The sequence below is a fragment of the Myxocyprinus asiaticus genome, chromosome 33 (genome assembly GCF_019703515.2).
Source record: "Myxocyprinus asiaticus isolate MX2 ecotype Aquarium Trade chromosome 33, UBuf_Myxa_2, whole genome shotgun sequence".
Taxonomy (NCBI): domain Eukaryota; kingdom Metazoa; phylum Chordata; class Actinopteri; order Cypriniformes; family Catostomidae; genus Myxocyprinus; species Myxocyprinus asiaticus.
Window position 1 is genome coordinate 830143 of NC_059376.1, and position 130551 is coordinate 960693.

A 130551-nucleotide genomic window follows, 5' to 3' on the forward strand; every position below is an offset into this window, starting at 1 on the left:
GGTCCTCGATCACTCTTTCACCCTCTGGCCGACGACAGCCACTCCTCCCCGGGTGGACCAGGGCCAGTCCTCCGACCCCTGGCAGATGGAATGCCCCTCCGCGTTTTGGTGGCCGGTAGCGAGCCCCTCTGCCCCTGGCAGCGGCTCCACCACTCCAGGTGGCCAGCAGCGAGCCCCTCCTCCCCTCATGGATGGCGGACATTCCTCCGCATCCGGGCGGCCGGCAGCGACTCCTCCGTCACCCGGTGGACAGCCACGGCTACTCCTTTTGGCAGATGGCAGTTGCGAGGCCTCCACGACATTGCATCCCTCCTCCTTCCCAGGTTTCGCCACCAATGTAACACGGTTCAGACAGGCAAGGAGGAGGCGGGAACCGGCTGAACAGTCAAAGTAATATTTAATTAAACAAAAAGACACAAAAATTCATACACACATGACAGCTGTGTGTGGCTCTCTCTCTCTCTCTCTCTCGAACTGCCACATCCGGCTAGGCTTTATCCCTCTCCTCGGCTGATTAGCCCGATTGGGGGGTGGCCGTGTGCACTCACGGCCCAGCCTCACCCTCCTCCTCATCACACTTAGTATTCAGTACGCCCACATGCAGCTCAACTGCTAATCAGTCTACCCATGTCCTATGCACCAAAAACAACAAACTAAAATAACAAACAGCATTAATCACTCTACTGCCTAGCACAGAATTTTACGTAGCTCCAGTGGTCTAAACCACACTTAACCTTTTCTCCAGCAAATGTAACACAATCTCGCACTCACCTTAATTGATCATATGCATCAAAAGCTCAACCCCGTCAAAGTACCAGAACTTTGATCGCAGGACGATCTTGGCATTCTTGTCACTAGCCCCAGGGCAAAAATCCAACAAAAGGAAAAAATATTTTCAAAGTTAACAAAATATGAATTTTTCCCCCAATCAGTAAATCCACGCAGCACTCCCCAAACCCAAATAGGCCCAATTGACAATCAGTCAATTACCATTAAATTATTAATTTGCCAATCGGTAAACAGGCCCACCCAAATATTTCAAACCAACACTAACACAATACTTCTCACGTAATGTGTTGTAAAAAATATTCCTAAGGACATTACTGACCTGATCCCAGCTACAATCTCGGACGATGAGCCCCCATATATTACAAACCACCTGGCTCAAGGCAGAGTAACATGAAGGGGAGGCCACACGTTAGACTCCACATAAGACTTAACATAAAATATAAATGTTTATTAATTATAAAAAATAAAAAACAATGACAATAAATCCAAAAAGAACACAAAAAGCAGATACATGTGCTGGTGAGAGGAGAGGCCAACACACTGGGGAGAAAGGACTTTTTATGTGCTGCTCATTCCAGCTCTCAAGTCAGGTAATTCAGAACACCTGTTTCTAAACTCCACCCTGGAAGAGACACCGCCATCTGGTGGACAAAAACTAGCATCAACACCCAGGGCCTTAACATATGGAGATGGAATAGTTGCATCTTAACATACAAATGAAGATTCACAAATAGAAAGTTGGTTAATAAATAAATTGAATGAGATCGACAAATAAATGTAAGGAGTTTCACAAAAATGAAATGAATTCACAAATAAAAAGAATGAGATTTATAAATATATGTTAGGAGTTTCACAAAAATAAAGTGAATTGGCAAATAAATAAAATGAGATTTGCAAATAAAAAAATTATTTACAAATATATTTTTTTAAACTCACAAACACAAATCTGTCCAGCTTTCATTTGTGAATCGTGCGCATTTATTGTGGTTCGCTTATTGTGAATTTGCGGAACACTACACGCATTTGTGTAGTGTCTTGTTAAATGTCGACAACTGAAAATTGCCCATTTGTAGTGTTCTGATCATTAGCTTTATAGCTACCTGGCTGACTGTATGAGTTAGTTAATTTTAACCAAGTTTTTTGACTGACATGTATCATCAAAACCTTTAATCTTAATGTTACATGGCAGACACAAACAGACACACTACTAGACACTACAAAAGATCAGTAGTACAGATAGTGTCTTAATAAAACTTGAATCATATTAGATGATCTTAGGAGCACAAACCATAAGTTAATACCCTATATTACACAGAGTACAAGATCTGATATGCCAATAATTTGGTTTCACATTAAGTTAATATATTTAATAAAAGCAGTTGTAAGGTAATATTTATTAGAATTGTGCATTTTAGCACTTTTGTGTGAATGTTTTAGGAGGTACTATTACAGAGTCCCTTACAGTGTCCCTTCTTCTTCTTCTTCTTAAAATACACCATCATGTTCTGACAGTGATAACGGACTCATTAGTTATTGCCATCTTTTTCAGATGTTTCCCCTGTGTAATGCCCATCAACTTTGAGCACTTGACTCACCTGCTCCATAACTCAGTGGTTCCAGCACCAATAAAGGACACCTTTTAAAATGTGTAATATGAGATTGTTTATTTTTCTGTTATGTCGATTTCTTTTAAGTTACAATGTCATGTCTTGAAATGAAAGTGCAATACAAAATGCAAATAAACCGTAACGTTGTCTTTGGGTTGACTTACATAAAAATGAAAATTCTGTCATTTACTCACCCTCATGTTTTTTAAAAACTATACTATTTAGTTTCATCTGTGGATTATGAGAATACATTGTAAAATGTAGATGCTGCTAATGAGGCTGAAATGAAAGTGAGGCTGTCAGTCCCTATCATTATCTCCTTTTGAGTTCCTCCCACAGAACAAAGTCAGTTGTTTGGGTCTGGAACAACATGAATATGAGTATAAATGATGACTCATCTCATTTGACAAAATATTTTTTGTCATTTAGTTGACAAATCATTTATTGAGTTCTAACCAGGCATTTTGAGGTAAATAGGTTTTAAAAAGTGTCTGTGTTTTTTAACACCGTAAAGCAAGTCTTTTGGCTAAAAGGTATGATTTTTTGGTTAAAATTAAAGGTTGTCATGCATGTAACTACAAAAGACAATAAATTTGAGTACATGTATTTACACACACAAACACTGGAATTGAACATTACAACTGGAGTGCTGGCATTTTGCTCGAGTTTGTTGTACATGAACATCCTCATTGCCATGTCATGGTGTTGTATCAGTTGTTTGGGACGGATACTCCTAGTCAGGGTAAGAGCATTCTGCACAAATGTTTATAAAACATGAATCATATTTCTGTTACATACTGTTATTTTTTCCAAAGACACTATCTGTACTACTGATCTTTTGTAGTGTGTCTGTTTGGGTCTGCCATGTAACATTAAGAGTAAAGGTTTTGACAACACATTTCAGTCAGAAAACTTGGTTAAGAGTCACGTGGCGCCTTGCGAGTTTCGGACGTGTGAATGGCGAGCTCTGCGCACTTTGCTGGTTTTAATACTTTTTATGTCATAAACCGGTGAGATTCGATACACCCTGATTCTTAACTGTTCTAGGAAGACTATATGTCAAAGAATTCAAAATCCTCAGGCTCTGGAGACATTAAAATTCACTGAGGTAGTTACAAGAGTGGCAAATGCTGAGAAACGGATAGATTATCTGGAGTCATCGGAGAGGGAATTAGCTGCTAAACCACTAGTGACCAAGAGGCAGACTTGGAACGCATTTGGGAGAAGTTGGAAGACCTTGAGAATCGTAACTGGCGAAACAACGTCCAAATTGTTGGAATTCCTGAGCGAGCAGAGGGTCAGAATATGGTGGAATTTCTGGATGGGCTCTTCCCGAGTTTGTTCGACATAACAGGTCATAAGCTGGAAATTGAGTGAGCTCATAGATTCGCTGAGGGAGACAGGCCCCGATCAACTCTAGACAAATTTCTGAGATCATCCGATAAAGATCTCGTGTTATGTGAGGCTTTCTTGGAAGAACCACAACATTTTCTTGTTCCCAGATTTTCTTGTTCGACATGAGAGAAACGTAATCGATTCAAGGTATGCAAGAAACTCTTACATCAATGGAAGGTTGCTTTTGCACTGATGTTCCTGGCCAAATTGAGAATAGATGCTAAGGATGGCCACAACGTATTTACATGTCCCCAACAAGCATTGTCCTTCATAAAGTCAATGGAATGAGTAAATCATTGTGTGATTCTCACTTTGCAGCTGAGTGGGCCTGACTCACTGAACATTCACTTGACTGTCCGAGGAAGCTGGGCACATTTTTTGTTTCTTTTTGTGCTGGTTCCTCCTAGCAGCTGGAGTTTGTTTTGTGTAGTAACACTCCTTCAAGAAACTCTTGCATCGATGGAGGGTCGCTTTTGCACTGATGTTTCCAGCCAGGTTGAGAATAGATGCTAAGGATGGCCGCAAAGTATGTACATGTCCAACAACATCATTGTCCTTCATAAAGTCAATGGAATGATTAAGTAATTGTGTGGTGCTCGCGTTGCAGCCGAGTGGGCCTGACTCACTGAACATTCACTTGACCGAGGAAACTGAACGGCTTTTCTTTTTTTTTTTTGCTGGTTCCGATAGGGGCTGAATTTTGTTTTGTGGAGGAACACAACTTTGGGACAGTTATGTGGATGAATCTACATGTTCATTGTGTTGCCACATATGGAGAAAAAGAAATAATATAGTTGGCACTTTAATGTATCCCTTTTGCAAAATCCTGATTTCCAACAAATGTTAAAGGCTGAAATCAATGTTTATATGGAGACCAACTGGTCCTCAGTATCCTCTGTGGGCGTGGCTTGGGATGCACTTAAGGTGGTTCTTAGGGGTCGGATCATACAGTATGCCTTGTAAGGCTGGCACCAGAATGTCTACAACCAAAAGGCACCATTTCCGGTAAAAGTCAAAGAACTCTGCGAGAATCAACGTCATAGAAGTCTCTCACAAAAGCTGAAATCTACACCTGAATATCACCACAGTGTGATAAATTGCAAATCACCTTGCTGCCCCCCCTTCTCTCTCCCCCTTCTCCCCTTCATCAGCTCTGGACCAACACAAAAGACACAAGATTTATATGTAAAAATATAACAAATACCATGAAAACAAAGAATGCAACTGTATGTGTTTGATATCATTTAAGAGGTCTCTGTGCGACTGGTATAATGGTCTCTTTCCCATGCTGATAAAACTAATGGTAACAAAGTTATAAGGTCTTTGCCAAATACTGCATAATTCTGGAGGTGTCTCCCCCTCCTTGACCTACAATTGAAATTATCTCCTCTATGTTAACAAGGTTAAACCCCAGGAAGTCAAGAACCCATTCACCCCCAAATCCTCATTGTTCAAAGGATAATACCATTTGGTACACAATGTTTATTCTGTCTAGATATTTAAGGAAAGTTGGCAGGAAGCTCGGGGAATCTGTAAGCAGATCTCCCATGCTGTACCGCTGCATGTAGTTTTGTCAGGTATGTTTCTTTGACTTGTCTTTTATTTTTAGTAATGCTTGTTTATTCTGATCATGTGAAATTGGCTTTGATTTGAATTTCTGCAACAACGTTTTATATCCTACCTGACAAATAAATTGTTATTATTTGATTTATTCTGAATTCCTCTGAAATTATTACTGGAGCTTTAATATAGGAGGAAGCCATTTAAAGACTCTCAGTTTGAATTTAAACCACTCAGGACAACCAGGTAGGACAACCACCTAGGACAACCAGGTAGGACAACCACCTAGGACAGCCGGGTAGGATTTGAATTTCAATAGACCAGGGTAGACCATACTGGAGCTTTAATATAGGAGAAACCACTCAGGACAACCGGGTAGGAGAAAGCCATTTAAAGACTCTAAGTCACTGCTCACCGCCCGTATTAGCAAGTTGTATGTACGTGACTAAGCGGCAATATCGTCTGGTTATGAGAAAAGCCAAACCAGACGATATTAGTTAACCCTACAACCGCTGACTAAGAACGGAACTGGCTATCCATTTTCAGAAGGTTTACGTAATTTAATAACGGCCGGCGTAAGTCTCCAAAGATCAAAAGGACAATGAATAGAAGAGGATTTAGAGTAATCAATAACCTAAAAATGTTAAATTAAAAGAATGATCAGAAATTAATTAGAGCTTAAATATAAATTAGAGGTCAACTTAAAATTGGAGTCAGATTAATATAAAATTGGAGTCAGATAAAATGAACAGATAATCAAATGTGTGAATTAACAATAATTGCTTTACTTCAGCGCTCAGAAAAGACAGAACAACGCAGAGACCTTCAAGGGCAATTTATTGAAGTTCCACTCCGGAACGGATAGAAAATTATCCTCTTCTTTTTTACAGCCTCATTCATCAAAAAATGCAAAGCACGAGAACTCGTGGAGTTGGAAGGGAATATTAAAAGTGCAGAGGCAGAGCTGAAGCGCCGAATGTAGTCTGATGGCCTCAGAGAACTGACCCGATTGAAATACAGATATAATAGTATTTTGTGGAGTTTTGATTATTCAGGGCAAGACAGTCATACTTTGAGTCAGGGGACAAAGCAGGGAAGCTTTTGGCTAGATATATAAAGCAGAGTCTTTTTCTGCTATTCCCTCAGTGAAATGTTTACATCAGACATTGATATTAATAATGCTTTTAAAGAATTCTATCTTGATCTCTATAGTTCCACGTCTTTGTCTACTGATGAGGATATTAGAAACTTTGTGGAACCATTAGAACTTCATAAACTAACGACTGAGCAAAAAAATTCTCTTGATTCTGAGATAACCTTGGAGGAGCTTGACGAGGTAATTAAGGGGCCAGATGGCTTTGCTGCTGAGTTTTTTAGATCTTATGCTACAGAATTGGCTCCACTTTTCTAGAAGTTTATACAGAATCATTAAAGAATGGAAAGCTTCTGCCAACCACGACACAAGCCCGGATCAGTCTGATTCTTAAAAAGGACAAAGATTCAAGCGAGTGTAAGAGTTACCGTCCAATTATCCTGATCCAGCTAGACATTAAAATATTGTCAAAAATCTTGGCTAACCGATTAAGTAAAGTTATGACATCTCCTATACATATAGATCAGGTGGGGTTTATTCGGGGCAGCAGCTCTTCTGATAACATTAGGCGTTTCATCAATATCGTGTGGTCAGTGGCGAATGATCAGATTCCGGTGGCTGCCATCTCACTTGACGCCGAAAAGGCATTTGATATGGTAGAATGGGATTATCTTTTAAAAATTTTGGAAATGTACATGTTTGGGAGTACGTTTATTGGATGTATTAAGTTACTTTATAGACACCCGGTAGCTGCGGTGCAAACAAATGGATTAATTCCAGATTATTTTACTCTAGATAGGGGCAGCTGGTAGGGTTGCCCTCTTTCCCCATTATTGTTCTTTCTGTCTTTTTTTTGTTATTAAAATTTGTATTGATTCCATTCACAACAGACACAACATAAAATACAGAATCAGATATATAAATTAAACCCTTTCCCCCGAACATTCCCCCCACCCGACACAAACACGCATTACAGTGGTCTCTTACAATTATACAAAAAATTAGAAACAAAAAAAATACTTTCAAAAAGCAAGAGTGCACATACACATCAAACTAAAAATTAAAAATCACAAATCAAAAATCCCTCTCTAGTTGTGTCCCCGTCTTCTGATTGGCATCGCCAGCAGGTGGGTGTGTTTTTAAGACCAAGTCTGTACAATCTAGAGGAGGTCCAATATAATCGATTAAAAATCTTAAATTGCATCAGATGCACCCTCGAATCTCTAGATGTAGACTTGACATTTTTTTAAATCTTAGCCCACACTCCCTCCTCCAATACCAAATTTAAATCTCTCTCCCATAATCTCTTGAGAGAAGTTGAAGCTCCATCCCCCAGAATCTGAATTAATAGGGAGTTAATACCTCATGACCTTTTCCAAAAGCAGTTATCACCACTTCTAGAGTATCTGCCCTTTTACGGGGGTGTATGCTACTCCCAAAAATAGTACAGAGCAGGTGGCACAGCTGTAAGTACCTGAAGAACTGAGATCTAGGAATCCTGAAATGTTGGACCAAATTTTCAAACGATCTCAACCCACCACTCTCACATAGGTCACCGAGTGTATTAACACCCCTCTCAATCCACTCCGACCAACAGAAAGGGGACTCACCAATATGCAACTTTGGGTTTAGCCATATGCTTGAGGCAACATTTAAATAAATGTCTGAATTGAACACTCTGGACACTTTTGTCCATAGCGCGTGCAGATGCGAGATAATGGGGTGTGACTTCTCCAATTAGTTTAATAGAAAGGCTTTGTAATAGTAAAATAGGGGCAATAACTTTCTGTTCAATTCCAAAACAGGGAGGGGCTCTCTCAGGTGGAAGTGACCAATGAGCTAAATGTCTGAGACCGAATGCATAATTATAAAACAAAATCTTGGGTAGGCCTAGCCCACCTTCATCAATCGGCCTATGTAACTTGTTGCAATGTAACCTGGGATGCTTTCCATTCCAAATGAAGGACTTCACTATGCTATCAAATTGCTTAAAATAAGAAAGGGGGACATCTACAGGGAAAGACTGTAGTAGGTAGTTGAATTTTGGAATACAATTCATTTTAATAACATTAACCTTCCCAATCATAGATAAATGTAATAAAGCCCACCTGTCCACATCATTTGAAAACCTTTTTATTAAGGGCTAAATTTGCTGGGAATAAAATTCCCAAATCCTTAATTCCCTGTTTTGGCCACTGGAAGGCGCCTGGCTGAAAAGCCGTTATTGGGCAGTACGGTGTCAAAACCAAAGCTTTGGATTTAGACCAATTGACTTTGCATCCTGAGAACTTGGAAAAAGAATTAATAATTCTGTGGAGGCAAGGCATAGATCTAGTAGGGTCAGAGACGAATAATAAAATATCATCAAAGCTTATGCGTCATACCTCCCGCAATCACCCCTGGAAAATCATCTCCCTTCTTATCACGGCTGCTAATGGTTCCAGGGCAAGACAGAACAATAATGGGGAAAGAGGGCAACCCTGCCGGGTGCCCCTATCCAGAGTAAAATAATCTGAAATTAGTCCATTTGTTTGTACCGCTGCTACAGGGTGTCTATAAAGTAGCTTAATCCAACCAATAAAAGTACTCCCGAACCCATACATTTCCAAAATCTTAAAAAGATAACCCCATTCTACCATATCAAATGCCTTTTTGGCGTCAAGTGAGATTGCAGCAACCGGAGATTGTTCATTCGCTACTGACCACATGATATTGATGAGACGCCTAATGTTATCAGAAGAGCTACGACCTCGAATAAACTCCACCTGATCTATATGTATAAGAGATGTCATAACTTTACTTCATCGATTAGCCAGAATTTGGATCAGGGAAATTGGATGGTAACTTTTACACACACTTGGATCTTTGTCCTTGTTAAGAATCAGACTGATCCGGGCTTGTGTCATGGTTAGCAGGAGCTTTCCATTCTTTAACGATTCAGTATAAACGTCTAGCAAATGTGGAGCCAGTTCTGTAGCTTAAGGTTTGAAAAACTCAGCGGCAAAGCCATCAGGCCCCGGAGCCTTGCCTGTAGGTAAGGCTTTAATAACATTGCCAAGCTCCTCCAAGTTTATCTCAGAATCAAGCGAATTTTTTTTGCTCAGTCGTAAGTTTAGGGAGATCTAATGGTTCCACAAAGTTTCTAATATCTTCATCACTAGACGAAGACGTGGAACAATAGAGATCAGAGTAGAATTCTTTAAAAGCATTATTAATATCAATGGTCAAGGTAAATATTTCACCACCAGCAGATTTCACTGAGGAAATGGTAGAAAAAGACTCTCTCTGCTTTATATATCTAGCCAAAAGTTTTCCTGCTTTGTCCCCCGACTCAAAGTATGACTGTCCTGTCCTGAATAGCCAAAACTCCACTTTCCGCGACAAAATAGTATTATATCTGTATTTCAATTGGGTCAATTCTCTAGGCCATCAGATGACAAACGGCGCTTCAGCTCTGCCTCTGCATTTTTTAATATTTCCTTCCAACTCCACAAGTTCTCGTGCTTTGGATTTTTTGGTGAATGAGGCATACTGTATGATCCGACCCCTAAGAACTGCCTTAAGTGCCTCCCAAGCTACGCCCACAGAGGATACTGAGGACCAGTTGGTCTCCATATAAACATTGATTTCAGTCTTTAACATTTGTTGGAAATCAGGATTTTGCAAAAGGGACATATTAAGGCGCCAACTATATGATTTCTTTTTCTCTGTATATGGCAACATCTCTAAACTCACCAGGGCGTGATCTGAGACTAAGATATTTCCAACTGAGCAATCAACAACAGATGAAATGAGGGATTTGGATATTTAAAAAAAATCTATTCTAGAATAAATCTTATGGACTGATGAAAAAAATGTATAGTCCCTATCAGATGGGTTCCAAAGTCTCCAAATATCCGTAAGACCAAGATTTTTACACATCCTGTGAAGCGTCAATGTTGCTCTAGGGGGCTGATACACTTTTGCTTCACTGTGATCAAGGATTGAGTCTATCAAATGATTAAAGTCTCCACCCAATATTATATCATGAGGGGTGCCAGCGGTTTGCTCTAGATCTATAAAAAAGTCCTGATCATCAGTGTTAGGTGCATAAATATTAGCCAAAATCAACCTTTGCCCTTGAATTTCAGCTAAAACAATAATGACTCTCCCTAATTTATCTTTAGTCTGTTTGAGACATTTGAATTGTTGATGTTTATGAATCAATATAATGACTCCCTTGCTCTTACTTGAGCCAGCACTAAAAAACATGTCTACCCCATATCTTCCCAAATTTTTCAGCTTCCTGCGGGGAGAGATGTGTTTCTTGAAGAAACACTATATCATATTTCTTATGTTTAAGAAAAGTAATAACCTTCCTTCTTTTTATGGGGTGCCCCAACCCATTTACATTCCATGTGGAGAGAGATAGTACACTCATATTAACATTTGACATTTTGATATAGTAGAAAAAATTAATTGTGTGTCAAAAATAAAATTATACAGACCACATTCCCCATTAGTAAAACAATCAAACCCCAAACAAAACAAACAGAAAAAAGAAAAACGTGCGTATTAACCCCGCGCACGAATGTGCCAACTGGCGACAATCCCTCTAAACTCAAAAGGTCCATGAACACCCACGAACCCCCATGACAACTTTGCCATCGGATTGCTCAATTTTGTGGGCAGGTGGTCTTCATTACATTTATCGATGATTGGGAAGGTTAATGTTATTAAAATGAATTGTATTCCAAAATTCAACTACCTGCTACAGTCTCTCCCTATAGATGTCCCCCCTCTTATTTCAAGCAATTTGATAGCATAGCGAAGTCCTTCATTTGGAATGGGAAACGTCCCAGATTACATTTCAATAAGCTACATAGGACGATTGACAAAGGTGGTCTAGGCCTACCCAAGATTTTGTTTTATTATTATGTGTTTGGTCTCAGACATTTGGCTCATTGGTTGATTCCACCTGAGAGAGCCCCTCCCTGGTCTTTTATTGAACAGGAAGTTCTTGCCCCTATTTCACTATTGCCTTTCTATCAAACTAACCGGAGTAGCTAAATTACACCCCGTTATCTCGCATTTGCACTCGGAATGGCTGAAGCATATGGCTGAACCCAAATGATGTATTAATAAGTCCCCTTTCTGCTGGTCAGAGTGGATTGAGAAAGGGGTTACTACTCTCGGTGACCTATATGATAGCGGAGTGTTGAGATCCTTTGAAAATTTGGTTCAACATTTTGGGATTCCCAGATCTCAGTTCTTTAGGTATTTACAGCTGCGCCACAAGCTCTGTACTATTTTTGGGAGTAGCATACACCCCCCTAAAGTGGCAGATACTCTGGAAGTGGTGATTACTGCTTTTGGAAAAGGTCATCAGTGTATTACTCCCTGCTAATTCAGAGTCTGGGGGATGGAGCTTCAACTTCTCTAAAGAGATTATGGTAGAAATATTTAAACTTGGTATTGTAGGAGGGAGATTGGGCTAGGATTCTAAAAAACATCAAGTCTGCATCTAGAGATGCAAGAGTGCGCCTTATGCAATTCAAGATTTTACATCGATTCTATTGGACCCCCTCTAGATTGTATAGGCTTGGTCTTAAAGACACACGCACCTGCTGGTGATGCCAATCAGAGGATGGAGACATAACCCCTGTCTTTTGGGCGTGTGTTAAGATCCAGGAGTTTTGGTTGAAGGTTCAGAGTTTTGGGTGTGATGTATTGGGCATTCGGGTTTCATTTTGCCCCAGACTCTGTATTTTGGGCGATGGGGCAGTCATTGATGTTCAGAATAGACATAAAGAGTTGTGTCCTAATCAGTGTCATGATCGCCAGACAGATAATTTTAAAGGTATGGAGGTCAGCTGGAGTGCACTCATTTCAGGAGTGGTGCTCAGAGATGGGGAGGGTGGTGGCCTTTAAAGAAGGGTTATTTAGAAGACTGGGGAAATTGAACTTGTTTGTAGAGAAAAGGGGCGGATATCTGGCATTACTGGATGTGTGATTATTATTATTTATTTTTTTATTTTTTTGTGTGTGTGTCTATAACCATGTATGACCACTGGGATGTTGTTGGGGGCCAGGGTGGAGTTGGGGATTGGGAGGGTAAATAGTGGGGGTTAATTGTTGATTCTGTGTATATATGTTTTGTTTTTCTGTGTTCAATATGTGAATCAATAAAAAATTGTTAATCAGAAAAAAAAGAAACTTGGTTAAAATTAAAATAGCAGACTCATACAGTCAGCCAGGTTAGCTATAAAGCCAATGATCAGGACACTCTACAAATGGGCAGTTTTCCACTGTTGACATTTAACAAGACACTACACGTTTATAAATGAGAGAAAATTATACAAACCTTAAGTCACAGTATTCCTCTGATGACGTCCGTTTCTCAAGTTTGTGGTCTTGGAGCTTATCTGTATGTGCTTGATTCCATGCTCTGCAACTCTGGTCCCACCCTGATAGTAAAACGAAGCATGATTGGTTAAAGATAGAACATGCTACGATTGGTCAGAGTAATGTGGCCATTATCTGATTGGCTTGAGTAGACGATGGGTGGAGTACACCTATTTGTAGATTTGTGTGCATGTCTTGACGCTAGATTTGTTTCAAAATCGACAAATGCGTGTAGCGATCTGCAAATAAATGTGCGCAATTCACAAATGAGTTGTGTTTGTGAGTTAAAAAATATATTTGTAAATAATTTTTTATTTGCAAATCTCATTTTATTTATTTGTGAATTCACTTTATTTTTGTGAAACTCCTAACATCTATTTATAAATCTCATTCTTTTTATTTGTGAATTCATTCAATTTATTTGTGAACCAACTTACTATTTGTAAATCTCTTTCCATTTGTATATTAATATATATATGGCTGGTTGCAAGATGTGTATACATATACAGTGTGTATATATATATACTGTATTTGTATACACATACATACCATTTATATCAAAATTTTGGACAGTTTAGCAATCATTAAAAATATTTGACTACAGAATGCTGCCATTGACCAATCACAATCAAATATTCCAGACAAATCTGTGTAATAAACTTTTATTGTCAAACGTAAACTTGTGAAATGTTTGGGCACACTCGACTATTTATTTTACACAAGATTTAAAAGTCTTTTTATCTAAAGCGTGTAAGCATTTTATGCTTAAAATGAATTCAGTAGACAAATAAATATTGTGCCTCTCTCTCTCTCTCTATATATATATACTGTGTACATGGGCTGGATAGTAAAGGGAAAGCAGAGAACACGAGTCCATCATACATGAGAACACCTTTAATACTGTTTAAAAAGCATCTCAGGATGAAGCACCTCATAAAGTTGCTTGAGAGAATGAACTGATTGTGCAGAGCTAAATTCTACACAAACATGCTCAAACAGAAGACAGTTTTGACTTGTCTCACATTGTTTTAGTCACTTAATAATTACCATACTGTACTTTGAGGGAAAACATACAGGCAGCCAGACATTATCCTCAAATAAAGCCTGGCAAGGTGATCAGCGTCTTAATTGTTTTTGATTAATGAATAAATTGAGTATTAATTGGATCACCATGAAGGGGTGTATTTTGCAGTAATGACAAGCAGACAGTATTTATTCTACTTATTTCATAGCTACTATAATAAATAAATGGAACAGTGATTTGAGTTGAAATTACATTATTATGTGAAAAGAAAATGTGTGCACGTGGAGTGACACAAATACAGAGGCATGAAACTAGCTTTGTTACACAACATGGCCAAAAGTAAGTGGATACCCCAATATCACACCCAATGTTTGACATAGGATTGCAAACTTTTAACCAAGTGAATACGGGACCCTTGAGCTTTTTTAACCAATTAATATGGGATGGGTGTCCACCTTGAGTGTTTAGCCATCCGACAGGTAATCAAATTAAAAATGTTGGAAAATGTAAAACTGTTCAATTTCAATTTGTTGATTATGAGTATACAAACAATACATTTTAATTGTATTGCATAATGTTCAGATATATTCAAATATATATGTAGTTTGAGAGTGTAGGATGACTGACTTGACGGCATCATGGGAGTGGTTTGGAGCTGCAGAGCTCTTTTGGCCAAATATTTTGATTGGTGTATGGTTTTCCTTCAGTAACATGTATGACTGAATGAACGTTACATTTATATAGCACTTTTCTGACACTACACTCAAAGCGCTTTACACAGTGAACAGGGGACTCTCCTCAACCACCACCAGTGTGCAGCATCCACCTGGATGATGCAATGGCAGCCATAGTGCACCAGTACAATCACCACACACCAGTTATTGGTGGAGAGGAGAGAGTGGAGTGATAGAGCCGATTAATGGATGGGGATTATTAGGAAGCCATGATTGACAAGGGCCAATGGGGGGGGATTTTGGCCAGGACACCAGGGTTACACCACTACTCTTTTCAAGAAGTGTCCTGGGATTTTTAATGACCACAGAGAGTCAGGACCTCAGTTTTATATGTCTCTTCTGAAGGACGGTGGCTTTTTACAACATAGTGTCCCCATCACTATACTGGGGCATTAGGACCTACACAGGCCACTGCTGGACTCCCTAATACCTCTTCCAGCAGCAACCTTAGTTTTCCCAGGAGGTCTCCCATCCAGGTACTGACCAGGCTCAACTCTGCTTAGCTTCAGTAGGCAACCAGTCTTAAAGGTTTATACAGTAAAAGGTTTATAAGTGATTCAAAAATCAATGGGATTTTAGTTCCAGAACCAGACTGTTATGCACTATAAAATCATTTGCAACTGTCAAGCATATTGGTACAGGCTTATTCCAGTTTGTGGTTTAAATTATTCAGTATTTTTGTCAAGAACCCAAAACAAACAGTCATGCGAGCAGATGAGATACTTCCGAAATTCCCTATTACAGCTGAAAACAAGCGACTACAAACCTTATTTAGAATAAGTGGGGGTATGAAATTGCCTTTTAAAAAAACTTCCATTCACCTTTTTGCTGAATGTGGAAGTGTTGTTGTTGTCTGTTTTTGTTTTCCAGTCACCAAATCATTATGGTACTGCCCAGTGGTTGGTCAGGAAAACTGTGGATAGCACAAAGAATTCGTTTTTCCTTCATCTTAACTGTCGTTTTTGCACCACCAAAAGGAATTGCAAAAGTTTTCATACACGCTTAACGTCCTCCATTAGTATTCCATTACTACAGGTAGTCCCACCTCACATTCACACCATATTAAAGGAAAAGTTCAACCAAAATGTAAAATTTTTTCATCATTTACTCACCCTCATGTCGTTCCAAACCTGTATACGACTTATTTGAAACACAAAAGATGTTTTCATGAATATTGTGTCCTGTCTTTTCAGTTCAATAGCAGTGGATGGTGCCTCACAATTACATTTAAAAAAAGGACTCAAAAGTATCATAAAAGTAGCCATTGCAACTCCTGCGTCATTCCTGCATTCATCTTCTACAGGCATACACATTCATAAGCACTGAGAGAAGCTTGGTTACATTTACTTGTTTAGCGCTAAAACACATGGACTACTTTAGCTTCAAAGTGAGGCACCAGTGTTTCCCACAGGATTTTGTGAGACTGTGGTGGGTGGACCTCGGATCCTCTAGGTGGGTCTGGGGAGCAGAACATTTTGTACATTTTAAAGTTAAATACATCAATCAGGTGCAATTTGAGAACTAAATTAAAATGCTAGATCTATGAAGAAGTTTTGCTCTAGTAGTAATTTAACCATAAACACATTGGTTGTATAGATATGAACGGTGATGACACGGCAAAAAAGTCACGAAGCATAAACAAGACGGAGTTTAACACAGTTCACAAATGGTCAAAACACAAAATCGACTAGAGCATAGATTTGAGCCAGGGCTCAACATTAAGCATTGTCATGTGCTTGTCCTCCAGCCAAATACATTAGTCATTCACTTGTCCAGACAGAAAAAAGGACATTGAAGTTACATGCTCAAGTAACGTCAAAGTTTATGTTGTACATTTTTCTAAAATTACGACCGATGCCCAACCTCATAGTGTACCTATGCAGTCAACTCAATTCTCTGCCACATAAATGTAAACTGCACTGCATAGGGGAGGAGACTATTGTCATATGATAATTATTTAATGTTACGTATGGTAGTCATATAAAGAAAAGCCTCCATCGCCATCATTTACAGCAGGGGTGCTCACACTTCTATAGAATGAGATCTATATTTACATCATGTTATTGCAGACTAGTAAACAGACAGTAATAAAATAACAATAAAAAACAGCAATGAATAGAAACTGATTACAAATAATAGATCAAATTAAGAACATTGTGCTTTTTTTTAACAGCTTTAAAAGTTTTTAACAGCAGTAGGCTATCAAGAATTCAAGAACGACTGACTGGGAGTGAGAGGTGCATTGCCGAAGCAACTGCGCAAAACCCAGTGTTAGAGATCTTTTGTGTTATTATGAAAAGGGTAAAAATATTTTTAGTTCATTATGAAACTGTGGCCACCACTGTCTAGGTAATTAATGGGAAAATCTGGAGGCACTTTCCATTGCCATTGTATTGAAAAGACGGTCCACGATATTAAAACCTCTCCTTTTGCATAAAGCAAGTCATGCATGTTTGGGACGAAATTTCATGAAATGAGTATATAATAACAGAACTTTCATGATTTTCAAGCTGGGATAGGAAAAAGCATTTTTTTTCCCTCCCCTTTTCTCCCTAATTTGTAATGCCCAATTCGCTCCAAGTCCTCGTGGTGGTGTAGTGACTCGTCTCAATCCGGGTGGCGGAGGACGAATCTCAGTTGCCTCCACATCTGAGACAGTCAATCCGTGCATCTTATCACGTGGCTTGAGCGTGTTACCGTGGAGACGTAGCGCATGTGGAGGCTCACGCTATTCTCCGCGGCATCCACGCAATACGTGCCCCACCAAGAGCGAGAACCACATTATTGTGACCACCGGGAGGTTAACCCAACGTGACTCTACCCACCCTAGCAACCGGGCCAATTTGGTTGCTTAGGAAGCCTGACTGGAGTCACTCAGCACGCCCTGGATTCGAACTTGCGACTCCAGGTGTAGTAGTCATCTTCTTTGCTTGCTGAGCTACCCAGGCCCCAGGAAAAAGCATTTTAACATAAACAATTCAGCTTTAACTTGAGAAAACAGATCAGTGCACCATAAGTGACAAAGGTTTTTCAAATGGTTTTATTTCATACTCTTATGATGTCACAAATGTGTTAATGGTTTTTGACATTACATTATAACACAACAATTACAGACACAGAACAAGTCAGAATAAAAGAAGTCTGAAAAATTGTCTCTTTCCTGCCACTGGTTTTAAAACTAGACTAAAGGAGGAAGATAAATCAAACCAACAACCAAACAAGAGAGCGCTGTCATATTTCAGATGAACATAAGGAATTTGAACTTCACAGAGGTCCTCAGTGTCAGTTAAAACAGCTCTGCAGAGTCTCTCAGTCCCTGTCATGTTCAGTGGACTCACTGAGAGTCATTCTCAAACAGTCTGACCATCATGTCACAATGACAGAACGCTTTTGACTCCGGGACGGACGCTCGAGGTCAGAACTTCAAGCTGAATCCTGGACCAGCTTTGGAGACACCCTGGTTAGCAGTGGTCAGATGGAAACCAGTATCCTTAAGATCATCATCACCCTGAGAAGATCATTTGGAATATTTAAGATTAAATGACAAAGTGATAAAGAATTAGCTGAACTGGGCACTAAGAAATATTACTCTTGGTCAACAGAGTAAAATAGGATATTACATGAGAAAATAATATAGGGTGAGACTTTTTATTTTTTACTTTTGACATCCATAACATGCACTGATGAATTGTTCCCAATAAGAAAGTGAATGTGTATTAAAAAATTAATCGGGTCAACTTTAAAAGCTGTTCAAATTTTAGTACCAGTTGACTGAAGCCCAGGCCTCCCTCCGGCGGTCTCGGACTGGTTCCTCTCTTCACCCGCTGCTGCTCGCTCTTGGCTGGCCAAGTGGGAAACATGGAGGGCTCAATGGGGAGTGGCGTCTCACGGAAATACTCGTGTTTGAGAGCTTCATCAGCGCTGATCCGCTTGGCAGGACAGTATGTCAGAAATCTGAGATGAGTGAAGAGCAAATTCATTAGACAAATCAAAGTCACGGCAAAAACAGCTGAACTGATGCAGTGTGTTAGACAGTAAACATCTTGCACAGCTGTCTGAAATACTTGATTCCATTTATCAAAAATGTCCATATATTAATTTATTTATAAAGTAGTAGAGGTGAGGGAAAAAACACTGTTTTGAAAGTATTGTCATGGTGTCGATATTTTACGGAGACCCTTAGAGAACAGGGAGGGGATTTATTTTCTCAAATAGTTTAGAATTCCCTCAAAATAGTTTGGCGTCCCCTCGCAAATAGTTTAGCGTTCCCTCAAAACAGTCTGGCGTTCCATCAAAATACTTTAGGGTCCCTCAAAATAGTTTGGCATTCCTCAAAATAGTTTAGAGTTCTGAAGACTAAAATTGTCATGTTTATCAGTATTATTGATTATCATCAGTATTTGTAATAATTTTGTAGCATTATTGATCGTTTGTATTATATTATTAAACTTATGTCTTTATGTTATGTTGTGTAATATGCAGGCCTAAAGCCTAGTGTAAGTCAAGGTTGCATATGTAAAGCTCTGACATCCGGGAGGGACTCGGAATAGAACTGCTGCTCCTCTGCATTGTAAGGAGCCAATTGAGGAGGTTCGGGCATCTGATTAGGATGCCTCCTGGACGCCTTCCTGTGAAAGTGTTCTGGGACTGTCCAACTGGGAGGAGATCCCGGGGAAGACCAAGAACATGCTGGAGGGATTATATCTCTTGGCTGGCCTGGGAACGCTTTGGGATCCCCCAGGATGAGCTGGAGGATGTGGCCGGGGAAAAGGACATATAGGCTGCATTTGCTTAATCTGCTGCAACCGCGACCCAGTCCCGGATAAGCATTTGAAGATGGATGGATGAATTACTTTGACATTTTTGTACTTTTTTTTTTTTCTTAAACAGACTACATAATAACAGCCTAAAATAATGAATATACATATAAATATATGTACACAGACATGTACTTGACGAGTACTCAAGTATACAAAATGCCCATCGCTAGACTGTACATTACCCCTTGTGTCACTGCAGAAATTGAATATGGACATTGAATGAGGGTGAGAGCTGGGCGAGTGGCAGAGTTCATATTTCCCAGTGAAATCAGGGAAGCATCTGAAATCATGCAGCTCAAAACCGGTCAAAAAGAACATTTCTGTGAAGGAATTTGTTGTTTCAACATCCTAAGGTGTCTCTACATCTTTCTATTCCTCTGTATGTCTCATGTTCTCCTCTGCCTCTCTCTGTCTCACATGAGTGTGGAATTTGCAGGTAGACTGTGATGCATTTCAGGTCTATATCATCACTGAACAAATAAGCTGTTCTTTCAGGTAGGTCCTATCTGAACTATCTGTGAGCCGATGAGGGCATCTCTTACTGAATACTCACTTAAACAGGTAGTTCACCTAATTGTGTGCACATTTAAATTAGGGATGTGCAAAACTATTTATACACTGTTGGTGTGTGTCTGAGCGACTAGGAAGCCATGTATAATTGGGCATTGTTTCATGGGGATATATGGCGCTTTTACAGGGTAACTAATGGATATTCAACAAATAAAAAGGCTACATTTTTCACAGAACTATCAAAGAAAGAAATTAAAAAAAGACACCAATTAAGACTTTGTCACCAAAACACTCCGACTCTTAGTGCGATCCTCACTCTGAATTCAAAAGCGCATCACTGTAAAGCCCAAAGTATACTTTGATTTTGACGTGAACGCTCAGCGTCTGCGTACAATAGAACGTGAGCCTGTCAAAGTATTCTCCATACTGACTGTGCGCGCATACACAGGCAGTTGGCGTATGCACGGTACAACTGCACAAGACGGCGGACTATTTCTCTTCAGGAGTTTAGACCCATAAAGAAGTCTTTATATTCCTTCAGACTGGAGTTATACAATTACAGGTAACTCCAGACCTCCTCACACACGAGCTCTTGACGTGCATATCACCTGTTGATGTTTTTACCTTCGTCTACTGATGTTTAGCGGCGATTACATCATCTATCGTTTCTTCGTAACAGCAACGGTTCAAATAGGAGCACTGCCACCTTGTGGATCCACTAATTTGTGCAAATTATTCCAGGTGCATGCACAGTCTGTGCGTTCAAAGACGTGTGGTTAGAAATATCGGGCTGCACACATTCAGTGCTCCAAGACTCTAACGTTGACGCTCAGTGTTTGTGTCTGACCAGAGTATACTTTGGGCTTAAAGAGCACCTATTATGTTTTTTTTTTTTCAAATATGACCTTTCATGTAGTGTGTTATATAGCTGTTTGTGACTGTAAAAAAGTCTGCAAAGTTTCAAAAATCAAAGTGCACGACAAATGAAGTTATTGACTCCCAAAAGAAAGAACCGATTCTGAACACCTGAAACGAGTCGTTAGTAATTCCAGACTTACTTCCTGTACTAACCTACGTAATTTGGTAACAAAAAACCCGCCTCTGGTCTTCATTGGCTGCTCGCGAACAGCTTTGTCTTGCCCTGAAACACTACACTAAGCGGTAGACCAATCACGAGCAGAGTAGGCTCTCTGAAAGGAGGAGTTTAGAATGAATCCTTTAGAACGGATCATTGAACGAGTCCTTTTTGACACTGGGAAAAAAAGGTAATGCTGCAATTTAAATTATGAGCAAATTAAAGTGTTTTTTGACCTTGGATGCATGTAAATCTATTGTATGAGACCTTTAAAACAAAATTAGGCATGTTTAAAAACCATAATAGGTGCTCTTTAAAACAAAATTAGGCATGTTTAGAAACCATAATAGGTGCTCTTTAAGACTAGCAGAGTTGCAGGGGCATGATATCTGGTTCAGAGTCTTTTTTCTGCTAATCCGGATATTACGACTTATCTTTCCTGCTTATTGGATCACTGTGTGATCTCTACAAGTAAGCTAATAAAATAATTTCAACTCAATGTTTCATGTCCATTTAATTATTTGGCAAGTAGTCATGCAATAAGCTGGATGATGAGGAGTCAGACGGGCATTAATTACTAAAACACCAACAGATCTCAGACACAAACCGGAGGTGGATTTCAGCTGATCAACAATTTATTTCTTGTCACATAATTACATATTTTCAATGCAAATCAATATTTTATGTCCATGTTTTTATTTGTTTGGTTAGTAGCCGTGTAATAAGCAGGATAATGTACAGCCAGCCAGTTGTTATAGCAAAATAAACCCCTTCAGTGTGATACAAGAATTCTCCACTTTGCATCGGGGTCCTGCTCATCCTGTCGAGGCTTATTGTGCAATAAATTATCGTGCAACAACCGGATGACTGTATATTATCCCTTACATAATGCACAGTCAGATGGTCATTATTGCAAAATAATGCCAGGCCCTTTACATTATCCTTCCTATCACATGACTACTTAACAAATAATCAAATAAGGGTACAAGAAATTTTGATAAAATATGGTGTGTTTACATGTTGTGTGTGAGCTCTTACTTGTTCATGAGGTCAAAGCCCTGGTCAGAAAGAAGTGCTCCGAAGCGCTTGCGCAGGTTGTTATAGGGGTACTCAGTAAAAGTCATCTTCTTAACTGCAGGCAGCTCATTGTAACCTGGCCAGATCTTCTCACTGGGAGAGCCCAAGTCCTACAATCATTGCATATTACAGATTCAACAACCTCAAAACCATTAAACAGACACACATTCAGAAAGGCTTCCTTTTTGTTCATTGTAATAATATTTATATGAAAATAAAATTCATTTGAAATTCATACCTTGAATATTTTGTTAATTTGGTCGATCTCAGATTTGCCAGGGAATAAAGGTTTCTGGGTGAGGAGTTCTCCAAAAATACAACCCACCGACCACATGTCCACAGCTGTAGAGTATTCCTGCCAAAGAAATGAAATTATATGCATGTGATTTCAACAAGATGACATGGTTGCAAAATATTTGATTTTAACTAGATGCTAGGACGTAACAATGGCAATAAATCACAAAAGTGTTTGCCAACTTCTACAGCAGCCGAAAACATTTTTTGCACTCATTTTCTCCATATGTATTTCAATCATCAATAAAGAGTTGCACTAAAGCCATGAATCAAACCAACCAGCTCGGAGATGAATCACAACATAAACTTTGATTTAAGGCAAAAAAAAGTGGTTGAAAATCAGAAAAAGTAAAAGACGGTGTACTTATTCTTCTATTAGTGAATGAACTACTCCTCCCATGAGGCACTGTGAATGATGTAATCGAATCAGAAACAACAGTACAATGAAAACACTAGTTATGTAGGGGAAGTCCACCCAAATCTAAATTTTACATGTTTTCTTATGTAAATGTTAACAGCCTTCCATTAAATTGAGCATTAAATCAAATACTAATCTCTCATCCAAACACTCATGTTATGTTTTTTCTAGTGCTGTCAGCGTTAACATTAACCGCATGCGATTAATTAAAGTTTAATGCGTAATTGTTTTTAAAATCGCGATTAACATATTTACCGATAATACAGCATTAACCAACAGTTCTTGGGAGGGCAGAACCTTTGTAATGTGTCTGCCCGGAGCCATTACACTGACGGAAACACCACAAACACACACAACAGCGCTTCCTTGAAATAATGGAGATGGAGAAAGGAACTCAACGCTATTTGATGTAACAAAAAGTGTAGATGGGACCTATGTAAGGTGCGTTTTATTTGCCACAGAAACACATCAAGCCTTAATCCCAAAATGCAGAATGAGACGTTTTTGTCAGCAAGTGTGGAGTTCAAAGCAGCATTTAACGCTGGCATTGAAGCTCTGATGCGAATCATGAACGCAAAACCATCTGGCCCCAGTGCCTTACACCAGTTGGCAAGACTTTAACTCAAGAAGCTCCTCCAAAGTAATATCTGAGTCAAGAAAGTCTTTTTGATCATTCGTCAATTTAGGAAATTCTAATAGCTCTACGAAGTTGCTAATATCCTTATCGGTAGACGAAGACGTGGAACTCTAAAGATCGAAAAATAATTCTTTAAAGAATATTATTATTACTATCTGTGGCAGAGTTAAATATATTGTCTCTAGAAGACTTCACTGAAGGAATGGTGGAAAAAAATTTTTTTATTTATCTGGCAAGCCATTTCCCTGCTTTGTCCCTCGGCTAAAAGTATATCTGTCTTTCCCTGAATATCAAAAACACTATCCTTCTGTGACAAAATAGTGTTGTACCTATATTTTATATATAGTCAACTCTCTAAGAGCATTTGATGACATTTGGCGCTTCAGCTCTGTTTCAGCACTTTTAATACTCTTTTCCAATTCTATGAATTCCTGTGCTTTGATCCTTTTAATGAATGAGGCATATTGTATGATCTGCACCCTAACAGAGGACATTGAGGACCAATTGGTTTCTACATAAGCATTAACTTCTATCTTTTGCATTTGTTGAAATGCTGGGTCCTGTAGAAGGGATGTATTAAAGCACCATCTATATTATTTCCTTTTCTCTATAAGTGACAACATCTCTAAACTCACCAAAGCATGATCTGAAACCAACATGTTCCCAATTGAGCAATCTTAGATTTAAAATAAATAAATATATACATTTTATATATATATATATATATATATATATATATATATATATATATATATATTTTCTAGAGTAAATCTTGTGAACTGATGAATCCCCCCAGGCGGATTCAGAAGTCTCCAAATGTCTTTAAGATTTTTACACATCCTCTGAAGTGTCAAAGTTGCTCTAAAGGGTCTACACACTTCTGCATCACTATGATCAAGGACCGGATCCATTAAAAGATTGAAGTCTCCACCCAAAACCATATCATGGAGGATCCCTTCTACTTGTAATTTCCCCTCAAGATCTATAAAATAGTTCTGATCATCAGCGATAGGTGCTTAAATATTAGCCAAAATAAGAGTTTGCCCTTGTATTTCAGCCAAAACAATAGAGCTGCATGATTCTGGATAAAATGAGAATCACATTTTTTTTTTGGTTAGAATAAAGATCACGATTCTGAAGAAAAAAAATGCTTATGTGATTTACAAAACCTGGGTATAAGAGTACTAAACAAAGCAACATGTAATGTACTAGAGGTTCTGACAAAATGTTCTCTGCTTCAATCAAAAATGCAATAAAGCTGTAAATCAAATATATACATTTAAAATGTCCTAAGTCCACAAGAGGGCGCAACAAATACATTACAAACTAAACAGCACCTTGTTATTATTGCAAAATAAATAAAAAATAATAATTCTTTAAAGAAAAAAAAATTGCATAAAAAAAAAATGAAATGATTTAGCCTGTTTCTCACATGTCAAGTAAAAAGCAAAACATGTAGGAAAAAGCTGCATTAACAGTTTTACACTGGTTATTTTACTTTTTTTTTTCCTGATTAACATTTTTTTATTGATTATATAGATAACAAAGAAAAGCAAAACATATATACAGAATCAATGTTTAACCCCACTATTACTCCTCCCCCTCCAAAATCCCCAACCTTACCCTGACCCTTAATAACATCCCAAATGATTATAGACACACACACAAAAAAAAAACATATATACACACACATGTATATATGTGTGTGTGTGTATGTATATATATATATATGTGTGTGTGTGTGTGTGTATATATATATATGTGTATACATATATATGTGTGTGTGTGTGTGTGTATATATATATGTGTATACATATATATGTGTGTGTGTGTGTGTGTATATATATATATATATATATATATATATATATATATTAAAAAAAAAAAGATTTAAAAATAAAATTCTCTCTCTACTGCCCCTCCCCAAGAGCCCTCCAAAAATGCCAAGTAGCTGCCCCATTTCCCATCAAATGAATCCCAACTTCCTAGCCTTCTACATGATGCTTCCTTGAAAGCCGTCACCCTCCCCATCTCCATGCACCATTCTTGAAATGAGGGCGATCCAGCAGACTTCCATCCCCTTAAAACAATTTGTCTGCTGTTCATGACACTGGTTAGAACCCAATTCTTTATGTGTTTATCTCCTATATTGATGACTGCCCCATCTCCTAAAATACAGAGTCTGGGGCAAAATGAAATTTGAGTGCCCAATACATCACACATAAAACTCTGAACCTTCAACCAAAATTCTTGCATTTTCACACACCACCAAAAAACATGGGTTGTGTGTCCATCTTCTGATTGGCATCGCCAGCAGGTGGGTGTGTCTTTAAGACCAAGCCTATACAATCTAGAGGGGGTCCAATAGAATTGATGTAAAACCCTGAATTGTATAAGCCGCAACCTTGCAACTCTAGATGCAGACTATTTTTTTTTAGAATCCTAGCCCACACTCCCTCCTCCAATACCAAGTTTAAATATTTCTCCCATAATCTCTTGACAGAAGTTAAAGGTCCATCCCCCAGACTCTGAATTAGAAGGGAGTAATACATTGATGCCTCATGACCTTCTCCAAAAGCAGTAATCACCTCTCCCAGAGTATCTGCCTCTTTAGGGGGGGTGTATGCTACTCCCAAAAATAGTACACAGCAGGTGGCGCAGCTGTAAATACCTAAAGAACTGAGATCTGGGAATTCCAAAATGTTGAACCAGATTTTCAAAGGATCTCAACACTCCGCTCTCATATAGATCACAGAGTGTAGTAACCCCCCGCCTCACAATTTGTACCTCTGCTACCGGGTGTCTATAAAGTAACATAATCCATCCAATAAAAGTATTTCCAATATCTTAAAAAGATAATCCCATTCTACCATATCAAACACCATTTCAGCGTCAAGTGAAATGGCCACGTCCGGAGTCTGATCATTCGCCACTGCCCACATGACATTGATGAAACACCTAATGTTATCAGAAGAGCTGCAGCTCCGAATAAACCCCACCTGATCTGCATGTCTATGAGATGTCATAACTAAATCGGTTACCCAGAATTTTGGACAATATTTTAACATCTAGCTGGATCATGGAAATTGGACCGTAACTCTTACACTCACTTGGATCTTTGTCCTTTTTAGGAATCAGATTGATCCGGGCTTGTGTAATGGTTGGCGGAAGCCTTCCATTCTTTAATGATTCCATATAAACAAATAGTGGAGCCAGTTCTGCAGCATAAGATCTAAAATGCAAAACCATATGGCCCCGGAGCCTTGCCTGTAGGCAAGGCCTTAATTACCTTGCCGAGCTCCTCCTCCTTATCTCAGAATCAAGATAATTTTTTTGCTCAGTAGTCAGCTTAGGGAGTTCTAATGGTTCCACAAAGTTTCTAATATCTTCATCAGTAGACGAAGACGTGAAACTATAAAAATCAAGATAGAATTCTTTAAAAGCATTATTAATATCAATGGCTGAGGTAAATATTTCACCACCAGCAGATTTCACTGAGGGAATGGTAGAAAAAGACTCTCTCTGCTTTATATATCTAGTCAAAAGCTTCCCTGCTTTGTCCCCCGACTCAAAGTATGACTGTTTTGCCCTGAATTGCCAAAACTCCACCTTCCGCGACAAAACAGTATTATATCTGTATTTCAAATCGAGTCAATTCTCTGAGGCCATCAGATGACATTCGGCACTTCAGCTCTGCCTCTGCACTTTTAATATTTCCTTCCAACTTTGGATTTTTTGATGAGTGAGGCATACTGTATGATCCGACCCCTAAAAACCGCTTTAAGTGCCTCCCAAGCCACGCCCACAGAGGATACTGAGGACCAGTTGATCTCTATTTAAACATTGATTTCAGTCTTTAACATTTGTTGGAATTCAGGATTTTGCAAAAGGGATACATTAAAGCGGCAACTATATGATTTCTTTTTCTCTGTATGTGGCAATACCTCTAAACTCACCAGGGCGTGATCTGAGACTAAGATGTTTCCAATTGAGAAGGTTAAACCCACTAGGCGGAACCAGCACAAAAAGAAACAAAAAAGGCGCTCAGTTTCCTTGGACAGTCGAGTAAACGTTCAGTGAGACGGTCCACTAGCCAGCAACATGAAAATCACCAAATGGCTTACTCACTCGATGGTCTTTATGAAGGACATAGCTTGCTGTGGGCATGTAAATATTTTGCAGCCCTCCCTAGTATCTATTCTCAGTTTGGCCGGAAACAGAGCAAAAGCAACCTTCCGTTGATGTAAGAGTTTCTTGCATTCCTTGAAATGATCACATTTCTCTCGTCGAATTTGCAAAGTCTGGGAACAAGAAAATGCTGTGGTTCTTCCAAGAAAGCCTTCCTTTACTCCTTGCCATGCGTAACACCAGATCTTTATCGGATGATCTCAGAAATTTGGCCAGAATTGGTCGGGGCCTGTCTCCCTCTGCGGATCTCCGAGCTGGAACTCTGTGAGCTCGGTGGATTTCCAGCTTATGGCCTGTTATGTCAAGCAGACTCAGGAAGAGCCTGTCTAGGAATTTTACCATATCTCGGTCTTCTTCATGCTCAGGAATTCCAACAATTCGGACATTGTTTCGTCCATTACGATTCTCGAAATCCTCTTTTCCCAGACGCGCACCAAATCTATCTTGGTCGCTAGCAGATTAGCAGCTAATTCCCTCTCCGATGACTCCAGATAATCGATCTGTTTCTCGACATCCGACATCATTGTAACCATCTCAGAGAATTTCGTCTCCATGGAAGTGATCGATCGACGTATTACATCAAGATCCTCCAAGTCCGCAACAACCTTTGTCAACATTGCCGACACATTCATCAATTTGCGCCGAATTTCTTTCAGTTCACCGTCCAAAATGAGTCCGGGGCTTTCGGCCCGTTTCTCAGGAGAATCAGCCCGAGCATGTAAGTGTTTTTTAATCTCTCCAGAGCCCGAGGACTTTGAATTCTTTGACATATTGTCTTCCTAAAACAATTAAGGATCAGGGTGTATCGAATCTCACCGGTTTGTGACACAAATATTATTAAAACTAGCAAAGTGCGCAGAGTTCACCGTTCACACGTCCGACCCTCACATGGTGCCCATGAGACCTCCACGTAGATTTCTTTTAATGTCTCCAGAGCCCGAGGATTTTAAATTCTTTGACATATTGTCTTCCTATTGTTCTTGAGGTGTCAGGCGCATGAGAATGTAAATGATTTGTATCCCCACAGACCGACGATTTCGAATTCTTCGACATCCTACACTCCCAGCGCAGTTTAACAATCAAAACTAAATCAGTTCTCACCGAGTAATGTTGACTGAAAGGTTAAATGTAGAAAATTGCTGCCACTAGGCTGCTTCCAATTGCATAGCGTCACGAGACTCCCATCTTTCTGGATTACAGACAGAGCATTAAATCTTTTTTTGAGCTCAAGAAGCTTCTTAAATATTTTTAATTTTATTTGGTTATGAACAATAACCAAAATGGCTGCTCAACAGCGTTGGCACATGGTCCCAAATAACTTAAGAACGAATACATTCTCAAGAATCTGATTGGCTCCAAATAAAAAGTAAAATGATGTAACAACATGTACATTTCCTCTGCAACAACTAATGTTTTTGTATTTTTTATGTTTCAGAATAAAGCAGTAGTGGGCTTAAATAGTACATGTGCTTACTAGGGTCACTTCCCTAATGTAATAGTGGTTCTGTGGATTCCGGATGACTGCCAGATGCAGTGCTGAGCAGCACTAGTGGATAATCACATTGCCAGACAGGAGAGTAGAGAAAACATACCAACAAAGTCATGTCATGACGCAGCCCGAGTCACAAGGACATCAGAATCAGGAGCTCGGCGACCAGCACATACAGAGCGACAAAGAACTCTGGCAGTCATCCAGAACGCACAGATCCACAGTTACACACATAACCAGCATTTTGTTTCATTCCTCCAGAGGTGGTGCTAAGCACTAGTGGATGACACATACCAACTAGAGGTGGGCGATATACCAGTACAGACGGTAACCAGAAGAAATTTGGCAACTGGTATCCATTTAGGATTATCATCTCCATCATGGTTACGTGGTTATAAATGTGCAACTCATTCTATTCACGTTACAATTTTTCATTACACATTCTGTCTGAGAAAGGGAGGAGGAAGGTGGGCAGGGTTCCACGTGAGAATGAGAGAACTGAAGAAACATGGACAGGGTTTTCAGGCACTGATGATTTTTTGCCGTCGGCCCAAGCAAAATTTTGGGCAGCCAAAGCAAATTCAATGACGTTCATCTCACATTCTAAATAGGCTTCTCATCTGACAGGAGAGTACAGAGCAGGATCACTCGCGCTACTCAACCCGGTTCACAAACCACAAAACTTATGTGATTCATTTGAATGTTATTGAGTTTTCCTATCTTAAAGTAGGGCTAGGAGATATAGCAAAAAAATTTAATCTTGATTTTTATCAAACCTATGGACGATTAACGATTCAATTTGTTCAACTTTTATATGTACTCCAACATGACTTAAATAGCATGTTCTTTATTAGAATGCAAGGCAACCTGGTTAGAGAAAGCCAAGTTCTTTTCATTATAAAAAAATGTACAAACGCACCACAGGGGGAAGTTGTCAACTGTGTAAATGTAAAACAAATTAAAATCTAATAAACCCAGATGCTCAGAAATAACAGAATAAAAAAATAAAAAAACTGCAAAATGCTTCTTAGCCAGTGTAGGTATTCATTTTATCGAAACCAAGTTTATCTAGAAAGTACTCATTGTATATCAAACAATGTGTGTATATGGATGACATTTATGCTGACTGTCTTCAAATGTCTGATCACCATCCACTTGCATATTAAGGACCTAATGAGCTGAGATATTTTTCTGTTTTTCTTCAAATGTGTTCTGCTGAAGAAAGAAAGTCATACACACCTGGGATTGAATGAGGGTGAGTTATGGATGAGAGAATTTTCATTTTTGGGTATAACTACCTTTGAAACCAATTTAGCCTTTAAGTCAGATTTCGGATTAACAATTGTACAATTAATCCAGCTACTCATATTCACCTTACAAGTTCCCATAAGTCTCTTTATCACACTGACTCCGTTTCCACCTGGTATTAAGATGAATTTTTGGTGATTGGATCACATGTGGTCAGCACTAAATACAGGTCTAAAACGTTCTGTCATCAGATCACAAAAATCCATCCTGTATGTGTCCCGGACATCAGTGAAGCGCCTCCCCTCACCAGGCCTGTGGTCAGCTCTTAAGGATCTGTTCTTAGAAGTGCTGACCCCTCTTCATCTTGTAGCTAATATTATTTCTGGATTGTGCATTTAAATTCACAGTTTTTACAGAGAGTGGTCTCCCAAAAACTCATGTCCATCTATATTACTTCCGTAATAAAACCGTTCATTTCCCAATCTAAACTAGGGCTGCAACTAACAATTATTTTGATAATCTACTAATCTAACGATTATTAGAATGATTATTCGACTCTTTGACGATTATTGCAGCGATTAATCATTAACTCATAACCGATTATTCAGCTTGTGCCCCGACTTAAAAGGTTGTATTAAACATGCTTACTAACAAGAGGACAAAATCATCTTTTAAAAATACCTCTAAATGACATTCACTGAATTAAAGGGAAAAAATACTTTTTATTAAGTTTAATTCAGTAAAGAAATTCACTGCAAAAAATCCTATTATCATCAAGTGTTTTTGTCTTGTTTTCCATTTAAAATTGTCTAAAAATCCTTAAAACAAGATACATTTACTTGAGAAGCAACATATAAGATATTTAGACTCGCTTTAAGAGAATGTATCTTAAATATAAGTGTATTTTGTATAGAAGTGTATTTTTTCACTTGGTTATACTTCTGCAAGTGCAGTAAAGACAAATATTCTTATATTCAAGATCTATTCTCTTAAATATCTTATATGCTGCTTCAGAGGTGAATTCATCTTTTTTAAAGGATTTTTAGATATTTGAAAATATTTGGATTTTTAATATTATATTTAACAATTTTTTCTTCTGCAGTATAGCTGCTAAAGTAAATGTACGTTGTTTTAAAGGAGTTTTAGATATTTATATTAGAAAACAAGCCAAAACAAAAACAGTGTTGCAGTGTATAATGGGGTGAAGACTACCCTCTCTCACCTTTGTTCACTTCAATCCATCTTTAACTCACAAGTAACAAACTCTCTCTTATTAATAAAGCTGCGTATTGACAATTTTCTTCATGATAAGAAATACACAGAGACACATATATTATGATTCAATAAGTCGCGAGTCATCATGTTATAATCTAGCTGCATTATGTGTGTGCGCTCAAGGGATGAGCGTCCCGTGACAGAGTGTGCATCAGCCGGGTGCAGTTTCAGTCTCTCCCCCTTAGATCGGGACATTCACACAACTCATAGAAGAGGTGCTGACAGCACAGAGAAATGACCGTTTTGGAGTTTGTAGTTATTTACATGATCTGCTTCTGTATTATTTTATCTTTAATAAAGCTATAACACATTAAATATAACCGCATTAAAGATGTAACGCCAGGGTGTTTCCTTTAAAGAGCTCCAGCTCCACTTATTCCACGACGAGAGTGCTTCTGTATTTACTTATTTTGTATTTTTATATAATGCCCTCATACTTTGTGACATCACCTGAAACTGTTTGGAAAGTTTAGAGTGCATCTGGACTGTGATCTGTGTAATTCTTCCTCTCTTCAATCAGGTAGAACTGCAGTGCTGCTCTCACACATCATCATTAGAGTTTAATGTGATCTCATGTTACGTTAAATGACAAAAACAACTGTTTGTCAATGTTTTATTGTCGACGTTGTCGATAACAATGACTAATCGTTTCAGCCCTAATATTGATACATGATTGTATCAGCACAACCCTATTACTCGATTAGGGAATGGGCGGTCACTGCTGTGGTGGAATTTTTCAGAATCAAAACTCAGGTCAGCTTTTCCTTCTTCCAGATTCTACACTCATGATCATCAGTTCCACACGGTTCTTATAGAGACCTATAATTCTTGATCTAAACCTCAAACACCATCTCTATTTCTGTTCATCTCAGCATAATAAATTCTATGCTAATAAGTCATCCTGTTCTTCACAAACTACAAGTTCTCTTTTACCCTCTCGCTACATCTGAGTCCATCCTATCCCCTCAGCTAAAACTGCAGCAGTTTCTCAAAACCCCCAAATAAACAGACGACTTAATTGGATAGACTAAAGGTCGCAACTGCTAAGCAGAACACTGTCAAGAAAAGTTACTCAGGTCTCGTTTATAGAGTATAAATAAGGGTGTATTTCAAAATAATGAGAATTCCTATAAAAACCTTCACACTGCTGAACTCTTTTGCTGTGAATTTCATTTCTATGGTAACAGTGACTTATCCGATAGGTGAATAAATAAATAAATAAAAAAATTATGGATAGTGTAGTTCTTTAGGTGTTTGGCTATTCAACAAGATTTTCTAAAAAATGCTGAAATCACACTGATTTGTGAGAAAGAAGCATACATCACTTACAACCTCAGAGCTCATGGTAGGTTTGTTCAAAATAAACTTATCTTTGGAGAAAATGAACAGGATCTTTATTTCCGAAACCCTATTGTTTGCGCTTTACAAACAAACTAAAAACAAGGATTATTTTATTATTTTATTTCATTTTTGAGGTAACACCGGCTGTCTCTTGTAAATGTTGTGTTTATTGATGAATGGCACTGACCTTTGCCCCCAGCAGCAGGTCAGGTGAGCGGTACCAGAGTGTGACCACTACAGGTGTGTAGGGCTTGAGCGGAGATCCGTACTCTCTGGCCAAGCCAAAATCTCCAATCTACAAAACACATTTTAATTTATAATAATGAAATACGTTTTTGTTGTAATTATTAGAATTTATAATGTCACAATAACAAAAACTTTATTGGTCGTAAAAATAGCCAATGTTTAATTTTCTTGATGCAAAATACAACTTTGAGAAAGCCTTTAATGCCTCTGAATTTGAAATTAAATGTTCAACAAGCACATATGGACGTTCGGGTGTACACATACTTTTGGCCATATAGTGTAGAAGAGTGGTTCTCAACCTTTTTTCCTTGAGGCCCCCCCACTTGCATATAAGAACGTCTGCCCCCATGATGCCCACTTCTGGATTAACCCCGCCATCTTTTGGAGATCCCGTCCCCATTTAGAGATCTCCTGCCTGAAGCTATAGTGTTGCCAATTAGGGGAATTTGTCACCAAATTTAACGATTTTCTCATAGTTCATGTGACTTTAAATGATGTTCTGCGACACGGAGCTATTTTGAATATATTTAAATATACTTGGCAATTTTGTGGCAGAACAGATAAGGATAGGAAAGCCTAACAGCATCAGCAACAGTAACTAAGCGAAGCAGTATGTCTTCTCTCTCCATCCTGCACACTGTGCGTGTATCCGTGCACTCGTGAGAGAGAACGCTATCCAAGGCCATAAGAATGCAAAAATAACATGAATGATGACGATGATTCTAGTGGATGACACATTTCTACTGGCCCTGTAGCTGTTTGATGGTCTCGTTATGTTAACATGTCAACAAAGTATGCAGTTTTAAGAGTTTTTGCAGTCTTGCAGTGCGTGGTTATGATGTAGCAGAAATCAAAGAATTTTTAAGATATAAGAAAAAGAAACTTGCAAGCACTTATTTGGCCATGTGCCAGCCAGCGCCTCCATTAGAAGCAGAATATGTTGGGTGCGTTTCATCCTCTTGTATTTGTGCAAAGAGGTTCTAGTTGGTAGAGCGACGTTCACAAAGTTTTACTACAGTTAAAGGTGCTATATGTAATATTTTTACTGTACTAAATCATAAAATGACCATAATATGTCATAAGAGAATTAGGAAACATGTCTTCTCCGATAACAATTCTACAGTCAGTATATTCTACTTTGAAGTTTCCATTGCGGGCCAGAATTTCTGTTTATGTTTTGGCCTGTGTGATCCCGCCCACTGCCCACTCACCAATAGTATTTCGACGCCGCCGGATTGCCAGATTTGAACGAGTTTGCAGGCAAACAACACTGCGTGCTGTAGCCATGGAAGCCAGCAAATGAACTGGATCAGAGATAACAGATTCCACCTGACCTAAAAAACCTCACCATCCGTCTAAAAACCACCATGACAAGAGGTGTAGTAAAACAAGGATAAATAATGGAGATGCCTTTGGAAGATGGAGACAGCTTAAAGCCCAGAAATTCTTTAAAACGAATGCTGAATTGGCAAATTTTCTCCTTAACAAGCAAGCATGAGCGTCACCTAAAATTAGTTATCTAATTTATCTCGGCTACTAGTAGCGATGGACATTGAGTAAATTCAATATTGGAGTACTCGCATTCATACTCTGTTTTTCCGGTGAAGTGATCCCGACTAATGCGGCGGAGCGGAAGGGCCATGGCTGTTCACTACCTCAGCAACCAGTGTGACAGAAAAATATGACAGAAACCACAAGCTTGAATCAAAATTGACTCAATTTATGAATGCGATTACTCTATATGTTTAATGAATACTGATGTCCAAATCGAGTAACGTTCCTCATGCCCATCCCTAGCTACTTGCTACGGTTTTTATCTATCTAATCCAATGTAAACCTTACATCCGTTTTAGAAGAGTTTATTGTATTTTGTGACTGAATCAATGAATGTGGCAACCCGCATGAGCTTGGAGTCTGGGGTGGGGCAGACAACTCTCCAATATTTAGAATTTGGACTGCAGTACCCATTTCAAATGCTTGTTGTCAATCTTACATACAGCACATTTAACTGGGTGCCAAAGTCTTCGGACAGCTTTTGAATTTTTTTGTTGAGATTTTGCTTTTTGAGTTAGATGATGAAGTTGACATGCTATAATACTGGTATCACACACTTCATAGATCTTTGACCGCCTCAAAGTGTATGAGGTTTCAACCGCATGTCCCCCCCATGAACTGCCGCTCTTCTAAAGGGGCATGGACCTCAGGTTGGGAACCACTGATGTAGAATAAATTAATTCAACCAATGTTTGGAACCTATTTTGTGGGTTTGTGGCTGTTTGACCTTTAAAATGCCTTTGTGACTCAACAGTAGGTTGGAGGTCTTGAGGTCACGATGAAGGATCCAGTTGTCATGGAGATGACGGACACCCCTCAAAAGCTGAATCATCAACGTCTTCACCTCACCTGCAGAGGAAATCAAACATTCTCCTCATGGACAGCTACACTCATTCAGTGACGTCATTAGAACATAATAAATGTCATGTGGATTAGAACAGACATGTTCATACCGGGCAGGAAGGGCTGTTTCATGGTCTCCATCAGACTCTTCAGATCATGCTCCACATAATTCATCACAATGTAGATTTTATCCATATTACTGCCAACAACAATCTCCTACACCAACAGTTCAAACATTTGATTAAAATCACAAATTAAAAATCCCACTAATACAGAACGATTCACAAGACAACAGTCAAGTTTAAATGTGCTCTTATTACTTTGAACCTTTGAAAGTATTGTGATATTAATGCTGATAGTCTTGATCATTGATTTTAGAGGTGTAATGATTTATTAGTTATATTGATGCATTGATTAAGAATCCTACCAATACAACTGTTGATCTTGAAATATGACCTAATCATTTGCAATGGTCAATGATTTAAAATGCTAAAACAAAAATGCAATTTGTTAAAGTAGCTAACCATTTTTAAAATGATATATATTTAAAATCAGGGTTGCTGCAGAGTTTTTAAAATCATCTTCAAGACCTGAACAAATAAAATGAATACCATATGCCCATCCCAAAACAAACCTACACAATCTCAAATAAATCATGTATCACAGACTCTTAATCAGGCAGAAGCACACATTCAACATGACCTTAACATTGATCATCAGTAAAACAAGTTTAAAACACTCAAGACACATTCACCACATATATCTCACATTAAAATAGATTTATGTAACATAGAAATAAATACAAATTAGAGGTTGACCAATATTGGATTGTGCTGATACGATAATATGTTGAAAGAAAGAATAGTTTTAAAATGTGGTAGCCTATATTAAATGTTCTTAGTCTTTCCTTTCTGTGATGAGGAGGGCCAGACAGAGGACACAAGAGTTCAAATCGAATTAAATTCCAGATGCACTTTATGGTGCAACCAAAATACCAATAACTAGAAAAAAAATAAAATAAATTCATAGTGCAGAACTTTTAACTTTAAAGGCTGAAATACAGCGGGGACTCTTATTTTGAAATGCTTCCAGCTGCTCATTCAAACAGATAAGGGAAATAAAACGTGCACTCCTACAATAATCTACAACTTATTCCAATGTAAATATTGTTATATTTCATCAACAGATGATCATTAGCAATCACTTGTCATAAATTTCCGATATGTCCTAATGATTGTGAACCGCTCTGCAAAAGCCCCCGCGTGCTTGGAGAAAATACAACAGTCACGTTTTCACTCTGAAAGACGCAGCGCATGCACTTATATAATAAATCATATTCTTTTGAAGTTTGATACTCACATTAGGTTGTATCACGATTCCTGTCTTTCCACTCCCAAATTTAAGACCTCTTTAAATAAAAATTAAGACTTTTGTTGTATCATTTAAGATATTTCAGACTTTTAAGACTTTTTAAGGATCCAAGTGAACCCTGGTCAACCTAAAAATTCATACCCTTATTATTCAGTAATGTAATCCTATCACAGCAGTGTAATTACAGGGCTCCAGACTAAAACTAAAATCACTACAGAGCCACTGGCCCTTAAAATGAAACATTAAGGAGCCAAATTACAGAACTGCTTGATTTGAAAGATGGTTATTCAGAAGCAAGTCAGAAAGCCGAAGAATTAAAAACCAACATACTTCTGTATAAAATGTGTTAAAACATTTTTTTTGGTCCTTCCTTACTGTGACGGGATGGCCCAGACAGAGACATCAAGAGTGCAAATTGAATAAAATCCCAGATGCAGTTTATTGTGCTACCAAAATCCCGTTTTGTGAATCTATTTGTCTGTTTCATTAAAAAGCCCCTGTTCAAAAGAGTCATTGTCTGTGAACTGGACATTATGGCTCACACCGTGCAGCAAGCTCATCTCAACAGAAAGGGTCAAAAGAGACGAAAGACACGCTTATGCGCACTCTAAAGATAAGATAGTAATTCAATAGTTTACATGATGATATCTGACAAATAAGATTACAATGGACTTTAAATTATTGTCGCCATTATTAATTTTTTGTGGCATTTGCAGCCATTTTAGTCTCAGTCTGGAGCCCTGAATTACTGGCTAGAATATTTGAGATGAGATTAATATATCATTAACTTGTAATTAAACTGTAATAAAAATGTAAAAATGAGCCTTCCATCAGTGAAGGTGTGAAACGTCCCTTCTTATTTTACATGCATCACTAATCATAAATAACTTCATTGTATTGCATATGTCATGAATGAAAGAGTTGGTGTTGCTGTAACAGTGTGTTCTCACCCTGACGGTGACGATGTTTGGGTGCTGGGCTTTCAGGATGGTGTTGATCTCTCGAAGGGAGGTGATGGGGAAGCCTTCCTTCTCCTTTTCCATCTTCAGTCTCTTCAGGGCCACAATTTCATCGGTCTTCTTGTCTTTGGCTCTGTAGACGACTCCATAAGTGCCCTCTTCAATGCGGTTCAAACACTGGAACTCCTCCACACTCCGACAACCCTGAACCACACACACACAAACACATCTTTTTAGCAAGTCAGTTCACTCGGCAGCCATCTTTGGAACGCTCTCTGGCAGCTATTTTTCTATGTACACAAGTGACATGCCAGTGCAGTTCCTATGTACTTGAATGGGGAAAGACCGAAAGTTTGTCAAGATTACGATCAAAGAACATATTTCAAATCAACAGTAAAATCTAACAACACTGGTATCATAAACTGTGCTTTACCTCAAATCATAAAAAAAAAAAAAAAAAAATACATTTTCCCATCTTATTTAGCTAATGCGCATGTGCGTTCTCAAACTGACTGACAGGCGATGGTGATTGGCTCTTTTACCTGTAAGGAAGGACTTACATTTATTCATTTCATTTACATTTATTCATTTTGCAGACGCTTTTATCCAAAGCGACTTACAAAAGAGGAATACATTAAGTGAATAATCTTAAGGAGACAGTGGTACCGGAGCCGTCTTGCTGCCCACTGAATGAAATCCAAGTACATTTATAATAGTCAACAACTGCCTCGCTTAATCCATCGTCTTGGATGGATTTTTCATGGTGTTCATTGCAGTGCGTTAGGGCTGATACGTTTCACAATACATGTGTCACGATACGATATAATGCGATACATCACGCTATCATGGTTCGATTTCCTTATGATTCACATGCTCTCAATTTCATTCCAGTAAATATTGGTATATTTCACTTACTGCATGTATGTCCATTTGGCTTACAAATGAAAAATGATCTCTCTGTTAATGTTTTATATTAGCATCTTTTCATCACTTTGGTCAAATTTGAGTTTTTAAAAGTTAAACAATTTAAATCAGGGCTCCAGACTGTGACTAAAATGGTCGCAAATGCGACCAAAAATAATTGATTGCACAATGATTTAAACTCTAGTCGCCCTTGGCGACAGTCAGAGTGTGTGCATTCATATGCGGTTTTGTCAGATATCATCTTGTGAGTTATTGAATACGTCTTTAGAGCACACACTTGCGGCTTTTCACCTGTCCTGTTGTGAATCATGAACAAATGACTCTACTGTACTGGGTCTTTTTCATGAATCACCCGAAAAGAACTGAGGGTTTGAACTCAGGATCTCAGGTTAGCAGATTGAATCAGAGTCACTTTCTCAGTGAATCATCCGTCAGTGTGTTCACAACTGGGAGCACAGACATTTCAAAAATAAGAGTCCCAAGTGTATTTCGGGCTTCTTTATAATTAAAATTCCTGTATTATGTACCACTTTTTTAATGTTCTGGTAATTGTTGATTGGGATTGGAGTGGTACAATAAACTGCATCTGGGATTTTATTCAGTTTGCACTCTTGTGGTCTCTGCGTCCATCCGGTAACAGTAAAGAAAGACTAAGGCAATATTTAAAACAATCTATCTATCTATCTATCTATATATGGGCTGCAACTAACGATTATTTTGATAATCGATTAATCTAACGATTATTAGAACGATTATTCAACTATTCTGCGATTATGGCAACGATTAATCATTAGCTCATAACCGATTATTCAGCTTGTGCCCCGACTTAAGGTTGTATTAAACATGCTTACTAACAATAAAGAGGACAAAATCATCTTTTAAAAATAACTCTAAATGACATTCACTGAATTAAAGGGAAAAAATACTTTTTATTAAGTTTAATTCAGGAAAGAAATTCACTGCAAAAAATCCTATTATCATCAAGTGTTTTTGTCTTGTTTTCCATTTAAAATTGTCTAAAAATCCTTAAAACAAGATACATTTACTTGAGAAGCAACATATAAGATAAGACTCGCTTTAAGAGAATGTATCTTAAATATAAGTGTATTTTGTATAGAAGTGTATTTTTTCACTTGGTTATACTTCTGCAAGTGCAGTAAAGACAAATATTCTTATATTCAAGATCTATTCTCTTAAATATCTTATATGCTGCTTCAGAGGTGAATTCATCTTTTTTAAAGGATTTTTAGATATTTGAAAATATTTGGATTTTTAATATTATATTTAACAATTTTTTCTTCTGCAGTATAGCTGCTAAAGTAAATGTACGTTGTTTTAAAGGAGTTTTAGATATTTATATTAGAAAACAAGCCAAAACAAAAACAAATCAAAAACGTATTTTGTTGCAGTGTATAATGGGGTGAAGACTACCCTCTCTCACCTTTCTGTTCACTTCAATCCATCTTTAACTCATCCAAACTCTCTCTTATTAATAAAGCTGCATATTGACAATTTTCTTAATGATAAGAAACGCACAGAGACACATATAATATGATTCATATGTCGACTAATCGTTTCAGCCCTAATATATATATGAGATCCGGCTATTGACACAACCAAATTTTTGAAAAAATTGAGGTACACAACTATTTACACAAGGTGCAAAAATTCACTGATGCTCAAGAAGACAACACACTACTATATGCATACTATATGTAATTATCTGTAATGTAGATTCTGAAGAGCAGAACTAAATAAAAATCTTATCTCTTATATTTGTATAAATTATGAAACACAAGGGAATGCAAACGTATCTTCTGAACTATATATACTGTATATTAAATCTAAACAGAGCAATTATGTGATTTGGCGACTAAAAACAGCCATTTGGCTCCTTAAAGTTTCAGTTCAGGAGCCAATGGCTCCTAAGTAATTTTTTTGGTCTGGAGCCCTGTCATGTATTCCATCAATAAATATGATGTCAAAACATTACACGTGTGTGTTTACTGTTTAGATGCCTAATTTGTCCTAATTACAAGTATATACATCAGTATGTAAAATACATGCTAAAACCCGGTACTGTCTATGTAAGGACAGGGACTTTAACCTGAATGGAGTCGAATGTCCGATTAGAATTAAATATTTATCTTTGTAGTTTTTTTTTTAATCAAAATTTAGCTGTAAATTATAATTATAAGCTGTGAATTATAAGAGACATTATTAATGACAAATGGAGTATGTGGATCTCATCTTTGGACACACATTACAAGGCAAACCAAACTTTTTCAGCACCCAGTGAAAGTATGCTGAACTCTGTGCTGAACTAGTGAGTGAAATCTGAAATATTATCAGGCAGTCGCTAATTACAGACATTTTAAGTCACATATGTGAGTGATATACTCTCATAGTAAAGTGCTGCGCATAGAGTAGAAGACTGCTTTTGGGATTTTAAGAATCAATATCGATAAAAGCAAAGGAAGATCGTGGTTAGTCAGAAAATCAGTATTTTTGCATGGTCCTGGTGTTAAAGCGTGAGTGAGGACCAGCGTGTCCTCCAGAGAAATGGGCTCAGTTTCAGTCTCTGACTGCACTGAGAAATGCGCTCTAATTTTACACTTATTTAGATGACCTATTTCATCTTTATTGAACTGCTGGATATGATGTGAATACAGAAATAGTTGAATACAAATATTGATTCAGGGATCTAAAGTATAGATACAATATCATGATGAAAAGCATCACAATATATCAATATTTGATAGTATTGACACAGACCTACAGTGCATTCTGGGATTGCCATCTTGACGCAAGATGCATGCGACGCTGTCTAAAAATTTGCAAAAAGAAGGTATCTTAGAATGCAGCATAAATTTGCTGCCTGCTGTTTGACAGTCTTTGCATGGCTCTTAAATGCTGTCTACGCAGGTAGCTCACTTAGTTTGAGGAAAAGCTTTATGTGCGCTTGAGTACCTGTAAAGCAGGCAGGTATTTGGGAAGCTCCTTCTTCAGCTCTACAGGTGAGATGGGAGGTGATTCGGGGATATAGTTGTCATCTGGAGTGGCTGAGTGAGTCTGAGACTGTGGCGTAACATCTACTGCATCATCACCTTCCTCTGTCTCCTCTTCCTCACCGCTCACCTCTGAGTCATGATCAAAGCGCGACTCTGGAACTGCCACACAGTCATTACATACCTCATGGCAGCAAAACGATATTTTATAATATAGAAGTGTAAGATATCACTCACGTGGTGGGATGTGATTTCCATTCTCTCGGTCCTCTTCATCCTCATCTGACTGATCATCACTTAAGTCACCTGAGAAAAGCACAACACTCTTCAGACACAGTCTAAAATATACATTATTTTGCTGAATGGCTATGTTGCTGTCAGCAACCTGCAATCACACTAATGTGCTTTTATATTTGACAAAAGAAATTGTGATTACTAGTACTAATGTCTCACATGATAGACAACTGTCAAACTGACGCTCCAAGCTGCCCTGTGAAAGTGCAGAATGATTGGCAGGCCGAAAGTGCTTCAAAGTCTTAACAAACAAACTGTCCACGGCCCGATTCCGATATTTTTCTGGCTGTGTACAGAGCCTAGCGCTGCCGATTTAACGTGTTATAATAATTAAAAAATTAAAAAATAAATGTTAGGCTAATAATTATGCCATCTGACCCGTACGTAATTTCTAATAAGCCTTGATGTTTTTGCGTTTTGCATTCAGCAGAGGGCAGTCAGTAAACACAGCCACAGTTTGTACCACAGACACAGGGAAGAGTGGGCTGTACCAGCATCACACCTCATCAAAAAAACAAGAGCAGGCAGCACAAAAAGAATAAGGAGCCTGACATGCTCACAGATGACATGCTTTTGCATTCAAAGACAGCTGCACAAAAGCACAAAAGAACGCAGGGGTCACAGACGTGTTTTATTAACTACCTTTTCACTTGACACACCATCCTAAAATGTGCCGTTTATGGTGCTGATTATCATATATTAATAATAATTTTAATGATTACATATTAAACTCATTCTTTATTTGGGGGCTTTTCTCAGCAAATATTGATATGCAATTATTTGGCACATACAGCTGAAGTCAGAAGTTTGCATATACCTTAGTCAAATACATTTAAACTCAGTTTTTCACCATTCCTGACATTTAATTGTTGAAAACACGCCCTGTCTTAGGTCAGTTAGGATCACTTCTTTATTTGAAGGATGTGAAATGTCAGAATAATAGTAGAGATAATGATTTATTTCAGCTTTTATTTATTTCATCACATTCCCAGTGGGTCAGAAGTTTACATACACTTTGTTAGTATTTGGTAGCATTGCCTTTATGTTTGGAGGAAAAAGGCCATTTAATGATGGTAATTATGGCCAAAAAGTTCCATTTATGTTTCATCAGGCCAGAGGAAATTTCTCCAAAAAGTAAGATCTTTGTCTCCATGTGCACTTGCAAACTGTAGTCTGGCTTTTTTATGGTGGTTTTGGAGCAATGGCTTCTTCCTTGCTGATTAACCTTTCAGGTTATGTCAATATAGGACTCAATTTACTGTGGATATAGATACTTGTCTACTTATTTCCTCCAGCATCTTCACAAGGTCCTTTGCTATTGTTCTGGGATTGATTTGCACTTTTCGCACCAAACTACGTTCATCTCTAGGAGACAGAATGCGTCTCCTTCCTGAGCGGTATGATGGCTGCATGGTCCCATGGTGTTTACACTTGCATACTATTGTTTGTACAGATGGACGTGGTACCTTCAGGCGTTTGGAAATTACTCCCAAGGATGAACCAGATTTGTGGAGGTCCACAATTTGTTTTCTGAGGTCTTGGCTGATTTGTTTCGATTTTCCCATGATGTCAAGCAAAGAGGCACTGAGTTTGAAGGTAGGTCTTAAAATACATCCACAGGTACACCTCTAATTCAGTACACCTCATATCAGAAGCTAATTGGCTAACTGCCTAAAGGCTTGACATCATTTTCTGGAATTTTCCAAGCTGCTTAAAGACACAGTTAACTTAGTGAATGTAAACTTCTGACCCACTGGAATTGTGATATAGTCAATTAAAAATCTGTCTGTTAACAATTGTTGGAAAAATTACTTATGCACAAAGCAGATGTCCTAAATGACGAGTTTTAATAATGTTGTGCGCTACGTTCAGGAGCGGGTTTGGCTATTAGGAATAATTATCAAAGATAATTATTAATTATTAAAATCAACAGAACATTGATTAGAAACAGTGTTAACTTTTTAATCCTTTAAATCAACAATCATCAAAGATAACCATCAATTATCAAATTCAATAGAATATTAATAAGGACTGATATCACCGGGGCACCACCCTGGAATCAGGGACTAATAACCAGACAGTATAACAATATAGGATTGTTCTCTTAGGAAGGTCGACATCCGGAGAACATCGACATTCAAAAGGAAAACATAGAAGGCTTGAATCCGAGCACTGACATCCCCTGCCAGCCCATTACACAGGTGTATGCAAAACAAACCAAAACACTTCTCTTTAAAGTATAACAAAGTTCATTGATGCAGTAATATCAATTAATAATCAATACAATGTAGTCAATAAACTTCTGACTTCCAACTACAAACTAAACAGTAACATGATTAGATATGGTAACAAAATAAGCCTATAATACATGACGAAGTTGTGTGTGTGTGTGTGTGTGTGTGTGTGTGTGTGTGTGTGTGAGTGAGAATGGTTGTGTGTGTGTGTGCGTGCACGCATGTGTAGGACGTGGCTCTCGTGGAGAGTATGTCACGCAAGATTTCCTGCAAGAGAATATGGCCGCAAATGTGGGCGGAGAGAAGCCGGTTAATGGCGTCTGCCTGTTTAACGTGTCTCCGCTTGTACGATAACTTAGGGGCAAAGTTGAGCTTTATCGGCAAGTTATCTACTAGCCAAATGTGTGTGCGGGTATGTTTGTGAGGGGTCGCGTGTGTGTGCGGTTAGTACGAGAGAGAGAGGGAGATGGCACCGAAGCCTGTTTCGCGATCGTGGGAGAGAAAGCAACTGTTTGTTTCACTCAGAGACGCGGTGAACGGCTTGTAAACCGTCCCGCGGTCTTTGGTTCTTTAATGGATAAACTCAGTGTGCCGGTCTCACCCACGATGGTGGAAATACACAACAGTCCAACATGGTACGGCGGCTGATTCTCGGCGGGCTGGTGGAGAAAACAGCGAAGTCGACTCGGTTGAAGGAGGAAGAGAAATCTATCTTCACTTCTGCAGGCAAATGGGTGAAGATGCAGATTGCTCATCGGTCTCCTTCGGATCCGTTAGCATGTTCGGTGGAACACGGAGAAATCTCAACTCGTCCAGCGAGATGGAGATTGTATGGCCAAAGTTCCATGTCGCATGGTACTTCCGTGTGCAACGAGGTTACACCTGAGAGCAGCAATGAGCTGCATCTAGACACTGCACGTAATGTTGCTGGAAGCAAAGCACAGAAAGATCTCAGAGGTTTTTCTACTCCCAATGACGTCACGGTTGAGGGCGCGTTCTGTCAGGCGCCTCATCCAATAGAAGCGGAGAGTTCGATCCTTAAGAATTTCACACATAGGTGTAAAGTCAGCAAGGCTACATGGGATTTGTAGTCTGTTTTGGACTCCCTTTGTTTGATTGTGGCGCAGTAAGGTTTTATGACTGTATGTAGGCCTCAGTCAGGCTTTACGACTCTGTGTAGGCCTGCCTTTGTCTTATATCTGAATACATGAGGCCCAACGATAACGTCAACCTAAGTGCATGTAAATTTCTGACTTTAACTGTATAGCTGAGACGAGTTGAAGTAGTTAAAGGTACAACCCAAATTGTCGAAAGCACAGGAGAACTTTAAGCTAAAAACATCAACTGCATTTAGACGAATTTAGCTCAGGTGCATCGAATTTCACTGGATCATCTTTGAGATGCATCTATACTTTGATTGGAATCCACCGGTGACAAATTCAATTGATTGGACATGATTTGGAAAGGCACACACCTGTCTATATAAGGTCTCACAGCTGAAAATGCATAACAGAGCAAAAACCAAGCCATGAGGTCAAAGGAACTGCCTGCAGAGCTCAGAGACAGGATTGTGTCGAGGCACAGATCTGAGGTAGGCTACAAAACAATTTCAGCTGCATTGAAGGTTCCCAAGAGCACAGTGGCCTCCATAATTCTTAAATAGAAGTTTGGAACAACCAGGACTCTTCCTAGAGCTGGCCACCCAGCCAAACTGAGCAATTCGGGGAGAAGGGCCTTGGTAGGAGAGGTGACCAAGAACCCGATGGTCACTCTGGTTGAGCTCCAGAGATCATGTGTGGATATGGGAGAAACTTGCAGAAGGACAACCATCACTGCAACACTCCACCGATCTGGGCTTTATGACAGACGGAAGCCTTTCCTCAGTGCAAGACATAAAAAAGCATCTAAAGACTCTCAGACTGTGAGAGACAAGATTCTCTGGTCTGATGAAATGAAGATTTAACTGTTTGGCCTCAATTCTAATCATCATATCTGGAGGAAACGAGGCACCACTCATCACCTGCGCAATACCATCCCAACGGTGAATCATGGTGGTGGTAGCATCATCAGGGGTGTTTTTAAGTGGCAGGGGAGACTGGTCAGGGTTGAAGGAAAGCTAAATGCAGCAATATACAGAGATATCCTTAATGAAAACCTGGTCTAGAGTGCTCAGGACCTCAGACTGGCCCAAAGGTTCACCGTCCAACAGGACAATAACCCCAAGCACACAGCCAAGACAAGAGTGGCTTAGGAACAATTGTGAATGTCCTTGAGAGGCCCAGCCAGAGCCCGGATTTGAACTCAATCGATCATCTCTGGAGAGACCTGAAAATGGCTGTCTACCGACAGTCCCCATCCAACCTGACAGATCTTGAGAGGATCGGCAGAGAAGAATGGCAGAAAATCCCCAAATCCAGGTGTGCAAAGTTTGCCGTATCATACCCAAAAAGACTTGAGGCTGTAATTGCTGCCAAAGGTGCTTCAACTAAGTACTGAGTTAAGGGTCTGATTACTTATGCCAATGTGATATTTCAGTTTTTTCTTTTTAATAAATTTGCAGTTATCAAAAATCTGGTTTTTGCTTTGTCATTATGAGGTATGGAGTGTAGATTGATGTAAAAAAATAAATAATTGTAAGCATTTTATCATAAGGCTGCAACATAACAAAATGTGAAAAAATTAAGGGGTCTAAATACTTTATGAATGCACTGTATGTTGACTGATCTCGACTGAGTGAAGAAATTAACCAAAAAGTCACAGTAGGTGGAGCTCCAGGTCACACCCACGATGATGTGGACCAATTCCAGTAAGAAGGTGTTTAACAGCCGCTTCAAAGTTTTCTTATAGATGTGCACTAGCTAGCTCATTCGAACCACTGCAGCTAACTCAAAAACACCTTTGTTTTGGCCAGATTCTTTTTTAAATGACATCACAACATTTGTTCTTTGATTTCGCTTGAAGTATATTCCTTTAAAAGGCACAATAACACATAGTCCTATATATTTAAAGAATAAACACATTACAGTTACATTTGCTATGTTCAGAGAAGGTCGTGCAGCATAAAAACTGAAGACAAAAAGGAAAAAAAAAAATTTATGTAATTTATATAGTAACATTTTATATTTTAAACATTTCTGTACATAATGTATAGCATAAAATCATGCATTTTTCAAATGCAGGAAATAAAATGACGCTTTAAGAAATATTTAACCAATGAATCTATTATGAAAATAATCTTCAGTTGCAGCACAAAATCTTGAATCAACAATTCTTCCCCCAAGTAATACAGTTTATTAGTTTGTAGGTGATATTGTAGACTTGGCACATAAAGATGCAAATGCAGGCGATTTTAAAGCCAGCTTACAACGCAGCTTATCCGATCTGATTTCAGAGCTGGACTGGAACCTACTAATTCGGTGTGTGTGTGTTTGCACACTAACCTCCGCTCTGTATGGAGGCCTCAGAGTCTGATGCTGTTTCACCATCTTCATCTCCTTCACTCTGACTGCTGGACTCCTCTTCATCATTCTCCTCACCATCATCCTCAGAGCCCGAACCAGAGCCTGACAACACACACACACCTAAATATGAGAAATAACTGTTGCTGAGGAAAATAAATGTGATTTGGTTCATTTTTAATAGGTATGTCTTCTTAACTTTTATGTGACTCAACAACTAAACCAGGTCAATGACTAAAAAAGGTAGAGAACTAGGGGTGGGAATCACAAGGTAACTGGTGATACGATATAATATCGATATATAGGTCACAATACGATATTATTGCGATTATTTTTGGTGTATTGCGAGTCAAAACTACGATATATTGCAATACTTCACTCAATGTTTCTCATTCGTCTTCATCTGACTTTCCAAATCAAATGCATTGTTAAATTCATATAAAAGTGCCAGTTTACAAAACAAGGCCAGTTTATTTCCTAATATCGATGTATAACGCAAAGCCATAAGCATATAAGACCATAATAGCTCCCAATTTCTGTTAGGTCAATGTAGCTAGTCTTTCTAAAAAATAAATTATAGTATTTATGAATACAATAGTAGCCTAAACACTTAAAACATTATTGATTACAGCACAATTTCAATACACAAAATTACAGTATATTTGATTTCATCTAAAAGGTTTTAAAATCGTGATACATTTTAGTAAGGGAGGGTGATTATGTGTAAAGCATGATAACTGCACCTTCTAAAGGACTGCTGTTGAATACCTAAATCAATTTGGCAAAGAGAAAACATTTTCCCCATCAACACAATATTAATGTGGAAAAATGTTAACAATACTATTGATATTTGGCGTGCAGATATCAATAAAATATCACAAGGAAAAATATCACGATACTTTAACATATTGATATTTGTTTCCACCTCTATCAAGAACCCCTGCACTAACCACATCTGATCAGAGAGAGAGAGAGAGAGAGAGAGATGTACCCAGTGATGACTCTGGTGTGCAGGTCTTCCTCTCACTGTCACTAACGTCCTGTAGATCAGACAGCAGATCTTTATCATCGGTCTTCTCCTCTCGCACTGCAAACACAACAACACAATTCATATCAAAGCTGAGGTGTGCCACTTCTGTGCCACTAACACCAAACACTCTCTCCCATCTGCAATCGGTCAGACAAACAAGTATTTCCGCCCCAAACTCACTCCAGTGCTGGAAAGGTTGGGATGCTCAAATAAGATTTTTTTTTTGCCAAATACTGACTTGGACAAAAACACATGTATCCTTCAAAAGATCTTGTGATCATGTTCCACAAACACTTTTGAGATGGCTTAATGTTAGTAAATGATGAGAAAATGATCATTTTTGGGTGAACTATTCCTTCGAGTGTGTTTTGCACTAGGTGCTTGAAAGCAACATACACATCTCTGCTAGAGAAAACAAACATTTGTGCAAACTGGACTTTTGACTCCAAATCTTATCAGTACTGAGATACAGCCTATGAGACAACCAGCCCCGGTCTCCCCTATCCTAACATCCAATTTCATAAGTACAGGATTCCCACTCTTTTCAAGGCACAATTATCCAGGACATTTCCAGGACACTTCAGGCTCCCAACAAGTGAAATATTTAAGCAAAAACATTTGCTCCATTTAACTCAGGCTTTTATTTTGCCATTACTGTGTGTTTTTGACTAGTTTTTCCACAGTTCACTACATGAAAAGCTGTGATTTAATTAAACAAATACATAGTCTGTATGTGCTGCACACTTCAGTCTGCTCTGCTCTCTGTCATCTCACAAACACAAGAGTGCGTGTGATGATCATGATGAGGTGTTTTCAGTGTATGAGCGGCTTCACACATTTAAGCGCACGTCACTTGCAGATTATAAATTGAAGTAAATTAGATTGTGCATTTAAAAATTCATTTTTTTGTCTAAATATGTCATATTCCATGATATTCTGCATTTTACAGCTAATGTTATTTTTAAGATTAGATTCTGTGATTCAGTCCGTGTTTTCCACACTACCTGTGGTAACTGCGGTATAAGCAGACCCTGATCATTTAATTATTGAAAATGTGAAAATTAATTCACATCCCGAGGTGTGAAGTCCAAATCACCATGATGCCAACTCAGGGTGCGAGTTCGTTTAAAAAAAAAAAAAAAAAAATCTGTGGTCCGACCATCATCGTTGTGTAAAGTTTATAATTCAAATGTTTTTATGTTTAACACAAGAGTAATTTTGGACGAAAAAATCTTCAATACTTAAACAATTTCATCAGAGCAAAGCAGAGATGACAGCAGATGAGCAGAGAAAGTATGTGACAGGGATTTGTTCATGACAGTAAACCGTTGATGTTGTTTCACAATGCGCAGCCTGCGGCAGTGACAAAACGATACAAATTTGTGTATGTGACTCCTATTCCGAATCCCAATCGTTACCATGTTTTTGTACATGTAACGAAAACCTTGCTAGCAACACAGTCAAACAGTTGTATTATACTAAAATATTTTCCAGGACATTTAGGTATGGTTCTAATTTTCCATGACTGGAAAACTACATCACAAAATTCCAGGTTTTCCAGGACACGTGCAAACGCCCTGAAGTAATCCAAAATATGATCTAAAGGCTTCTGGTGAATGAATTCAGTCAATTTCCTGTGCTCCTTTCTATTTTACCCCAGTATTGGTTATTAAAGCAGTTACAGACATTAACTGGGCTCATTTCCGTTTACAAATGATGAGATTATGAGGGTAATTTTAACCATTTTACTTGATGAAAATATGACGAGAAATAAACAACACTGCAAGATCTTACCAATGCACTGACAATGTTTTAGTAGAAGAAAAATCTTATGGAATAAAACCTTGTTTATTCAAATAATCCAGTTTGAAGATTGTGAGGATTTTTTTTTCGTTTAAGCTGCGTGTCCAGAGATGAAAGCACCGATCCCTGGTGAAGCGCTTTTATAATCACCTATTTTCAAACGCATCAGATAAACAAGCCTTCGACAGAATAAATAGATTATTACAATTTACATCTGCAATGAAGCAAACACACAACAGAGCTTGAACAGCTCAACTTGTTGAAAGAGTATTGTGAGGATTGCCTCGTGCATGAGCCCCAGTAAACTGAAGCACTTTTTAATAACCCATTTTCAAACGCGTCTTTATATATATATATATATAGCCCATATGCAGTATGAGCTTAATCAGCTATATCAAAGACATTAATATAATATAACTTAAATCTGTGAATCTATGAAGGCAGTGAATGCACAACAGAGCTCGAGTTCTCGAAAGAGCGCATAAACAGGCGCAAGCTCATTCTTTTAATGTCGTTTGTTGACATGTTATCACGAATAAACTCTCCAGTGTGTTAGTTTGTGAAGGAATTTAGGAATTGTAACTTCAGTCGGGGACGAATGGACATGTAGTTGATCCACTTGTGGTGTGCATTTGGCTTTAGTATCTTGTGAACACACCGTTACCAGAACAATACGCAAAATCAAGTCTCTAGAAAATGGCAAATGAATGCGCCACTATAATAAATAATCCCCAATACAGTTACTAAAGATCTAATACTTTATTATAATCATTAAATGCCATCATTTCAGGAATTTATTTCAAGTTTTTGTAAGGTCTTTTATGTAAGTTGATATGTTAATGTCACGTGCATAACCGCCGGTGGCACTCTAAATTTAGACCTACCACCAAATGTAATCTGTTGTGGTTAAACATGTTCCTGAAATGTGGTGAATGTGATATTCATGTTATGTTGAGTGTGTAACCTGGTCTCTGGCATAGGTCACTGCTCTCTGCTTTGGGCTCTCTCGGCTGGCGAACAGGGCTGCGACTGCGACTGCGGTGGCGAGACCGGCCCTTATCTGCATACTCATCACCAGGAACTCCTCTATGGTGAGACACGGGCCCTGAACAAACACAATCATTCACATACCGTCATAAGATGAGAACCACATTCTGACATATAAATATGTGTCTCAGAGTCCAGCACATACTGCAGCATATTTTGGCCAAGAACCGCCCACTTACACAGGAAGAGACCATCTGACTGACATGTAAAACGGCCAAACACAACAAACCGTGGTTTACATGTCTGTCAGAATGTCTCTTCCCGTCTAAATGGGTGATTTCTTGTTTGTTTGGTTTTTTTACATGACGTTTCAGGGCAGGTAAATCTGAAATCGGCCATAACTCTGGAAATAAAACAGATGCGCTCAAGGAAATCATGTTTACTTGCCACTACATTAACTGCCGATTTAAAGTATTATCTGAAGTATTTAATGTGAGCAGTTGAAATATTCAGTCCTTCATAACATTATTGTGTCAACAAACAGGATTACTCTGAAAGACTCAACTCATTGCAGCCATCATAAAAACATTCAGTCCGGGAACCAGAAATCTTGTGCATAGCAAATGGTGCTGCAAATTTCAGAAATATCCTTGATCAACAGTCATGAACGTTAAAGAATGAACAGAATACAACAAGTTTCTAAAAATGTGACCAAAATGTGTTAATTTGTATGTGCAAGCACACAGAGTTACATGTTATAAACAGCTGTGGCTTATTTGTTGTATTTTTTTCACGAAACATATTACTCAAATGATTATTAAAGCAGATGCTCCAGATTAAAACAAGCCCAAATACAACATGATCTGATGTGTAGATCTTGAGGTGACCTTCACGGAGCGACAGTATATGCCGAGCGGCAGAAGGGAAGTTGGCAACTCTTTCACCTAATGCCTGCCGCATGCAACCTCTGTCAGACTTTTAGTGCTTAGATGAAGTCAAAATTGAACCAATATGTTTTCTGAATGCATGTTACTGGACTTACTGTGAATTGTGATTCATTCATGCATACAGTTGTGCTCAAAAGTTTGCATACCCTGACAGAAATTGTGAAATTTTGGGATTGATTTTGAAAATATGACTGATCATGCAAAAAAAAAAAAAAAAAATAAAAAAAAACTGTCTTATATTTAAGGATAGTGATCATATGAAGCCATTTATCATCACATAGTTGTTTGGCTCCTTTTTAAATCATAATGATAACAGAAATCACCCAAATGGCCCTGATCAAAAGTTTACATACCCTTGAATGTTTGGCCTTGTTAAAGACACACAAGGTGACACACACAGGTTTAAATGGCAATTAAAGGTTAATTTCCCACACCTGTGGCTTTTTAAATTGCAATTAGTGTCTGTGTATCAGTAGTCAATGAGTTTGTTAGCTCTCACGTGGATGCACCGAGCAGGCTAGATACTGAGCCATGGGGAGCAGAATAGAACTGTCAAAAGACCTGCGTAACAAGGTAATGGAACTTTATAAAGATGGAAAAGGATATAAAAAGATATCCAAAGCCTTGAAAATGCCAGTCAGTACTGTTCAATCACTTATTAAGAAGTGGAAAATTCAGGGATCTCTTGATACCAAGCCAAGGTCAGGTAGACCAAGAAAGATTTCAGCCACAGCTTCCAGAAGAATTGTTCGGGATACAAAGAAAAACCCACAGGTAACCTCAGGAGAAATACAGGCTGCTCTGGAAAAAGACGGTGTGGTTGTTTCAAGGAGCACAATACGACGATACTTGAACAAAAAATGAGCTGCATGGTCGAGTTGCCAGAAAAAAGCCTTTAATGTGCCAATGCCACAAATGACAATACCTTGACATGCCTCTCAGTTTCTGGCACACTGTAATTTGGAGTGACGAGACCAAAATAGAGCGGTCACAACCATAAGCGCTATGTTTGGAGAGGGGTCAACAAGGCCTATAGTGAAAAGAATACCATCCCCACTGTGAAGCATGGTGGTGGCTCACTGATGTTTTGGGGGTGTGTGAGCTCTAAAGGCACGGGGAAAATTGATGGCAAGATGAATGCAGCATGTTATCAGAGAATACTGGCAGTCAATTTGCATTCTTCTGCACGAAAGCTGCGCATGGGACACTCTTGTACTTTCCAGCATGACAATGACCCTAAGCACAAGGCCAAGTTGACCCTCCAGTGGTTACAGCAGAAAAAGGTGAAGGTTCTGGAGTGGTCATCACAGTCTCCTGACCTTAATATCATCGAGCCACTCAAGGGAGATCTCAAACGTGTGACCTGGAGGCATTTTGCCAAGACGAATGGGCAGCTGTACCACCTGCAAGAATTTGGGGCCTCATAGACAACTATTACAAAAGACTGCACGCCGTCATTGATGCTAAAGGGGGCAATACACAGTATTAAGAACTAAGGGTATGCAGACTTCTGAACAGAGGTCATTTCATTTTTTTTCTTTGTTGCCATGTTTTGTTTTATGACCTACAGTTGAATATGAATCCCATAAGAAATAAAAGAAATGTGTTTTGCCTGCTCACTCATGTTTTCTTTAAAAATGGTACATATATTACCAATTCTCCAAGGGTATGCAAACTTTTGAGCACAACTGTATATGTTTTTTTGGTAAAATCTTTTATCAAAATGTCATAACTTGCTCTTCCGCTGATATGACTGACTCTTCTCCGCTGATGTATGCGAGACTGCAGCCAACAGTCAAATGTTTTGTCAGTTTTAACTCCACGCCTTCAAGAGAATGTCATGTACACAAGCCCAGCGCAGAGATGATGGGCAGTTTTCCTCCCAAAACCCTGATTTCTGAACAGCATCTGATCTGTGAGCGTTTATTGACGTCAGAGTGATGTACCTTCTCTGCGGGCGTCTCTCTCTTTGCGACGCTCCTCTGCTCTCCTCTCTCTCTCCTTCAGCTCCCGCTGCTCTTTCTGCTGCTGTTCACGGAGCTTGCGCTCTCTTTCACGCTGACGCTCCAGCTGCTCCAGACGATCTCTACAGGATCGCACAAATGCTCAGAAATCACACTCGGTTCATGAAGAATTGAATTTAGTGCTTCATGGTAAATTGATATGGTGTTAGTGTATTAACACACTGTATTTGTGTGAACAGCTATGACAGGGATTAGTAACAGACACACTTTTCATCAGGCATTACAAACAACTACCCATTTCTTCATGTCATCAAGCTGAACGTTTGAGATTATAATGTAATTTACATGGGACTTCACAGCAATCAGTGTGTGTGTGTGTGACCTCTCTCTGCGTGAGTGAGCTCTGGCCTGATCTCTCCGTTTCTGTCTCTCGTAATCTCTGCGAGTTTTGCTATCATCCTGCCACTGTCTCTTCCGTCTGTCGTTTTCCCGCTCTGTCTCTTTCTCTTTTGCGCGTACATGTTTCCCCCCTGAGAAGACAAGTTCAGGTCAATCCATTAAATACATACAATAATAGTACAACCTTTTAAGATCAAAACTCTTGGGGAAAGTGAACCACTTCAACTCTACAGGAGCATACTGTTTTAGGTTTAAAAATAAAAATGGACCATAACGTTTGTTAAGGTCATATTCCTTTTGGTTTGGATCAAATGTTTAAACATCTGTTGCTTCTGTTTTTAAGGAGCATACTGCTCCATCTATTGGTTAGATACATTATTATCATTGGCACTATCAATGAAGTACACTGTGTTTTGATCGCTGGTGGCAGTTCACTCAAAGCACATGCTGATTCATGACATCAGCATTAACATAATGATTTACCTCCTTCTGCAGAATGGCTCCTGTGCCGCCTCTTATCTTTTCTCTTCTCCTCTTTTCTGTGGTAGGATTTGTCTTTTCTGGCCATCTGCTGTGGAGGTTTGATTGCCAGAGATTCATCCTCCTCTCCTCTGCAGAAACACAGTCAATATCAGCTGACGCAATCAAACACAGCAAACAGCAGCAATTAGAGATGAAGGATTGAATGATTCTGATTCCTCTAAACGATTCCAATTCCACTGATGATTCTTTTAGGACTTTTGAGGAGGAAATAAAGAAATATGAAATGCCCTCAGCAGTCTGTTCCTTGAAGATTTCAACAGAACAGATATAACAAAATAAATACATTTAAAGGGTCATAAGACCTTATAAACACATTTTTGGAGATGTTAACAGATACGGATGTTTTGCACATTATGTAAACAATGGGAAAAACAGTGCATTTTTAGATTTGTTTTAGTCATTTACATGTTGAATCTGAATGTGATGTATTAGTGGCCATATACGTCACAGATTCAGAGCATCTTTAAGTTTATTCAATTTTGTAAAAAAAAAAGGGGGTTTTTTTTTTTTAATGGTTGAACTATATCCCTTTAAATTGAAATGTTTACTGCACACTACTCTAACTGCTACACAATAATCTAAACTGCATAAATTTGCCAGAGTACAAGAAAATCGAATGGCTAAAGGATGGTCAGAAGCACGCTTTGTAATGCATTTATTTATACAGTACATCGATAATTAGAACATATTATATCATGAGTGATATATCGACAGGACATTACTGACTGTGTGTGAGGGCTGCACCCGAGGAGAGCTACACAACGTTGCAGTATTTTAAATATTTATTACTATACTTAACGATTTAAATGGCGATTCATTTGTTGTTGAGCATTTTAAACCATTTACAGAGCAACACAAATGATTCACGATTTAAAAGACATATTTCAAGATCAATGCATATGAATTGGCAGGACACACAAATGATGCATCGAGAAAACCAATGAATCAATCTTTACACACCTGTTGCATAAGACCAACCAGTCAGAAATGACACTGATTTAAGTACACATAACATGGGAACGGTTCTTAGTTCATTTTGCGTTGGACTTGCGGTTCAGTAAGTGAGTCAGACTGATTCACTAAAAAGAACCAGCTCATAGGAGTCATTCATTTGGGAATCGGATTACACTGTATATTTCGTGCTGTAGACCCTGTAATAGTGCAGGAGCATCCTGGAATATAAGCGCAGTGACAGAACAATGCACGTTTGAGAGCCGTCACCAGAACTGTAAGTCATAAAAACCATTCCATTCCAGTATTTGTTTTTTTAAACGGAACAGCTTCTGAATCAGAACCAGTTCTTGGATCCCAACTTTAGTGACAACTGCACACAAATGTGCTGTTGTTTATGATCAGCTACTGCGATTATTACAATACAAGCAGTTTATAAGGTGACAGCACAGGGTTTAACCCCTGCATCAGAGTCAACGTATTGTTGACTGATAAGGAAGCATGACCACACTGAGCTACCTGTGCGCTACTTTGATTAGAGTTTTAACCATAGTGATAACCGTCAAAAAAAAAAAAAATGGCCCAATTTAGCTGAATTCACCTTCACATCACAATTGTGGGACAATCAAAGATAGGAGAATATGAGAGCACTTCCAAACCTGTCTTCAGTCGAGTCTTCCCGTGTATAGGTTGAATTACGTATGGTTATTTCCATCCTGTGGTCCCGTAGTTCTCCTTCCTCCGGAGTGTCCCGTTTAGATTCCCGATCATCCGTCTGTACCACAATAACGCAAAGAAAACAGAAAACATTTGACTGCGAAAAACACTCCATTATCCTTAGATTCGCAGATTAACCACCATTGCCTGATAACTATACACCCGATTACTGAAGTGGTCATTCCACCTAGTGTCAGCTCCAAAATCTCCCAACAGCCTTTCAATGGATGCTAGTTTTGAGCCACATGAACTGACGTCCATAGCAGAGCATCACACTCCCTCCACAGGCTCGTCTTCCAGAATGATCATCACGTATTCATCTGCATTACATCGGACACCCTGCCCTCTAGACATCACGATTGGTGTCGGCCAAACCAGAGGACCGCTAATTATCATATCAAAATTGTCAGCTGCTTTACTAACATGAAATTGCATGAATTGTTTTATAATGTTGTTCTACAGTGAAGTCATTTCCCATCCCTGGCTTTGATTATCTTACGTTCTTTAGTCGTTTAGGGTCACTCTTCTCTTCCAGCTCTCGTCGGCGTTTCTTCTCTTGTAGGATCTCGTCTAACGTTTTCACTTTCCAGGTTTCCTTTTCGTCCCCCATCAGCTCCAAAGCACCTCCCTCTGAAGACGACAGGAACATCTTTACTGAAAGACTTTCATGGTTACAGGTGCATGTCAACACGCTTTGTCGCTCCTTGGTTTGAAAAGTGTCCACAAAGGAGAGACTGAAACCCTTCAGCAAGCTCAGGACGGTGAAACACAAATGGAGCTGATTGCAGCAAACGTGTTTAGTTGCATGGTTTGAGACTTATGACCTATTCATAACAACATATTTCAACTCTTACAGCTAATAATATTCCTTGAAATGTACATGTATGCATACGACAGATGCTTTTATCCAAAGCAGCTTACAGTGCATTCAAGGAATATATCTGATCAGTTTGTGTGTTCCCAGTTGAGCTCCAGGAACTGCATGAGAAGTGTTGACAAATAATCCCAAAAGTATTGGACGATCTATGAGCACGGTCAATTAATCAGCCTATAATGAGCTCTTTTGAGACGATCAATCATATTAATGTCAGTCTGATTAACCCTCATTTCTGGTCTTCCTTTCGTTTTGGGGTCCCAGGAGCCATAAAGCAAGCACGTTTCAGTTTGCTATTTCAGGGTCCATTTGATCCAGCAAGTACACACAAAGTAGCACACACACCACTTCATCACTTTTACAACACAAAGCAGAATAATGCAACATTTTTCATAGCTGTTCTTATATTTACACATCAATAACAAAACAACACCAAGATGTCCACGTGTTCGTTTTCTGGACATGTGCTATGGTAGTACACGGTAATCATGCAACCTCTACAGCACTTTCCTGTCAAAAAATGAATAAAAGTCATGAAGTTTGGCCCTGACGTTGAGTATTACGTGCGTTATATTAAAGGAGGATTAATCACAATACAAGATAAATGAAGTCCATAAGCACTCGTGTAGTGAGAAACAAATCGACACGTGTGTAACACCCCTCATTCGTGATCAAATCCAGATTTATTATTACTGCTTTCAAGTTCAGTGTTTTACTCACCTGCGATTGTTTATTCGGCGCGTTCCCTCAACACCGGAACAACTATTCTCTTCGTCCTGCACCCGGGGCACGTTGAGCAGAAATCACATCGCCGCCTGTCGGTGATGACAATCAGAGATCTAACCACAATTCTCCGTCATTCAACGTTTAAACATTGACGGATCATTTCACATGCTTAACGTAAATTTGACAGCTAAAAAAAGAAACCTGCATCAGTACTGATTTCACTCTCTCCCCCTCACTGCACCTGTTTATTGATCCGATCACACCTGATCGTAAATGCACCTCCTTTCACTGCGGTCAGGCCAGCCTCCACTTGGAAAAACATGTTCAAGTTAGCCCGCACGCTGTTTTGCGGTACGCGTATACACTGTGCATTACGGTAAGAGCGCGTATTATTAAAAAAAAAAAAAAACTGATTTCAAAATAAAAGCAACCTTCAGTCCGTCAAGAATGAATGAAAAAATAGTAAATGAATAAAGATGCATAAATAACTACATAAAACAAAATGAATTAATATTAAACAAAAATATAAAAATTCCAAAGAACAGTTTCACTTCACAATGATGGTACACAACTTCAGAGTGTCACTCATACAATGTCAGGACTGGCTGATGTTGAATTTCAAAATTAAAGCCCAAAATTAAAAGTTTTCTATAAATTCAGATAGATATTTAAAGGAAACCTCCTGTTTCCAAAGAACAATTTCACTTCAGAATGATAGTACACCACCTCACCAATGTTAGGGAAGTCTGATGTTGGTGTACTATCATTCTGAAGTGAAACTGTTCTTTGGAAACAGGAAGTTTCTTATGACAGTCTGTCATTTTGGTGCTTAAAAGTCAGATGGTCTTTGGAAATGTATTCTTTATTATTAATTTATTATGAAGTTTGCTACTGTTATTTTTTTTTAATTAAAATAGTAAATTTTTTGTTTAGTACTTATTCATTTTGTTTTATGTAGTTATTTATGTATCTTTATTAATTTACTATTTTTTCATTCAATCTTGAGGGACTGAAGGTCGCTTTTATTTTGAAATCAGTTTTTCCGCGCTCTTACCGTAATGAACAGTGTATACGCGTACCGCAAAACAGCGTGCGGGCTAACTTGAACATGTTTTTCCAAGTGGAGGCCGCAGTCTCTTTTCACCACATCTGTTCGATGTCTGATTTAATGACTGCATACATCAATCATTACGGTATATGTGTTTCTGCATGATAATAAAACGCAAAAAGTATAAGAACAACAAGAAATTGCAAAGAAAATTGGCTTATTTTCTGCCAATTATATTTGCATTTAATCTTAGCGAAACCATGACATTTAGAGCACAATTGTCTGTTATTTTAATGGAGAACTTGATTTTAACTGAGCTGAAGTGCTTCATATCAGACACACTGAAGTTCCGTGAAGTCTGACAGGGCTGTAACCACTATACACATTCAGTATTCATAATGGTCTACAGACATGGGTTGTTTTGCATGGTTATTACATTTGCCCCCCAATCCAATCCTGAATATGAGGTTACATCCTTGTCTGTACATGAGTGCGTGCGCTTTCCACACGTGTTTTTTCCCCTTTTCAAACCACACATAACCGGCAAAGTTTAAAAATCTCGTTTTATTGCAGCTGTTGATTGACAGGTAGAATTTTCACCCTAGAACTCCCGTTTTAATGGGGATTAAAAAAGACGGAAATGTTACAACTCAGTCCGTCAGATACTGTACCTCAAATGAATGCCAAACATGTTCCCACTACACCAAAAAATAACATACAAAAGTACCATATGACTTCTTCTACTATAATGAGTTCATTCTGTTTGGCAAAGTTCCCTTGTTGCTGGTGGTGTCCACTTCCAAGTGTGTGATGTTTGATTAGACACGGTTCACTTCAAACACAAGTTGAATATTAGTGGTGTGATGGGAGCTCAAATGAGAACATCAGGTGTCTCCCAAGGACATTTTATTGGTCTGCAGTGAGAAATATAACCAAATATTACATAAACCGGGTCACCACTGAACCCACATCAACACAACAAATGTGCCAAGTGTATAAATCACAACCTGATATAAAAATGAGCGGATCATTGAACTTTCACACACACAAAGTCATGCATGAACACCCTGAGCTGTGTGACCCGTATCAGTGTGTGTAAGGCAACACAATGCTTTAAGTTCTTATATTTCACCACATTACATCATAATGCAGAAAAACATGGTTCATTCTGAGGTATTATTCCACATCTACTGCACACAGGGCATTTTTAATGAGTTGGTCAGAATGATCAAAAACTATTGGGATATTTGGTTAAATCAGCCCACTTTATAACAGAGGACAGTGACGGTTTGTGAATGTGGCAATTGCACTTTGTAAGATGTGGATAATTCCCAAGCGTTCAAATAATGTGTTTGCCTTCTCAAAACTCTAAATAAATTGCAACCCATCGCACATCCCTTCATAATGAAGAGACCAAACGTTTTAGTTTTTTTAAGCGAAACACATGGAAATGCACAGGATTATGCTGCACTTTATACATTTAATAGAGAAATGCAGAATTCATTTAAAATGAAAATATGTTCCTTTGATGCACACTTTCAGACCAAATTATACCGATAATTACATTTAGTGGTTAATTTACATTATTAAAATTACTTCCCACGCACAACCCACCACAGCTGATCGGTAGATCTTTATGGACCAATATTTAAACATTGCTTTAGACAAACAAGATTAGCTTATTTGATCAGTTTCAGGTAACCTTTCAAAGACATTCTCACTACTAAATGAAAAAACAATCAAAAATCTGTGAAAGTTTACATGCATATCTGGAGACAATTGGGTACTCTGGACATAATCTTAATTTCAGAAAAGTACATGACAAAATAAGTGACGACGCTTGAGCAATAAAAATGGAAAACAATGAGAAAACATATATATTCATGCCAAATCAATCAGTTTCTGCAACAGTCCTTGTGGCTACAGTAAATCATGATTGTTTTGTGGACAAAGATTGTGGTTTGCTACAATCGTTGCATTTGGAATGCATAAAGTTCTGTCACGCAGGATTGTACAAGAGAACAAAAAGTATAGCTTTTGCCTCGTCAAGAAGATGATGGAATGTGAGGGCATAAAATATAACTCAATAAAGATGGTGACATGCTGCCAAAACATCTTTTTTCAAAAGAACTTTGCAAGATGTACTGTATACTAAAAAACATATTTCATATATGATTAGTCATATTTCATCCCAAAAACAAAAGAAAAAAAACAATGACATTAAGACAATGAAGCCTACTTTTAGAACCATTTCATTTTTTTTTTTAGTTTTTTTGCATTGTGACAAAACAATTAAGCACATTTCTCATAACTGAACACAAAATAATATTTTATTAAAAGATTTTTAAAATCCACTTGTAAAGTATAACAAAGTACACATCATGGTAGCATTTGTTGTGCTGAATTTAATTTATGCTGACATGGCCATACAAGATGATTTTCATAACTGTATGAATAAGAATGAGATGCATTATAAGGGTAATGAAAATCCACTTGTCATAATGCAAAAACGATCTTAATAGTCCTAAATATAGGCTTAGTCTCTTTTAAGCAAAATATATTCATCATTTCTTAATTTGGGGGTGAAAAATGTCTTTGTTCATATTTAGCCTCAAATACTGTATAAAAGTGCCATATTATATATACACAACACTTTCTCACATTGCTCGACAGACTCTTGGTTTTCACCAGACAATATTTTCACTTTAAAAAAACAGAGAATTAGTGGATCCCCCCCCAAAAAAAAAACATTTAAAGGCATCGCTTGAAACCCAAACGAATGTTTAATACCACAGTTTTGCATTTTCTTTTTCACCACCTTTGAGATCATTTTCAAACAAATGCAGTTACATTTCAAACCAGGATCAAGACGTCCTTATGCTTCTTCAGCATCTGCATTTCTATCCCTCATTCAGTTTTAAGGAACATGACTGTCTCCTCAGTTTATCTGGTAGACGTGACATCATCCTGGATCAGGGGTTTCTGCTCGTATTCGGCTGACTGCATGAGAGCATCTCTCTGCATCCGTTTCGCCTTGTTATATAGCAGAACGCCCACAAACACCATGACGGTCCCCACCGCAGACACGGCCGTGATGGGGTTACTGAACACAATGATGCTCAGCCAGATGGACAGAGCATGTTTCACTGTGCTCGCAACACTGCACACAGAAATCAGAGGAGAACATCAGTAAATCACCATTCATTCAGACTACAATAGAACAACAATGCGTTCATTTCTGGTCACTTTAAGATGATGTTTCTCAACACTGTTCCTGGAGGTCGTGTGTTAGAAAACGTGTAGTACTGTTGGCGTGCGTCCAGGAAAAGGGTTAGGAAACACTGTAAGAATCTCATGAAACCTATCGAGAACACATCTGGGTCATGTTTCACCCAAAGACTTTTAAATGAAGATTTGCAGAAAGAAAATATACATTTTTAGGACCATTAATATTTTTTGTATTGTGAATATATTTTCATGATTTAAGCACATTTCCCACCCTCCAATTCTCATTAACATAAATAAATTATTCATACATCATGGTAGTATTTTTAGTACTGTCTTTAATTTATGTAGATTTTAATTAGAGTTGTCAATTAATCGATTTTTTAATCCAATTAATTACATGACAAACCTACTAATTAATCAAATGAATCATAATAGCAAATAACAGTACTGTACTTGCTGAGAAAGGCCCCCACATTCATTTAAATAATTAAATATAATAATATATAATAAAGATAATAATTGTGATAATTCAAATACATCACATTATTTCGGCAGATGAGTAAAGCATTGATTGGACAATACAAAAATTGTCTTCAGAAGTCCATATATTGTCATACAATCGACAGCAATCCATTTTGCAACTGAGTTCATCAAAATCGGACACGTTCTTGCGTTATTTTTAATTGTCGGTCTATAAAAATATGAGTCAGACACTGGCTTGTAAAGTCATAAACGACAAGTTTTTAGTATGCTTTGTCAAATAAAAAGTAGATGAAACTCTGAAAATCTCATCTGGAGATCCCTGCATTCTGTTGCATTTCGTCCAGCTTTCAAGAACACGTCCTGTGTGAACGGCTCTCATTCTGTGGCTGCGCTGCTTGTGAGGTTTGTTGAGTCGCGCTGACTGCTCCATGCTGACACGCCTTGGAAAAACTCTAAATTACATGAATTTCAAGTGTGAATTACTTCGAAAGTAAGTACTTTTAATATGGAATTTACGTACGGTTCAGGGGGCATGATTAATTGCATTTATTTTTGTAACAGGTTATTTTTTATATATATAATTTTTGACACATGTTAAAACAACTTCCCTAATTTGAATCTAAAATTGTGTCCAGACAGGATGATCTCAGTAATGAGAATCACCATTGAAAATAATGATGAGAATTTGGCCTGAAATATTCCCAGCTGTCATGAAAATAATGTCACAATGTATAAACTCTTAATGGCTTTATTTACTTAATGCAAAACAAAGGGTTTTCTGATCCAGGGCCCCTCCAAATAAAATTGCTTGATTTTATTGCCAACACTGTATCCTAACTTTTATAACATAATAACAAAACTTCTATTTATTTTAAAAAGCTATACAACTTGGTAACCGTTAACCAATATACAGAATTTTGTTATATTTTTACAGAACTTTCTATATGTTTTATCTATCAGCACACAGTCCTCTTCAGTAAGTTTATAGACCCCCGTTTGAAAACCATGGTGATGAGGATGAAGCTCTCACCTGAATGTGACAGGAGAGATGCGGCCCATGAGTGCATACGCAGTGACGCTCTGTAAGTGGAACAGGGCGCCATCAAACAACAGCAGCAACACAACATCCTGAGACAGCTTGAAGTTTTGCTCACTCTTTCCAAGCCCAGGTATGTCCTATAAAACAGTGACATCAACCCTCACTGACATCATCAGTATGGCTGAAATAATCGAGATTACAATTACAGCAACCACAATTAAATTAACATGAAGTGTCAATTACACACACAAAACAAAAGTTCAATGAACTTTATAAAACTGAGGAAAACTTTTTCACTCAATTAAATGACAGTATTTTAATAAAAACATTTATTGCAAGTATAAATGCCTGTGTACTTGCAGTTTCAGTAATAGGTTACTTCTCACAGATTAATTTTAAGTCAGGCATGCGGCATTCTTAATATTCAACACAAAAACCACAATGACAGTGACACTCAATAATCATATTTATAAGGACTGTTGATTTAACACGCTAAATCAGCGCAATTAGATAAAAATAATAAAAAAAAAAAATGTAATTAGCACAATCAATCATTCCCCTGGACTGTAATAAGGCATTTTTTTTCTGCCACCAGAGCAATTCAAGACTGAAGCACAACCTTCATGCTTTTGTGAGTCCCAGTCAGCAGGGGGCAGTAAGCGCATCTCCAGCTGTACAGACAACAAACCAGAAAGTGCCCTGAAATGTTCCTGTCAGGCTAATCTGCCTAGAATTTTGGGTGGGGTTTGGGCCTCTGGTGCCTGCCAGGAATAATTCCAGGCACCTTTGATCATTGGGCCCAGTTTATAAACTATTCATAAGACTTTACCATGTGGTACTTGGGGCAGATTGCATGCCATATTCTTTATATAGGCTACACTTCCAAAGCAAAATGAACTGTGTTCCAAAATTACTGTATTGCTGTTTTATGTGCCATTATATCAAGACAGTCAACTTCACAACAGCCCTCTCAGCCACTAAACAATTAACAAAACAAAACTGATATTCCAATTTTTTAAATTGTACACATGATGCCGGCAATATATGTGCATGTGATTTGGTAACGATGCTCACAGAAAAGAGTTGCAAGCTAAAAGCAATTGAACGCTGTACTTGAATTCAGTTATTTAAAATAGAGCTTATGTAACAATTCTTAAACATTTTTGTCACAACTTAATTTCATTACGTGCAATCAATTAAAATGTGTAAAAAGGAAGTTAAATTAATCCATTTGCATTGGGACAACTTACATTTTCATTGGCCATAACCAGATGTACATGTGATACCATGTTTCAAGCATGCAAGTAAAAATTGCGAATTAATGTCTTAATATTCACTGTTTTATTGTGGTATTTGCACTGATGCTGTTTGTGGCCCCTTTGACCAATGTGTCATGTTAGTGCATCTCTTTCCATACATATTAGGGCTGTAAATCAGATTTTTTTTTTTTTATCTAATCAAGTACCTGATATGCATATTAATCAAATAACATATATCGGTATTTGCTGATAAAGGCCCACAAATAAAATCATTCACTCAAATAATTAAATAATATAATATATAATAAAGATAATAATTGTGATAATTAAAAACATTACATTATTGTGGCAGAAGAGTAAAGCATTGATTAGAGTTACACGAAACAAAACGTGGCTTTAGAAGTCGATATATCCTTTTTTCCATTTCATTGAACATAAATCTATATTTGGCGTACAATCCACAGCAATCTATTTCTATTTGCAATTGAATCAATCAATATGTCTGAGATAGTTTTATTATAAGGGCTTTTCTAAGGATGCGTCTATGTACACATGCGTCAGACAGACGGCTTTGAAGCATCTCACTTTGGTTGTGTACACAAACGCAGCACAAATTTTTAGGATGCTGTGTTACGTTAAACATAGTTTAAAACTTAGAAAAACACGCCTTGTACAATGGGCCTAAACTTGTTTATCTTTCTTTAACCTCCTGAGACTCGAGCGTGACTTCTGTGTGCATTTTCCATTTCTCTTTTTGATTTGTAACTAATAGCACCTAATGAACAAGAAAAAAATTATAATTCTAGAGCAAATAGTTTTCCTAAAAATTACATATGTGAACAGCAGGACTAAGTTATGAAATGTTAAATAATACCAAGCTACAGAAAGTCTGATTTTTTGAGACGTTACAAACATTACCGCTGATTTTCTATAAAGCTGAAAAAGAATTCTTATTCAAAGTAATGTCCAGCATCTTCCAATCACTGCCAACCATGTTAAAATAAAATGTAGCATTATACAATTCTGAATCTATGTACTGATTATCATTGTCACATGTCTGCCAAACATGTTGAGTGATCCAAACATCATCTGCAGCCTGAAACTGAACTTTTGGTCAGATTTTAAGAGTGAATGCACTTGGCTGCATAGAAAGCTATAGGATGCACCCTTGCTCCCTATTTAGTGAATGACTTAACCTCCAGTGTGCTGTGCTGTGCACAAGTCTCAGAACAGTTCGAAATGCATCTTATTTTCATCCTAACTCCATATAAAGTCTCTGAAAGCAACATTTTTCAGCTTTTGGATGAACCCATTGATTCTCAATGTAAAATTGCACCATAAATATATAGGAATGCATTTACCAATGTTAGTGAATAGGACCATATTGTACAGTGATAAATTTAACAAAATATATATTAAAATGAAGCGAACTGACCCACAAATGTGTTAATGAAAAATATTTAAAATAACTAACATGTTTTTTAAACTTTTGAGAGAACATGGTCCTAATTTCCACATATGTGGACATCATGTTTATCAGCACACTGATGCTCGAAAAATGAATGGAGTTTTTAAAGTGGCATATCAAACAAAACTAGAGATGCTACTCTTTACAACCAAACAGGTTTCAATCAAAAAATGTACCAGAGACACTTTTGTAGGCACTGCGCCAGAAGTTTAACCCTTAAATGACAGCGTGGAGTCTTATGAACAGTATTCAGGCAGGTTTAATTCATTTAAATTATGCGTTGCATATAGCAAAGCCAAAATACTGGACACAGGGTCGCACAAAGTTAAAGATGAAGAGTGTAATGAAAGTTTATTATGCAGTAGCCTTTTTTTATAAAAGCAATTAGGCACTCGAGGCCACGCTGTGTCGTTAATAAAACGAATATACAGCACTCTGTGTCATGCCTTTATATTTACGATGTAGCCCAACCTCTTTTACCTTATTGCTTAATTATAGGTCCATAAGCAATCTGAACTCACTTTCGGTGGCACTGTACAGCTGGTGTCCCGGACTCGTACACTGTAGCTTTGTTGTCTGCCCATATTTGTTTGTTTTCTGGCTGTCCATGAGGAAAGTTATCAGAATTTTCTAGACCATGACAATGTTTGCAGTTTTTGTTACTGGTGCTGACTGTTAGAAAACTTTTCGCCATGGGCCGAGTTACACCAACATGTTCTGCTGGCGTGCTGCCGTTACAGCAGGGAACAACTACATTCACTTATACCGACTAAGACAACTCCCCTGTTGACCTAGCTGAGGCTGTTAAAAAGCATCGAGCTCACTACTCAAGGAAGCATCTACGGAGAAGGGGAAAGAGAGGAGGGATACGACAACATCTCAGAAACGGGAAAAAAACCACCGCTACCATCCATGTTTTTAAGTAACGTTCGGTCTTTCAGGAACAAAATGGAGAAACTTCGCACAAACTCCAGGATCTGCTTTGAGTACCGGGATGCCTGTCTGATGGTTTTTCCCTCATTCAGGCAGACTGGAATGAAACATCGGGAAAGAGCAGAGGTGGAGGTGTCTGCGGTTAGCACACAGTGAGAGAGACAGTGTTTAGTCCTGATAGGGCTGTCACGATTATGAAATCTGGCTGACGATTAATTGTCAAAAAAATTAATTGCGTGTATGAACCAGGAACCATTCCATTTGCCATTACATGATCATTTAAAGTGAAACCAGAGCACTTTGCATTCACCATCACAGTTTATCCTTGTTCGATTATATTTTTGTGGGAGTTTGCGCTTGAGAAGTTCTTCACACGCTCTTCCGGACAGGAGCTGGTTGATGTCCGTGGTGCGGCTGAATGACACACAAATGCACCATTCATGGCATTTCTACAGTATATTCGCTTCAAATTCCCTTATTTGGGCATTAAAATTTAATTGGAATTAGAATGCCCAATAATCACGGTTGTCTCAAATAACCGGGATCAGATGGTTATTTAATAATGTCTTGATGTTGAACTTTTGGGTTTATCAATGAGACCCTTTCATCTATGGAATTCGGGAACATTATAATTTGTGCAGTATATGTTTCACCGGGAGGGAATGTGGTAAAAGACGCAAGCTGTATAACAGATTGTGTTCACCAGCACCTGAAGTGCACTCCAGGAGCTCCCATCTTCATCCTCTGTGATTTTAATCACTGTAGGTTAGAACTCTCCCTCCCTGGATATGAACAATATGTCAAGTGTGATACTCGAGGTAACAAGATCTTGGATAAGTGTTATGGGAATGTAAAGAACGTGTACACTGCAAAGTCAAAACCACCTTTGTCAATCTGCGACCATAACACAATTAATTTAATTCCTACGTATAGGAATGTTTTAAAGAGCAGTAAGCCACAGACTAAGACAGTGGCTGTGTGGTCGGAGGATATTATTGAAACACAAAAGGGTTGTTTTGCTTGTACGGACTGGCAAGTATTTCATGAACTGGACAGTGATGAAGCAACAGAAACAATAACAGATTATTTTACATTCTGTGTGGACATGGCTGTTGAGAAAAAAATTGGAACAGTGTTTCCTAACAACAAACACTGTATTACAAAAGGAAGTTAAGGACTGTATAAAGAGGGAAAAAAATTGAATTATTAATCATGATCGAGGGGAACTCAAACGAGTTCCAAAGGAATTAAATACAATGCTGAAGTGTGCAAGCAAGCAGCATAGAGACATTATAGAACAGAGTTGTGTGATGCCATGAAAATGGTAACAAATATGGAACCGTGTAGGAAGAAACGTATAACCAATAATGATCTACAAAAGGTGAACGAACTGAATGTTTTTTTATCTTAGATCTGATGTCCAGGATTTCCCCTCTGAGAAAAGGGCTGTGGTAGACACTATTTCATGTGATATGGAGCAGAGACTGGAGGTTGCTCCACATGCAGTACAGTCACTCTTCAGAAGTCTGTGTACTAAGAAATCTACAGGTCCAGACAGCATCTCAGCTTTTTTGTTAAAAACCTTACTTTAGCATGGTACCCTGTATTTCAAAAATCTTTGGACTCACACTCAGGGTATCTGCAGGTATCAGCTTATCCAATTTAATACTTTTTAATACCCTTTTCAAAAATATTTAAGACTTACCCATTACTTCAATCACTATTGGGATTAATGCATATACTTATATAGGTATACATAAACCCACCACTAGATGCAACATGAAGTCACATATTAAAATGACACATTGCTAATGCCAGAGTAAAGGGCTGGTTTGATGCTGTATGCTTACTGTGTGTATTTTTATGAAGACACCTAAAGAAGTTATTAAAGTCCAAAAATCTTACATAAACAGCCATTTGTTTTTGTTTTTCTGTGCAGTCATTGAGGCTCTCTTCAAACATGAGCACCAACAAGCTTCTCCTTGAACTCGACCAAATAAAATGATATATGCTGTCATGCCACATGTGAAACTTTCTGCTTTATCTGAGCTACATTTTTGCTACATCAGGGAACATTGTTTGAAAAAGCTGGCAAATATCTTCGTTCAACCTGAACGAGTGATGCTTTACCACTCTTCTGAGATGCCACATAACTTCAGCCTGCAATGAATCAGTTGCTGTTTATTTATTTGCACCAATACAGCAATTCAGTTGGCCTAATAAAAAGCAGTATTTACCAACATACTGTATATTTTTAATAAAAAACATTTTTGTGAATTAACAGTGTGTGCAAAAATTACAGTACAATTTCACTCACTTTTTTGGAACCCATTTGAATATAATTGTATTATATTTTTAATAACATTATCATTGTGGGTTCCTTTCAAGTGCATTATTATGATATCAAATTGAATTATAATTTTGAGGATTAGATTTGTTTTTATATAGTAGTACTACATTTCTGTAGTATTTACTTCAGCTTCACTTGGAGTCTTTATTTTGGCAGAAAGGGCGGTGTTTATTTAACAGTTTACATTGTTCCTCATTTCAAATCTGGTTAAACAGTCATCTCCTTTCCTGTGATACTGTGTCACATTTTTAGATTTGTATAATAACTTTGCTTTGACTCTGGCCTTCAGGACAGCCGATGGAACAGCACCCTCTTACTTTAATTCACTCCTCCAGGTCTATGTCCCCTGTCGCTCGCTGCGGTCAAAGAATGAGCGAAGCCTGTTGGTTCCATTGCAACGTGTCACAAAGTCGATCATTCATATTCTCTGTTCCTCAGTGGTGGAAAGCCTTCCACCAGATATCAGATATATTCTCCAGATATCATAAACATAGACTGCGTATAATATGTACAGTTTTACCATTATCTATGAAGCAGATATTAATCCTCATCTTCAATTATTTGTACTTTTTATAAAAAGCTTTTGAATATAAAGTTAATTTCACCATATTGTGTTATATCCTAAAATAATCTGTGTTGTAAAATATTTTACTAACTCTTTACACTAAGGCATGTTTGTATTAATTTCAAAATTAGTTAATTCAATGTGGGACTATTTTGAAAATGATGTCACCGGCATCTCGTCTCATTATCTCCACACACACACACACACACACACACACACCAACGCAGAGTGAAAGCACAGGACAGCGCCAGTAACGGCTACAAATGCACAAATTGTATTACGCTGCATCATTTGAGTCCGATTTATTTTTAGGAAAAACACGATTTTAGTTTACGCTTTTAAATGATGTCACTGCTATATCGAAATTCAAACAATAAATGTTGTATTTATACTCTTTAATGGTGCCTGTGACGGACTGCGGTAGCTGGCAATTCAAACAGAGCGGGGCACAATGCTCTCTCTCTCTCCAACTTATAGCACGAAAAAACATGAATGAACCTCTGAGGGTATGTTGAAAGATATGGTGCAACTTACTGAAATATGTCTTCTCTCAAAGCATTTAAAAGACACACAAGCCTTTGCATGGCTACTTTTCATACATTTTAGTGCTGCTTTTAATACTCTGTAACCTCACTTGCTTAAGAAACTGAGAGAGCTGAATGTGAATCCTTTTCTAATCAAGTGGTTTTATTCATTTTTAACAAATCAAACCCAACAGGTTAGGGTCAGCAATTCCTTTTCTGAAATTAAAAGTATCAACATTGGGGCCCCCCCAAAGTTGTGTCAGTTCCCCTATTTTGTTTATGTTAAATACCACTGAATGCACTAGCAGCATGGAAAATAATTGTGTTATTAAATTCTCAGATGATACTGCTATTTTAAGTTTACTACACAAGATACTTCTTAGAAGTTTTTACAGTGATGTGACAAAAATCATTTGATTTTAAATAAGGAGAAGACAGTTGAAAAGATATTTAACCCTAGGTTTGTGGGGGACCTTAGTCCAGTGACAATTGGTGATAACCCTATTACTCAAGTTTCTGCATACAAGTATCTGGGGGTCCATATTGATAACTCACTGTGCTGGTTTTTTTATATTAACAATTTATGTTCAAGATCGCAGCAGAGGTTGTACTTCTTGCACAGGTTAAAGGTATATAGGGTGAATCAGAAAATTATGTTTTTATTTTATTTATCTGTTTTTGAAAATCTGATAAGATATGGTTTAACATAATGTATGGTAATCTGTCATTACAGTTCAAAGCAAAGGTTGCCCGCCTTGTACATATACTGCTTTAAAACTTATAGGGTGGAAAGAAAACCGACCCATCCAGGAGCTATATGAGCAGTCTGAGGCAAGAAAAATCATAGCTGATGGGACCCATATCCACAATGAGGAATACAGACTTTTACCTTCAGGTAGATGGTTCCGAATTTTATTATGTAAGTCTAACCGTTTTAAAAATGTATTTGTGCCAACCTCAGTCAGACTTTTAAATAAGATCTCTTAAAGATTCTTGAACTGTAGGTTTTATGGATTTTCTTCATTTTATATTGTGCTATTTTTTGTATTTGAAATTTTATATCATGTCGTTAGTACTTTTATCACTATTTACAGTGCATTCAGAAAGTATTCAGACCCCTTCATTTATATTCACATTTTGTAATGTTGCAACCTTATGCTAAAATGCTTTAAATTATTTATTATTTATTTTTTCACATCAATCTACACAAAGGTGGTGCCCAGTTTCCTCAGACGGTCAAGTGAATGTTCAGTGAGTCAGGTCCACACGGCTGCATCGAGAACATCACACAATGACTTAATCATTCCATTGACTTTATGAAGGACATCGCTTGCTGTGGGCATGTAAATATGTTGCGTCCATCCTTAACATCTATTCTCAATTTGGCCAGGAACATCAGTGCAAAAGCGACCTTCCATTAATGTAAGAGTTTCTTGCATTCCTTGAATCAATCACGTTTCTCTTGTTGAATTCGCAAAGTCTGGGAACAAGAAAATGCTGTGGTTCTTCCAAGAAAGCCTTCCTTTACTCCTCGCCTCACGTAACACAAGACTGCATGATTTCAGAAATGTGGCCAGAATTGATCGGGGGCATGTCCCTCAGCGGATCTCCGAGCTGGAACTCTGTGAGCTCCCTCGATTTCCAGCTTATGGCCTGTTATGTCGAGCAGACTTGGGAAGCGCTCGTCTTGGCATTTCACCATATCTCGGCCGCCTCCTTTCACAGGAATTCCAACAATTCGGACGTTGTTTCGCCGGTTACGATTCTCTAAGTCTTCCAACTTTTTCCAGATGCGCTCCAAGTCCGCTTGCAGGTTAGTAGCTAATTCCCTCTCCGAAGACTCCAGATAATCGATCCGTTTCTTGACGTCCCCCACTCTTGTAACCAACTCGGAGAACTTCGTCTCCATGCTTCGTCTCAATCGACGTATTACAGCAAGATCCTCCAAGTCAGCAATGATCTTCGCCAGCATTGCCGACATACCCCATAATGACAATGCAAAAACCAGATTTTTTATAACTTTGCAAATGTATTAAAAAGAAAAAACTGAAATATCACATTGACATAAGTAATCAGACCCTTAACTCAGTACTTAGTTGAAGCACCTTTGGCAGCAATTACAGCCTCAAGTCTTTTTGGGTATGATGCGACAAGCAAACCTGAATTTGGGGATTTTCTGCCATTCTTCTCTGCAGAACCCCTCAAACTCTGTCAGGTTGGATGGGGACTGTCAGTGGACAGCCATTTACAGGTCTCTCCAAAGATGTTCGATTGGGTTAAAGTCCGGGCTCTGGCTGGGCCACTCTTGCGTTGTCTTGGCTGTGTGCTTAGGGTCATTGTCCTGTTGGAAGTTGAAGGCCCAGTCTGAGGTCCTGAGTGCTCTGGACCGGGTTTTCATTAAGGATATCTCTGTATTTTGCTGATGCTGAAAAACACCCCCACAGCATGATGCTACCACCACCATGCTTCACCGTTGGGATGGTATTGCACAGGTGATGAGCGGTACCTGGCTTCCTTCAGACATGACACTTGAAATAGAGGCCAAACAGTTCAATCTTCATTTCATCAGACCAGAGAATCTTGTTTCTCACAGTCTGAGCATCCTTTAGGTGCTTTTTTATGTCTTGCACTGAGGAAAGGCTTCCGTTTGGCCACTCTGCCATAAAGCCCAGATCAGTGGAGTGTTGCAGTGATGGTTGTCTTTCCACAAATTTCTCCCATCTCCACACGTGATTTCTGGAGCTCAACCAGAGTGACCATCGAGTTCTTGGTCACCTTTCCTACCAAGGACCTTCTCCCCCGATTGCACAGTTTGGCTGGGCGGCCAGCTCTAGGAAGAGTCTTGGTTGTACCAAACTTCTTCCATTTAAGAATTATGGAGGCCACTGTGCTCTTGGGAACCTTCAATGCAGCCGAAAGTTTTTTGTAGCCTACCTCAGATCTGTGCCTCAACACAATCCTGTCTCTGAGCTCTGCAGGCAGTTCCTTTGACCTCATGGCTTGGTTTTTGCTCTGATATGTATTTTCAGCTGTGAGACCTTATATAGGCAGGTGTGTGCCTTTCCAAATCATGTCCAATCAATAGAATTTGCCACAGGTGGACTTCAGTCAAAGTATAGAAATATCTTAAAGATGATCCAGAGAAATGGGATGCACCTGAGCTAAATTTCAAGTGTCATAGCAAAGGGTGAATACTGAATACTTCGGTCAATGTGATATTTCAGTTTATTCTTTTTTTTTTAAATGATAAAAGTTATAAAAAAAATCTGTGTTTTGCTTTGTCATTAGGGGGTATGGAGTGTAGATAGATGCGAAAAAATAAAAGCATTTTTGCACAAGGCTGCAACATAAAATGTGAAAAAATGAAGGGGTCTAAATACTTTATGAATGCACTGTATGCTGTGTTGTATGTTGTATGTGTTGATGTCTACTAGCTGCTGTGAAACGAGTCCAAGACACATTTCCCTATTCAATTAAAAAACGAATTGCTCATATATTTAAATAAAAAAAGCCATATTTGTGTGTTTTCCAATTCACTGTCAGTTGCCCTTCAATTTAATGTAGTCTGTTGTAATAGTTTTGGGAGACCACAGAGGGGTGAAATAACATTTACTATAATACAGAAGGACGCATTGATGTGGTGCAGGTGGCACTCCAAAGTTGTGAATCTAGTCACCATACACACAAAAGTTACGAAGGTTTTTGTACTTCTTCAAGAATGAACAAAATGACGTTGATGAGTTTGCAGGTTAGTGTACGAAACTGGCAAACTAATGGCGACATTTATGATGCAATTCGTATGTCGCCTTGAATAGGTTTCATTCAAGCTGTCAAACCACAAAAAAATAAATAAAATACTTATAACTGAAAATACATTCTATAGGCTACATGAAAGATACATATACAGAATATATCATCCAGTGATGACTAGAGTAAATAATCTATGTCCTTTGATAACGATTTGAGTCTAATTTAATGGAAAACTACGTGAATTGCACTCCGTAGCGCGGCAGAATTTTAAGCAGCCACCAGATGTAGAGCGGAGGTGTGCGTACCTTCAAAGAAAATAATGATTTTGATCGATAATCGTTTTAGAACATGCCATGCCATCTGCGTCCAATGTGCTACCCCCTTTAATTTGCCCTGCTGCTCACACTTTACCAGCATTGTGTTTAGAAATATGTATGAAGAGACAAAGACTATTTCTACCACTTTGTCTGTGTAAACGAGGAATTGTCAGATCATCAATAGTTAAGTATGGAGTGCCACAGGGATCAGTTTTAGGGCCTCTGCTTTTCTCCTTATATATGCTTCTCCTGGGAGACATTATCAGGAATCATGGAATAAGTTTCCACTGTTAAACGAAATCCAGCAAAATTAGCAGTGTATCAATGAAATCAAAGACTGGAAGGGGAGAAATGTCCTCCTACTCAATTCCAACATAACAGAGGTACTAATTATTGGACAAAATACCTCCAAAAATAAGCCGCTAAAATATAATGTGACTCTCGAAGGATGTACTGTTACATCATCCTCTACTGCGAAGAACTTAGGTGTTATATTTGATACCAATCTGTCCTTTTAAAATCAAATTTCCAATGTTTCTAGAACAGCATTCTTCCACCAATATTGCTAAGTTACGTCACATGCTCTGTTTATTATTACTGTAGTGCATTACTGGGAGGATGTCAAGTTCAATAAATAAACTTCAATTGGTTCAAAATGCAGCTGCTAATTTAAAAATTGTTAACTACATACAAAGATTTGAATGGTCTAGCTCCGCAGTACTTAAGTGACCTTCTGACACGCTATAATCCATCACGTTCATTACAATCGCAAAATTCTGGCCTTTTAATAGTTCATAGAATATCAAAATCCATAAAGGAGGTAGATCCTTTTCCTATTTGGCTCCTAAACTATGGAATAGTCTCCCTAACACTGTTTGGGATGCAGACACACTCACTGAGACTAAAGACTCATTTATTTAGCCAGGCATGCACCTAATTTATCCATCAACTCACAATTAGGCTGCTATAGTTAGGTCTGCTGGAACCAGAAACATTGATCATGATCTATAACTCTGCATAAAATTGAATGGCATCTACGCTAATATTATTCTATTTGTTTCCCTGTCTCAACCTCGGGATTCATATCCTGAGGTTACCAGAACCGGCCAGAACCAGCTCCGTTCCTTTATAATTTAAAACCATGACTTGCACTGCACATAAATAACTAATATTGGCATTATATTCAAGTTGTTTAGTCAGAGGGGAACTGGACCCCACAGTGAGTCTGGTTTCTCCCAAGGTTATTTTTCTCCATTAATCAACATCTTATGTAATTTTGTGTTCCTTACCACAGTTGCCTTCGGTTTGCTCACTGGGGTTCTAAATACAATTATTATTATTTTTTTTACACACAATTTACAATTATATCTTTATCAAACTGCACAATAATGACTTTGAGACTTTATATATATTATAGTTTCATTTTCTGTTAAAGCATGATTTTCTGTAAAGCTGCTTTGAAACTATGCGTGTTGTGAAAAGCGCTATACAAATAAACATGACTTGACTATTGTGCAAGGATTAACCCCATTTACGTCTGAAAAAATATACACTCACCGAGCACTTTATTAGGAAGACTATAGTCTTAATAAAGTGCCCAATGTGGTCTTCTGCTGTTGTAGCCACTCCGCCTCAAGGTTTGAGAAATAATCAATCCAGCCCGTCTGTCACCAACAATCATGCCATGGTTGAAATCAGATAACATTTTTCCCCTTTCTGATGGTTGATGTGAACATTAACTGAAGCTCCTGACCCGTATCTGCATGATTGTATGCATTGCACTGCTGCCACACGATTGGCTGATTAGATAATTGCATGAATAAGTAGATAATACAGGTGTACCTAATAAAGTGCTCACTGAGTGTAGACTGATAATTATCAGGAAGATGTTCTGATTATCGCTGCGTGAAAAAGGCATCGACTTCAAGCCTAATGTATATGTAATATTCTTGAGTGGGGTGTGTGTGTGATGCACTGACTGACCATGAGGAAGATCCAGGCAGGAATGAGCATGACCACAGCAGCAGCACTGGTGTAGAACTGAAGCTCCGGAGGACTAGACATGATAAAACACAGTCATTCATACATTATAGATGATTGTATGTTTAAATATACCAACTTGTAATACTTCTAAAAGGAATGGTTCATGTTCAATACAAGTTCAGGACAATACTGTAACACTTGATATGTTCAGTGTGACACATATCATTAGAACGTCTGTGGCGACTGGCAAGAGCTCTTTGATTCTCACCAAATGCTGCTGCTTTGTATTTTGCTCTCACTATGTGAAAATGACAACATTCATTTTGAAACCTTTTCTTCACTTCTAATCCCCGTTTACATCATCCTTTACTCTGGGAATGTTTCAAATGTACAGAAATGCACCAGACCCCATTTAAAAATGACGGAAATATACCTTTAATATTTCTAAAACTCGATAATGTATGCGGTATGTACCTACATCACTCACCTGAATTTATATTTGTCCCCACTCAAGAGTTTCTTAGAGAACACGTTCTGTAAACTAGAACACAGGGTTATTGTTTCGTTTGAAGTCATCACTGTAACAGAAGCTCTATGATGTTTATTACTGAGGTGTAACAGCAGTACCAGTCCATGATGTTGGTGGAGAGGGCTGCGGAGAAGCCCAGCATGTTGAAGCTGATTTCAGTGGCTGTACAGAGAGCTAGACCTGCCATTACAGGAATCAGAGACAAATTCACCCAGAAACCTGCAACACAACACACACCATAAATAGAAGAGCACTACACTGGTCTGCAAAGGCCAAAAACACATTTGGTGTCCTGTGGCAGTAGAGTTTGGCTCAGTTCATTTCAGATTCAGAGAAAACAGACAGACACTTCTTTATAATCCACGTTTGGCTGGACAAGCCAAAAACTCTGGAGCATTTGTTCTCAGTTTCACTGTGCTTTGGCTTTATAGGGCAGTATCAGTGATGACATGCAGACAGTATATGACTTTATTATGACAACATAAACTACAGTGTCAGTGGAGTCGAGGGAAGAATCAAACACACTCACCTGAACCATCCTCTCTCTTTCTTGTTGTGCTGGAAAACTAGTTCATGTAAATGAACTAGTTCACATAAAAGTTTTACTAATTCACTTCAGCCCCGCTCAGTCTTGAACGGCTCGATTCAGGATTAATAAAATAAGTGTTTTTACATTCTCAGTGTATAAAAAATATTACGTTTTTACCCTATTTGTTTAACTCTTATGAGAATTAAGCATCGTGTCACTGTAGTAATATTGAAGTGGACTGTAGTAACCATGGTTAATTTTGTGTTTACTATGGTTTTACTACAAATACTTTTAATAATTTCATAAGGGAATGTCACCCTAATTCAATATACTGTATAACAATCAGCTGATTGAAAAAAATATTTTCTTTAAATAGCTTCAATGTAGTTAGCTACTTATCATTAGTAGCTTGTAATGCAGTGAACAACTTTGATAAAAGAGCAACTTGACATTAGTTCAAGTACTTTAAGAAATGAGTAGTTTGTACAGTAGCTTGAGAAGACACAGTTAGCTCCACCAACACCTGCGTGGCACAAGCGGTGGAGGATGAATTTAATACTTAGGGTCACGGTTGAAATCCCAAACACAGAGTATGTGTGAGCAACAGGAATAGCGATGGCTGACTTAGCAAACCCCACTACAAAAAAAAAAAAAAAAAAAAATTCTGAAAAGACATGAATGTGCGTCCGTTAGCTCAGCACCTGTATATTCTCCCAGTATGAGTCGTGACATGATTACAGTGAAGATGGGCGCAGAGCTTTTCACCGTCTCAGCGAATGATACTGCTATATTCTTCAGACTGACCAAACCCAACACCACAGTCGTAAACCTGAGAAGACAGAAAACAGAGAGCCATATAAGCTGCCATGCCCTTTACCAGCCAAGTTCAACTGCTTTTTTGGCTCTAGTTTATCAAGAGTAAGCAAATACAAAGTTGTTTTAGTTGCTGTTGTTGTTGTACTAACTTTGCCATCAAGTAATGGGTGAATCTGGGTCATATTTCACCCTAAAGTCTAAAACCTTTATTATGATAGAGGGTGTGCTCAGTAATAAAGTTTTCCGCACTAAAACGTTTTTACACATGAATAAATGAATAGTACTGCTGGAAAAAAATTTTTTAATCACAATCACACGAGATGAGGATGCCAGTCAAATCACTTCAGGGATCAACAGGAAGGATGACCCGCTGGCCAGTGTTGCGTTTTAGCTAAATCTTCTGTTTAACGTTTACATGTTTTTTTATTGCCTTTTATACCATGGTCTGTTCTAATACTCGATTCTGATTGGCTGGAATGTGTGTAGTTAATGCGCTGTTTGTAACCATAGCAACAGAACATTACAGAGCAAGCAGAGTGAGCAATAACTGTTGAAAACATTTTCTAACAATAAAGACTAAGGCAATATTGTAAAACAATTTAAATTATATATATATATATATATATATATATATATATACACACACACACTGTATATACAGTTGAAGTCAGAAGTTTACATACACTTAGGCTGAAGTCATTAAATCTAATTTTTTAACCACTCCACAGATTTCATATTAGCTTTAACTATAGTTTTGGCTAGTCATTTAGGACATCTACTTTGTACATGACACAAGTAATGTTTTCCAACAATTGTTTACAGACAGATTGTTTCACTTTTAATTGACTATATCACAATTCCAGCAGGTCAGAAGTACACACACTAAGTTAACTGTGCCTTTAAGCAGCTTGGAAAATTCCAGAAAATGATGTCAAGCCTTGAGACATTTAGTCAATTAGCTTCTGATAGGAGGTGTACTGAATTGGAGGTGTACCTGTGGATGTGTTTTAAGGCCTACCTTCAAACTCAGTGCCTCTTTGCTTGACATCATGGGAAAATCAAAAGAAATCAGCCAAGACCACAGAAAAAAAAATTTTGGACCTCCACAAGTCTGGTTCATCCTTGGGAGCAATTTCCAAACACCTGAAGGTAAAAATATGGCTTAAGGATATCAAAGTCAAGGTACTGGAGTGGCCTTCACAAAGCCCTGACCTCACTCACAGTGGGGGTGTGGTCAAGCGTCCGTCTGGAGAGGGAGAAAGCAGTAAGGGCACTTGCACCTGAGCTAGATTATGTTTAACACCTGTTTCTAATTCCAGTGAGCATGGGGAGAGTGGCATATAAGCAGCCATGCCACCAGCAGAGAGAGAGAGAGAGTCTGGCACAAGGAAGGCCATGGTGCTCCTGAAGTTGTCGCGTTCATTCTGTTGTATTTGTGAAGCTGATGTGTTTAAGTAACTACATGCCTGTGAAGCTGATGAGTTTGTGAAGTTGTAAAGCACTGAAGTGGCCAATTAAAAGTCTTACCTGAGCCTGGAAAACCCGCTTCCCTGTGGTCTCCTTCCCTTCTGCTGTGAAGTTCGTTACAGAGGCCTACAAACCTGACTCAGTTACACCAGTTCTGTCTGGAGGAATGGGCCAAAATTCCAGCAACTTATTGTGAGAAGCTTGTGGAAGGCTACCCAAAACATTTGACCCAAGTTAAACAATTTAAAGGCAATGCTACCAAATACTAATAAAGTGTATGTAAACTTCTGACCCACTGGGAATTTGATGAAAGAAATAAAAGCTGAAATAAATAATTCTCTCTACTATTATTCTGACATTTCACATTCTTAAAATAAAGAAGTGATCCTAACTGACCTAAGACAGGGAATGTTTTCTTTGATTAAATGCCAGGAATTGTGAAAAACTGAGTTTAAATGTATTTGGCTAAGGTGTATGTAAACTTCTGACTTCAATTGTATATACTGTACATATCTATCAGGGGTGTAACGGTTCTCGGTAAGAAACTGAACCATACTGTCGTCAACCACGGTTCGATAAGCATTTGCTCTGCGGTTCATCTCTAATTGGCAAAATGGCAAGCAGAGAAAACAAGCCGTAAGAGAGAAGCACCTGCGTCATACAAGTCTCCTGTCTGGGAACTTTTTCTTTATGCAGTCAATTACAATAGCGATGGTCAAAAATGTTTTCAAAACAGGCACTGTTTGCAGACATTGCTCGACACGAGTGCTGTATACTTACAATACATCAATATTTGATTAGCTATTTACGCTGACATCACCTGAGGATATATAGAGTGTGGTGCGCACAGAGCCGCAGATGAGCCTGAAACTGCACACAGACACACTCCCTTCCGTCTTTAAGCAGGCACTCGGTGCTAGTTTGGACAGATATGAAACAAGAACTAAAGCACTCGAGGTGTTCATAGCAAAAGTTATGTTGCCCTTACTCCGTTGATGAAGATGTGGGATTTCTGCGTATGATTAAAACACTCATGTTGTGTTACGACATCCATTCTCGTATTCATTTGAATAGCAAGTTTATTTCTTCTATAGTGATGTACAGATTCTGAACATTGAATATACGTTGAGTTGAGTTTGAAATGCACTTTATGTTAATACATGTAGTGTAATAATGCAGGTATTAATTTAAAATGTAGAGTTAATAATTACAGACAGTTTTTCTTTTAGTTAAGTACCCTAATGAAAATTAACCATGGTTTTGCTATAGTAATATTGTAGTAACCATGACTGTAATAAAAAGGACTGTTGTCACCATGGTTTTCTTAGCAGAAATCATAGTTTTAATAGAAATAACCATGGTACCCTTATAACTCAGTACACTTGACATTGTGTAGCTACGCATATGAGGAATGCCTTCTTACACGACCTAGTTGAAACCACTCTACAATAACGCCAATATTCTAATATTAGCTATGGTGTTTGAGCCCTGCCTGTTTTGACGCAAAACTGTCCGCTATAAAAACAGGTGCACAAACACCATTTTCTCAGAATTTCTTCCTTCAAGACAGCGATCATCTCGTCTAGAAGCCCTCTACCTTCGCCGTCGATATATACAAGTCAGCAGGTGGAATCTTTGCGGGAAGACTTTCCGCTCCCCTGCAGTGCTCCGGTGAACAATACCCCACCTCGCCGATTGACGCTTCGCTGGTGAACGGGCCTCAGCATCCTGATTCCCCGCAGCGCTTTGGCAGGATCTGTGTATCCTTACAAAGCAATTGTATATTGTGTATTGTATATTGTGTGATATAAATATAAATATATATTAATTTATATATCTAAAAGAGTCACGTGTTCACGTCTTAAAGATGTCGATCCGTAAGAATTCTTTGTGCGAGAGACACATCCCGCCTTCAGATCAGCATGAGACAGGACTGTCCTCACTGTGAGGACGAGTTTCAAGATGCTTCGCTCATGAATCACCCTCATTCTGAGGGACGATTCAGCCTCACGTGCCCTCCCACCTGCCTCTTCTCTGATACCCAAGGATTCACACGAGGAGGCACGTAGTGTGGAAAAAAAAAAATCCCATACCTGCTGCCTCAGCACCGCCACCTGATGCCGCTGAGCCACCGGTGAGGCCACACAAACCGTGGCCCAAACGGAAGCAGCCGTATCAGCACACACCCCACGCCGATGGGAGAAACATCCCCCACACAGCAAAAGAGTCCCCCAAAAACGCTAAATATTTGCCCCATTTCCTAACAAACAAGTCCCCAAACCCAGCCTTCTACTTGCCATCTCCTCGAAAGCTGCCACCCTCCCCATCTCCGCACACCACTCCGGAAATGAGGGTGCTCCATCTGACTTCCATCCCCTTAAATTAATTTGTCTGCCAATCATGATACTGGTCAGAACCCAATTTTTTTATGTGTTTATCCCCCAAATTTATGATCACACAATCACCCAAAATACTGAGTCTGGGGCAAAGTAAAATGTAAGTGCCCAAAATGTTACACATACAACTCTGAACCTTCAACCAAAATTCTTGGATCTTAACACCCCCCCAAAAAACATGGGTTGTGTGTCCATCTTCTGATTGGCATCACCAGCAGGTGGGTGTGTTTTTAAGGCCAAGCCTATACAATCTAAAGGGGGTCCAACAGAATCTATGTAAAATCTTGAATTGCATAAGGTGCACCCTTGCATCTCTAGATGCAGACTTTACGTTTTTTAGAATCCTAGCCCACTCTACCTCCTCCAATACCAAGTTTAAATCTTTCTCCCATAATCTCTTGATAGAAGTTAAAGCTCCGACCCCCAGACTCTGAATTAGCATGGAGTAATACACGGATGCCTCATGACCTTTTCCAAAAGCAGTAATCACCTCTCCCAGAGTATCTGGCGCTTTGGGGGGGAGGGGTGTGCTACTGATAGGCTGAGATCTGGGAATCCCAAAATGTTGAACCAAATTTTCAAAAGATCTCAACACTCCACTCTCATATAGGTCACCGATTGTAGTAACTCCCCTCACAATATAAACTGACCAGCAGAAAGGGGACTTATTAATACATAATTTAGGGTTCAGCCATATGCTTGAGGCAACATTTAAATAAATGTCTGAATTAAACACTATGGACACTTTTGTCCATACCGAGTGCAAATGCGAGATAATGGGGTGTAACTTCTACGATTACTTTGATAGAAAGGCTTTGCAATGGCAAAATAGGGGCAAGAACTTCCTATTCAATACAAAACCAGGAAGGAGCTCTCTCAGGTGAAAGTCCACCTATGTAAATCGGCCTATGTAACTTATTAAAATGTAATCTAGGACGCTTACCATTCCAAATGAAGGATTTCGCTATCAAATGCTATCAAATTGCTTGAAATAAGAGAGGGGGACATCTACAGAGAGAGACTGTAACAAGTAGTTACATTTTGGAATACAATTAATTTTAATAATATTAACCTTCCCAATCAGAGATAAATGTAAATGTAAACCTTTTTATTAAGGGATCAAAATTAACTATCTATATCAGACAAATTTACTGGGAATAAAATTCCCAAATACTTAATGCTCTGTTTGGGCCACTGGAAGGCATCTGGCTGGAAAGCCGTTACCGGGCAGTACGCTATCAGAGCCAAAGCTTAGGATTTAGACCAATTGACTCCACAGGTCTAATAGGGACAGAGATGAATAATAAAATATCATCTGTGTAAAACAAAAGCTTATGCACCACACCTCCCGCTACCACCCCTGGAAAATCTTCTTCCCTTCTTATCGTGGCTACTAATGGTTCCAGGGCAAGACAGAACAATAATGGGGAAAGAGAGCCACACTGCCGGGTGCCCCTATCCAGAGTAAAATAATCTGAAATTAATCCACTTGTTTGTAAAGTAACTTAATCCATCCAATGTAAGTATTCCCGAACCCATATATTTCTAAAATCTTAAAAAGATAATCCCATTCTACCATATCAAACGCCTTTTCAGCGTCAAGTGAGATGGCTGCGACCGGAGTCTGATCATTTGCCACTGACCACATGACATTTATGAAACACCTAATGTTATCAGAAGAGCTAAGGCCCCGAATAAACCCCACCTGATCTATATGTATAAGAGATGTCATAACTTTACTTAATCGGTTAGCCAGAATTTCTGACAATATTTTTACGTCTAGCTGGATAAGGGAAATTTGATGGTAACTCTTACACTCGCTTGAATCTTTGTAAGAATCACACTGATCCAGGCTTGAGTCATGGTTGGTGGAAGCTTTTCATTCTTTAATGATTCCATATACACTTCTAACAAAAGTGGAGCCAGTTCTGTAGCATAAGATCTAAAAAACTCAGCGGCAAAGCCATCTGGCCCCGGATCCTTGCCTATAGGCAAGGCCTTAATTACCTCGCCAAGCTCCTCCAAGGTTATCTCTGAATCAAGAGATTTTTTTTGCTCAGTTGTCAGTTTAGAGAGTTCTAATGGTTCCACAAAGATTCGAATGACTTCATCAGTAGACGAAGACGTGGAACTATAGAGATCAAGATAGAATTCTTTAAAAGCATTATTAATATCAATGGCTAAAGTAAATATTTCATCAACAGCAGATTTCACTGAGGGAATGGTAGAAAAAGATTCTCTCTGCTATATAAATATATCTAGCCAAAAGCTTCCCTGCTTTGTCCCCCGACTCAAAATATTCAGTCTTGCCCTGAATAACCAAAACTTTCCACAACAAAATAGTATTATATCTGTATTTCAATCGGCTCAATTCTCTGAGGCCATCAGATAACGTTCGGCACTTCAGCTCTGCCTCAGCACTTTTAATATTCCCTTCCAACTCCACGAGTTATCATGCTTTGGATTTTTTGTTGAATGAGGCATATTGTATGATCCGACCCCTAAGAACCGCCTTAAGTGCCTCCCAAGCCACACCCACAGAGGATACTGAGGACCAGTTGGTCTCTATACAGATATTGATTTCAGCCTTTAGCATTTGTTGGAATTCAGGATTTTGCAAAAGGGATACGTTAAAGCGGAAACTATATGATTTGTTTTTCTCCGCATGTGGCAACACCTCTAATCTCACCAGGGCGTGATCTGAGACTAAAATGTTTCCAATTGAACAATCAACAACAGATGAAATGAGGGACTTGGATATATAAAAAAAAAAATCTATTCTAGAAAAATCTTATGGACTGATGATGGGTTCAAAAGTCTCCAGATATCTGTAAGATCAAGATTTTTACACATCCTGTGAAGCATCACTGTTGCTCTACGGGGCTTACACACTTTTGTGTCACTATGATCAAGGAGTGAGTCCATCAAAAGATTAAAGTCTCCTCACAATATTATATCATGAGGGGTGCCAGCAGTTTGCAACATCCCTTCAAGATCTATAAAAAAGCCCTGATCATCAGCATTAGGTGTGTAAATATTAGCCAAAATCAACCTTTGCCCCTGAATTTCTGCTAAAACAATGACTCTTCCTAATTTATCTTTAATCTGTTTGAGACATTTGACATTGCTCTTACTTGAGCCAGCACTAAAGAAAACCCCATATCTTCCCAAATTTTTCAGCTTCCTGCGGGGAAAGATGTGTTTCTTGAAGAAACACTATATCATATTTCTTACGTTTAAGAAAATAAATAACCCTCCTTTTTATGGGGTGCCCCAACCCATTCACATTCCACGTGGAGAGAGACAATCCACTCATATTAACATTTGACATTGACATATTAGAAAAAATAGATTGTGTAAAAAATAAAATTATAATGACCACATTCAGACACAAGTGCAACAGTCAAACCCCGAACTTCCCCCAGAACCAAACAAACAGAAAAAAGGAAAATGTGCGCATTAACCCCGCAAAGGACAGCGCCAACCCTCTAAAGTCACAGTCCGTGTACGCCTATGAAAGTCCCCACGACAACTTTGCTGTCGGATTGCTCAAGTCCGATGCTTCTATAAAAATTTTGTGAGACAGAATTACACAACAGAAAATAATCTATAAAACAAACTCCAGCCAATAGGAGGCATTAACACAAAGAATGTGCAGATTCATCCACAAACTGTCCCGAAGGAGTGTTATTCCACAAAACAAACTCCAGCCGCTAGGCAGAACCAGCACAAAAAGAAACAAAAAAGGCACCCAGTTTCCTCGGACAGACAAGTGAATGTTCTGTGAGTCAGGCTCACTTGGCTGTTACATGAGTGGAACAGATGCCCTAATCACTCCAATATTTTGCAAGAAATATTCCACAGAACAAACTTCAACCAATAGGAGGCATAAGCACAAAGAACGTGCAGATTCATCCACAAACTGTCCCGAAGGAGTGTTATTCCACAAAACAAACTCCAGTCGCTAGGCGGAACCAGCACAAAAAGAAACAAAAAGGCGCTCAGTTTCCTTGGAGTGTCATGTAAATGTTCAGTGAGTCAGGCCCGCTCGGCTGCATAGACAGAATCACACAATAACCTACTCATTCCATTGACTTTATGAAGGAAATCGCTTGCCGTGGGCATGTAAATATTTTGCAGCCATTCTTAGAATGTATTCTTAATTTGGTTGGGAACATCAGTGGAAAAGCGACCTTCCGTTGATGTAGGAGTTTCTTGCATTCCTTGAATCGATCATGTTTCTCTCGTCGAATTCATAAAGTCTGGAAAAGTAAGTAAAGTAAGGAACTGGTTTTTAGCTCTTCCAAAACATTGATCCTATGGCTATACGAGCTTTAAACACATAGGTAATCTGCCATTGTGATGCCATCTTATGCTCTGGCATTCGTTATATGATCTTGTTTTTTTTTGTTTTCCTCCTCTATGTTTGTGATTGTTTTGATGGTTAATATGTATGGTGTTGTTGTGTTATGCTTTCTACGCACCCATGGTGGAAACAAATTTCCTCTTTGAGGACAAATAAATTATCTATCTATCAGATTTCTACAAAATAATCAGTTCACACAGAGACCATGGTCTTCTTTAGTATTCATTAGGTTTATCACAAGAGCAGGCAACAGCAAAGGAAACTATGCCACGATGTGCATGTTTTCTATGCTACTAGTTTCAAGTATATATTTAGAATAAATGACTGCACCAAGGAGAGGGACACAGTTTCACTAGTAATTTGTTTATTTTGCACAAGGCAATAAATAGTTTTAATTCTTTTGGTGTTATTGGAATACATAACACTTCAAAATCAACAAAAATCTTCACACTAAACTCAAAAAGGCTGTAGCTGCTATTTTGTTAATTTTACAAGAAAAAACTGCAAAAATAATGAAAAAACACTGCAAAAAATTATTGTCAAAATACAAAAATACAGCAACTTAACTGAAATTATTACAAAAAAAGGTCTTGAACTTTGAAATAAAATCTGTTACTTCCATTCCCTTGTTGTCTCTCCTTCCTCCCTTACAGCAGCAACCTTCTGGGGGCCATGTCCCTGTAGATGTTTACTACTTCACTGTGGTTTACAGGAATGTCTCTCTCAATAGCCAGGAGGAGGAGATCAGAAAGCCTCTCTTCTGTGCATAGGTTCATGTAAAGATCTATCAGCATACAACAAACTAATAGAATGGATAGTTATTAGATGAGGAGCCTACGATCAAAATTATGAAGTTACTGTTTAAGGCAGGACACTTTTTTCATGTAGTGATCAATTTTGAGATTTTGGTCTATTTTGCTTCCATGTCTTCTTTTACTCTAATGGAAAGAAAACTTCCAAAATACACATTTAGATGTTGTTTGTTTTAAGCCTACTACCCTCCATCTGTTTGCATCTGTAGATTTCTTCTAAATTAACCAAAACAAGCTAATCTGTATATTTAAACATAACATTTCAGGGGAAAAGATGCAAGTCATTAACTGGGGAAGTTCTGTGGTGATATGCTTTAGTTATTTTGTTTATCCTATTCACCTGCAGTGCCTTGTCAATTGTATGCAAATTAGCGCATTTTAATTAGTTACCGCCTAATGTGCATATCAATGTGGCAATGTGATGATGTTATTAGATGCATATTTTACTGTAATCACCTGTAGTGTCTCCATTAAGTACAGTACATTAGCCTGTATGGCCATGATATATTGCCTTTGCTAAACTTTAGCTAACTTATTACATTAGCTAGTAGTCATGCATGTTAGCAAGACACAAGTTAACTATATTTGTCTTTTGGCTAATTAGATGTAAAGTCGAGGCACTGGTAGCTTAGTCTTTTGTTCATCACCACTCACCTCCACACAAGCCAAGAAAAACACAACTGGGGTAGAAGCTGGGAGGGGCTGCTACCTGCCTGTCTCTGTGTCTGATGTGCGGAGACGCGGAGGGAGGGCGGGCATCGGAACTCGACAAAGTCTCATCTCCCGACCTGATATTTTGATTTTTTATCCAATAAATATATTTGTTTGACAGGGAAGCTGTGCGCAAACAGGAATGAATATATATATATATATTCATAAGAACCCCCTTTGATGTCTATGTGTGCACGTGCCTGCATCTCAGTGAATTTTGTCTCACACTAAATGTCAATAATAATAATAATAATAATGTATTATTATGTTTACAAATTATAACAATATTTAAGTTTAATGGGTTCCAAAAAATAACTGTGAATGCAAAGTGAACTGATATCTTACAACTAAATAAAAATAAATAAATAAATAAATAAAAAAAAAGATTAAAGCCTTTAAAGCCTTCTTTTCTACTGAAAACTTACACTGAAATTACTGTTAATTTTGCTGCAGCATTATCCAGTATACTAGTTAACAATAAAGCTTTTCTTAATAGTTTGTACATTTATATTGAAATAATGTGCAGTTAAAGGTTTGTGTTTCTTTACATATAATTAGCATCACTCAGTGAGGTATAGATATTCTAAACTGATTATGAAAAATACAACACTGGTATCGGATCGGTATCAGTCGATACTGAGATTTCAGATATCGGAATTGGAAGAGAAAAAGTGGTATCGGTGCATCCCTAGGTACACTATATTGCCAAAAGTATTCACTCACCCATCCAAATAATTGAATTCAGGTGTTCCAATCACTTCCATGGCCACAGGTGTATAAAATGAAGCACCTAGGCATGCAGGCTGCTTCTACAAACATTTGTGAAAGAATGGGCCGCTCTCAGGAGCTCAGTGAATTCCAGCATGGTACTGTGATAGGATGCCACCTGTGCAACAAGTCCAGTCGTGAAATTTCCTCGCTACTAAATATTCCACAGTCAACTGTCAGTGGTATTATAACAAAGTGGAAGCAATTGGGAATGACAACAACTCAGCCACGAAGTGGTAGACCACGTAAAATGACAGAGCGGGGTCAGCGGATGCTGAGGCGCATAGTGCGCAGAGGTCGCCAACTTTCTGCAGAGTCAATCGCTACAGACCTCCAAAGTTCATGTGGCCTTCAGATTAGCTCATGAACAGTGCGTAGAGAGCTTCATGGAATGAGTTTCCATGGCCGAGCAGCTGCATCCAAGCCATACATCAAGTGCAATGCAAAGCGTCGGATGCAGTGGTGTAAAGCACGCCGCCACTGGACTCTAGAGCAGTGGAGACGCGTTCTCTGGAGTGACGAATCACGCTTCTCCATCTGGCAATCTGATGGACGAGTCTGGGTTAGGCGGTTACCAGGAGAACAGTACTTGTCTGACTGCATTGTGCCAACTGTGAAGTTTGGTGGAGGGGGGATTATGGTGTGGGGTTGTTTTTCAGGAGCTGAGCTTGGCCCCTTAGTTCCAGTGAAAGGAACCCTGAATGCTTCAGCATACCAAGAGATTTTGGACAATTCCATGCTCCCAACTTTGTGGGAACAGTTTGGGGATGGCCCCTTCCTGTTCCAACATGACTGCGCACCAGTGCACAAAGCAAGGTCCATAAAGACATGGATGAGCGAGTTTGGTGTGGAAGAACTTGACTGGCCTGCACAGAGTCCTGACCTCAACTCGATAGAGCACCTTTGGGATGAATTAGAGTGAAGACTGCGAGCCAGGCCTTCTCGTCCAACATCAGTGTCTGACCTCACAAATGCGCTTCTGGAAGAATGGTCAAAAATTCCCATAAACACACTCCTAAACCTTGTGGAAAGCCTTCCCAGAAGAGTTGAAGCTGTTATAGCTGCAAAGGGTGGGCCGACGTCATATTAAACCCTATGGATTAAGAATGGGATATCACTTAAGTTCATATGCATCTAAAGGCAGATGAGCGAATACTTTTGGCAATATAGTGTATCTTACAGGATCATAGTGCTGCTTTTGACATTATTGACCACAACATTCTCCTAGACAGACTGCAAAACTGGGTGGGGCTCTCTGGGACAGTCCTCAGCTGGTTCAGGTCATATTTAGAAGGGATGGGTTACTATGTGAACATAGGCAACTATGAATCTGAATGTCACCATGAGTCCCACAAGGCAAAATTCTTGCACTGCTCCTTTTCAACCTGTATATGCTCCCACTAGGCCAAATTATGAAAAAGAACTAAATTGTGTACCACAGCTATGCAGACGATACCCAGATCTACCTAGCCATGACTACAGCCCCATAGACTCTCTGTGCCAATGCACTGATGAAATTAACAGTTGGATGTGCCAAAACTTCCTTCAGTTAAACGAAGGCAAGACAGAGGTCATTGTATTTGGCAACAAAGGCGAAATTCCAAAGGTGAACACATACCTTGTCTCCAATGGTCTAATAATAAAAAATCAAGTCAGGAATCTTGGTGTCATTTTGGAGTGAGACCTTAGTTTCATTATTCACATCAAAGCAATAACTAAATCAGCCTAATATCATCTAAAAATATAGCCAGAATTAGATGTTTTGTATCCAGTCAAGACTTGGAGAAATTTGTTCATGCATTCATCACCAGTAGGGTGGACTACTGCAATGGACTTCTCACCGGGCTTCCCAAAAAGACCATTAGATACCTGCAGCTCATTCAGAATGCCGCTGCCAGGATTCTCACCCGAAAAAAAATTAAAATCAGAGCATATTACTCCAGTCCTCATGTCTTTACACTGGCTTCCAGTTACATTTAGAATTGATTTTAAGGTACTATTACTTGTTTATAAATCGCTCAATAGCCTAGGACCTAAATACATTTCAGATATGCTTGTTGAATATAAACCTAACAGACCTCTCAGATCATTACGATCAAGTCAGTTAGAAATACAGAGGGTTCAGTCAAAACAAGGTGAGACAGCGTTTAGCTATTATGCCACCCGCAGCTGGAACCAGCTTCCAGAAGAGGTCAGGTGTGCTCCAACAGTAGCCACATACAAGTCCAACCTGAAAACACATCTGTTCAGCTATGCATTCCTTCACTGAGCACTGTGCTGCACTCACCGACTGCATTGCATAATTTGATTTCTGTATTCTTCTGTATTCTAATCATTTTTTAAATTTATTTATTTTTCTTCTTATTTCATGTTTTTATATATATATATCTTGTATTTTATAATATATATATTTTTTTGTTGTTGTGTAAAGCACTTTGAATTGCCATTGTGTATAAAATGTGCTACAGTATAAAAATAAACTTGCCTTATTATACAGTAAGTGCTACTTTTACTGTCACTGCCACGTTTGTTACGTCAGTTTTTCCACATTAATGTGAAAATGACAATGAATAAAAACTACATAATACATTTTCTCTGGAGTACCAACCTTTCTACATTCTGCGGATATAATTATTTCTGGATTGTGTGTTTTGACCATGCGTCTGATTTAGAACAGGCGGAGCTGCAGATCTAACGGCCCTTAGATAAAATTAACTGTTATTTTTTTTCTTCCAGTCATAATTTGCACTGCAAAAAAATATATTACAGCTGTAACTAATCAATTCTGGCAAGTGACCATGGTATAAGTGAAATAATCCACAGCTTGCTGTGCGTTAAACAATTTGAATACACTCCGCTTCATGTTGGGTGGAGGCTTAGCCTCCAAGTTGTGCATTAAAATAGTTTAATGCCCACCTAGCTGTGGTTTATCCCTTATGAAAATGCCTGTTATGCATAGAATACTGTTGTTGCAAATTCTGCTGATTTTAACTTTTCACCAAGGTAGTGTTATTTAGCTTGTCGAAATAGGGAGAATAATTTGTGGTTGAAAATGTTTTGCACTTTATGCCGTCATTTTCCAGAAAAGGTTTGTTTATTAACTGATAGCTCTCCATTATGGCAGTATAAGTTCCAGCTATTTTTGCAAATTAAAAACCAAATAATTTTTGGTAAAGACGACAAAACATATACACATTGCTTAAAATTAAATTTTTCAGTTATTTATTAAATTCATTGTGGTGGGAAAATGTTGGCAGGGCAAGTAAAATTCCAAACTACTGTCCCAACCAGACCGGCAGTAAAAATTCTTCCTGTTGAACTGCATTTTATTTGACATGGAGCGGAACGCCTCATGGAGGCTGACGTGCTGAGATGCACGACTGGCCAAGTACTACTCTCGTTATCTTGGAATATTCCCCTTGAATGAAAATGAAAAGCTAATTTGTTTCCATTTGATTTTGAGTTGAATTATGACCCGGTAGAGCTGCACGATTCTGGATAAATTGAGAATCACGATTTTTTTGCTTAGAATAAAGATCACGGTTCTCTCGTGATTCTGAAGAAAAATGCTTATTTCAGTGATTTACAAAACCTGGACATAAGAGTATTAAACATAATAACTAGAGGCTTTGACAAAATGTTCTCTGCTTCAATCTATGCAAAAATGCAATAAAATTGTGAATCAAATATATACATTTCAAATGTCCTAAGTCCACAAGAACGAATACATTACAAAATAAACAGCACCTTGTTATTATTGCAAAATAAATAAAAAAATAATAATTCTGTTAAAAAACTGCATAAAAAAAATAAATGAAATGATTTAGCCTGTGTCTCACATGCAAAAAGCAAAACATGCGAGAAAAAGCTTCATTAATAGTTTTATGGCAACTTAGTTTTGCACTGGTAGGCAAATATGCAATAAAACAACATTATTTAACTATTTTTAATATATATACACACTACCGTTCAAAAGTTTGGGGTCACTTGGGAACTCCTTCAATACTGTTTAAAACGCATCCCAGGGTGATACCTCAAGAAGCTGGTTGAGAAAATGTCAAGAGTACATGTCTGCAAATTCTAGGCAAAGGGTGACTACTTTGAAGATGCTAAAATATAACACAGTTTTGATTTATTTTGGATTTTGTTTAGTCACAACATAATTCCCATAGTTCCATTTATGTTATTCCATAGTTTTGATGACTTTACTATTATTCTAAAATATGAAGGAAAAAATAAAAATAAAGACTGAGTAAGTGACCCTAAACTTATGAACGGTAGTGTGTGTGTGTGTGTGTGTGTGTGTGTGTGTGTGTGTGTGTGTATATATATATGTAAACAATTTAAATTAAAACAATGTGGCCTTCAGTGTCGCTTGTAAAAATTGGTTCATTCTTCTAAAGGAATTATTCAAGAGCCAGTAATTAAATAGAGAACAGAGTAAACAGTGCTTTAAATTTTTCAGCAACAGTAAACATTAAGAAAATTATAATATAAAACATAAAAGTAATTTAATGCTAAATGAAACTACTTAAATATTTGGCACTCTTTACTGTGTGACAGATCTACATTAATACTGATTTGATGCAGTAAGAATGTCTGAATAGCTAACAGACATCACAAATCTAACATTTGAAGAATTTGTCCCGTCTGCTTATGCATTAATGTCTGTGTATGCTTTAATATCTAGTCAAGACAGTGCAGATTTAATCCCATCTGTTTACACTGGTAATTCATTAACAGCTGTGTTTACATTAATATCACCTAAAGAGGGTATTGTGATTAAAAACAGCGCAGAGTCTCGTGCAGGAGCGCTGCATTCATCATGAGACACAAGTGCACGGGCAGACACACGCATGTGAGCGTTTAAAAGCAGCCGGCAGTAATCAAACAGCGCATGGGTCGCAAATTTAGTCAGATCTGGGTAATGCCGGTATTTTTTTTTTTTTTTTTTTTAGCATCGGTCGGTGGCTATTAAAATATTGAACTGAACAGAGATTATGTCACACTCCTAGCTAATCGTGGCTGCACCCTGCAGTTTGTAAAGCACTGTGCTGGACAAACGTCTTTGGCTGTTGTGTTTTAGTTTATTCAGCATCTCATGCAGGAGCACTATGTTTTGTAGATGCCATATAAAGTTTATCAATATTTAAAAACGCGTCTTGAAGTGAATTTCTCATTTAAATTTGACCGCCTTACAAAGGCATGCCACTGGAACGTTAATATACATTGCAGAATCGTTGTCATTTAGAAATGAGATCACGTGGGTGTCTGAATCGAGATTGCAATCTTTTAACGATTAATCGTGCAGCTCTATGATCCAGTCATTTTTTTCATGAAATTCACCCTCACAGACATTACAATTTTTTTCCACATTATTAAAGCATACAGGAGATTTCACATCATTTAATTTAGAGAAATCTTTTTTTCCTATACTAAATGCCCCACTGGGGTTACAGAAATATTCCTGGTTCAATACATGTTAAGTTTAATCAACAGCATGTGTGGCATAATATTGATCACCACAAAAATGTATTTGACTCGTTCCTCCTTTTCTTTAAAAAAAAAAAAAAAAAAAGTGTGTTCCAGTGAGACACTTACAATGGAAGTCAATGGGGTCAATCTGTAAACATTAAAATACTCACTGTTTCAAAAGTATAAACATAAGACAAAAACAATGTGTGTAAACATGATTTTACTGTGATTAAATCACTTACTAACCGCATCTGTGTAAAGTTATAGACAATTTTACAACTTTGTTGCCATGACGACGGAATTAAACTAGGGATGCACGATATATCGGCGGCCGATATACAGTACAATTGGCCGTCAACCAGGAAAATCTAAATATTATATTTGCACAGATAACGAAATTACGGCTGATATTTTCCCCATAATTTGATACTGTTAATCTGCCTGCGGATATCTCTTCAGGCCAGGCAGCCGCAAGCGTAAACACGGTGTGTCTTAAACCAAAATGAGGCAATAAACAACATGTAACAAACATTAAACAACAAATCACACAATACAAACCCTAATCTATGTATACACGGTGCAGTACTTATTCTTAAAGCCAGACTGCGAGTACAGCGGTGATTTGTGTGTGTGTGTGCATTCATAGTGCTCATGCGCATGTCATTCACAGACGCTTATTACAGCGCTCATCTGTGAGTTTCACCGTATAACTTATGAAATGTGAATGCAACAATCATAATGGGAATAGGTTACATCATACAGATCGAACAGTCATGAGTCAAAAGGTTAGAAAAGTCATAATACAACGAGCACATTCATTTCTCTCACAAACTAGTGTTTTTAGCCATCTCGAGTCACTCTGTGAGAATTATCAAGATTTATGCACCCTGTTAAGTTGTGTTTGGGTTTGTTTAATTCACAATGCTGCCCTGTAAGTAATGATGTGCTATTTCCCCACATTCTGATTGTTTCATGAAGTAATTAGTAAAAACAATTACCCTCAAGTAACATACATGAATGTTTGTCACATTTTTGTTTACTGCCTCATGAAACAAACAAAATATGGAAAATGGCATGTCGTTACTTACAACAGATGATCCTGAATTAAAACCAGACCCAAAACAACATAAGGTGCAAAGATGTTAAAATAATACTCAAAGAGTGACATGAGCTCGCGTGTGAAAGGGAGATGATCCCATTCATTTTCAATGATAGCAGAGTGACTTCTGACAACACGAGGAACACCCACCAGCGACACAGATCGCAGAGTCTAGCGACACCAAGCGACAAAATCGTTTGCGGTGTGAACGAAGATTAAGTCTCACTGGAACCTCAATTTTTGCTTTTTTTTTTTTTTTAAAAGAAGAGGGAAGAGGTAAAATTATTTTGTGGTAAACAGCATTATACAACAAATGCTGTCGACTGAGCTTAAAGGGGTCATGACATGCCTTTTTTATTTTAATATTTTCCTTGAGGTTCACTAATAATATTAGTTAAAAAAATTGCACAAAAACAGACATTAGTAAAATATGATTATTTTTCACCCTCATTCTGACCCTCTGTCAGAAACGCTCGGTTTTATTGCTGCTTCTCCTCTAAGATTTGACAGTAAATGCTCACTGTTCTGATTGGCTCTCTGCTCTTGACTGACCTGTCATCTCACTGCTCACCACTACTGGGCGGGGCTACAGAAGTGATAAGGTAAAGTAGGCGTTGATGTGTTGTTTTGGAGGTCGGTCAGTGTGATATCACAATGTGGAGAAAGAAGAGAACGAGTCGTTTTGGCAGCTTGATTTCAACAAATGCTCTTTTTGCAGTAAGGAGGAAGTTTTGAGTTCTGAAACTTACAGTATGTTTTTATAGGACAATGAACTCAATGTCAAAAAATCAAGGAAAATTTGATTCCTCATGACATGACCCCTTTAACTTATCATGAACCTGGAATATTCCTTTAATAAACTCATACTGTATTGTATTATGCATGGATAAAATGTAATACATCAGTGCAAACACACCTCATCAGTCCCACGAACAGCATGATTATGAGGAAGTTGGCCGGATATTCAGTGCGGGATTTGTGCTGGTACAGCGGGCAAGGCACGAACATTTTAACAGAGCCGATGACAGTGGTGGACAGCATCTGAACAGCACCTGCATGAGAGAATTAGATCAGGTACTGTCCACAGAATACCTGTACACAAAAGTCTGCATTTTACAGGCACAAAGTGGTTCTTTCAAAGGGCAAATAATGATGCTTATGCTTTTGCCTGCTGCCAATGCGGTGAATGCCACAAACACGTGTCCAGGTCACATTTCACCCCAAAATCAAATGAAACAAATATTGCAAAATCTTATATTATCCAGTTTATTGAATTTCATTTTATTACCTATTCATTTTATATGATATATTACAGTACATTCTCCCATAAGACAAATAAGCCAAAGAATCAGGCTTATTTTAGGAGCACATTCATTTTTAAGACAATATTTTCATGACAAGCACATCCCCACTCAACACACACAAAAACAATTGTCATTACCATGACAAAAAATCTAATTCTGTAGTGCATCCAGACGTTTCACTATTGTGTGTGTTTTATTTGTAATTCTCATTATTCTCAGTGGTGATAATTTTTCTTTCTGTGATACAATAAATGAGAAATACGTGGGAATGTGTGTGTAATTGTCATGAAAATAATCAGTGTTGAGGAAGCTACTTTGAAACTGTGTTTTCTCAAGCTGCACATCACTTAAAGTAGTTAAACTACAGACAAGTTGCTCTTTATAAAAAAGTAGTTAGCTGCACTACAGGCTATTTGAAAAAGAATTTATTAGATATAACACAATCGGATGATATTATTTAATTGTGCTATCAGTTCTGATTAGCTGATAGTTCTACACTGAATTAGGGTGACATTCCCCTCCAAAAATTAACCATGGTTATAATACTACAGTTTTATATAGTTACTACAGTATGACTAAAACCATGGTCAATGATCGTAAGGGTTAAACAAATAGGGTGGCAATTAAATTGTACATAATTAATCCTTAATATACACCAATAAAAATAAATAAAAAAAACACACCCTATTTTATTTAACTGAATGGATATTAGGGGTGTAATGGTTAAATTTCTCACTGTTCGGTTTGTATCAAGGTTTTAGTGTCACAGTTTCAGCATGGTATTTGCAATTTTCAGAAAAACATATTACTGCCAAATCCAAAGTAAGAATACTCTATTTGGTACAATATAACACTTCAACAGGTTTGCCCTTAATAAAAATCCTGGCTTTACTACAGTAACCATAGTTTAACTATGGTATTTGTAGTAAAATCATTAGCCGCTTTTCCACTATTGGGCCAGTGCGAGCCAGGGCTATAAACTGGTCATCTGGGATCAATAGCCTCAGACCACGAGCCACAAGACCAAAATCGCTCTGCATTCCCACCATCGGGCCAAAAGCACCGCAGTGTTGACCTAAAACCCACCTTTCATATACCGCCCTGCTACAGACGTCACACACCCCACCCATTTCACAAACTAGTTCTAGTTATCTAGAATATCAAGTTTATATTATTTGGAAACGTTAGCTAGCAAGATAATTTAACGTTAACAACTCACCGACTTTAACTGCCACAGTGTCCCGAGTGGTCTCTCCACTAACAGCGGGACGATGTCGCAGCACACCAACCATGATCTCGAGCTATGGAAAGTTCTTCCTTTGGGCACCACTTTGTCGATTGTGCATCTTAACAGATTTGTAATGTGACCGCAATTGTTTTCACTGACATGCAGATGAGTGACGTCACACAAATATCTCGGCACCCAGAGATGTACAAACTTGATAAACATTCACGTTTATTAAATTATATCTATCAATAAGTCAAAGTTCCTACATTACAAGATATTAAATCTTGTTTAACAAATATTTGCAGAGACTGGTGTACAAAACACGGTAAACTCTCTTTTGATGATCGTCCACCTGTAGCACAAATCCTAGCATAGCAGCACTGTTTATCAGTTGGGTTGCTAGGAAACAGTCAAACCCCTGTTATGCTAATGCGAGTGTTGCAGTTTTATTTTTCTTCTCCCATTTTCTCCCCAATTTGGAATGCCCAATTCCCAATGCGCTCTAAGTCCTCCTGTTGGCATAGTGACTCACCTCATTCCGGGTGGCAGAGGACAAATCTCAGTTGCCTCCACATCTGAGATCGTCAATCCGTACATTTTATCACGTGGCTTGTTGAGCGCATTACCGCGGAGACAGCACGTGTGGAGGCTTCACGCTATTTTCCGTGGCATTCACGCACAACTCACCACGAGCCTCACCAAGAGCGAGAACCACATTATAGTGACCATGAGGAGGTTACCCCATGTGACTCTACCCTCCCTAGCAACCGGGCCAATTTGGTTGCTTAGGAGACCTGGCCGGAGTCACTCAGCATGCCCTGGATTCGAACTCACGACTCCAGGGGTGAAGTGTTGCAGTTTTGTTTGTTTAAACATCATTTTTTCCCCAAGCATCTGGAAATGGAATTCCTTTATGGTCGGAGTTTGTAGATTTTAAGCAGGAATATCCCACATCCGACTTGAATGAAACGCAGCATGAGTGTCTCACTAAACTCCGCCTTTAACATTGACCACACCTCAATCCCCAGTTGGCCTTCTTTGGCCCAAGGGTAATTGGGTGGGGTCGGCATAAATAATTATTCATATATTAAAATTATTACCAGTAGAGCTGCACGATTAATCGTTAAAAGATTGCACAAAAGATTTACACAGATGCGGTTAGTAAGTGATTTTATCACAGTAAAATCATGTTTACACACATATTGTTTTTGTCTTATGTTTATACTTTTGAAACAGTGAGTATTTTAATGTTTACAGATTGACCCCATTGACTTCCATTGTAAGTGTCTCACTGGAACACACTTTTTTTTTTTTTTTTTTTTTAAAGAAAAGGAGGAACGAGTCAAATACATTTTTGTGGTGATCAATATTATGCCACACATGCTGTTGATTAAACTTAACATGTATTGAACCAGGAATATTTCTGTAACCCCAGTGGGGCATTTAGTATAGGAAAAAAAGATTTCTCTAAATTAAATGATGTGAAATCTCCTGTATGCTTTAATAATGTGGAAAAAAATTGTAATGTCTGTGAGGGTGAATTTCATGAAAAAAATGACTGGATCATAGAGCTGCACGATTAATCGTTAAAAGATTGCAATCTCGATTCAGACACCCACGTGATCTCATTTCTAAATGACAACGATTCTGCAATGTATATTAACGTTCCAGTGGCATGCCTTTGTAAGGCGGTCAAATTTAAATGAGAAATTCACTTCAAGACGCGTTTTTAAATATTGATAAACTTTATATGGCATCTACAAAACATAGTGCTCCTGCATGAGATGCTGAATAAACTAAAACACAACAGCCAAAGACGTTTGTCCAGCACAGTGCTTTACAAACTGCAGGGTGCAGCCACGATTAGCTAGGAGTGTGACATAATCTCTGTTCAGTTCAATATTTTAATAGCCACCGACCGATGCTAAAAAAAAAAAAAAAAAAAAATACCGGCATTACCCAGATCTGACTAAATTTGCGACCCATGCGCTGTTTGATTACTGCCGGCTGCTTTTAAACGCTCACATGCGTGTGTCTGCCCGTGCACTTGTGTCTCATGATGAATGCAGCGCTCCTGCACGAGACTCTGCACTGTTTTTAATCACAATACCCTCTTTAGGTGATATTAATGTAAACACAGCTGTTAATGAATTACCAGTGTAAACAGATGGGATTAAATCTGCACTGTCTTGACTAGATATTAAAGCATACACAGACATTAATGCATAAGCAGACGGGACAAATTCTTCAAATGTTAGATTTGTGATGTCTGTTAGCTATTCAGACATTCTTACTGCATCAAATCAGTATTAATGTAGATCTGTCACACAGTAAAGAGTGCCAAATATTTAAGTAGTTTCATTTAGCATTAAATTACTTTTATGTTTTATATTATAATTTTCTTAATGTTTACTGTTGCTGAAAAATTTAAAGCACTGTTTACTCTGTTCTCTATTTAATTACTGGCTCTTGAATAATTCCTTTAGAAGAATGAACCAATTTTTACAAGCGACACTGAAGGCCACATTGTTTTAATTTAAATTGTTTACATATATATACACACACACACACACACACACACACACACACACACACACACACACACACACACTACCGTTCATAAGTTTAGGGTCACTTACTCAGTCTTTATTTATTTTTATTTTTTCCTTCATATTTTAGAATAATAGTAAAGTCATCAAAACTATGGAATAAAATAAAATGGAACTATGGGAATTATGATGTGACTAAACAAAATCCAAAATAAATCAAAACTGTGTTATATTTTAGCATCTTCAAAGTAGTCACCCTTTGCCTAGAATTTGCAGACATGTACTCTTGACATTTTCTTCAACCAACTTCTTGAGGTATCACCCTGGGATGCGTTTTAAACAGTATTGAAGGAGTTCCCAAGTGACCCCAAACTTTTGAACGGTAGTGTGTATATATATTAAAAATAGTTAAATAATGTTGTTTTATTGCATATTTGCCTACCAGTGCAAAACTAAGTTGCCATAAAACTATTAATGAAGCTTTTTCTCGCATGTTTTGCTTTTTGCATGTGAGACACAGGCTAAATCATTTCATTTATTTTTTTTATGCAGTTTTTTAACAGAATTATTATTTTTTTATTTATTTTGCAATAATAACAAGGTGCTGTTTATTTTGTAATGTATTCGTTCTTGTGGACTTAGGACATTTGAAATGTATATATTTGATTCACAGTTTTATTGCATTTTTGCATAGATTGAAGCAGAGAACATTTTGTCAAAGCCTCTAGTTATTATGTTTAATACTCTTATGTCCAGGTTTTGTAAATCACTGAAATAAGCATTTTTCTTCAGAATCACGAGAGAACCGTGATCTTTATTCTAAGCAAAAAAATCATGATTCTCAAGAAAATGTTCCCAGACAGGAAATTTGAAAAAAGCAGGGGGGGTTCTCTATCAATGCCTCATTTTCTCTGCTTAGCGCTTGCCATTTTCAACTACACACAATGCGTGCAGAACTGTAATGTCATCAAGTTGACCAATGTGAAAAACTGAAGCACCCCCAGATCATCACCTATCCTCCACCAAACTTCACAGTGGGTGCGAGACACTGTGGCTGGAAGGCCTCTACAGGTCACCGTCAAACCATTTCACGACCAGGTGGAGGATCGGTGATGATCTGGGGGTGCTTCAGCAAGGCTGGGCAGTTTCATCTTTGTGAAGGATGCATGAATCAAGCCACATACAACGCTATCCTGGAAGAAATCTTGCTTCCTTCTGCTCTGTACAACGTTCCCCAACTCTTGAGTATTGTTTTTTCCCAGCAGAACAATGCTCCATGCCCCACAGACAGGTCAATCAAGGTGTGGATGGAGGACCACCGGATCAAGACCCTGTCATAGCCAGCCCAATCTCTAGACCTGAACCCCATTGAAAACCTCTGGAATGTGATCAAGAGGAAGATGGATGGCCACAAGCCATCAAACAAAGCCGAGCTGCTTGAATTTTTGCACCAGGAGTGGCATAAAGTCACCCAACAGCAATATGAAAGACTGGTAGAGATGTATGAAAGCTGTGATTGAAAATTAGGGTTATTCCACCAAATATTGATTTCTGAACTCTTCCTAAGTTAAAACATTAATATTGTGTTAAAAAATGAATATTAACTTATTTTCTTGGCATTATTTGAGGTCTGATAACACAGCATCTTTTTTGTTATTTTGACCAGTTGTCATTTTCTGCAAATAAATGCTCTAAATGACAATATTTTTATTTGAAATTTGGGAGGAATGTTCTCAATACTTTATAGAATAAAACAAAAATGTTCATTTTACTCGAACATATACCTATAAATATTAAATCCAGAGAAACTGGTAATTTTGCAATGGTCTTGTTTAGAATAAGCAGCAACATCTCCTCATCACTGACCCTCAACACTGGAGCCCCACAGGGCTGTGTTCTCAGCCCACTACTGTATTCCTTGTACACACATGACTGTGTGGCAACACATAGCTCCAATGCCATCATTAAGTTTGCTGATGACACGACGGTGGTAGGTCTGATCACTGACAATGATGAAACAGCCTACAGAGAGGAGGTGCACACTCTGACACACTGGTGTCAGGAGCACAACCTCTCCCTCAACGTCAGTAAGACAAAGGAGCTTGTGGTGGACTTCAGAAGAAAAGACAGAGAACACAGTCCCATCACCATCAATGGAGCACCAGTGGAGAAAGTCAGCAGCTTCAAGTTCCTGGGTGTACACATCACTGAGGAACTCACATGGTCCGTCCACACTGAAGTCGTTGTGAAGAAGGCTCATCAGCGCCTCTTCTTCCTGAGACGGCTGAGGAAGTTTGGAATGAACCACCACATCCTCACACGGACTGGCTGTATCTCCGCCTGGTACGGCAATAGCACCGCCCACAACCGCAAAGCACTGCAAAGGGTGGTGCGAACTGCCAAACACATCATCGGAGGTGAGCTTCCCTCCCTCCAGGAAATACAGGTGCATCTCAATAAATTAGAATGTCGTGGAAAAGTTCATTTATTTCAGTAATTCAACTCAAATTGTGAAACTCGTGTATTAAATAAATTCAGTGCACACAGACTGAAGTAGTTTAAGTCTTTGGTTCTTTTAATTGTGATGATTTTGGCTCACATTTAACAAAAACCCACCAATTCACTCTAAAAAATTAGAATATGGTGACATGCCAATCAGCTAATCAACTCAAAACACCTGCAAAGTTTTCCTGAGCCATCAAAATGGTCTCTCAGTTTGGTTCACTAGGCTACACAATCTGCTGATCTGACAGTTGTCCAGAAGACAATCATTGACACCCTTCACAAGGAGGGTAAGCCACAAACATTCATTGCCAAAGAAGCTGGCTGTTCACAGAGTGCTGTATCCAAGCATGTTAACAGAAAGTTGAGTGGAAGGAAAAAGTGTGGAAGAAAAAGATGCACAACCAACCAAGAGAACCGCAGCCTTATGATTGTCAAGCAAAATCGATTCAAGAATTTGGGTGAACTTCACAAGGAATGGACTGAGGCTGGGGTCAAGGCATCAAGAGCCACCACACACAGACGTGTCAAGGAATTTGGCTACAGTTGTCATATTCCTCTTGTTAAGCCACTCCTGAACCACAGACAACATCAGAGGCTTCTTACCTGGGCTAAGGAGAAGAAGAACTGGACTGTTGCCCAGTGGTCCAAAGTCCTCTTTTCAGATGAGAGCAAGTTTTGTATTTCATTTGGAAACCAAGGTCCTAGAGTCTGGAGGAAGGGTGGAGAAGCTCATAGCCCAAGTTGCTTGAAGTCCAGTGTTAAGTTTCCACAGTCTGTGATGATTTGGGGTGCAATGTCATCTGCTGGTGTTGGTCCATTGTGTTTTTTGAAAACCCAAGTCACTGCACCCGTTTACCAAGAAATTTTGGAGCACTTCATGCTTCCTTCTGCTGACCAGCTTTTTAAAGATGCTGATTTCATTTTCCAGCAGGATTTGGCACCTGCCCACACTGCCAAAAGCACCAAAAGTTGGTTAAATGACCATGGTGTTGGTGTGCTTGACTGGCCAGCAAACTCACCAGACCTGAACCCCATAGAGAATCTATGGGGTATTGTCAAGAGGAAAATGAGAAACAAGAGACCAAAAAATGCGGATGAGCTGAAGGCCACTGTCAAAGAAACCTGGGCTTCCATACCACCTCAGCAGTGCCACAAACTGATCACCTCCATGCCACGCCGAATTGAGGCAGTAATTAAAGCAAAAGGAGCCCCTACCAAGTATTGAGTACATATACAGTAAATGAACATACTTTCCAGAAGGCCAACAATTCACTAAAAATGTTTTTTATTGGTCTTATGATGTATTATAATTTTTTGAGATAGTGAATTGGTGGGTTTTTGTTAAATGTGAGCCAAAATCATCACAATTAAAAGAACCAAAGGCTTAAACTACTTCAGTCTGTGTGCACTGAATTTATTTAATACACGAGTTTCACAATTTGAGTTGAATTACTGAAATAAATGAACTTTTCCACGACATTCTAATTTATTGAGATGCACCTGTATATACAAGGCGGTGTGTGAAAAAAGCTCGGAGGATCATCAGAGACTCCAGCCACCCGAGCCATGGGCTGTTCTCACTGCTACCATCAGGTAGGCGGTATCGCAGCATCAGGACCCGCACCAGCCGACTCCATGATAGCTTCTTCCCCCAAGCAATCAGACTTCTGAACTCTTGATCTCTCATGATCAATATACATCAGCACTGCACTTTACTACTCTTACTCTTATATCTCACACCGGACTGTCATAAATTATATTATTATTATATTATATTCTCTCTTAACAACTGACTATCAACCGACAGCCTGAATGTCAATACAGTACAATACTGTACATTCTATATATATATATATATATATATATATATATATATATACATACATATATATATATATATATATATACACTTTTTTTGTATATATATATTTTAATTTTTAATTTTTATTGAATAATGTGTATCTATATAGTAAAAAAACAAAAAAACAAAAACAGCGTATTGTATACTGTACAGTGTATGTTATTATTTGTATATTGTTGAGTGTAATTATGTGTATATCAGATGTTTAAACTGTGTTGTGTTAATTTGATGTTTTTGTAAATTGGTATATGTCTCATCACTGTCACGACTGCTATGTTGATCGGAACTGCACCCAAGAATTTCACACACCATTGCACTTGTGTATATGGCTGTGTGACAATAAAGTGATTTGATTGATTGATTTGATTTGATTAAGTCTAGACTAAAGACTCATCATAAAATTGAATGGCATCTACGCTAATATTATTCTATTTGTTTCCCTGTCTCAACCTCGGGACTCTTATCCTGAGGTCAGCAGATCCAGCTCCATTCCTGCTTCGTGTTGGACTCCACTGCTATGTGTCTCTGGGTAATGATGACTAAATGCAGCCGGTGCCAGCCAGACATCACTTCAGTCTATTACGATGGGCAACAGAGGATGAACTGATGCCAACTCCAACCATAAGACATGGGATACTTCATATGCCATTGCCTGAACCTTGGACTTAGGATAGACCTCACCGAAATTACCAGCCAGTTTGAACTGCGATGCACCTCACTGATCTCTGCCTGCATCACCTCGGTCTAATGATGGACTACACTCTTGAAATGGAATACATAGACTATCAATTATTTGCCAACAAAACCCTTCATCAACCAACTAACAAAGGACAATTGCATCTGAACTTCTGCAGTTAATCCAAGATGAACTTCAAAGACATTAGTCATTAATCTTACAGTTCATACAAAATCTTAGTTTAAACACTGACCCTTAACACTTACTTAATTTAATAATTTTAAACAATGACCTGCACTGCACTATACATAAGTAATATTGGCATTATATTCATGATGTTAGTCAGAGGGGAACTGGCCCCCACAGTGAGTCTGGTTTCTCTCAAGGTGATTTTTCTCCATTAATCAACATCTGATGGAGTTTTGTGTTCCTTACCACAGTCACCTTCAGTTTGCTCACTGGGATTCTAAATACAATTATTATTTACTTATTTTTAAACACAATTCACAATCGTATTTTAAGACATTATAGATATTACGGTATCATTTTCTGTTAATGTATGATTTTCTGTAAAGCTGTTTGAAACGATGCGTGTTGTGAAAAGTGCTATACAAATAAAAATAATATATTCATCTTTCCTTCTTATGATTTAATGGGTGAAATATAACCAGGGCATGAGTGGAGGCCAAATACATAAATGAAACAGGTCTTTGTTTGCCAAGACAATGATCTGATCGGTACTGCACTGGATTTGTTTGATCAACACTGTTAACATTTATCTGATTGAACGAGAGTGACAAGTACCCAGCATGCTCGGCTCCCCCTCCAGCAAAGAGAGGATGTATTTGTTGAGGAAGAGCGTGCAGAAACTGAAGAAGTACCACAGCACCAGGAACACCAGCGCCCGAGAGCTCCACACACCAGAGTCAGCTTCAATCACCGTCGTCTCTGTGATGGTGATCTTCAGGACAGGCTCTCCAGGTGAACTCTCGCTCCGAGCCAATGTCACCTGCTCCTGCCGCATCCTGAAGCTGGGAAAAGGCCAGAATGGAAGAGATTTCTCTGAGCGATCGTTGTCCATCATGGTGCAGGAAAGGGGCGGCACCTGGAACCATCTAGCGGGGCAAACTCCAGGGGTAATAAACCAGTGAACGAACTGAGACTTTACTCCATACTACAGGACACTGCAGGCCCACATGCAAAAAAAAAAAAAAAAAAAAGGCTTTCGATTAGTTCAGATTAAAACACATCTATAAACAAAAAGACAGTAAGTTTTATATATAATAGAAGAAAATCTAAATCAGACTTCAGATGATCCAATACTGAGATAAACTGACACTCAAACAGAAGACAGATGATAGAGTTCTTTAACAAGGTTTGGTCACTACTGAATGCCCATACTGCCATTTGTGGTATTTCATAGTTCTGATGACTTACTATTTATTCTACAGTGTGGAAAATCATAATAATGAAGAATGAATAGGTGTCTCAAAACATGTTTAAGTGACTGGTAGTTTAATTATGAAACTTAATATTGAAAATATACTTTAAGTGTGTGGTACTACTGCATAGAAGTGTTGACCAAAATTATATTTTAAATAATTATAAATAAGTACAATTATATTATACATGTTTAATACAAAAATATACGAGGTTGAGTTATTTTATTCATCATCTGCAAAGAAATGCTGCTAGAGCTTTTGTCAAAACGAATCATTTGTTTGTTTGTTTTTTAAGAACAGATAACAGAAATAAACATTAAAACAATGAAGAACACGTTTCTTTCATTTCTTTTTTTTTTACACTTCATAGTGATGCAATGCAAGATACCGGGATGAACACATTTACCACACATTTGAACACCTGCCCTTGGCAACATTATCATATTTATCATCGTGTTCCACTATATATATATATATATATATATATATATATATATATATATATATATATATATATATATATGTGTGTGTGTGTGTGAAAATTAAGCAATAGTACTGTACCAAGTGCTTATTGTACACTTCATCTTCGCATGCTTTCACGGGGTTTGAGCGTCATCAGGCTGAAACGATGAACTGTAAGAGTCACACATGTAGAATATGCATGAATCGCAAGAGTTGTTGACCTGTCTTCGGTGCAGCATATGAGCAACAAACGCGTTCACTGACGCTCTTTGTTTCTTTCCTGGTGTTCGACTGGAAATAGCGGAAGTTTGAAGAATAGAATAGAGAGCAAAAGACTATTTAGTCCGAGACGCAGCACTCCTTTTAAAATGAATGGGACAAATCGGAACGCCCAACGGATGTAGAAAGTAAGTCCCGCCTTACAGGTAAAAGAGCCAATCACATTTCAGATACAGACATCGCTCGTCAGTCAACTCGTGGATGCACATGCGCATTAGCTGAACCAGCCTGAAAAAGAGCTTTTTTAAGCGTGATCTGAGGAAAATTAGTGCAATTTATGATACCACTGTTGTCCGAGTTTACTGCTGATTTTAAGTGTGTGCTTTAATCGTAATCATGATCAACCGTTTTGGAGATTTCAGTCTTTCCCTATTCAAAGATGATAGGAACTGTACTTTCATACCGCTTGTTTACGTTGAAAATAGCTGTCCGAGAGCGTTCCAAAGATGACTAAAGAGTGGATTGACTTGCCTTGAAACACACTTTGAGAGTGCCCGCCCATTTTTTTCAGTCACGTTGTATCCGGAAGTAGTGATTTATTCAAATCTGACTATAAGACAAAGTACAAGACTGTGTACTTAACGTCTTAAATGAGGGAATTAATGTTTATTATTATTATTAATAATAATAGAAACGTATGTATATACAAACATACTGTACAGGCTACACAACAAAATGTGAATAAAAAAATAAAGTAGTAACAGTTTATGCCAGGGGTAAAATTAACAATTGAAATTATAATAAATTAATGGAAAGAAGTGCCTCATGAGTCCTCTTTGCTTTTTAATTTTTAATATAGTCAAAAGTAGTGCCATATTGCTTAACTTCATTTATAAATTGTTCAAAATTTGGCTTTGCTTTAGTCTATTTCTTGGATGTGATATTTTCCAAGTAAAATAAATTGTTGTATAAGAAAAAATGTAATAATGGTATCCTGTACAAAGAATAATATGACATCAGATAATTCAATCTGCTTCAAAGTTACAAAGATCCTAGAAACAAAGTTAGAGACATCTGTCCGAAATATATACACACTGAAAGAAGAGATGCATTACAGATTCTTCAGCAACACAAAAAAAATAAAAAATCACACAAGTTTTCAACCTCCAAATTCAAATCATTCAAATAACTGCTTAACAGGGTCAATTCTGTGTAGTATTTTAAAGGGTACTGCTCTAACATTATTATTTATAAAGAATTTAATTGGTATCGTTTTCAAATGTAGTTGACCAAAACACTGTTAAACATGGCACATAACTCCTCAATACCTTTCTAATATATTATTACTGCATTTGTCTTTTACAACATTAATGACATCAACAAAGATTGTATTATTACATGTAGTGAGTTGCTGGGCTACATCAAAAGTAGAATGTTCAGAATTTTGAAACAATGAGACAACTTTACTTGGTACTGCATCCAAGACAATAGAATATTCTTTTGGTTTTACAGCAATCTGAAACTTTGAGGAATTCTGAATATGAAAACAACAGGCCTTGTTCATTAAGCAACACCTCAAGGCCTCCATGCTCTTTACTGTTACATACAATATCTTTTCTCAAGTAGTGTTTTTTTCCCCTCAAAATGAAATCATAAAAAGTTTTATCCAAATCCTTGATAACATTTTCCAGAACATTCAATGACATTGATACATACTGTAAACAGACCTTGAAATTCCTTCTGCTTTTGAAAGTAAAACATAGCCAAATAAGGACAAATCTCTCATTAACCGCACCTTAAATCTGTTTTTGATTCTCTCAACAATAGGCTTACAATTGAATGGATTTGCATCATTTTTTTCTGTTTCTTCTGATAACAGACTGATCAGTTAAGAGATTTCAATTAATTGTGTCAATATTAGACTCAATTGCCCCTGTCAAAACAAGAATTAATTCAGAAGTAAAGAAATCCCCATTGGATAAATGATGATATTCTCATTTTAAGGAGAAAGTGTAGGAAGGCAGAACGTGCTTGGAAGTCAATTAAACTTCATGTTGACTTTGAGCACATGAAGGATCTCTTAGTGCTGTAAAATAAGACAGTTAAAGCTGCTAGAACTGAGTATTTTTCTGAACTAATTATGAACAACTAACTGCCATAACACTAGGTTTTTATTCAATACAATTAATAATATGATCAACCGTGTGTAACACGTTTTTATCTTTTTTGGTTAACAAGGTCTCTAACATAAGGGCATCTATTATTCCTCCTTTACCTTGTGTGGAAAAATTGGGTTGTAGTGAAGGGGCTGTTGATGAGTGGAATGCATTTACTAGCATTTGTTATAATCAATAGGTAATCAAAGTGTTTTTACTCATGTGCATTTATTTAGTTTATGTAAGAGTTTTATTGTGTTTAAGTTTTAGGTAATTCATTACTGACACAGATATATTCACTGCATTTAAAGTATATTTCTGTCCAACTTTGTTCTGTTGCGTTTGGACATATTGATCTATTGTCATGTTTGTTCCAGCTGGATGAGGCCTGTGTCTCAGTGAGGTTCTCAACCTTCACAGAAATGTTGAGTTCTGTCTAATGATGCCATTGCATCAGAAGTGAGAATCATATGACTAAGTCAGAGAAGCTGGATGCCAGTTTATCTAAAGGGAAGACTCACCTCTGACCCATTTCTGTTTTCCAACTTGACTTAATGTTTTAAAAATATAATCTTTGAATGACTGCATTCACTTAGTTAAACAGAACAATGTGGTTGTAAGATTTCTAGAATAATCCCAGATAGCAAGGTGACATTGATACAATGTTGATTGTTTTTTTATTTTTCCTTTTTTTTTTTTTTTCAAACCATCATTTTGGTTGAGATTGAAATTTCAATGTTTAAAGTATGTTGGGTCAACATTGAAATTTTGATGTAAGCCAACAGCACACTTGGGCGGTTACAGTGACATTAAACTAATGTTGTTTTGTAGTTGATAACCATGAGACAGTGACACTAAATCAAAATCATTGACACTGATTTTTGTCCCAGTACAGCCCTGCCATGAGATCATGTGAGCTTCTCAATACTCTAATTTATGCTTTCTCTTTAATAAAAATATTTATTGTATCATTTGCACAGAAGACACCACAAATGAAGCACCCACACTACAGGAACAAGAGCTGCTGACATATGCAACAAACACACACTAACACTGACTTTTAAAGGCTGCCATCTCATTAGCGGCAATGAGTTGCAGCTGTTAATGGTGGGCAGTGGACGGGGCTTCAATTAGAGCAGGGTCAACAGGATTTTCTAAATGTTTTTTGCAATTAACATTTTTATTGATTCATCTCTTAAATATGAACAGCAGAACATATATATATACAGAATCAATATTTAACACTCACTATCTCCCCCCACACCCCCCGCCCCCCCCAACCAACCACCAACAACACCCCAGTGGTCACATAATTATAGACACACAACAAAAATAAATAAATAAAATTTAAAAACTAAAATAAATAAAAAACTAATCACACACATCCCCTACACCTCTCTCTCCACTGTCCCTCCCCGAGAGCCCTCCAAAAAACACAGATATCTGCCCCACTTCTTCACAAACAGGTCTAGCCTCCCCAGTCTTCTGGATACCCCCTCCTCAAGAGCTGCCACTCTGGCCATCTCTGAACACCACTCCTGAAATGGGGGTGCTCCAGCCAACTTCAAACTCCTTAAAATGATCTGTCTGGCAATCATAATACTAGTTAGGACCCAGTTTTCACGTGCTTATTCTCCAAACTAATGACTGTCCCATCTTCTAAGATACAGAGTCTGGGGCAAAATAAAATTTGAGAGGCCAAAACCTTGCACATAAAACTCTGAATCCTCAACCAAAACTCTTGAATCTTAACACATCCCCAAAAGACATGGTTTATGTCTCCATCTTCTGATTGACATCGCCAGCAGGTGGGTGTGTCTTTAAGACCAAGCCTATGTGATGTAGAGGGGGTCCAATAGACTCTATGTAAAATCTTAAATTGCATAAGGCGAACCCTTGCATCTCTAGATGCAGATTTGACATTTTTTAGAATCCTAACCCACACTCCCTCCTCCAATGCCAAGTTTAGATCTTTCTCCCAAAATCCCTTAAGAGAAGTTGAAGTTCCATCCCCCAGACTCTGAATTAGCAGGGAGTAATACACTGATGCCTCATGACCTTTTCTAAAAGCAGTAATCATCTCTCCCAGAGTATCTGCCGCTTTAGGGGGGTGTAAACCACTCCCAAAAACAATACAGAGCAGGTGGCACAACTGTTAATACTTACAGAACTGAGATCTAGGAATCCCAAAAAGTTGAACCAAATTTTGAAAGAATCTCAACACTCCATTCTCATATAGGTCACAGAGTGTAGTAACCCCCCTCCCAATCCACTCTGACCAGCAAAAAAGGGGACTTGTTGACGCATGATTTGGGGTTCAGCCATATGCTCGAGGCAACATTTAAAAAATGTCTGAATTAAACAGTCTGGACACTTTTGTCCATACCGAGTGCAAATGCGAGATAATGGAATGTAACTTAACATCTCCGATTAATTTGATAGAAAGGCTCTGCAATGGCGAAATAGGGGCAAGAACTTCCTGTTCTATACAGAACCAGGGAGGGGCTCTCTCAGGTGGAAGGGACCAATGAGCCAAATGTCTGAGACCGAATGCATAAAAAAAAACAAAAATTTTTGGGTAGGCCTAGCCCATCTTTGTCAATCGGCCTATGTAACTTATTGAAATGTAATTTGGGACACTTACCATTCCAAATGATGGACTTCGCTAATGCTATCAAATTGCTTTAAATAAGAGAGGGGGACATCTTCATGGAGAGACAGCAGCAAGTAATTGAATTTTGGAATACAATTCATTTTAATAACATTAACTTTCCCAATCATATATAAATGTAATGAAGCCCACCCATCCACATCGCTCGAAAACTGTTTTATTAAGGGGTCAAAATTAACTCTAACTAAATCACACAATTTTGCTGGGAATAAAATGCCCAAATACTTAATGCCCTATTTGGGCCACTGGAAAGCTGTTACAGGGCAGTACACTGTCAGAGCCAAAGCTTCAGATTTACATTTACATTATATTTATGCATTTGGCAGATGCTTTTATCCAAAGCAACTTACAGTGCCCTTATTATAGGGACAATCCCCCTGGAGCAACCTGGAGTTAAGTGCCTTGCTCAAGGACACAATGGACCATTGAACCAACAACCTTTTGCTTACCAGGTCAGTGCTTTAGTCCACTACACCACCACCACTCACCAATTGACTCTATATCCTGAAAACTTAGAAAAGGAATTAATAATTCTGTGGAGACAAGGCATAGATCTAGAAGGGTCAGAGACGAATAATAAAATATCATCTGCGTAAAGCAAAAGTTTATGCGCCATACCTCCTGCCACCACCCCTGGAAAATCATCCTCCTTTCTTATCGTGGCTGCTAATGGTTCCAGGTTAAGACAGAACAATAATGAGGAAAGAGGGCAACCCTGCCGAGTGCCCCTATTCAAAGTAAAATAATCTGAAATTAGTCCATTTGTTTGTACCACCGCTACCGGGTGTCTATAAAGTAACTTAATCCAACCAATAAATGTACTTCCAAACCCGTATATTTCCAAAATCTTAAAAAGATAATCCTATTCTACCATATCAAACGCCTTTTTGGCGTCAAGTGAGATGGCAGCGACTGGAGTTTGATCATTTGCCACTGACCACATAATATTGATGAAATGCCTCATGTTATCAGAAGTAACAAACCCCACCTGATCTATATGTATAAGAGATTTCATAACTTTACTTAATCGGTTAGCCAAAAGTTTTGACAACATTTTTACATATAGCTGGATCAGGGAAATTGGACGGTGACTCTTACACTCGCTTGGATCTTTGTCCTTTTTAAGAATCAGACTGATCCGGGCTTGTGTCATGGATGGAGGAAGATTTCCATTCTTTAATGATTCCGTATAAATTTCTAACAAAAGTGGAGCCAGTTCTGTAGCATAGGATCTAAATTCAGCGGCAAAACCATCTGGCCCAGGAGCCTTGCCAGTAGGCAGGGCCTTAATTACTTCACCAAGCTCCTCCAAGGTTATCTCAGAATCAAGAGAATATTTTTGCTCAGTCCTCAATTTAGGGAGTTCTAATGGTTCCACAAAGTTTCTAATATCTTCATCAGTAGATGAAGATGTGGAACTATAGATATCAAGATATAATTCTATAAAAATTATTAATATCAATGGCTGAGGTAAATATTTCACCACCAGCAGATTTCACTGAGGGAATGGTAGAAAAGGACTCTCTCTGCATTATATATCTAGCCAAATGCTTCCCTGCTTTGTCCCCCGACTCAAAGTATAACTGTCTTGCCCTAAATAGCCAAAACTCCACTTTCCGTGACAAAATAGTATTATATATATATTTCAATCGGGTCAATTCTCTGAGGCCATCAGACGACATTCGGTGCTTCAGCTCTGCCTTGGCACTTTTAATATTCCCTTCCAATTCCACAAGTTCTCGTGCTTTGGATTTTTTGGTGAATGAGGCATACTGTATGATCCGACCCCTAAGAACTGCCTTAAGTGCCTCCCAAGCCATGCCCACAGAGGATACTGAGGACCTGTTGGTCTCCATATAAACATTGATTTCAATCTTTAATATTTGTTGGAAATCAGGATTTTGCAAAAGACATACATTAAAGCGCCAACTATATGATTTCTTTTCTCTGTATGTGGCAACATCTCTAAACATGCCAGGGCGTGATCTGAGACTAAGATTTTTCCAATTGAGCAATTCACAACAGATGAAATGAGGGACTTAGATCTATATATATATATATATATATATATATATATATATATATATATATATATATATATATAAATTATCTATTCTAGAATAAATCTTACGAACTGATGAAAAAAAAAATTATAATCCCTACCAGATGGGTTCAACACTTGCCAGATATCTGCAAGACCAAGATTTTTACACAAAAAGTGTCACTGTTGCTCTAAGGGGCTTTCACACTATTGCTTCACTATGATCAAGGACTGAGTCCATCAAAAGATTAAAGTTTCCTCCCAATATTATATCATGAGGGGTGCTAGAAGCTTGCAACATCCCTTCAAGATCTATAAAAAAGCCCTGATCATCAGCGTTAAGTGCGTAAATATTAACCAAAATCAACCTTTGCCCCTGAATTTCTCCTATAACAATAATGACTCTTCCTAATTTATCTTTACTCTGTTTGAGACATTTGAATTTTAGATGTTTATTTATCAGTATAATGACTCCCCTACTCTTACCTGAGCCAGCACTAAAGAAAACATGTCCACCCCATATCTTCCCAAATCTTTCAGCTTCCTGCGGGGAAAGATGCGTTTCTTGAAGCAACACTACATAATATTTCTTACGCTTAAGAAAAGAAATAACCTTCCTTCTTTTTATGGGGTGCCTCAACCCATTCACATTCCATGTGGAGAGAGATAACCTACTCATATTAACATTTGACATATTGATATAATAAAAAAAATTAATTGTGTGTCAAAAACAAGATTATACAGACCACATTCCACATTAGTGCAAATATCAAACCCCGAACTTCCCTCCGAACAAAACAAACAGAAAAAAGAAAAACGTGAGCATTAACCCCGCGCACGACAGCGCCAACCGCCGTCAATCCCTCTAAACTCAAAAGGTCCATGTACACCTACGAGAGCCCCCGCGACATCTTTGCCACCAGATTGCTCAAATCCGGTGCTTCTGCACAAATTTGTGAGGCAAAATTACATAACAGAAAATACTTTGTAAAACAGACCCCAGCCAACAGGCAGAATAAACACAAAGAACATGTAGATTAATTCACAGAATTGTCTCGAAGGTGTGTTCCTCCACAAAACAAATTCCAACCGATATAAAGCCGTTCAGTTTCCTCGGACAGACAACCAGGTGTTCAGTGAGCCGGCTGTTTATGAGTATGGCAGATGATGTTATCATTCTAATGTCCCTTAAAAATACTCCACAAAAACAAACTCCAGCCAACAGGAGGCATAAGCACAAAGAACGAACAGATTCATCCACATATGTCCCGAAGTAGTGTTATTCCACGAAACAAAACAGGCATCCCGGTTCCTCAGTTGATCAAGTGTGCATTGAGCGAGTCAAATTCACTCAGAGGCCGCGTAAATAAAAAATACACCATGATTTACTCAGTCTGTCAACTCTACAAAAGATGTCCTATTTGTGAGCATGTAGATATTTTGCGGTTATCCATAGTGTCCATTCTCAATCTGGCCAGGAACTTCAGTGTAAAAGCGATCTTCCGTCAATGCAAAAGTTTCTTGAAGGAGAAGCGTCATGCCAAAAAACAAACTCCAGTCCCTAGGCGGAGCCAATGCAAAAAGAAACAAAAATGGCACCCAGCTTCCTTAGACAGTGGAGTCATTGAACAGCGAGTCGGTCCACTTACAAGAGAAACGCAATGGTTTACTCACCCATAGACTGTATAAAAGCCAGTGCCTGCTTGGGGCATAGAAATACTTTGCGACTGTCCTTGGTGTCTATTCTCAGTTTGGCCGGAAACATCAATGTAAAAGTGATTTTCCATTGATGTAAGAGTTTCTTACATTCCTTGAACCGATCACATTTCTCTCTTGTCGAATTCGCAAAGTCCGGGAACAAGAAAATATTGTGATTCTTCCAAGAAAGTTTTCCTTTGCTCTTCGCCTGGCGCAACACGAGATCTTTATTGGATAATCTCAGAAATCTGGCCAGAATTGATTGGGGCCTGTCTCCCTCAGCAGATCTGCGAGCCAGGACTCTGAGCTCGCTCGATTTCCAGCTTATGGCCTGTTATGTCGAGCAGACTCGGGAAGAGCTCGTCCAGGAATTTCACCATATCTCTGCCCTCTTCATGCTCAGGAATTCCAACAATCCGAATATTGTTCCTTCTAAAGGGACTACACATCTTTGCGTCACTAAGATCCAGGACTGGATCCATTAAAAGATTGAAGCCTCCACCCAAAACCATATCTTGAAGGATCCCAGCTGCTTGTAACTTTCCCTCAAGATCTATAAAAAAGTTCTGATCATCAGCGTTGGGTGCATAAATATTAGCCAAAATAAGATTTTGCCCCTGTATTTCAGCCAAAACAATAATGACTCTTCCTAAATTATCTTTGATCAGCTTGAGACATTTAAATTGTAAATGCTTACTTATCAATGTAATGACTCCCCTGCTCTTACTCGATACAATACAAAACACATGCCCACCCCATGCCCTGCCAAGTATTTCAGCTTCCTGTGGAGAAAGGTGTGTTTCATGAAGGAACACTTTATCAAATTTTTTATTCTTAAGAAAAAATACCACCTTCCTTCTTTTTATAGGGTGCTCCAGCCCATTAACATTCCAGGTGGAGAGAATCATTTGACCTATATTAAAGTGTGACATATTGACATGCAAAAAACTAAAAGTGTACCCAAGACTAAATTATATAGACCACTATCCAATATTGATGTAACCATAAAATCCGTAATAACCCACAGAACAGAAAAAAATTATTCAGCCTAACATATAACTCTCAACTGGTGTCCATCTCTCGGAAATCCGACAGTCCATGCACGCTCACTATAATTTCCACGATACTATTGCTACCAGTTTGCTCAAGTCCAGATATATATATATTTCCTGTTTCTTTCCCCTTAACATAAACTGTGCCATTAAACTGTAGATAAATGTGTGCAATAGAATGAAAAATGAAAACATAAAATAGGCCCAAGTGAACAATAACATTGAACCCACAAAGTGAACAAGTGAGCTCAACAGCAAGTCAATAAAGAAAAAAAAAAAGAATCAGGCAGGAGCCAGTGGGCAGAACAACAATCCCTCTCAGGCTGCATCAGTAAAATGCACGATGTGTAGTCTGTATTGTTGATTGAGTGCAGGCAAAATTACCCACTCACACCATTGATTTAATGAAGGCTATAACTTGTCGTGGACATGTAAAAGTCTTTCATCAATCCTTGGTGTCTATTCTAAGGATAAAGCAGTGCGAAACATTTCTTCTGCTGGTGCAATAATTTTTTACACTCTTTGAAACTGTCCCACTCTGGGAAAACCATGATGTTGTGGTCCTCCCAGCACAACTTGCCTTTATTCCTCACCGTTTGTAGAACAAAGTGTCAACCGACTGCAAGAATCTTGCCAGGATAGATCAGAACATGTCACCCACCCCGGGAAGCTGACCGAGAGCTCTGTGTGCTGTATCTCGAGCCTGCAGCCCACTGTGTCGATCAAATTAGGAATAAGCCCCTCCAAAAACTTCACCATATCTTGACCTTCTTTTCCCTCAGGGATTCCAATGAAACGAACATCATTACGTCTGCTCCCGTTTTCCATATCCTCTAGTTTTTCCCACACCCATTCCTCATCAGCTTTGGTGGTCGGCGGGTTAGACTGCAGCTCTCTTTCGTCTGACTCCAGAAACTCGATCCGTTTTTCAACATCATCCATTCTTGTGAACAGGGTGGAAAGTTTCGCCTCCATAGTCAAGTCATTTTTATTTGTATAGCGCTTTTCTCAACACACATCGTTTCAAAGCAGCTTTACAGAAAATCATGCTTTAAAAGAACTGAATATCTATAAAGTCTTAGAGTCATCATTGTGTAGTTCGATTAAATACGATTGTAAAATGTGCATAAAAATAAATAATTCGTTTCAAGTTTCAAGTCAAGTTTTATTGGTCACATACATAACCATACACAGTACGACATGTAGTAAAATTCTTGATATGACTTTTCTTTTCTCCCTACAGTTTCACAGTTTACGATAAAATTATATATAAATAGTTAAGGAGTAGAAATAGAAATAAAAAAAAAAAAAACAATTTAAAAACACAATAAAATACACAATAAAATAGGAGAAAGAAGAAATATACTGTATGTACAAAGTATATGAAATAAACAACAGTTTGACTGGCAATATGTACATGTGCAAGGTAAAGTGCAACTGTGCAGTATGTTGACCTGCAACAGGCTAATGTTATAGAGGTGATGTTGTAGATGTATAATAATGATATATAATAATATAATAATGTAGAGTGTATATTGCTTCAAGTGTGTGGTGTTGAATAGTGAACCAAGTCCTGGTGTTGTCCTTGGTTCAGCACACGGATGGCCTGTGGAAAGAAGCTCCTTCTCATTCTCTCTGTTTTGACCATCAGGGAGCGGAAGCATTTCCCTGACCGCAACAAAGAGAAGAGTCCATTATTAGGATGGCTGATGTCTTTCATGATCTTCCTGGTTTTGGTCCAGCATCGTTTGTTGTAGATGGACTGCAGGTCAAGGAGTTTGATGTGGGTGATGCGCTCAGCTGATCGCACCACTCTTTGTAGAGCCAGTCTATCTTGTTTTGTATAGTTTCCAAACCAGGCTGTGATGTTTCCTGTCAGGATGCTCTCAGTGGTGCAGGTGTACAAGTTTTTTAGCACCATAGAGGGCAGTTTAAAGTCCTTTAAGCGCCTGAGGTGTTAAAGACGCCGACGGGCCTTCTTCACCATGGTGTTAATGTGGCAGGTTCATGACAGATCATGTCATTAAATAATAATTGTATTTAGAACCCCAATGAGCAAGCCAAAGGCGACTGTGGCAAGGAACACTAAACTCCATAAGATGTTGGTTAATGGAGAAAAATAACCTTGGGAGAAACCAGGCTCACTCTGGGGGCCATGTCTGGCTAACATCATGAATATAATGCCAATATTATTTATTTATGTGCAGTGCAAGTCATGATTTAAAAATAGCAAACTAAGTAAGTTTTAAGGGCCATTGTTCAAACAAAGATTTTGTATGTATTGAAAGAGTAACAACTAATGCCTTTGAAGTCAGTCCCGGATTAACTGCAGAATTCCACATAGATGCATTGTCCATTTTTTTAATAATAGTTTTTATTAAGCATATTTCAAAATAATATGGTACATGCCACATTTCTGACATAACAGTTTGCCAATTTTCTATTTTTTTTTATATGCATATTTTCATTGACATAATTTAGCAAGTATACAAACAGAACATCCTTATCTACCCTCCCAGCCCATTCCGGAATGAATTGGACCAGATTCAAATGGCACAAATACAGGTGGAATTAATTTTAGCTAGGGCGCTCTACCACAAATCCTCCTCAAGGTGAACTCCTAACTCCTTTTCCCAGCCTTCCTTGAGCTGGGAAAGTGAGGGTAATCGTGAGGAACGTAAATGGTCATATATAGAAGAAATACGACAAAGTGATCTTGGAAGTGACATTACTTCTTCTATCAATGTTTTTGTTTTTTTGGCTGATCAGGGAAAGGGGGGAAGTGAGTTCTAGTGAAGTTGCGCAATTGAAAGTATTTGAATAAGCTAGATTTAGACACATTAAACTTGCTTACAATGTCATTGAATGTTACGAATATATATTGTTGGAAAACAGATCACGAAATGACACTAAGCCCTTCTCCCTCCATTGCATGAACGTTGAATCTAAAGTGGGCGGTAAAAATAAATGGTTACCACAAATAGGCGTAAGAGCACACAATGAGTTTAATCCAAAATGCTGCCGAAACTGCTTCCAAATCTTTAATGAGGAAAGCACAATAGGGTAATTGGTGTACTTGGATGGGCGCAATGAGCGGGGGGCAAAAACAAGTGCTGGTAAAGAAGATGACATACAAGAGTTTGCTTCTATAATGCACCAACTAGTATCCGAATTACACCATGAAAATAATTTCTGGATATTAGCTGCCCAATAATAGAGTAACATGTTTGGTAGAGCAAGGCCTCATCTTTTTGGTCCTCTGAAGTGTTGTTTTTCGCACCCATGGGTGCTTACCAGCGCTGAGGGTCTACTTTAATATGGTCTATCAATTTAGTAAAAAATTTAGTGATTTGAACAAATGTGAGACGTGTACCCCCAGATATCGGAAACCTGCAGGAGACATATGAAAAGGAAGTTTACCTAAAGGAATTTGTTTTTCCGAATCATTTATGGGAAAACATTAGCTTTTAGCAATATTTAGCTTATAACCTGAGAAGGATCCAAACACATTTAGCAAATGCAGTATATCGTCCATGCAGATTATTGGATCCTGGACATATAGTAAAAGATCATCTTCATATAAAGAGACAAGGCGTTCCCTGCCTCCTCTTTGAATGCAAGAAAATATTGAAGTATCTTTTAAAGCAATAGAGAGGGGTTCTATAGCGAGAGCAAAAGGTGGTGGTGAGTGCTGGTGGCATAGAGGACTAAAGCACATAACTGTTAATCAGAAGGTTGCCAGTTCAATCCCCACAGCCACCACCATTGTGTCCTTGAGCAAGGCACTTAACTCCAGGTTGTTCCAGGGGTACTGTCCCTGTAATAAGTGCACTGTAAGTCGCTTTGGATAAAAGTGTCTGCCAAATGCATAAATGTAAATGAAAGCAGACACACTTGACGGGTGCCATGAATAAGAGGAAAATATGGAGATATCTCTGAATTTGTTTTCACACTAGCCTAAGTATAATATAGCATATCCATGAGATTATTTTAGGCCCAAAACCACATTTTTGTAGAACTGTATAAATATTCCCATTCAATGTGATTGAATGCTTTCTCTGCATCCAATGAGATAACCATTTCTGGCACTGGAGAGCTAGATGGAATAAAGATTACATTTAATAGTCTGCGTGCATTAGACGACAATTGGCGACCTATTATGAAACTTGTTTGGTCATCTGACACAATACTAGGTAGACAAGCATCTAGACGCTTGGCCAGTACCTTTGCTAATAGCTTAATATCATTATTGATTAAACTGATGGGCCTATAGCTGCTCCAAAGGTTAGGGTCTTTGTCCTTCTTCAATATTAAAGAAATTAAAGCTTCGTTTAAAGATGTTGGCAACAAGCCCTGGTCTAATGAATAATTGAAAAAAATCAATAATAAGGGAGATAATTAAAAAAAAAATATTCCACAGGGAAGCCATCAGGGCCAGGAGCTTTATTATTCCGCAGAGCAGCAATACAAGAAGCAATCTCCTCAAGGTGAAGAGGTTCATCCAGGTATTTAGCCATATCTGGACTTTTTTTGGGAATATCTAATTGAGAGAGGAAAGACGGCACGGCAGCAGCATCTGAGGGGGGTTCAGATTTATAAAGATTAGCGTAAAAAGAAGAGAACTCAGAATGATCAGAACTGGGTCTGTGATAAGCCTATGTGAAGAATCATATCTGTGAGATAAGGTGAGATGCGGATTGATGTCTGAGCTGAGAGGCTAGCAGATGACTGGTCCTGTCTATTTCTATTTCTAAAATTGCGTCAATGAGTTTCTGCTGTTTTGGTTTCCTAGCTCTGACCCAATATCCGTTAAAATAAATAATCCTGCCACTTTAAATGTTTCCCATAAAAGTGTCTGTGATACTGTGTCTGATTTGTAAGTCTCCAAAAAAAAAAAAAAAAAAATCAATGTTCTTAGAGATTTAGTTGCAAAACTCCTTATTAGCCAACAACCCATTATTAAGCTCCCAACCGCTGGAGTTTCTATATGAATTTAAGGGGAAAGAAAGGTCTAAATTATGTGGGGCATGATCCAAAATTACAATGGCTGAGTATTCTGTAGATCTAACCAAAGGTGAAAGGGCTTTGCCAATAAAAAATAATCAATACGCGAATAATTGCTGTGAATACTCGAGAAAAAAGAAAAATCTTGTGAAGTCAGATGGAAAAAGCACAGGGGTCCACACATCCTATCTGGTCCATAAGGGATTAAAATGTCCTAGACACTGAAAAAGGAGAAATTAACCTGGGTTGAGAGCAATCCAAGTTTGGGGTAATCGTACAATTTAGATCGCCTCCTAATATGATACGGTGGGTGTCTAAATTTGATAGATGTGAGAACAGCATGGCCATAAAACTAGAACTATCATAATTGGGCGCATAAACACAAATTAATATGACAGGTGTTTGATACAAGATGCCACATACTATAATGTAACACCCTCCAGGGTCGGAGAAGATTTTGTGCAGGACAAACTTTATCTGTTTATGTATTAAAATGGCAGCACCCCTAGCTTTGCTATTAAAGTTTGAATGAAAGAATTGCCCAACCCATGGTTTACGAAGCCTAGCCTGGTGATTGATTCGAAGGTGTGTCCTGTAGGAAAGTGATATCAGCTGACAAACTCTTCAGGTATAAAAACACTCTGGATCGTTTGATCTGACCACCTAGTCCCCTGTACATACCAGGTAACACATTTAGGATGTGTTCTCTTGGTCCGGACCAAAAAAGAAAATGATACATTTAGTCCTGGTTTGCTTAGCGTTCACACTGGCATATTTAACACCGAACCTAAAGATACAAAACAAAAGGCATAAGGATAAGGCAACAACCTGACTGGACAGCTTTTATGATGTATATTTTGTGACGGAACTTGCCAAACATTGAAAACAATGCTGGCTGCTGGACTAAATGTGCTCGTTGGACCCACTTTCCCTTAACCCTATCACTGAACATTTTGAACACTTGAGCATTTTTGTGCGTTTTTTCAGTATACTGGAAATATACTTGTCAGACTAAATGTTAATAAGGAACATTACCTCCTAATTGCTCCATGTTTGCCCTCTGCTCATTTTGTGAACTGATTTTGACATGACAAAATTTTTCTCACCAAGGTGAATTCTAACTCTCCTCACAAGTCCATCTGAATCAACTATCGTTTCTACAACTTGCCTAAAGGCCATTTGTTCCTAAGTAGATAATTGTCCTTGACAATCATTATGTCCCCAATTGACAGATTTCTCTTAGGGGTATGCCAGCGTTGTTTGACAGCAGTGTTGGTGAGCAGGGTTGGGAGGGTTACTTTTGAAATGTATTCCACTACAGATTACAGAATACATGCTGTAAAATGTAATTTGTAACGTATTCCGTTAGATTACTCAAGGTCAGTAACGTAATCTAAACACTTTGGATTACTTCTTCAGCACTGGTAGATTTTTTCACTTGTTTTGACTATAAAAACTCTGCCAGTACAGTAAGACAAAATACACGTTAAAAATACATTCTCTGAAAAACTTAAATATCTAATGCAGTGTTGTTTCTAAAACAAGATCAATCAAACTGATCTTGTTTACAGGATTTTTAGATATTTTTACTGGAAAACAATACAAATATTATGATCAAGAATATGGTTTTTGCCCTAATATCAAAGGTCTTACTACAAAAAAGAAATTATGATCCAACGTGAATTTTCTTGATAAAATAAATATGATCGTGCCTGGTAACGTGCATGTAAAATGGCTAGAAATAGCATTTTAGCTTAGCGTAAAGCTGACAATTTACACAAGGTTTATTTCTATTTCTTCTGCTCCAAACTTACTTCAAACTTACTTTTCTGCTCGTATGAATGTGACACATCATAAGAAAGTGTTTCACCGCTGTTCAAATGCACTGTGGATCGCATCATTTATATGTATAAATGTTTTCCATCTGAAATAACTAAATATTAAATGAAACAAATGACAATAAAATGCAAAGTAATCTCTTCAGTAGTCAAAATACTTTTTGAATGTAACTGTATTCTAAATACCAATGATTGGTATTTGGCGAGGTATTCTTTATGCCAGCGGCTCCAAAATTGTTCGGCAAGATATTGGACATTGCATCACCTTTTTCTGGCATATATGTCCTCTTTAGTGAACCTGCCTGGAGGAGGTAGAGCAATGGTGGATTTCAAAGTGAAAAAATTATTTGGAGTTATAGGTTCAAGGCTATTTGGATCGCTTAAATTGTCAACAGTGAGTAGGCGACTATTTACAACTGACATTGCTTCATAAAAAAATGCTCTTAGAGATGAGTCATCAATCCTTTCAGAAGCGATTGAAAGCATAGCCTGCAGAAATCTTCTCACCGTCCTACCGTATACCTCTTGTATGACTCAAACATGGCACATTCATTACGAAATCACACTGGTTCTCAGCTAGAAAGTTATTCAACTGATCTGTATCAAGTTCCTTGAGGGCTTTAGCCAGCTCGTTCTTAGCACCTACAAAGTTACTCCCTTGATCGGATTTGATCTGTCGGACTGCCCCAGGTATGGTGATAAAACAGCGCTGGCCATGATACGTAGGCCCTGACACAGCATCAAGCATCTCAATGTGAATAGCATGGGAAGAGAGACAAGTAAAGAGTAATTAATATCTTTTGTGCACCTTTCGTCCTTGTTTAACAAAGAATGGGCCAAAGCAGAATGGTGGTGAAGGGTTCACTCTCTCTGTGAGCCATCTTTTGCTCTTCTGTCAGTCTTCTATGTTTTCTACAAGTGACACAATTGCGCACAAAGGATGCTACAGCACGATTAATACCTGGGATCCAGTAACCCTTTGAGTGAATTTCATTAATGGTAAAACCTTTACCTTGATGTTTGACTCTTTCGTGGCAGTCAGCTATGATCAATTTCGTAATATGATGGTCTTTGGGAATAATTGTAGGATGTTTAAGTAGACTACAAAGAGACGAGTTGTTGAGTCTTCCTCCCACCTTAAGCACACCATCACTGTCAAGATTGTACAGGTCATTGTGAGACGATAACTGAGCACCTTTACTTAGTACCTTCAATTGATCTTGAAACACATGATTTTGTAGATGTTTAACTATGAGGCACTATGAGATTATTTGATTTATCTTTATGAATTCATCGTCAGATGCGTGGAATGGACCAAGACCAAGATGAAAACTTTGAAAGATGTCTACAATAATTCCTTGTTCCGTTACTCTTGTGTTAAGTGTTTGAGAACTTCTGACGTCTGAGTCAACTAGTTGTAGTTCTGGAGTCTCAATGGAAGGGAGAACCATCTCCCTATTCCGCAAGAACTGTGGCCCTGTAAACCAATCAGAGGAAATAAATTAATCAACAGTAAGACCTCTCGAGACATGATCTGCAGGATTGTCCTTTGTCGGAACGTACTGTATCTCCATAGCTGCGGAGTCGTGCTTAGTTGAATCTTCTGTACTCTGTTAGAAACAAATGTGTGAATTCGTCAGGCCTCATTGTTTATAGAGTATATCCCAGAACTACTTTCGAGTCAGTTCAAAAGAACTCTGTAATGTCAGTATATCTGAGCTCTTCTTTGAGAATTTTACTGACATTCACTGAAACTACTGCAGCTGTCAGCGCAAACCTTGGAATAGTTGTAACCTTTATAGGGGACACGCAGGACCTTCCCATGACAAGAGCAACATAAAGGTCTTCCCTTTCATTTTTTAATATCAGATATGAGCACTGTCCATATCCCCAAGTACTAGCATCCAAAAAATGATGCAGCCCTACTTCCTTCACCTTTCCAATCTCAGGAGGAGCATATGTGCGGGGAATGCTCAGTTTCCTCAAATTAGCCAGATCTCTTTTCCAACACTCCCATCTGCAGTTCATCATTTAATGCATCATCACAACCTGTGCCCTGTCTACATACTTCCTGGAGTATTTTTTTATTTCATGAAATGTGAATGGAGCTATGAATACTAATAGATCATACAATGATGCAATTGTAGATAAAATTCCACGTCGAGTTGCTGGCTGTTCCTTGAGACAAATATCAAACTCAAAGCAGTCAAGTTCTACATTCCACTGAATCCCCATTGTTTGCTCATCAAAGGATCATCTAATGAAAGGTTAGGTCCTTTAACACCATTTGCCCATTCTGATGGATGGATACTTTCTAGGACAGCCTTGTCATTGGATACAAATTTGTGAAGTCTAAGACCACCAATGGCACAAAGTTCTCGGGCAAGTTGAATTGCATCCTCTGTTGTTTGTACACTTGTGACACCATCATCTACATAAAAGTAATTCACTACAAATTGAAAGCCCAAGGGATACTGATCTTTGTTACCTTCAGCAAGATGCTTCAAACCATAATTCACACATCCTGGAGATGAAGACACTCCAAACAGATGAACTGTCATACGGTAGTCTTGAGGTTGTTCTCTTAAGTCTCCAATCCTCCACCTCAAGAAATGCAGAAAGTCTCTATCTGCTTCATGCACATTAAACTGATAAAACATTTTCTCAACATCACATATTAGGGCAACAGGATGGTGATGAAATCTGAGGAGAACACCAATCAGATTATTCATCAAATCAGGTCCTTGAAAAAGATAATCATTTAAACAAATTCCATTATACCTCACAGAGCAATTGAAAACGACTCTCAGCTTATCTGTTTTTATTTTTGGGGGCGATAGAAACCGTGATGAGGAACATACAATATTTTGCCTTCACACCCAATATCATTAACTTCCTCTGCCTCTCCTCTTCCAATGACCTCGTCCATAAATTTCACATAATGCTCCTTGTACCTTTTTTTGTGGATTTTCTCCCCAATTTGGCATGCCCAGTTCCCAGTGCACCCTAGGACCTCGTGGTGGCATAGTGACTCGCCTCAATCCGGGTGGCGGAGGATGAATCTCAGTTGCCTCCGCGCATTTTACCACGTGGCTTGTTGAGTGCGTTACAGCGGAGTTCTAGCATGTGTGGAGGCTTCACGCTATTCTATGTGGCATCCACACACAACTCACCACGTGCCCCACCGAGAGCAAGAACCACATTATACTGTAGTGACCACAGGGAGGTTAACCCAACATGACTTTACCCACCCTAGCAACCGGGTGTAGAGCCGAGGAGGGCGGGGCCGGGCTGGAATGACGCATGCCCGGTGCCCAATCAGCCTGATGGGGCGCGAGGGATAAAGGCGGCCGGGGACGACAGTTCGAGAGAGAGAGAATTACAGGCAGCTGCCCTGTGTGTGGTTATGTTTGTGTGTTTTTGGTTAAGTTGTTCATTAAAGTATTATTTAAGTTGTCAAGCCGGTTCTCACCTCCTCCTTTCCCTTTAACCCTCTTACACCGGGCCATTTGATTGCTTAGGAAGCCTGACTGGATTCACTCAGCACGCCCTGGATTCGAACTCACGACTCCAGGTGTGGTAGTCAGTGTCTTTACTTGCTGAGCTAAAATTTCCTCTTTAGGTGGTTAAGCCTCACAAGGGCAAGTTGTTTATTATCTGGCAAATTAGGTCTTTCTTTAAAAGGTAGAGGCATTTCATAGTGTCCAGAACTATTTCTCCTTATACTGTCGCTTAATTTAGAGTTTTTTTGTCATCATTAGTATCTTTAAAATCTGATTCTAAAATGCGTATGACATCTGCTGGAGTCAATGGAGGGATTTCCTTGACAGAGAGTTGGTGACAAAAACTAGTGAAGCTAGAAGAATCAAGCTGGTGTAATGAAGGTCCAACAATACTCCAGCCTAAATCAGTTTTAACAGAGTAAGGTTCATCATTCTCTGGAATACAATCTCTGGTATAGACAGGAGGAAGCTCAATATATGCAGCAGAGCTATAACCTCTTACACAAAGTCCTGAAATCTTTTCACTCTTCACTATATTATCCTTTCCAATCATGGTGGTCAGTTTCAACTTCACAGGAAAATTATCTACCTGCAAAATATTACTCACTTCTTGGTCAATAAAGGTTGTATCACTTTGTTAGCAAGGCATAAACTTATTTTTCTACACTCGCGTTGTTGCTTGATGATAACCACACTGGCACGACCATTGACGTATAAGATGATCCCCTTCCAGCTACACTAAGCGATAGCACAGCTGTAGAATTATCTGATGATCTTTGAGCAGAAGCTGTTGCAGGAACTTGCTTTTGCCTTTTAACACAACTGTCATCGTGAAGACTAGTAGGTTGTTGTTCCTTTCATGAATTACATGAGAGACGAAGATGACAATCTTTTGCATTATGGCCAGGTTTCAGACATCCATGACAAAGATTATTTTCCTTTACATATGCCCGTTGTTCCTCTAATGTCTTAGTTATTAGTTTGGAACAGTCATAAAGCTGATGTTTAGGATCTTGACAAAATATACAAGGAGAATTTGTATTTTTCTTTGCGGTTCTTTGCTTATCAATCCCTAAGACGTTCTGAGTATTAAGAACATTAGCCTTATTTCCCTTGGTTTCTCTGAAATTTAGTTTCTTTACAGATTCCAAAGTAAGGTCATAGGAGGACATGACTGGATTACAGACAATCTCTGCTTCTAATGAGACAAATGCAGCAAAGACTTTAAAATGAAGAAAATCCTTATTTTCTCTCAAGGTTTGCGTGACCTGACGGTTCCAACGTGAGGCAACCCATTTGGGTAGCTTTTGGAATAACTTCTGGTTTCCCTCACAGTCATTTAATATCTGTAGGCCTACGACATGAGGCATGGCATCTTGACGGGCATTAAGAAAATCTGAAAAATCTCTGTGTCCAACAGCGTCCTTTGACTGGATTTTTGGCCAATTTGCGAGTTTCTGTCTAAAGGCATGTTGTATCACAAATGGCTGGCCGTATCTTTGATCTAATTTTACTCCAGGCATCTTTATAAACTTTGTTATCGCTCCTGTAGAAGGTGCCATCTAAGTTTTACGTGCTGAACCACCGGCATAACTTTTCAGATAATAAAGTTTTTCAGCAGCAGATATATTCTTCCT

At 38.3% G+C, this 130551-nt stretch overlaps 2 protein-coding genes across 4 annotated transcripts; both read right to left on the reverse strand.

The window, feature by feature from the left end:
* Nucleotides 1–17611: 17611 nt before the first annotated feature.
* On the reverse strand, nt 17612–59051 carry LOC127424011 (cyclin-dependent kinase 11B-like). 3 transcript variants are annotated; one of them, XM_051668769.1, is made up of 20 exons: nt 59032–59051; nt 58785–58879; nt 57690–57820; nt 57133–57248; nt 55463–55590; nt 54963–55110; nt 54563–54702; nt 51647–51787; nt 48841–48936; nt 47832–47954; nt 42101–42169; nt 41826–42025; nt 37923–38135; nt 35712–35817; nt 35486–35607; nt 33146–33253; nt 22307–22423; nt 22030–22178; nt 18351–18540; nt 17612–18094 (listed from the first exon to the last, which is right to left on the reverse strand). In XM_051668769.1, the coding sequence occupies exons 3-20, from the start codon at nt 57798–57800 to the stop codon at nt 18002–18004; spliced, it is 2370 nt and encodes a 789-aa protein (XP_051524729.1). In that variant the 5' UTR covers nt 57801–57820; nt 58785–58879; nt 59032–59051; the 3' UTR covers nt 17612–18001. The 3 variants fall into 3 exon arrangements, with proteins under 3 accessions (XP_051524729.1, XP_051524731.1, XP_051524730.1); XM_051668771.1 differs by lacking the exon at nt 57690–57820 and having other exon boundaries at nt 59032–59047; XM_051668770.1 differs by lacking the exons at nt 57690–57820; nt 59032–59051 and having other exon boundaries at nt 58785–58891.
* A 2207-nt stretch (nt 59052–61258) lies between these two features.
* LOC127424024 (solute carrier family 35 member E2A-like) lies at nt 61259–109075 on the reverse strand. Its single transcript, XM_051668795.1, has 9 exons — nt 108832–109075; nt 107633–108012; nt 97622–97757; nt 79497–79624; nt 78365–78485; nt 78225–78278; nt 77738–77810; nt 64580–64725; nt 61259–62998 (listed from the first exon to the last, which is right to left on the reverse strand). Exons 2-9 carry the CDS (start codon nt 107910–107912, stop codon nt 62782–62784), a joined length of 1155 nt encoding a protein of 384 aa, XP_051524755.1. The 5' UTR covers nt 107913–108012; nt 108832–109075; the 3' UTR covers nt 61259–62781.
* Between the last annotated feature and the right edge of the window lie 21476 nt (nt 109076–130551).

What these genes read in the sequence shown, in the direction of transcription:
- LOC127424024 (XM_051668795.1), bottom strand. Translation starts at nt 107,912, where the DNA reads ATGATGGACAACGATCGCTCAGAGAAATCTCTTCCATTCTGGCCTTTT. An exon ending in GGGGGAGCCGAGCATGCTGG is followed by an intron (nt 97,758 to 107,632) that starts GTACTTGTCACT and finishes TCTCTCATGCAG; the next exon opens with GTGCTGTTCAGATGCTGTCC. An exon ending in ATCTCTCCTGTCACATTCAG is followed by an intron (nt 62,999 to 64,579) that starts GTGAGAGCTTCA and finishes TTCTGTGTGCAG; the next exon opens with TGTTGCGAGCACAGTGAAAC.
- LOC127424011 (XM_051668769.1), bottom strand. Translation starts at nt 57,800, where the DNA reads ATGGGGGACGAAAAGGAAACCTGGAAAGTGAAAACGTTAGACGAGATC. An exon ending in GAAGACTCGACTGAAGACAG is followed by an intron (nt 55,591 to 57,132) that starts GTTTGGAAGTGC and finishes GTGTTTCTGCAG; the next exon opens with AGGAGAGGAGGATGAATCTC. An exon ending in AATACCTGCCTGCTTTACAG is followed by an intron (nt 38,136 to 41,825) that starts GTACTCAAGCGC and finishes TGTGTGGTTCAG; the next exon opens with GGTTGTCGGAGTGTGGAGGA.